We start from the raw sequence: 121,896 nt of genomic DNA, 5'->3' as shown, positions 1-121,896 counted from the left end.
CAGTTCCAGGAATGGAGGCTTCACAGGTCTCAGGGATGGTGATGGATAGATGGGTGATGGGGCCAGGTGGGGTTAGTTGTCTCTTATCGCTGCCAAAAGACAAGAGACCTGGTGAACATTCCTTCCAAAGGCCGTGCTTTGTATCCCTGTGTTGTTGTGCTGTGTTCTGGAAGTTCCAATAAGTTGTATGTTGTAATTTGGATAGTCCCACTTCTGCCCCTTTTGGTTGTGTTATTGTGGTTCTACCCAGGTTGTCTCCTCCCTCCCGACTTCTGTCAATTTGCTGTCTCCTCCCCAGTTACGCTAGTTATGCATGTTTCCCTTGCTATGCTCCCTCCCCGATGGAGCCTATCCATCACTCCGCGACCCATCCTCTCCATCCAGAAACTTCTTCCCAGGGCATTGAGTGATTGGTTCAAGGGCCCCTCCCCAAGTTATTCCTCATAGGTCCTCAATGGTGTCCCTCTTGCTCTCTCCACTCCCCCATCTTGCCATTGGGTGGAGGGTTAGCTCCACCCAGGTCTCCACCTCCCTTTATAAGTTACTGTCAGCCCTTCCCCAGGGTCTTTGACTCTCAGCATTCCCTGGGTTTGTTTCCCTTGCAGTAAACCCAGTTGCACCCACAGTCGGAGTCTGCTTCTTCACTTGTGCCTTTGCAGCCCGAAGTCGTGGACAGGCTCAGAGCATTCGGCGCCCTCTCTGCAAGGTGCAGAGTGGACAGAGTGCCCCCCTGCCGTGGTTCGCGTGCCGGAGCCGGCCGGGGCTGTGCGGATCGGACAACCGGACGCACGCGGCTGCCATGTGTTCAGTGGTGGAATAAAAAACATTCACTGTGTGTAATCTAGAAAGAAGACTTTGCTTCCCAATATATTTCCTTGAAGATACTAGTGTTTAATAGCATTAACACGGAAAGGAGTGAGGGAAAAACTCTTCTCTAATTACAGCTGCAGTGAGAATTGACGGCACTGGCTGGGTTCATTGGTTTTCTAGCATTGTCCCCTACAGCTACTGATGTAAGCAGATAACTCTGTGTGTTTCAGCTTTCATAGCTTCAAAGATAGTTCCATTTTGCATAGGAGCGGGATAGAGCTGTTTTAGAGTGGTGTCCTAAAATGGAATTCTTAAAAATTACTGCATTTGGGTCAAGAAGTTCATTAAAAAGAAATCTACACCATACCATTACATTCCTCTAAGACACAGATTCCTCCAGCTTCCAGAGAATACAAATTCCCCAAATACATTGTCAAACCCAAATGTCTTCACAGGATGGCTGTGCTATGATGTGGTGACACAGTCTGAGAAACTGAAGATTTTCAGTGTGTTTCCCTTGCTGCCTTGAAGTCCTCTGAACACAACATTTCAAATCTCACATCACAAACCTCTATTTCTAATAAATTAATTCATGGCTCAGCAATTCCAATAAAGATCCTTGGGTACATCCCCTCACTAATTCCCTCACTAAAAAACTGAGCTTCTTCTCCTAAATATATATGGAAGGCTGTAAGTCCACTTTAGTCATTAAAAGCAGATCTATTCACAGAGCAGATGCATTTTTCAAACAGATTAATCTTAGGGGGACGATTGTGCTCAAGTCAATGGAGCTAAGCCAGCTTGCCCCCATAGGCCCCTGTTTTAAAATGAAGTGATGAAAATGGGTGACACAAATGATAATTGCCTGATGATTTTCATTGCCCTGAGCCCACTGGTGGTTCTGTGTGTTTTGTGATCAAAGTGAGGCGTGGATGGGAATGCTCTGCTGCTCCTCACGTGCGTTCCTCTCGCGGTTCCTGGGCTCGGTTGGTTTGCTTCAGATGCACTTTGACTATTCACACGTCATTTCAGATTTGGATGTAACTACCAGGTTTTATTTGATGTGAGAAGGAGCAGCAATCACGGTGCTTGGAAGCAAAAGGCACTGTTTGTTTTGTGATGCTCACAGGGATTCCTGTTTTGCAGCTACCACGTGCATATTTCATAGCCGTGTAGACAGCTCCTGTCAATTAACGTGAATTATGGCTCCAGAAGCGTTCATTCACCAGCAACCTGCACTACATTAACTCCTGAGTTCCAGCCCCTGCCAGTGGCAAACTCATTGCAATGCAGATAGAAATCACTTTGAAACTTATGACTGGAAAGGCTTTCTCTTATGGGATTGCTGTTTCTGATGCTGGGGGACACTTTCTGATGTCTCTTGGGGTCACTTTGCATATCAGATTCAGGCTGCAACCTCCTCCTGAAGCGTGTGGCTTCTTGCCTCCCATTGTGTTCCCAGCTAGAGAGGGAAAATCCCTGCCCCTGGCATGGCAATAGTGGCACAGGCTGGTAAACCTGGCCTGTCTATCCGTGTGCAGGGAGAACAGCTGAAGGGAGAGGAGAGTTCCTCCCAGCACAGCCCAGGATCCCCTCACAGGAGAGCCCAAGAGCCCATCCAAGGACAATCCAAGAGCTCATTTAGGACAAAGCTCCAGCTTACTCTTCTTTTTCCTCCCACCTCTGCCCCGGGCTGTGTGGTTTCCTGGCCCTTCCTGAGCTCTGAGGCTTGCTGGAGCCCAGCAGGGTTTTTGAGATGTAGATTAGTCTTCTTCTGGTCAAGTGCGTTGAATAAGTTCATGGAATAGTCTGTGCGTGGCTAGGAGGTGGGAGATGGGATAAGGGATTTTGTGAAACTCCAGGGTTCCAAAGATCATGAGTTAAATTGGCTTTGTTTTCTGGCTTTGCAGGCTGGGAGCTCTGGTCTCTTGAGAACTCTGAAGACCTCTTGGTAACGTTTGATACCTGTCAGGGGGAAAAGATTTGCAGGTGTAAACAAGAGTAAATCTTAGAGAGCAAAGGGAGATGATTGCCTCTGGGCTGTATCCATGCAGTAACTCACCAGCTCGTATCTTTTAATAGCAAGGAATGCAGGGTTTGCTTATGTTTACCAGCCGAACGAGTGGAGAGAACTCTTTCTTTTTTGGGTCCACAGACTGGATGCCATGAGTAGGTATTTAGGCAGTGTGCTCAGGCACTCAGCTCTGGAGGACAAATGGATTTTAGGTGGGGGTTCTGAAGTGGAGCTTAGCTGAGCTGCCATCTCCACTCTGCTGCAGGCCCTTTTAGAGTCTTTGGTCCTTTATTAAATCTTGCCTGTGTTTCAATTACCACTTTTGAAACTAAGGCAAGGGTAGGCACTGATCTAGGCATATCTTTGCAATGCACAGATCTTCTGCTTACGAGATCCATGAAAGCACCTGGGCTGGCAGATAAAGCAAAAGTTGAAGTGCTGGTTAGAAATTTCTCCTGACTGTGAGGAAAAGGTAACTTCTGCCACGTGGGCTTTTCTGGATGTTGGCCCAAGTTCTTTGCAACACCATCTCTCTGGCTTTTCTCAAGCCAGGGCAAATCTTTCTGAATCTGATCTTTTGACTCCTGTGTTTTCTTTTATTGTAGAGTTTTCCTAGGCAGCTGAGTAAGAGTCAGTAAGCCAGGGGAGCCACACCAGCTGCTCCATACCACTATGTCTGTGCAGAGCAAACCAGAAAAACTGGCTAAGCTGCTAAGGGAGAGAGCTTCCATGGGCTGGGGAATCCTCTGGTGGGGCAGAGTCAGTGCAGAGCAATTCCCTCTGCCAGCACGTGGACTGGATTACAGATGGGTAAAGAGCCAGTAGTGCCTTTATCCTGATGTGTGACAGGTGAACTCGTGTAGGTGGAGTTCAGGTGATGACAAGAACCTTCAGAGACCTTTGATGGTGGCCTGTGTATTGTCTGAGTTGTCCTTGCCATTGTCTGTAGCTCACCAAGTGAAGCCCAGATGGATTTGGTGCTCACAGGTTGGTCCTCCAATGCTGCTGTGATGCTGCTGTGCTGACTGACCTCTGCTGAAGAATAATTTCTTTGCTGCAATAAAGCACTCTTGTAGCTTTTACATCTCCCAGGTGGGTTACAGAGTGGGTGTGTGTAATTTACCCCTAACAGGTGCTTTTCACTGGCTGCATGTAGGGATTAAGGAGCAGCTTGAGGAAATATCTCATAGACACAGCAAGGTTTGTTAGCTCCTTCTGCCCAAGCAACCATTCCTGAGTGGGTAGTATATTCAAGGTGCACCTCATCTATTACCTGCTTGCACAGGTAGAGTGCCTGCAACCACTGCAAAGGGAGCCTGTGCTTCTCAAGTGAGTAACATGAGACAGTATTTGCAACTGAAACCTTTGCAGCATCAGCTTTGGGAAAGCAGTTTGATGGGCACTGGGGTGCACACAGTTGCCCCCAGGTCTGGGGAAGTGCGCAGGGGGGAGAGTTGTGGCTGTGGCACTTGCACAGGCATAGCCTGCTCTGGTGTCCAATAGGCCCTTTGTAGGGAGTGTGCATTGCTAATTTATCTGGAAAACAGGCTCCGGTCCCAAGACAGCCTGGAGATCCCAGCGATGCCTAATTCTGTGGAATTTTCCTGGGACTGTGCAGAACTCCCATTGATGCTGGGGCCATTACATTGAGCTGCCCCTGCTGAGGTGGGTGTTGACCCAGCCCACACATTTAAAACCTCAGAAAGATTTTCATTTACTCAGTGGCCACCAAAACTGGTTCCTTTGCTATGGCTTGTCTGTTGTGGGAGACTGCCTTGTGTTGGAAAGGATATTATCTGATGTGCCTTTGCTAGCACCATGTTAAATGCTGCTTTGCCCAGCTGCCCTTGCTGCTGCCAAAGGCAAAGTAAAATTGAATATTGTGGTGGGGTTGATCTAATCATGCTAACGAATATATTTGCTAAGGTGAACTTTTTCCAAGATGAACTTTTCCACTGTAGACATAATCTGTAGTTCCAGACAAGTTAAAGAGTACATAAATGATTCATCTCTAGCTGGTGTCTGTGCTCATTGTGGTTGTAACTACCAGCTGCTTTTACAGAGATGTTTGTTAGGGAGGAGAGCATTGGCCCATTTACCTCAGCAGAATTCTTGGTGGGAAAGGTGGGGGAACTTTGAGAAAAACTTACTGCTCCCTCAATTTCTTTTCCAGCTTCAGGGCAGGTGGGATACAGGCACTAGGAAGATGGTGAAAGTCATTGTAGGCACAAAGTAAGGAGCTGAGAATTGTGCTCTTGCCCTTTCATTGCTGGTTTTTGCTGGTCTGACCCTGTGCAATGCACACGCTTCCTAGGAATTTGGTAAGTCTTCTATCTTGAGCCAGGAATGTGGATTTTGAAAATTGTTTCACCAAACTCTAAGGCCACGACATGCACAAGGGCCACTAATTTATCTGGAGCATGGGAGCAGTTATCACTTGGTCAGCCCAGTTCATGGCTGAAATATTAGCATTCCCCAGGATGGAGAAGTGGTGGCTGCCCCATCCCTGGAAGAGTACGTGGTCAGGTTGGATGGGGCTGTGGGCAACCCAACCTTGTAAATGGCATCCCTGGCCGTGGCAGAGGAGTTTGGAACTATGTGGTTTTTAAGATCTCTTCCAACCCAAACTATTCTGGGATCCTGTGATTGCCGCTCTGGTACTAGGGAGGTCAGAGAGGTCCATGTGTAACTGCCCATTTAATCTTACAGAGATAGAAAGAATTTTATTAAGCATGACAGAGATGAAGCTTGAACTGGATTCAAACAACTCAGTAAGAGTTGTTCACTCTTAACTTTCTCCTGCAAGCCAAAGTCAGCACATCTCTTCCTGTGGGAGTCACTTCTGAGAGTCACAGAGGAGGTGTGGCTGATAAGATGCATGGCTTTGAGGGTGACTGCAGGGCTTCCCTGCACACAGAGCTGTTCAGGGCAGTCCTTGTGATCACAAAGGGCTTTTCATGGCACAGTCTGGGGTCTGAGGGAGCTATACACTCACTCAGCTGTAGGCAGTGACCTGGAGCATTTTAGGAGTTGAAGATGATGAAACTGTGAGTGAGGCAGTCCAGCAAGATCTGAGGTACCGCCATCACTTATGCCTGGATGCACTAATTGGTAGGAGGCTGGAGGCAAATTTAAATAAAAACATACTGCACAATTATGAGAGATTAAGTCAAGATGGATTTACCAAAGCTGTAGGAGTGAAGGGAAGAAGCACATGGCTGCAGTTTGAGTAGATTGTACAGAATCTCTGTCTGCCGAACCTCCCTGATTCTGAGCATCCCACCAGAGACAACTCTTGAGTAACCAGCTGAAGGGGGCTCAAGAAGTGACACTTTAAACTTTACTCTTGGACCAGGCGTCTAACTCTGCAAAGGACTAGGTAAAAGGGTTTGTAGAGATTTAAGTAGAGGGGTGTGGAGGTCAGAGCTGAGTCCTGCAGAGTTTGTGTTCATTTCCTTTCTTTGGTGCTGCCTACAGCCTGAGTTTTGATCTCAGCCTGTGCCACAGCAGCCATTTAGAGGTCAGGGGTTGGGTGCCATGTGCTTGAACAAAATAGTGCTTAAATAAAATAGTGAGACTGAAGCCAAGAATCCCAGGAAAGGCTTTTTGCTCATGTCTGCTCAGAGACTGCTGTTTGCAGCCCCATGAGAAGACGACACGATCTCCAATCTCAAAATGAAGCTCTGAAGAACAACCACCAAATCATAGAATAATTTAGGTTGAAAAAGACATTTAAGGTCATCAAGCCCAACCATTAATGCAGCCCTGCCTAGGCCACAAGTAAACCATGTCCCTAAGGGCCACATCTGCACATCTTTTAAATGCCTGCAGGTATTTAAATACCTCCAGGAATGGTGGCTGCACCACTTCACTGGGCAGCCTGTTCCTATGCAAGAGCACAGAGTCATTTAAGAAAAGTTTAAGCAACAAAAGACATGGAGTATTAAAGTATTACTCGCTTTCAAATGGCTGAAGATTAAGAGTGAAGCACAGAAGTGACTGCAACAGCACCTCTCACAGAGGTTTTAGTGGCCAGTCACCACCATAATTCTAAAATGCTGTTCTACTTAAAGCATCATCATTGTCAGAGAGGAGGAAAGAGGGAGAACTGCATTCAGAACTGAACCATTATCTAGTTCTGCAGAACTTAACAGATATTTTAATGTCTGAAGATTGTCTTAAAAAATACTTTTACATTATCCGAAATGTGAGTGAAGAGCAGAATTGGTAACTGTTTTCTTTTCTTCCTTTCTTTGAGACCTTAGGTACTGAGGTTGTGACCATGGTGTTCAGGTGTTGTGAAGAAAGGCTGTCAACACCTCTTGGAAAGTACTCTCCAAATTAAACAATGAAAATTTTAAAAAAGGGTGTCCAACTGGTGGCTTAGACTGAAAAGTAATCAGAATTAAAAGTCCTGCTGCTTCTTTGGGCTGGAAGGGTGAATGTGTTGGTCTATTAGTATAGAAAATTGCTATAAACCCCATAGCCTGCAGTTGTCTGGCACAGCAGTGTCTTCTGCCATGCCCATCGAAGCAGGACTCCTGTCTTCCATGGAAATTCAGTCTTTGGTGTCAGGGATGGAGTTTGCTGTCACCACCAGGGGCTTAGGGAGAGTTGTCCTAGTTGGCCAGACAGCCCATTTCACAAAAGCCAAGGTGGAAGCCCAGCTAGAAATCCATTCCCTGGGCTTTCCCTGAGCATGGCTTCACATGGGGAAATGCAGTTCCCAGGGTGCTCTACATCCACACGGTCACTCAGGCCAGCACTGACCTGGGTTAATTACAATAAATGCTCCTTTGAAGCATGTTATGGAGAGGGAATGGCAGGTATTTCACCTTAACTGACTGAATTAAGCTCCTTTCCTTTTGCAAGCTGCTTCCCAAAGTACAGCAGTGTCAGTTTGCTCCTCTTCATCCTGCAGTGAGAATAATTTACGTGGAACGCGTTTTCCCTCCTGCTAAATGCTTTTTCTTAGCATGTCAAGCGTGTACATTGCTGCTGGCAAAAAGCAACCAGACTTGTAGAAAGAAAAATTTCTGAAGAATGTGTGGGGTGTTTGGGTGGAGCACAAATGAGCAGATGTTCCCACAGAACAACAGGGTTTTATGGTGAATGAGCAGAGGTAAAGCCCTGGCTCCAGGGCAGCTGGATGTGTTAGATGTGCTCCACTGTAAGAGCCACAGATGCAGCAGGACTGCAGGAAAAAATGACTGCTGGGATGTGACTGAACCCTTGAAATGCTGTGTCTGGGCATTTCCTGCTGAGGGAGATTATTGGGATGGTTGGATGTGGGATTACTGGGATAATCTGTGTCCGGCTCACAGCCACTCTCAACTGACAGTGTTTGGCTTTCTGAAGCAAACTAATGTGAAGTTTAACATCAGGCAGAAGAATGCCTGTAAGAAGTTTCAAACCTGAGCATTTGAAGATGGGCCATCTAAATCCACAATATTTAGAAATAGTAAAATGCCATTTCTTTGGCTTGTAATCACTTTATTTTTATAACTGAGTGGTCAAAAATTATGAAATATCTCTTTCACCTCCCTCAAGCAAGGTCAAGAAGCACAGAATCTAATTCTCCACTTCATCCAGTGTGGTCCCCGTGCCCCAGTTCCATGGGTTACTGATGCAATGTGATCAGATAGTGAACAAAGCTATTGCTTTAATTTGCAACATATTGAATCTCTCAGCCCTTCTGAAAATATGTGCTTTAGCTTCAGTGTCTGTGAACTATGGTAATTACCTGTAGAAACTCATCTTTCAAGTTTGATATCTTTGGCACCATTCTAAAAGATTATTTAGACAAAGGAAAAGCCCCTCCAGTGCCCCCACTTGTCACTGGACCCTGCCTACATCCGTGTTTCTGGGAGATGTGGTGCCAACTCACCCCGTTCCTCGAGTTTGCATTGCCCTACTAAATACTCTATTAAATTTGCCAAAGTCTTTGTTTTTCAGCACCTGTAAGATATACGAAAATAGAGAATTTAATGATTAACCTAAATGTTTCTATGATTCTATGATAATGATTTATTTTCTGCTGAAATTCCCACTCTCTGGACATTAGTTGCCCCACCCAAAATCTGCAGCATTGGTGCCTGAATTTCAAGGTACCTAAGATGAATGTTGTGAGCTGTGCTTCTGGAGTGTTACTGAGAGCTTGGTGATAGCTGATTTCCTCTGTCTTATTTGTGTCTTGCTCATGCATGCATTCTGCACAGAAATCTGGCAAATGTTTAGCTGGACTGAATTGAGATGTTGCACCTCATCTGATGTTTAATGTGAACCATTCACACCTTTGAGGCAGGAATTAAGTGTCAGGTTTCAGTCACTGTAATTAGCAGTTGCTTGAAATGATGGTTAAATACATTTTCTGAGCCAAACGTATCACTCAGATACTGAGGAAAGAAAAATAAACACAGATCAGATCAGAATTAGATTTGATCATTTGGAATTTTATGCAAAATAAGCTGGAAACTTTGACGGGCAAGGAGATATGGAAGCTGATCCCTTTGTAGCCACAGATTCTCATTTCTCAGGGGGATGAGAAAGCTGTGTTATAAGCCATGGGATGACTTTGCCGGCCCTGTCTGTCTTGTGTGGCTGAATCCTGAGGGATGATGTGGATTTTGCAGGGGAGTAACTGCAGGAATATTTTCAGATGCTTTTAGAAAGGGGCTGTTGCCTTGATATGAGTCAGCTGTGAGGAGGATCCTAGACCAGAATCACAAAACAGCCAATTCCTGGGTGATGAATGAGGTCTCAAATGAAAGTGTTGCCTTTTTTTTTTTATTATTATTTTTTCCCCTTTGCAGGATAATCACAGGCTGACTTGTCACTGAACAACCCCAGCTATAGCATATTTCACAAAACCTCCCTGGAGGTGTTTAAAAGGCACGTTGCACTTGGGAACATGGTCTAGTGGTGGGGCACAGTGATCCTGGGCTGAGTGGTGGACCCAATGATCTTAAAGCTCTTTTCCATTCTCAGTGACTCTGTGATGACCAACACTTAATACCAGGAGGCAACATTGCACCTGAGCATTCACCCCTAATGCTGCATTGCCTGACTGCTTCATTTCTCAACTTTAATGTTGCATAAACAACTGTTTTTCTGCCCTGTTCTACATGCTCACACATGCACAGAGGCCTTGCTTCTCCAGTCCCTCCCACACAAGCTAACCTCTATTGGCTTTGCTGGAAATTTTGCCTAACACCTGCAAGGATGGTGTTTTACAGGGTTCCTTGAGGCTGACTGTAATAATGAGGATGTGTCTCCCTTTTGGAGAGCTGCCCACTCTCCTTGGGCTCATACAGTTTGTATATTCTTCTCTGTTCATGAAATCCATGAGATTCACTGATCTGGGCAAGGTAAATGTGAGCTGTACCCCTGATGTGAGGATTGTGGTGCATTCAGAAAAACTAACTAGCAGTTAATCAGCCAGCCAAAATTATTTTGGCTTCTGTAACCTCGGAGTAACCCCTTTTGCCAGAAATTTCTTGCCTTTTCTCTACCTTGTAAAAATTGCTTAAATTCTACTTTTGAATACAAGGCTTGGAAAAGTCATGCCAACAGCCCTCTGTAATGTTGTAATGAGTACAGCACTTACCTTTCTGTTTTGTGAATATCCAGTAACAGCCTTGCTTTTGCAAACTGAATTCCTGAAAATGTCATTAAAATCATTCTCAAAGAGTGAAAACAGTGGGGTTTTGCATGAAATGATCTCGGTATCTAACGGCTCTCACTGGCTCAGGTGCCTTAAATACTGTTTATTTTTTTAAAGAGAAAAAGAAATTATAATCACAAATAATTTGAAATAAAGACAGAGTGTGCATGTGTCTCCTATGCTCTGAGACCCTTTTGATGAAAAAAATCTCATCACAAGCAATTAACAGTTAAGGAGCTCAGGTGGAGGTGGAAGGAAGTGTGTGCAGAATGTTTCAGCCCATCTGAGACTTCAGATTAAGGCAGAATTAGTCTTAGTGGTAAACATCAATAAAACTGGTAAGCAATACTAAAAGTATACATTTTCCCAGAATTTTTACCTAACAACAGAACTGTTCCTAGGCTGAAATTGTACCTAGCAAGCATAGAGATATCACTATATATTAATTACAATGTGTTTGTTAATAGCAGGGAAAAAACACTTGCAGAGAAAAGGAGAGTGATGCCCACCTGGCAGAGATCCAGGTATACCCTCCTGCCCTCTGCACAGACATTGATCCGAGCAGAAACACCAATTTTCTGTTATTATTAGCTGCAGGAGGTCCAGCTCCACTCATCCATCTTGAACCTCTTTGCTCAGCCTGTACAAGGAGAGATGGGAGCTCCTTTGCCTTCCTCCCTTGCAGCCTGGAGCCGGCAGCCCTGACTGGATCTTGATGTTGTTTCAGCATCAGCCTCAAAGGTGTGTTGCATTTATTTGCTTTTTTATTTGTTTGTTTGTTTGTTTGTTTGTTTGTTTTTATTTTTAAATCTAATAGTCACTGTGCTGTCCAGGAGCCAGATATGGTGGTTTCAGACCTTGGTAGTTGATTTGCCAGATGAAGTCCCTGGTCATCAGGGCTATATTGCACATCTTCTCATCTCTCTTGAGCTATTTGAAAGATGATAAAACTTGCAAAAGCATGAACTAATTTTCATGTGTTTTTGTCGTATGAGTATTTCCTTGGGTAGTTTGTGAAGTGCTTTTTGGCAGATGATTTTTTTCATTTGGGTGTTCATACACGCCAGGCTGAGGCAATAAAGGTTGTTCTGAGTGGAATGGCTTTTTTGAAGAGGGAGACTCTGCACGGTCTCATCAGGGTGGTGCAGGTGTTCTCCCAGAGTTTGACCATAAATGCCTTTGGGAGGTACTTGCAGAGGCTTTGCATGTGTAAGCCATAAACCTCCAACAGAAGCATTCCATAGGAATGTATGTGCTGACGAGGGCATTTCCACAAAAGCTCTTACAATTCCAGATCAAAGAGGCCTAAAATTTATCTCCTGCATCCCTTCTGTAGGTTAGAGTTGGCTGCATGGTTTCTGTCCAAGAAAGACTATCACCTGATATTTGCATTACATGTACAATAAGAGCTCTGAGATGACTTTCAGACTATCACAACTTTGAAATTCTCACATGCAGGCTGTAAATGGGTGGCCCTTTCTGACAGCAGCACATTCCCAGTGTGTGAACTCACCAGTAACTGGAAAGGTATTGCATCTTTCTTAGGAAACCATCTTACAGCTTGGAACTTTCCCTCCTTTTGTGAAGATGACTCAGCTTCCCCTGTGCCCATCTCTGTTCTTCTCCTTTGGTTTCTGTATTGCCTTTCCCAGCTGAACATCTCAGTGCCTTTATGCTGACATGTCCAGCACTGCCTGCTCAGCAGTTTCCTAAGAGTTTGAGGTCCATGGTCCTGTAGTTATCACCTGCTGAGATTCCCTTGGCTGGGCCAGGAGGTGTGTGGTGCCAGACTGCTGCTAAGGCAAGAAACTACCATCAAATGGGAGAAGACAGCCCTGGGTGATGGCATTAGGCAAAACCCTTGGAATGACCCTGGATATCCTCTGAAGCCACTGGCCAAACTGAATCAATTAGACACATCCAAGAGCTGATCCCATCCTTCTGCTCAGCCCTCACGGAGGTGCATGAAGGCATGAATGAAATTCATGAATGAAAATACGGTGGGCATCATCCAGGTAATGTCATCATTTAAGCACTTGGCCTTCCACGTGGAAGATGTGTGTCTGTCACTCCAGGACAGGGAGGTAGTTGCTCTGGAACCCTGTAATCTGCAATGAGTGTCTTTTCAATGCTCTTTTAGTTTGCTCCTCCAGAATGGCCCCCGGCACCGTCACCTCTGGGCCTGCCATTGCCCATGGGACAGACGTGGATGTGGGACAGACAAACGCTGCCAGGAGGCACAGGAGGATGAAAACAAATCTGTCTGCTGCAATATGAAGACGTTACCTGTCAGCAGTACTAGAGCAGGTTTAATAGCAGGGTCTGCTTGCAAACTTCTGCAAAGACAAGCTCATTTCTTGTTTGGAAGAAAATTGGCTTTTTCTGCCTCCTCTGTATTACTGGTGTGAAAGTGGAAAAATTGGCTGAAACCAATGTGTTTTCTGCCTTGCTGAGCAGACTAGACAAGTGTCTGATGGAAGGTCAGCAGAAAGAGCAATTTCTTGACTAATTTATTTTCTCTGCTGGAGGAAAAGATAACTGCACTACCTGGGAAAGACAAGGAATGATTTCTCTTGCGCTGGGTTTGGGCAGATTCGGCAGGATCTGAGCTACCACATAGGGAAACATGCTGGCTCCTGGGAAAGTGGCAAGCTGCTGGCTGGATCCTGGGTGTCCAGGCAGCTCTTCTGGCTGTGCAGGAACATGTCAAGAGTGCATAACAGCACTTCTTCAAGGAGCTCAGTGCTGTGTCTGTGCAGGCTGTGAGCACTGAGTTATTCTCCAAAGCTGCTTGAGGCAGCTTCACTGAGGACTTGTAAGAATTCATTTGGGTTTTTTCCCCAGTTCTACCAGTCTGGCAGAGCCCTCAGGGGATGTGCTATGTTTTATATTGCCTTTCTCAGCCTTGATTTTCTGCTGCCCATAGTTCTGCTCCTCTCCTATTAAGAGGTTTTGCTGGTATGAGTCAAAAGTTTCACCACTCCTGCTTGTAACCTGCTCTTTAATACAGCCTGTAACATCTGGAAGTCCCTCATTACACCAACATCCATGTTGCCTTTGGCTCAGGGTTGCCTGAACTCAGTGCCTACCTGGCATGTAAGGCAGTGGTAACACCTCCCACCCCATCTCAGTGAGCATGCAGAGGGTGCCCAGGCAGCCCCAGAGGTGAGTGTATATGGCATTTAGCTAAATGCCAGCATCAAGGGCTAGGCAGGGTGTGTTATCACTGGAGAGGATATGTGCTGATTATCCATCTTGTTCTGCCCATTATCAGTTAGTGCTGCCTGATTTTCTGGCCCAATGTGTAGGGAGTGCACCTTGGTGTCCTAGAGGTGGGGAGGTACCTTATGGTCTCCTGGTGCCACATTTCCTCTTGCTTTTACTGTTTAAATTTTGTGCTCAATGCCTATATGAATGTAGCACTGGGTTGGAAGATGCACTTGGCTTTGTCCCTTATTTCTTTTCTCCCAGCTAGGGTCTTTCCTTCTTGATGGAAATGCCAGTTTTTCCTGCACTGGTGAAGAACCTGGAGCAAACCATGGATGGTGAGTGTGATGCAGACTTTGGCCTTAAGCAAAATCATTCCTGAGATATGATTTGGTGAGATATCTTTCTTCTGCTTGCATGCTTCCCCATCCCCTGCTCTTGCCAGACACCACCACCCAAGGAAAAAGGTCTGAGACAGAGCTGGTCTTTGATGGGCACCATAACCCAGAGTTGTTTGTGGCCAGAAATGTCCCCATGAGGCTCTGATTGCAACACTGCACACTACAACAATGATTTCTTTCTTGGTTTTAGATAACAATCTTGTTGGGGCAGGGCACAAGGCTTTTTCAGCTTGACATGTTACCGACACCTGAGATGCTGTTTGTGAAAAACAACATGATGGTTATGAAACAGAGGAACTGAATGAAAGCTAACATGCCTGAGAAAGTGAAGGAAAAAGAGGGTATAAACAAGAGTGACAAATCCTTTCCCCATGTCTGGTGAGCCCATGGTCCTGGGCCACAAAGCCCATGAATGCTCTTTAGCTCCTGGCATCTCCTCTGGCCGTTCCCTCGTGCCCTCCTGTTGTTGGAAGCTCTGCTGTGTTGAGCAGAGCCATCACTCACCCTTTATTCTCCTTTTTCATATCAGCACAACACACACCTCCATATTCCCTTTTCTGGAGATCGTATAGCCCCTGGGAGGGATGAGCTTGCTCAGAAGAGTCACCAGCAGGAAACACCTCCTTTGAGAGTTTGAAATGGCACCAACCACCAGGAAACTTTGCTGTTATGGTTCTAGCTGCCTCCTTCTACTGACACTTGCAGGGCTTCAGACTTTTCTTCCTTTTGCCAGATCCTCCCTGTCTCACCATGGAGCCATGACCAATGGAAATAAATCACAATTTTAGGAATTTATGTGAATGTTGCTATGAAACAGGTCACGGCGGCCAGTGAGAGGCTCTATTTGTGCAGTCACCCACAGAGGAAAGAAGATGTTAGTTTTGCTTTGAAAAATAACTCTTTCATGTGTAAAGGGCATTTTGGGTTTGGGTGGAAGGCTGCAGCCACTGAAGGGGAGGTGAGCTGCAGTGGGATGTTCACTCAGTCACACGGCCTGACCAAGTAAATTTGCAAATTTTCCTTGAGGTTGTTTTGTGCGCTGCTCAATGCACATCACACACTGCAGAGCCAAATGTTCATCCTGGGCTTAGAACTGGATGCACTGTAGGGCAATTAAAGTAAAATATTACCCTCTCCTCCCTGGGCCACAAGCAAACACGGCGGTGGGGGAAGGCCAGCAGAGGAAGAATGACATCACGAAGCCCAAGAGGGAAAGCAAACACCAAGCCAGCACCAGGAGCAGGTCAGCCACTGCACCAGGCCAGACTTTCCTCTTTGTGACTTTGACTTCTGTGCTCTGTTTGCCCAGCAGGCTTTTCTTGGGAAAGCTTTCAAGCACAGGTGTGCTATGCGCCACAGCTCATTGCAGGAGGATCTGGCCCTCTCCTGCTTTTCCAGTCCTGGTGGTGGCAAATGGAGCACAACATCCTCACCACCCTGCCCTGATGAAGCAAGTTCCTCATGAGCCAGCAAAAGGCCATTCAGCCACGCTCTGCCTGCAGCCCTGGATGGCCAGGGCTTGTCCTCTGGCCCGTGCTGCTTTTGCTGGGGCTGGGCTCCGTGTGGTGTCCTTAAAGCATGGAAGCAACTCATTTCAGGTAGCAAGAGTCCTCTCACAACACAGTGGTGCTAAAAGAATAGCATCTTTTCTTACAAGGGCATGGAAATTACCTGAACCCCCATGTAATTTTTAATATTTTTTTTAATCTAGGATGGAACAGTGCTGGTGCCAGTCCCAGTGCCACAGACAGAACCTCCTTGGATGCATGCCATTCCATGCCCAGCAGCACAAAGGTTTGCTACTGTGGGCAGGCTGTACACAGGTAGGCAGAGTTGCATGCCTCGATCCAGGTGTCTAGGAAGCAGTTTAACAGGAGCACTTGTAGGAATCAGTATTATATGAAAGTGCTGGTAGGACTGGCCCAAAGTTTCCCAAGCTGCAACATCCCCTGCATCGTCTGCCACCAGCAAAACCAGGTTTTACTGAGTCCCCGTGCTTAACCCCCCCAGGTCAAAGCCAGGGCTGGCACCTCTGTGCACACAATGGCTGCTGTGGCTACAAATGCACCCACCAACAAATACAGAAGAGTGCCCTGCAACCAAAATGGCTATAATTTATTATGAATACAAAACCTGAACTGGCCAGGACTCGCAAAGCAGCACTATAAACATTAAACCTTCCTGGCACTACAAGTCCCAGTGCCTGGAACACTTGGTTTTGCAAAGGACCCTCACAACTGGGAATAAACCCCAAAATTTATCAACTTGTTTATTTTTTTTTTTTGGTAGAAGTAAGTTTCCCGTGTTAACAAAAGCAGAATAGTTTTATTTAGTGTTCATCTCACACCTTCGACAGCTGCAGCTGTCAGGCACAGAAGTACAGTATTAAAATAAACTGAACAGAGTTGCTCATTGCAAAAATCACACTATGCAAACCTGTGGATTGTAACATCAACAGTATAAAATGTAACAAAATTGGAACTTTTAATTTTTTTTAAGCTTTTAAAGATAATAGTCCAGGCTATAAAACTATATAAGCATTGAATAAGAAATGTTAAAGTCAACAAGTCTACAACAGATACATCTTGTAAAAACTCAATAAATTATATATATATTTATAATATCTAGTAACATTTAAAACCATGCACAGTTTTGTACATTTTCTTTTTTCAGTACAGGAAAACTCTTTGCTTCGAGTACTTGGAATGTACACAATTAGCAGACATTTGTAAGAAAATACCAAAAAATTCTTTTTTTTTATTCCAACAAAACAAAAATCTATAGAAATCTACCTTCTCAAACTTCCACTGAAGTAACCTCAAACTATAAATTATTTATTTTAGGATAAGGATTCTGTGGCTCTAAGAAGAAAAAAAAAAATCTTTAAATGAGATGCTGTCATCCTGTTATTCTGAAACATTGATATGCAATATGCACCAGAGAAAAATGTAAGAATTCAGGATGTAATTTGCTTTGCCTCTTCTGGTAGTACATGAAGAAGTCTTCTGGACAAAAAAAAAAAAAACCCACCCACAAAAAATCCTCAGCCCAAACATCCCCCACTGTCAGCTTGATCCATGCTAACATTCTTTAGGTCACTCCTGTGCTTTTACACAGCTATCTGGCGTTGAGGAACACAACAGCATAGCATTCTAAACACCAAAAATCAGGCATCACTGGCACTTTCCAATGTGTTAGATGCAAAAGAAATATGCAGCTGTAGCAGCTCTCCTGCAAACAGTGTCACTATTTTGCTCACATGGCATTTCTGAAGCCCAAAATACAACAGTACTGGCAAAGGGGAGAGAAAAAACCTACCCTGCACCATCCAAAGTCAACATTTCACTTTGCTGCATACTTGTTATTAAATCGACCACAAAGAATACCTTCATTTGAAAATAGAAAAATAAACACCCACACCCCCTTAATGCACAGTGGTTAAACTGATGGAAGAATTCTTGGCCCTGTTTTTCTGAAATATGTAAAAATCATCTCTCTGCTGCTATTTGTTTGGTTTTAACCACTGGTGATGTATTGAAAAATAAACTTACCTTTGCTCACTGCAATCCAGGATAAACTAATATTTTTTTAATGAATACATATATATATTTATAACATTAAATGTAATTTGTTAAAGGACTGTACATCTATACATTCTTTCAATATTTCCCATAAACACAAAGGAAAAACTTGATTAATATATTTTTTCTCCATTTTTAATAAGTTAAAAAAAAACACCCTTAAGTTTGGTGAAATTTAAAGTTTACAGTAACGCTATGCTATTTAAACCAATGAACAGATATGTTAATGTCTATAAATAACTTTACAAATATACATGTTAAGGTACAATTTTTAAAACAAAACTGTGAAGATACAAAACAAACAATCAAAAACATCTTTCCTTTTGCCCAGATCAGTATATCCTAGATTGCAATGCTCGTATTTTGAGACTCTCTCTCTCAGTACTGCTTTACGTTGCATTAGTATTATACATTCTTTTCTTTTAATATATTTATTTATATATATACACGATATATTTATAGATATATACACAGATTCTCTGGAATAAACCTTTTTGATATAAGTTAAAGGCTCTTGCCTACAGGTACCCGTAACTTCTTTCTCCGAGTCACTGCACGTAGATGGAGCCAAACCTCTGGTGTCGAGGGGTGGATGGAAGAGCTGCTCCCCCCACTCACCCTTGGCAAGCAAGAACAGGCAAACCCCAAAACCGAGATTTATTCCTCTTTTCCCCCCCAGCTGGCTGTTCTCAAAGGTCAGGGTGTGACTTGAGGTGCCGTGTGGGCTCCAGGAGCCAGGTGTCAGGGCACCCTCTGCTCTCAGGTGGGCGAGGCTCTGCTCCCCAGGGACCCCTTGGGGTCTCTGCCATCCCTGGATCTGCTCCTGCCTTGGCACGGACCTGTCGCTCCCAGCCCCGTGCGAGGGCCAAGGCGCTGGCACTTCAGATGACTTGACCATCTCTTCTTACTATTTTTTACTTTCATTTCTCCATGACAATTTGCATTTTACTTAGCTCTGTTTTCTCTTCTTCCAGAAAGGATTCCTTCTATGTAGCTGGGTAGTACGATCATGAAGCTATAAAAACGACGACAACAAAAATATAGATATTTTTATAAATATATGAATCCCTGCAGGCAACGTGGCTTTTCAGCTCCACCAAAAAGGTTCATGTACAGATTGCATAAGCGAAGAATTTCCACATTCTTTACACTTTTTTTTTTTTTTAAGGAAGATTTCTTTTTCTCTTTTCTTCGTATTGCAGGCACAGAACGGTTACTGTGGCACTCGGAACGCACGCGTGGAGGCTGGGAGGTCAGCACCCCCCAGGTTCAACATTCTGCGTAGTAAAGGAAAAATCCCTAACAAAAATGGAAAGTAAACAAAAAAACAAACAAACAAAAAATCATCTAGGATAGATCATCTTGGCAAGAAATTAGTTCCTTCAGGCCAAACAGTGCTTCTTGACTTTTCATACAGCAATAGGGGAAAAAAAAAATTTAAAAAATTATAGAAAAAAAAGGTTAATTTTTTTTCTTGTTTTGTTTTGTTTTTTTACCCTGAACAGCTTGTCAACAACACAAATCTCCAGGCACCATCACACAGTTCCACTGGGAGATCCTTCAGTACGGTTTCATGCTCGGTGCCCCACACTCGAGCCTCCACGGGCACACTGCCCACCTGCCCGTCTGTCCGTCTGTCTGTCCATGTGCCCCGGGGGTGCTCACGTCCGGATGACGCCATTGCAGGGCGGGTGCTTGGGCAGGCAGGGCTCATCGGGCAGCAGGTCATGTGCAAAGACCGAGTCATCCCCTGAGGAGCAGGTGCTGTGGGTGTCCTGGCCGGCCGGCGAGTACTGCTCGAAGGGCACCGAGAGGTCCAGGTACTCCTGCCAGGGTGACAGAGCCATCAGTGCTAGGTGTCCCCCATGCCAGGAACCACGTGACACCCTCCCACACCCATCCTGCCACACTCACATCGGTGGATGTCACAGTGAGGACCCTGTCCAGGTCTTCCACCAGCTGCTTGAAGGTGGGGCGCTGCGAGGGGACGGCGTGCCAGCACTCCCGCATGATCATGTACCTGCACGTGGGGACATGGCACAGTCACACGTGGTCAGGCCAAGTGACACCCACCCACCTGCCCACCTCCAAATTGCTGAAGGAACAGCTGTGGCAGACACGGCCAGCTGGGGGGAAGAGGAGGGTTTTGTGGAGCCATGGTCCTCTTTACTGATCATCTGACACATGACCGTGCCCTCAGAGCAGAAGGAGGACCTGTCCTGAGGGTGACACACCAGAGCTACACCCCCAGGTGCCACCTGCCCAGCAAGGGGAGGTGCTGCGTGTCACTCAGCAGCCTTGGGCTGAGGAAAGTCTACCTGGAGATGGCCACGCAATTTCCCAATGGGGAAAAGCCAACAGCCCAGAGCCCAGAGCCCAGCAGGGTGTATTTGGCCTCAGAGGGAATGGGGAGTGCAGCAAGGTCAGCCCCCACCGCACACTCACAAATCATGGGTGCAGTTGGCGGGTTTGTCCATCCGATGGCCTTCCTTCAAGAGCTTGAAGAGTTCCTCAACAGGAATTCCTGGGTATGGAGACCCTCCCAAAGTGAAGATCTCCCATAGTAGCACGCCAAAAGACCAGCTGGAAACCAAAGAAAGATCTTTAAAATTCAATGAGGTTTTTTTTCCGAGCCCCCCCATATCCCATCCCCCTTGCTTGGCTTTATTTCTGTGCAGCCATGCATAGCTAACAAAGTCATCAATAGCATGACTAATTGCCTAGGCCATTTTTACTAGTTACTTGGAGATCTCTGCTGATCCAACTCAATAGCAAAGAAATCCCAGGCACCAAGTCTGAAATTGAAATGAGCATTTAATCAGATAGGTGACAGCCCATCTATCACCGCCAGCTCTTTGTTAGGTCTTCCACCAGCTCCACTGAATGGAACAAATCAAATTATTCATGCACGGCTTCCCTGAATTGCAGGCTTGGAACCACAGGCCACTAATTGTGCAAGCTGATACCAAAACTTGCTTGTTACAACACCCATTTCACTGGCCAAGCCGGGAGAAAAATACCCCAACAAAAATCAGCCGAGCACTAATGTTACACACTTCAGTCCTGCAGCTGTGCTCTGGTTAAAAGTCCTTTTTTTCAAAAATATCTTTTGCCTTCTTCATTTTCTTTCTAAAAACAGGGATTATCTGTCTCTGTTTCGCTTTCACGCACACTCACTCTCCCATTCTCTAGCTTTGATTTATCTGTCATGCCCTCTGCAGCATTACCTAAGCAAGGAAAGTATGATTTGAGATTAATAAAAGCCAAAATATCTGAAAAATACAGAAATAGAAAGGATTCATTTGTCCAGTTGCGAGCAGTGAGCTCTGGGGAGAAGGCAGGCTAGCTACAAAAATGCCATTATGGATCAAATATTACAATAAAAAGCTAGCGTACATGTGAAGCTGCTTCAGCCCTTGCAAAATTCAGATGTGTTACTGATTTACACGTAAGGAGTGCTCTGCTGTTTGGCTAATGTGCAGAGGTACTAAAACAGATGAGATAGGATTAGGAAAAATAAAATAAATGAAATGGCAAAATTAATCTGAGACTGTATTTGCTGAATATTCTTTGATCAATTGTAACAAGAGACAGAGTATTTCAAGCTCATTCCACATCCTTGACTGAAGTATAACAGTCTGGGGCAAAGTGTGGACGATGCCGAGGGTAATTTTTTTTCTCATGAGGTTTTTTGGCACAATATTTTTCAACTGCAGGATGAATCACCTCATCTATAAAGTGGATGAAATACCTGCCTGCTTTCCAGTGATTTTTCAGCTGCTCCCTAGAGACCCTCAGATGAAAGCAACCAGATAACAGCAAAATAAAACCACGTGCGTGAAGATGCAGCTTGGAATCAATTCCTGTACTTTTGCATCCCCAGGCACTCCAGAAGGGAACGAGCCCTGGTCATGCTTAGCAGTACTTTTGTCTGTAAGATACTATAGGTGTTGATTTCCCTGTTGTATTTTTTTTTTTTTTAAGTGTGGGTTTGCTTACACATCGCTCTGGTGAGTATAGACCCGGTCAAACAAGGCTTCTGGAGCCATCCATTTCACAGGCAGCCGACCCTGTAATTAGGAAGACAATGGGAACATCCCATCAGCATATTCCCCCAGCCACAACGGCACCATCTGAATCTTCTTTTCTAATCCAGTTGGAAACATTTTCATTAACAACCACATCTGCCTTCCCGGTCACTGGGCAGAGCAGCAGTGGCCATATAAACACATTAGAGCATTTGATCCCTGGATCTTCACTGACAATCTCTGCAGTAAATGCTCTCTGTAGAGCACTGGATTTTACTGCCAAGGCAGGTTTAACATATCAGTGCATCTAAATCTTTGCATGGGAACAGCATCCAAGGCTCACAGATGCAGTGAACTCTGTGGCAGAGCATGGAACAACACTTTCCATCTCTTTGTCTGGGAAGTACAGTTGACTCCAAGTCCAAACTCAGTTTTAGGCTCAACCTGAAGGGAAACTTCAAAAGAGTGATGGCAAGGGCCAGGTCCTCTAAGAAACAAATCCTGATCCTGCTGGAGGCTAAAGGAGGAGGTCTGATCCCATCCTACATCATGGTCATAAACACAGACTGTCACGTGAGAAATACAAGATGAGAAAGGCTAGATTAATCATAATTCTCTGGGGCTTTTTGTTTGGCCCCTGGAGGGAGACAGAAAGTACAGTTTTGTGTTTGAAGCATAATTTGGTTATGGGGGAACTTTGTCCTCTTCTCACCCACTGTCTCACTGTGGGAGACAACTAGAGATGAGACACAGGCAGGATATACAAATGGGATTATGCTCTCAGTTGTTCCACACAGCTTGAACAGGGGAAAATCCATCTGATCTGTGATTAAAATTCCCGATAATTATTATTAATTTATGATTAAGAAATCCTGGCAATTAAGGAAGATTTCTGATATGCCACTGAAGTGGATCAGGATGGACATGGTGGACTTCAAAGGATTGCTTGGACATTTAAACCCCTTGCAGTCCCAGGACCTGCAGGTTTCTGCACTGCCCTCAATCTTCCACTGCCATCTCCTCACTCTGTCCTAGTTAGGGTTTTCCCTCAGGGCTCAACATCTGCTGCAGGCTCTGAACCAAGACACAGGGCTTATTCTCTCAGTCCTTCATTTGTAATTCATCTCTACAGAAAAGATAAACAACTCCAGGCCTCGGCCCCTGTCTGGGACCATCTTCTCACTCTTGGCAGTGGAGTCAAGAAGCTCAGTTGTAAAAGAGAGAGAAATACATGAAAGACAGGTAGATCCAGGTATACAAGAAGTTACATTCCTCTGTCAAGGGCTCTGGTGAGACAGAAGTTAGCTCCTTGGGACCTCTATGAACAGTAGTGGAGCAGACTGGAAAGGGCTCCATTCCTGTTTGGGAGAAACCTGAGTTTCTCTTAGTCTAAAGCATCCTGGCCAGAGCTGAGACCTCACAACCAGCTGCCAGCAGGACCAGGATCTGTCAGGGAAAAAAACAGAGGGTGGATTGACTCCTGGGACCAGCCTACCTACAGTCCCTCACCAGGTGAAGTCCCTGTCAGATTTCTTCCTCCAAAGCCCCTCTAGAAAGGGAGATGTGGGACAAGGGCCTCTTGCTGCAGGGATGACCGAGCTCCCTGCCAGAAGGAGAACTGCGTGTGCTTGGCAGCTCTGTACTTACATTGGTGGTTTTCTTGTAATAGTCAATGTTGTGAACGTCTCTAGCGAGGCCAAAATCAGCTATTTTCATCACATTATCTTCAGTGACTAACACGTTCCTGGCTGCCAAGTCGCGATGAATGCACTGTGAAAGGTGAGCAAGCCAATAAATAAGGGCTCGTTAGCTGCTCGCGCCTGGAACCAACAGCACCGTGCGGTTTATGAGCTGCCGTTTCATTGACTCCCAGGCTCATAAAGCTGTGGGCACTGCTCAGCCCCTGGCTCTGTGTGTCACCACCCCACCGTGCCTGCTCAGTGGGAACCACCTCTTAGCAACACCTAATTGGTGGCCTCGGAGCCGGCATGGCCACGCACGCGTCTTTTCTCTCTGGATGGGGTGTACGGATGAGAAAGCCATCTCTTCTCCCCTGGGATGTGCAGCTGCTTTTCTGTGCTGCTTCCCCCAGGAAGAGGAGTGCAGGGTAATGTTTGATGGGAAAAAGATCTTCAAATTAAGGTATCCCAAATACATCCAGAATACACAGACTCACAGAATGGTCTGGGTCGCTGGTGCTTTTATAGCCATTTTGTGGGTGCCAATGGTCCTGCAGGTGACAGCTGCATGGTTCAGGAATGCAGCCTGCATATGGGGACTTTGCATATGGACGGAGCCTCTACCTTCAAAACCCCAAGATACTTCATCCAGCAAAATTTGGCCTCTAAAGGAAAAAGCCTGCAATGTTTTGCCTGGGGTTGTCCCACACACAGAGCCTTCCCTGCCTTTGAACATGTGGCTTTGACCAAGGCTTCTACCAAATGAGGTTTCTCAACTCACCTTCTGAGATGCCAAGTACTCCATGCCCCGTGCCACCTGGTAGGCACAGGAAACCAGGTCCTTGAACGTCAGCTGCTCCTCGGGCAGCTTGCAGGTGTCAAAGGAATAGTCCATGCCAGGTGGGCGGCGTGCCCTGAGGTATTCCCGCAAGTTCCCCTTTGACGCGTATTCCACCAACACATAGAGTGGTCCTGCAAGGAGGAGCACATCAGCATCCAGCAGAGAAGAGCTGACCACCCAAATCTCATCTGGGCCAGTTTGGGCAGCCACTAATTACAGAGAAGGGATGGCCAAATCTGAGCCTCCCACGACCCTGTTAGTCCCGGGCTGCTCTGCTACGTACCGTCCTGTGTGCAGGCACCAAGAAGGTTAATAATGTTTTTGTGCTTCCCAATCATTTTCATCATTTCCATCTCAGAGACCAGGTCAGAAAGGTCTTTGTCTGTGGCATCATCTGGAGAAAGTAGAGGAGGAATGCAAAAAAATGTCAGGAAGAAAATAAGTGTTTAGGGATATAGTTAGGACTGCTGTGCAGCCATGTGGGGCTTTGATGGGGAAACAATACTCAAAATATGGTAGTATTTGGCTTTATTCTACTTTAGGAAGAAGGATAAAAATAAAAACAAAACCTACTACCATGGCAACAAAAGACAAAAGAACAAATAAGTGGAGGTAAATGTTCATATGGAAATCAATAATGCCTTTGATCTTCTGTTTCATACTCACAAGTATTAAAGGAAAAAAAATCACATTTTAGTAACTGGTACCTGCTTTTCTGATAGTTTCTGTCCCTCATCTCTAGGGGACAGCAGTTAATGATGGTAGAAAGTCAGGGTTGGGAGGGAATGTATTTTTTGGACGAAAAGTTGCAAATTCTCTACAAAAATAGGAAAATCTATCTACAAAAGTAGAAAAATTGGCAAAGCCTCCCCAAAGGAATATTCTGGTTTGGAAATAAGGAAATGCTCCTACTTCCAAAACCAGCTTCAGAAAAAACTGAAGGAAATGTAAATTAACTCAACCTGTTTCTGGTAAGAAATATTACTCCCAAAGTCCCCCCATGTAATCTCAAGCCCAGGCTGCTCACTGCCCTCCTTGCTCCAGGTGAACTCCTCAGCTGTGTGTGGTTACTGTGTCTGGGGGCAGGATGGGAAATGGAGACTTATCCAGAGGAGCCCACTGAATTCCCCATTTCTGTTCTCCCTTTAACTTCTCAGATGTCTGGGACCAAGTTTCTTCAATGAAAAAAGTTCCTCAAGAAGGAGTCTGTCAGCTGAAATTCCGCAAACTCCATCTGAGGTTGCTGCACGAGCTTTTGGTAGAACAGGCAGCACTGGTTAGGGGAGGAGTAAGGAGTGGGCTGATTCATGGAGCTGGCTAGAAGTGAGGGGGATTCCCCTTCTTGTCAGGGATGCTATTACCCCTTGGCAGGGAACTGGGTTAATTCCCAGCCCCTCTTCCTGATGGGATTTGCACTTTTGCCTGCTCTCCAGGGACAGCCCTCAGCCCCAGGCTATGTGGGTAAAGGGGAGGAGAGGCTGTTCCTGCTTTCTTCTGTTGTATCTAATTTGTGTAAAAGGCTTAAAAGAGAAGCAAAGAGAGGAAATCCCAGCACAATATGCTGTTCTGTCCTCTGTGGACTCCCCATACCTTTTAGCATCTTGACAGCAACTGTGATGGCCTTGTTTGGCTTGTCCTTATCAATCCCAATTGCTTCTGCCATCACCACTTGGCCAAAACACCCCTCGCCAAGCGGCTTCCCCAAGGTCAGGCTGGAGGGAGAACAAACAGGTGTGTTAGGGGGTCCTGGTGTGGGAACACTCCCAGCAGGCACGGAGATCCCAACCCGTGGCTCTGACTGACCGAGACCGCGTCAATTCCCACTTTGGATCTGGAGGTAGTTCCAGCTCGGAAACATTGGCCAGCATCGGCCCATCGCTGGAGGAGAGGCGCGTGATCCGGACCAGGGGCGTGTTGGAATTCATGGAAGAGTTGGACTCCAGCGACACCTGCTTGGGTAGAGCAAATGAAGTGTTATTGCCAACTGTATCTCCAGGGCAGGCCATGCCCGAGATGATCACTGAGGAGGTTTGAGCTCTCTGGGCCCATGGGCAGATTTCTGGGAATTTCTAACTTGGAAATGCCCCCAACCTTGCTGAAATCCACTCATTTAGGCACTTGAGGTCAAGTGTTTAGCAGATGGAAAGGAGGGACAGGTCAGCCAGCGCCCTCCAGCATCAGGAGGTATAATCCATCCAGTTGTTCTGTTGCGTCCCCACAGCCCATACAGGCTATGAAGTGACTTCTCCCATCCTGGCACTGTCAATGCCCACCATGAGCTGGCAGCCAAAGGTTGAAATCTGTACCCCTCCCTGTGGGGTTTCACATGGTATCTTTTGGTCCTGCCCCTCTGCTATTTCATGCAGCAGAACGTCTCTAACTTCACAGAGGACCTTTGCCACCATCACAGGAACAGCTTTGGGCTCACCAGTGACATCTGTGAAAGCAGGAATGAGCACAACCAGTGCTCTTTCTCCCCAAGTCCCCACTCCTCCAGGGAGCCTGGACTGGACTTCCCCTGACAGATGTGCTTTCTGTGGCATTCACAGCTGCACTGCCAAAACCTCTTGGGCAAGGCCAACAGCCTCTGCCAAAGCTCCACGGGCACAGAAATAAATAAAAGGAGGTTACACTTCTAGGCTGCTGCCAAATTATGTCCCTCTTGGGCAATGTTTTTCTGGTGGAGCTTCTCACCTAGAGAGATAATTTCAAAGAGATGGAAGAGGGGAAAAAAAAAAAAAAAGAGGGATACCATAGAGGGGAATAGGAATCTTGTATCTACTTTCTGTTACCTGTCTCTTGAGTGGGAATTTGGAGACTTTCTGAACAGTGGGGGTGTTCATGGCTTTTTTGTTTGGCATTTTCATCCTCCAGACAATCACCAAGACCAGCACCAGGAGAAGGAGGAAAAAGCCAGTGCCATAACTGAGAATGCCAGTGTACACTGAGCCCGAATCATCCATCTCCATGAGCTCCTCGGCTGCAGGGTGACAAGAGATGGCAGTCAGGACAGGCTGGGCAGCTGCCCACACACAACTACACACATAAAGCACGGGAATTTGGGCAGGATTTGTTCAGCTATATCAATGTCAGTGACTTCAGTGAGGGGACTCTCCCAGGCCAGTGGTTTTCCACCTGCAGCTGTAGCTTAAACATTAGTTTGGTTTGCCCTTTTTGGGGTAATTTTGAGTTTTTAGAGTCCCCAGCCCACAGACTGAAAACCACTGCTCTAGGCTGAAGGCATCTTCACACGTCTGTGCTGTCCCTCTGAGCAAGATCTTGCTCTCTCCACAAATCCACACAAGGTGGCTGGATGCCTTGGATGTGCAGGAGTGGGTTTGCTGCACTTTGCTGATTCAGATTCTCCAACAAACATTTCCACCAGACCAGTGCCTGCCCTGAGGGACCAAGGGGCTTGAACAGCACCCAGCAGTAAGGCATCATACAGGGAGAAAGTCTCAAGAGAAAAATCTGCTTAGTTATTTAATGAAAACTTAGTTCTGCTGGGAAGGGGCGGGAAGGTCTGTCCCAGAGAGGTGGGATAGCCAGGAGGGTAATGGCATGAGCCCATCAGCAGTGGCCACCTGCTTGCAAGACTTCTTAGAGACCAGCAAAGGTCAGCTGTGTTTTCCCTCTTGTTCCTTTCAGGACAGGCATGTTGACCAGAGGAAGGAGCCATGGTGGGACTGATTTTCTGTCCCCCAAAGGTGTGCTGGCATCAGAGGGGCAGTCAGCAGTGGGAAGCTTTATGATGAAGTCATGCTGGTGTGGTTAGCTCAGTAATGGGTCATGCCCATTGCTGAGCAGTCCCTTCAGCAAGCAGCAGGAGCCTTTCCCTGGCAGCAGCAGGCTATTTCAAGTATTTGGTGGCAGAGCCCAGGAGGACAAGGAGAAATGGCTGTTGGTGACACTGGGGGCTGCTCCAGGCTGTGTGCCAGCTGTGAAGGGCCTGATCCTGCCAATGGCCATCTCCTCCCACAAAACAGGAGTACCAGATCTCCTGGGATCAGGCACTGTGGTTGGTACTGCAGCTGCCTTGCCCTCTGCTCCCTGTCTCTGCTCCTGCAGCATGGACAGGGCATTGCAAGCTGAAGTTGCCCAGGTGGGCTGTATCCTGCACCCCTCTCTGTGGGGGCCTGCTGCTGCACAGATAGCTGTCCTTCACTGCATCTGACTTCAAAATAAAGTTCTACTTTTTGATTTTTGGTCAGTTTTCTCCTGCTTATTTTTTGCTTAAATAAGAGGTCTGAAATCATAAACTGTAAAAGCAGAGTGTGAGTCAGATGAGACAATATCATGATATTCTGAAAATAACAGAGACATTAGTCTTCTAACCAAAGGAAATGTTTTCTCATCCAGTGGATTTCAGGAACAGAAACAGGATCAGATCAGCTATTACAGAGCTGGCGAATAAACAGGAAAGATCAGCAGATCCCACTGGCAGCAGGGTTGGGCATGGAGGAGACCTTCTTAAGCCCCAGTAAAAGTGATTACATCCAAATCACCCGCAGAGATAAAGTCAAGATTGGAAATGCCAAAGTTTCCAGTTCCTAAACACATCCTGAGATGGATGTGTTGTGAGATGGACCCAAATGTGGTCTATGACTGGGTGAATCAAAGTGGGCTCTTTAGGATTTTGGGTGCCTTTTCAGTAGGGGGGTATTGAACATACTCAAGGTTTGCTTCTGCGCTGTCTGCAAGGCACAGCACGTATGAGATTCAGTAAGAATATTGCTGGTACTCCCCTGGACCATGCTCGAGCCTGCCCTGCAGCCAGAGGCAGATTCAGCAGGTGAAGGGGCAGCACAGCCTCATTCCCCCTTTTGCAGAACAGATCTCTCTGTTGCACATTCAGTGCTGGCTTCATTGTCAATAAAAGCTTTGCACATGAAAGGACCACAAAATTGAGGTCACTCTGGCCTCGGGTTTCAAGCCCACTGCAGCTTTCATCGACCCCAGCTGGAGCAGGCAGCATGCAATGCCCCTGGGAGCCAGGACTCCTGTGCTCTGCCTACAGATGACTCTCCTTGACCTTCTGTTTGAGATCGCTATCCTGGCCTGCTCATCCGTGAAGTGGAAATAATGCTACAGGCAGGGAAGGGTGTACTCACACCAGACACTTATGCATCTAATTTTAGGTTAAGATATGAGGTCAGACAGAAAGGATCCTTCCTAAGATGATCCACAGTTCATGTCCAATTTAGGTGCCCTGGATCATCTGATGGGGAGGTTTTCTTCTCCCACTGTCAATGTAAGAAGACAAAGCTCCTTATTTTGGCACTTAACAGCCCTAACAAAGAGGCTGTGAATACCTCCCTGTTATTAGACCAAAAAAAAAAAAGATTCTGTGCATTTTACTGTATCATTACTGCAATCATTTAAATTTTGAGATGCAATGCAAAAAGAGTCAGCTGCAAGTATGCAACAGGGGTCTGCAGCAAATCCCAGAGAAGAAACCTCCCTGGAAAACAGCCCTGCTCCAAGCAAGGGGCGGCCTCCGGGAACTTGGCATTTCCAAAGCAAAACATCGAGGCATCCTGGAGAGGGAAGGAGAGGCCAGCACAGAAGGAAATACCTGGTAGCACCGTCAGCCAAGCAGAATGATGTGAGAACCCAATAGAATTCCCTGCGAGACAAGTATATTCCCCAGCATCCTCAAAAGTAACATTTCGCAAGTACAGAATCTCTAGCTCCTTATCCGTTGTGTTAACACCTGCCGTCTACGGGGAAAAAAAACACACACATATAGAAAGAGGGAAAACAGAGAATAAGCCACATTCCCAGCAAGTGTGAGGACACCACAGGCAAATTTCAAAAGCAGATTAAGGTGGTTTTTTTTTTTTTTCCAATGGCCCATCTTCCACATTTATTTATTCATTCCCCTCTGCAACCTGTAGTCAAAAGCAAAAAAAAAAGAAAAAAAAAAGTTCCCTTCACCAGGTTTTTACTCTGTCCCACTAAAGAAGCATGCAAGCAAAAGCATCCAAATGAAAAATTGCCCCCACAATATGACTGACTTTGGGTTAGTGAGGTGAGTACAGGGGTGGGGAAAGAGATGGGAAATGAGGACAGACAGAAAGAAAGGGGAAAAGAGGGGAGATGTAGTGGGGAAAGATTCAAGTGCTGATCAGAGGAATATACAAACACTGTGGTTCATGAGTTCATTGAAAATATAGAATCCTAGAATTTTTTAGAATTTCTTCAGTGGGCATCTCAAAGCCATATATTGATTACACACACCTCAACACTGCAGTAGAAATCTGGCTGATAACCAGAGAGTGCCTGTAAGGAACTTTCCTGCAGTGGCACCAAATAATACAGCAGCCAAACCCTCTAGGCTGGAGTCAAACCCCAGAGCCCATGAGATTGGTTCTCCTCTCTAGTGAACATGTTTGCTTGCACGAGCCAATGTTGACATTTATTTCTCCATTACTTCTCCAAGGGACAAAACTGATTAACTCAGCTTTGTAGGTAAAAATTCAGAACAGTTTGGTTTTCCAGAGCTTGGAATGTCACAGGTCATTAACATGCAATTCTGTTATCAGCACTCAATTGTAAAGAAAGGAAAGGGAAGGAATAAAAGTATGAAAAGTTGATAGCAACAATTGACAGTCATTTTATTGTGGGAATTTTTCCATGGCAATTGCTGTATAGGCGTTACAGTCTTGTAAAAAAAAAAAATTAGCAAGAAAATAAGATAAAGCCATTCAGCATCAGTTGACAGGGTATAATACAAAATGAATAGTAATTTTAATCACTAGATTCTTAAAAATGTTATAGCTCATTCTTGCAGTTGCCAGGGCCTTGGGACAGAGTCTGTGGTTTACCTGGTTTTGGTTTGCGAATGTGGAGCCAAAATGGCTTTTCGGCTATGCCTACGAAATTGTTGGCTCTACACAGATATTCTCCTTCATCTTGTTCTGTCACATTGAACAGATTTAGGTTAGCATCGGCTTCAGCGTTTTTACTGATCCAAGACTGCAGGAATAGACAGAAACCTGAACTTCAGTAAACCAAACAATAGCTCCATCGCACCTACATCAGCTAGGATTGACTGTGCACGGCTGTGGCGACATCCCCGGCTCACCCTGCGCTGAGACACCTATCCCAGCACCTGGCTGGTGAAAAGAAGCTGCCTTTTACCCCCAAACCACGTGCAGGTGAGCTCCCTTCCCTTCACACATGCGATTTCTTTTTAAAAACAGACCAGTTTGCCCCTTCTCCATCTGACAGCAGTCAAAGGCTCTACGGTTTCTTAATAACTCCGCAGACAGGAGCACCAGAGAAAGGGCTTAAGCAGAGATTTGTGTTTGCAACCCGGCTCAGAAAATACTGTTTCAATTATCAGATTCCAAAATAGAATTTGGAAACAAAATATAAGCAGTGGCGGTCTGAAGCTCGCTGCTGACTTTGCCTTTCAGAAATTAGCTGTAATTTTTTCCACTGCTTATAGGAGCCTCTTCTTTACTAAATAAAGTGGTGTATATAAATCAAACAAACTTCAGACTTTTAAGCAATGGGTTTATTTCTCTTCTTCTATGCTGCCACAACAGCACATCAGCTTTTTCCCTCAACACTAAACAGTTGTTTTTATTTTGGCTGAAAATACGTAACTGTTTTAAGTGGCCTCAAAGCTTCAGTTCTGCAAATGAAAATAAAGCAAATGTCTTCTCTGTTTTGGTCTTAAACTCTCCAGCCCAGTCTTGATGCCTTTCATTTCCAAGCCTGATCCTGCCAATATAATTTGCAGCTCTGTAAAATCATCGGGGCAGCCAGCTCTGATAGGTTATTAGGAACTGAACCCAAAGGAGGCACCAGAGAGGAGCCCCACTGCCCATGTCTGATGACAAACACCACCAGTTTTGACCTGAGCTCATCTCCAAGGCTTACGTGCAAGTCTGTCTGCCCTGACTAGTGGGGAAACGTGCCTGCCTGCTGTTGCTGCCTTGTTTATAATTAAACCAGGCATGTTTCAATGCAGAATGTACTATTTAGCTTTTGACAAAGCTTGGGCACAGTGTTGCCAGCCCCCCTCTGTAACTGGAATGCATTTAGTGCTCTTCTGCAAAGAAAAAGGGGTTTTCTTTGATCACAAATTAGCTCAGGCTTTCAAGAACCGATGCAGGTGATGGCTTGGTTTTGTTAGGCTGCTTAAAAAATGGTTTGAAAGTACAGCATTCAACTTATCCATCTGGACTTGGGTGGGGTTTGACACCCCCTCACCATCCCCTTTAGATGCAGTGGGGGGAAATTTCACATGCTGGGCACCTCTCTGTCTTCCTTGCTGCAATGGAGACTGGGATATTCCCCATACCTTAACTGCCCCATAGCAGCTCCTATGCTCCACAAAATCTCCTGAGAGCAGCAGGGAAAGGCAGGCTGACAAAAAAGCCTTATCTCCCTGCAGGCAGCACAGAGAGAGCAGTTTCATGGGCAGGGGGGCTGTTAACAGCACCCTGCTCCTGCCAGGATGCTGGGGCAAGGCAGCAGCACTGCACGGCATGAGGGAAACAAGTCCATAACGCCAATGCACCGGCCCTGAGACGACAGCAAGATCATTTTATCAGGTCTTTACATATAAAAAACAAGCACACCACATTTAAAAAGGAAAAGAAAAAAAATCCCTGCAAAGCTGGGCCTGACACAGCTCTGTGGAGGCCCAGTACTGGCGCACAAAAGATGCATCCCAAAATGGAAATGCTCCGTGCCCCAGCGCTGATGCCGGCATTAATACAATTCAAAGCATTCCTGATTAACCAGAAGTAGTAAATAGACGTGTGCTGCTCCTATTCAGCAAAAAAACATAAAACCAAACAAAACTTGTGCTTTCAAACGCCTGCCTGTGCTCCCCTTCGAGGAATGCGGAGCCTTTGCCGTCCACAGAAGAGAAGGTATTTGGCAATTCTAATTACCTACCCACCCCGGTGCCGCTCCAACTTAATTTTAAAACACTATTTATAAGGACTATTTATATGTTCTTTGCCACGGCAAAATGGGGGCTTGTGCTTGTGACACAAGGCACTGTTCACAGCCGCTTTGCAAACTTCCAAAAGGTAGCACTTTATCCCACGGGGACCACACACGGAGCTCAGAGACTATATGAGATGGCATGTGACACAACCAGCTATTCAGAGCTCGGTGCTGGGCTGTGAAACCAGGGGGAAATTCAAATATGCATAATTCAAACACATTTGGAGAGGTGGCGAGAAATAAAAAGTTTTCTAAACTCGCGAGAAGCACATGTTGCCAGTCCTGAAGAACTGTCTCCAACCATTTCTTCCAACCAATCTGTTATTTCAATCTGTGTAATTATTTCCAGGGTCTCTGGCTTTTATTATAATGTATCTGGCTGTGTTACAGTTTTGTAGATACTGTCTGATAAGGGGTGGTTGTTTTTTTTAACTTCATACAAAGAGAAGAAGGGTGTGTGCAGCAGGATGTGCACAGGGAATGTCCACACACAGGACAGCCTCAGCTTGAAGCTGCAGAGACAAAATCTGCTTTCAGCACTAACTGCAGAGCCAGAAAAACTCTATTTGGCCCTATATATTTTAATAAACACCATCACATGATGCCTTAAACTATTTTTTTAAATTATTTTAGAAGTCCAATGTGCTCCTCACTCCCTATTCTCTACTATTATATTTACCTTGGTTGAGGGGAGCCAAATCCCCTGGCTTTATTATGGCTGTAATCTGGATGTTGCCTTTCAAGAAAGCATTTTAGCAAAGTTAAGTCTTACCATGTACTTTTTGCTCAATAAAAAAAAAAAAAAAAAAAAAGGCTTTTCTGAGCATTGATAACATCAATGTCCACAAATTTAGTGGCTGGAACAAGATTATGCTGGCTCTCAGGTACTGGTAGTTCAGCATTATTTGGTATGTGCACGCTGCAATGTGCTTACTTGGAAAAGGAAGAATGTGTTTTAGTTGGGAGACTTTTATTTTAATAAACCCTGAAAATACCTTTGTTGAAGCTGTAAAAAAAAGGGTATTTTTACAGTTTTAGGTCAAATGCAATCTGACAGCTCTTTCATTAAGCTGCATTTCTCACAACTGCCTTAACTCTTACAACTTTGCTTATCTGTGCCACCACAGTAGTAGTGTTATCTCTGGCAAACAGAGGAGTTTGGAATATTGATTTCAGGACATTTTTGCTGTATCCCCTCCAAAAGGAAGAGCAATCCACTGGGCAGGCTTACAGAAGGACTGCCCTGAGGGTGAGAAGGAGGAGCATGTACCAACCTTCAGCACTGTGACATACGGGGTGCCATCGGGCCCATATTTGCTGCCATTGACTTCCACGTGTTTCAGCCACTGGATGTGAGGCTGGGCATCGCTGTAGACCTTGCAGTGAAATTCCACATTGCTCCCTACCACCACAGTCTGGTTGGCAGGGAGTCCTGCTTGCAGGATTGGTCGGTGGGGTGACCTTTCTAAAAAACAGAAAAGAGGAGAAATCCTAATTTACTTGTCTTATTTTTCCCCCAGCAAGTATTCTCCTCTGAAACATTAATCTTCTGGCTTATCAGGGCAAAGGGTACAAATTAGGTTTGTCCCCCATGGGTGTCCTGATCACTGCACTGCCCAGGGCTTCTCAAGCCAGACAGGGAAGGATCACCTGGGAAGGGAGCGGGTATTTCAGCCCTCCCATTCCTTCTCTAGGCCCTCTGCAGACCCACTAAGTGATTTACTGATCACAGATGTGAGCCCAAATTGTTGGCCAAAAAGAAGCTTGTTGTTGGTTTTAGAAGACACATGATCCAACACTTTGGGAAAGAATCCAAGCTCCTGCTTCCCATGTCTTATCAGGCAGCTATTCCACACCACCAGGGATCGGCTGTTGAGGGGAAGCAGTGGGATCTCACCTAGCACATCGAGCTGGTAGGTGTGCCTAATGTTGCCATACTTGTTCTCCACGACGCAGGTGTAATTCCCTCGGTCTGACGGCACAACGCTCTCCATCACCAGGCTCCACTGCTGGTGTCGCAGCTACAAGAAGAAAGCAAAACATCAAGCTCGTGGTCAAGCACCACCATCACCAGACCTTTCAAACCAATGAACCACCACTGAGCTTCCACACACTTGGACCCCAGAGAAAGCCTGAACATCACAAGGACCCGTTTACAAGGGTAAGTAAAGGAAAAGTAAAAGGGTTTTCACAGAAGGAGTGATAAAGTTCTGGAATGGTCTGCCCGGGGAGGTGGTGGAGTCACCATCCCTGGATGTGTTTAAGAAAAGACTGGATATGGCACTCAGTGCCATGGTTTCGTTGAGGTGTTAGGGCATAGGTTGGACTTGATGATCTTTTTAAGATCTCTTCCAACCTAGTCATTCTGTGAATTCTGTAAAGCCTTATTGAGAAAAGGCATTAAGACCAATGCAAAAATGATGCAACACAATGGAACACACTGAGATTTCAATGGGGACTTCTATGTTTCCAGAATAATCACAATAACAAAGCCAGCTGACAACTCAATGTAGCATCTCCCACTAGAATAATGACTTCAGCAGGCATCATGTAAGATCCATATTTTATGTATTTTAATATTCTGATCTATATTTTAAAGTGTGTGCGCTGTGGAGGAAACAGCTTATGGCATTTGTCTGAATAGAACAGGTTTATCCAACTGAGTTAAATTCCTGCTAAATTCCCTAAATACCCGCTGAAAAACAGGAGCAAACATGTCCAGCCTCAAATCTGGTCCCTAGGATGCTTGGCCAGCCCCTCTATTTTGGCACTGAGTTTCATACTAGTTGGTTTTCTGGATGTGGCTCATGTCCAGAGCTGATGGTGGTTCAGTAGCAGAAGGGAAAGCACAACCCATGCCTCCACCCTGACCTGCTGCCCTGTGATCTCAGCTAGAATGTTTGTTTCAAATGATTAGAAAGGAAACGATGGATATGGAGAGCAAATCTTGAATTAATACAGAAAGCAACCAACAGCAACAAAGATGACTTCAGGGTGCATAGCATATGAAAGCTCTCCAAATCTCTGGATATTCATTTGATGCCTTCTGCCACCCAAAGCAGAACATTTAACTTTATTAAACGTTTTGAAGGTGACCCCCAAGGACACAGAAATAGGAGATTTACAATAATGCTGCACTATAGAATGTCAGGGGCTGATGGAAAAAAACAAGGGTGTAATTGCTCCTGGAGATTTCTTGCTGCAGCAGGTGAACTCAAATATGAAGTCATTTAACCTCTTTTGCTATACATAAATTGCATCCACATGCTTTCTGTAAGAGGGCCAAGTTGCAATCAAAGCCAGAAGTTTGTAAAGAGCAGGTTTAAAACCATAGAAGACTAGACAGCTTAGTTGCAAGATAAACAAGCAAATGTCATTTTAACAATTTGAAGACCTCTGCAGCCCTGAAAACAGCACTGCTGAGCACCCCATTTTTCGGAGAAGGCTGAATATGGCATTTCTTTTCATTTTAGAGTATGGGTAACAGGAGGCTGTGACCAAACATTTGGTACAGACATCTCAGCTGTGGCAGATGTCTGGTCAGCTCTGACTGATCCTCTGCCCACCCAGGATGGTACAAATGGAGGAGCTCAGTGAAGGAGCAGAACCAACATCTCACTTTTTGTAAAGCAACATCCCCCTTGCTGCACCTCTGTAACCGTGTGGAAATCACAGAGTCAGAGAAGCTCTGAGAACGGAGAGCCTGGACCCCGAGCCTGCAGCTGAACACACCAGACTGTCACGGAAGCTTCAATGCAAATTTGTGGCTGCTCAGAGGCTCATTTCCATACTGTCTTGACTCATAGTCGTGTCTAAAGGTTTCTTTAAATCCTCTTTTCAGCATTGCAAAATATTTACATCTGGAACCCCAAGAGCTACTCCAAGGAAATGGGGCTCCAGACACATGGATGACTCCCTAGTCTGACCTATATTCTAAAACCAGGTCCAAATTAGGTGTTTTACCAAGGATGCACTTTCAAAGACACTTTTATGACACTTTCAAAAACTTCTCTTTGTCAGGTTTGTGATGGGAACTTTGTACTCTGAATAGAGAAGAACCTGGGGGCACAGACTCATAGGGCAGAACTTGTTTGGAAACTTAGGAAGACATTTTTAGTTTTGAAAACCTTTGGCAAAAGATAGTAATTCTCATGTTAGGATAGTCACTGCACTCAATAAAACACTAGAAACGTGAAGTGACTTAGTGCAGGCATTAATCAAGTGGGTGAGATACTGGAAATCCCTCTGGTTTATTTGGTGTTGTCATTCTTGGCTCCTTGTGAAACAAACATTTACAGACACACTTGGAACCTCGTGTTTGCCAGACTGGTATGCAAGTCAGTGCAATGGTCTGGGGAAGGGATAATCCTCCCTCTCCCCTCCCCCTCAATCTTCCCTTCTAGGGTCATTTAACACACACAGGCTTACAATATTAGAGATTCCAACACGGATTTAACCATTAATGCTCTCTGGGAAATTGCATATGATAAGTCATATGAATTTCTTTTCTTTAACCAGTTAAGGATGAACTGTAACAAAACCAGGTTAGCCTTCCTATCATGTTTTCAACACTCACCCTTCTCTCTTGCAGGCTTTACCCTGGCCAGTCACACAGGTCTAAATGCCATGTGCAAGGGGCAGATGTGGAGGAGTGGTCAGCTTTCATTCGCTGACAACAGACTTCTCACAATCAACATTAAAAGTCTTTCACGCACTGAAAACAAATGTGAACATTCCCGGCTCAAGGATTTCTGGGTTAAGACCAGATCTCGCGATGAAGCAAGCCAACCAAACTCTGCCAGATCTGGATCTTGCCCATTCTTTTCAAGCTGCCTAATCCTGTTATGAAGTTAAGTTGTAACAGGGAATTTAAATCTTAAATACATGAGATACTGAGCAGGTTTTCAATCCCCTTTTCTGGTTCAAATCTCAGCTGATATCTATCAGTATATTTATATTGGATGAGATTTACGCTAGATTACTTAGATCTAACTGTGGCTCATGACCAAAAGCAAGCAAATAAAGGAAGGAAAATTACAGAGAAAGATGTCTTTATATTAAGAATGGGACAAAGAACTACACCTAGACAGAGAGCTTAAACCAATCTTCCTGTAATTGTCCTGACATTGCCTTCAACAGCTCTTTTAAGCATTGACTTGTTGCTGGAAGGTGCCCCCAGAGAAACAAAGCACAGCGATGCCAAAGACTCACTACTGTGTTTCAGAGGATGAAACGTGTCAATTTAAACTCAAAGATAGATTAAAACTACTGGAAAGTGGGTAGGGGAATTGCTTTCAGCTTCAGATTTACTTCTGCAGGCATAATTTAGTGCAGCTGATGTGACACAGTTTAGTAAAAAGCTGTTGGAATGGCGCACGCAAGCCTGAAAACACTTCAGGATGATCCTTACAGCCTGCAATTAGTAAAAGATGCTTGTGCTTTGTGAATGTCATCTGCTGAAGAGCAGTTTACCCCCAGGAGCTGCCTCCCCACTTCTTCACCCTCCATGGCTTTTCAGAAGATCCAAACCTGAGCGTGTTCTCAGCCTCATCCAGACTGGAGCAGGGACAGGACTGAGGAAGGAGCTTTAAAGGCTTCTCTGAAGCCATCACAAAAGGCTCTTTCAGGAACAGGTCTGAGCTAACAGGAAAGAAACAGCCCAGAACTGTGGGGAGGGGGGACTTTTTTTGAATCCTTCTCTGGTTTCTGGAGCATGGCACGCTTTGCATGCCCAGTCCCCTTTCAAAACACTACGGATGTGGCAGGCATCAGCACACAGCTATTCCAAGTTGTGATGAAGGTGCCTTCCTACAAGGAACCTTCTCTCCTTAGCAGCAGAGTCCAGGCATATGTCAGGGCTGGGAGAGTGCAGGCAAAAGTTGCTGCTCAAGAGTCCTTCCTGCTATGATTTTGTTATAATGAGCTTCAGCAGTTTTACTGTCCCCAAATAAAACCAGAAAAAAAAGAGTCTGACTGTGACCTCAAGAGGACAAAGTAATAACAACAGCAGGAAAATGTGAGAAAAGCTGGTTTTCCTTTTAAAATCCTGCCATAATTCATCATATAAAGTAGAACAGAAACTTCTGGCTAATTAAATAATTTGACTGCAGTGGAGTTTTGTGTCCCTGAGCTCTAGCTGTAAACATGAGCCAGAGCATTTTCCAGAACACCTCATGGTAAAAAGGAAGCAGGAAGAAGAAAGCAGCCAAGGAGCAGATGCTATTACTCTGGCTACAAGGGAATCCAACACTTGACCAAGGGTCAGTGATTTATACCACAAGAATGTTAATGACTACCAGCATGATGATCCAGCTCTTTGGTGAGGTCTTTCCTATACCTTCAAAGGACACTGAATAGATTTTCTTTGAGAGCTGGGAGCAGCTATGGCTTGGTCCAACACATCTCAATGCACTGGGCTCATCTCCAGAAATAAGGACAGAAGTTTCTGCTCCTGCTTTTTCATCCCTGTTCACAATGCAATCATAAACCCAGCCTCATTTTTACCTATTCCCTGAATGACCACTGTAGACAAACTCAGACGGAATTAGCCTTTGATCCCAAAGGACAGCAGTCCTTTTTAACACTTTTGGTGCCAAGCAATTCCTAAGAGTGCAAGAACCACCTTCATTTCTACACACTCAGGACAGTGCTCTTAAACTACCCATGTTAATCACCGCGCAATACAATTTTCTAGTTGGTAGAAATAACAAAAAATTGAGATCCAAACCAAGAGCTTACCTTAATGCCCCCAATCCTGTGCTCCCCTTTGAACTCCTTGCCATTTTTCAGCCAGTAGATGGAAGGAGTTGGGTTTCCACCCGCCGGACATCGGAAACGAACGGTGTTGGCGGCGGGAACTGCCAGCAGCTTCTTCTCCATCTTATCTGGCCGGGTCCAGAAGGGGACACCTGAGAAAGGAAAAACCAAGCTGAACAGGCCCCTTTCTGCAGCAGAGGATATCAGCTGGTGAGCAGATGCATTTGAGGAGTCTTTGGCATGTGCAGATTGACAGTTAAATTGCTACCTGCTGCCGTTAAGATAAATGACACAGAAATGCTTTCCAGCTAAATGACTCTCATTGACATAGAGAGGGTGTTTGCATTTCAGTTTTGTGATGAAAGTTTCATGACCAGGTTCTTGTCTTGGTAATGCCAGCATAAATCTAAAGTGGCTCCTTTTAAATCAACAAGTAGAGTTATCCCAGATCAGGATGAGAATCTGGCCTCAGTGTGTAAAAAGATACAGATGTACCTTTGGGACATTAGTAGCCAAGAAGCATAAACAGCAGAAAGATGTTAGAACTGTAAAAGAATGTTGATGGGCCAGCAAGGGAGCAGACAAAACGTATGAGCTGAGTGCACTGGAAAATGTTCCTCCTCAGCGAGTACAAATGCAGTGTAGCCTCCTTAAGGGAAGGAAAGAAAAAAAACGCGCCAGTGCCAAACTGGTTTATCGTGTTTATGTTCTTTAAGTACGAGTGATTTTAGTTTTAAAGATTCATGTTACCTTTGAACAGGGATAAATTTTAAAACACCAGCGTTAGCATGAGATACTTTTTATAATCTGCCTCAAGTACAGCTACATTCCTTGGCTGTGTTACAAACATTACATATTAACTCCAAATTAAGGCAGCAGCAGCGGCAAACTCATTATACTGGGAAGAAAGAAAAAGTTTTTTAAAAAAGCCTCCCAAGCTTTCATTTCTGGTTAAGGCAACACTGCAGAGCTGCACATGGTGTGTTTCCCCTGCCACACCAGGGCCACATTCAGCCCCCCAGATCTGTGCTCCACACCAAGGGCAAAGGGAGATGGGGGCCAGCAGTGTCTGGGCTGCAAAATAGCAGGAAGGAGGGCAAGGAGTGTAAATGGCATCTCCTCCAGTTGGGTAAGAAAAACTCACAGACATGGAGCACCTGTTGCAGAGGCACATGTGCTTCTGGCCAAGACAAACTGGCCAAGGCATTGCTCTTTCAAGAACTGCCCTGGAGAACACGACGGCCACCAAAGCTGTTGGGACAGCCTTGCTGCTGGCCTCTCCTGCAGTGGTGACAATGCTCAGAAACACCAGCCAGAGTCACAGCCCATCTCAGTGCTACTCTGAAGCCCCTGTAATCCCATTCTACTTAATGACAACCGTGTACAAAGTCTTCCCTCTTGCTGCATTCCTTTGAGACGCATGGGACCTGCTCCCTTTCTCCAGCACTCCTTATCCCTGAGGCATTTGGCTTCATGATATCCATCCCATTACAACTCCAGTAAGTCAGAGACTGGCCCCACCTTGGTGCAGGTCCCCAGTGTCCCCCATGCAGGCTCCCTGCTGCATTCCAGCTCCAAGGATATTGCAGGAAAGGTCATACAGCTCAGCCAAGGCAATCCATGCACCCATTGGTTTTTAGCACCTGCCAACACTCTCTCCATGTTTCCTCCATCTTGCAAAGCCCATGAGGAACTGGATGCCAGGACCTTCATCCAGGATGCCCCTCCATGTGCTGGAGACAGCCCTGCTGGGCACACCTCATGTACCCTCTGCTTTCCCTCTGCAGTGGCATGGCTGGGCACAGGTGCCTCACTAACACCATCTCAGGGAGGGAAATCCAGTACTGAGGGTTTGCATCTGCCCTCGGCCTGCCTTGCACAACAGCGTGATGCCTATCAGAGTCAGCCCCACGTATCAGAGGGATCTGCGCTCACACATCCCGCGTACGCCTCATTTTTCAAATAACGAAACTGCTTAAGGCCCTTTTCCTGCCAGGATCCAGCAGGAGCATGGCTGGCACAAACAACAGCAAAAGGAGGAATCCCCGCAATTCCCATGGCCCTGGAAAATCCCAGCTACAAATTTTGCTGTGAACGCACAGCACATCCAGGAGGCCTGAAGTACTTCATGATAAAGTGAGCTAAAATGGGACATCATGCAGCCATCCACTGTTCCAGATGGCAGAACTGCACAAAAATGGGGAATATTCCATAAAACATTAAGAGAGTGCAACCACTAAGGGAACAGGTCTTGATGGTAAAAGGATGATGCTGTTATAGTATGAAGGAAGGGCAGAAGCCAAGCAAAGACTGGGCAAGTCCCCAGGCAGCAACAGGGGAGTGAATGCAGAGGACATTGGGGTGGCGTTGGAAAGGCTGAAGAGGAGAGGGCTCCAGAAACCCATGCTGCTCCTTGGTTTCTGAAGCCTGGGCTATTTTCTGGCCAAATACCTCATCTTTTGGCAATGCATCTTGATTTTCTGGGGATGTTACAAGAGGTTAACAGGGCTACAGAGGAGAGCTATGGCAAAGGCCAGGCACGGATGGAAAAGTCCCCTTTCGCCACCGTCACAGAGGGCAGGCAAATAACCTGTCCTGTTGTTTGATTAACATATCTGCCCACAATAAATCCCATTTTATGTTGTTGGTGACAATCATGTAGGCACGGAGGTGTAATTACATCACATGGTCACCTGGTCAGGACTAGGTTCCTCCTTTTGTTTTTTGGGGCTCTTCCCTTTTACACAACATCTGTATGTGCTGCAGGGTGACATTTTATCACATTTTTTCATTTAAAAGATGAGTTTGAATCTCACAGGAAATCCATCAACCCACTGGCTGCAAATGCAGTCACTGAAGCCAAGGGGGATTTTGCTATCAGACATCAGAGAGGAGCAAGATGGAGCCCAGGAAAGTTTCCAGATGGGGATATTCTCCATATGGAGCAAAGGCAGAATTCACTCCTGCCTGCTGCAATTAGACATGACTTCTTCCCTGAGTGCCTTCCCTTGTTTCAGTGCTCTTCTGTAAGATTCAGGGCTTGCCAGGGCTGGGCACCCTTGGATTATTGTGCCAAGACTCAAACAGGGCATTGCTCTCAAGTCAAACTGGAACTGGAAGAAAGCGACTACACATTGAAAACAGTGCCTTTGTTCTCACTTGCAGGAGCAGTGAACAAAACATCCCTGCTTTTGCTTTGCTCTGCTCTCTGAGTCCCTTCATTACCACTTTTTAAGGGCCTGAAAATGTTGCTAACTCTTCTTTTCAAGCAAAGCTCCAGAGAGTTTTGGGAGCGGGAAAAGAGGAAGGATGAAAGACAGGAAATTTTTCTGGACTAGCTCTCTGTAAATTAATTACTAGCAATGGTTTTGCATGTGCAGGTGTGGAAAAAAAAAGGGACGCCCAAACATTATCACCAGCCCTTTCCCATCATCAAACACTAAGCCTGATGGTCCGTTTTGTTCGTCAAAGACACCGGCCACCCATCCAACTGGAATGACCAATTAAAAAAAAACCCGAGAGCAATACTTGGAATAATTAATACAGCCAAGCACTCATTTAGCAATTAGGAGCTGCCACCAAATTCTGTGGCAGACAGAATCAACCCTAATTGTGTAATTTCCCCAGCTGACGCCTCTGAGGACAGAGCCAGATTTAATTGGAGATTATGGGGGCTCTTTGAAGGTGCTGGGGCTGCGCAGCGGGGGCTCCAAACAAACAGATACAAGAGGGGTAGGGAGCACTGGGGCAGAAGCACATTGTGTGAAAAGGGAGTTTTGTTTTTGTTTCGGGGCCAGAGAAAACAGCTGTAGAGAACAGAGGTATCAGAAAGCATCTTTCTGCAAAGGCGGATCATGGCTTGTGACAAGGCTGCAACAAACGAGCTGATCTGAAGCTGCAGAAGTTTCTCCCAATTCTTTTCTGCTGCCCATCCCTAAGGAACGCCCTGTTTCTGGGCTACCCTTCAGAGAGGAAGCTGAGAGTGAGCAGAGCAGGGCACTCCACATGGAATTTAGTATTTCCAACCCTTAAAATTACCAAGATTGGCTTCAAACTCATGATGCTAGTGGAATCAGCTCCATGATGCTATTGGAATCTCCGCTATATGAGGATGAGAAACTCTGTTGAGTGACACAAGCCAGAAAAGTAATTTATCATCACAAGGGGCCAGGACAAAAGGATTTTATTCAGTGACATGCAGTGTGGCAACACTCAGTGAGCCAGTCCAGGACAGACTGCCTCCTGCTAATAATGAAACTAGTTATATAACATTAGTTATACTGACTAGATACCTTTAAGGTCGCTTCCAACCCTAACCATCCCATGAGTCTGTGGTATTTTTCTTTTGCATGAAAGCATTTATTGCCTTTCCTCCTCTAACTACTGACCACAGCTGTATCTGATGCCTGAGCAGGGGCTCATACACCTCATTAGTAGGGCTCATTTTTGTCACAGGAGATAGAGGATTTGGGTCTTTGGGCTGTTCACAGAACATGGCACTGGCTACACCGTGTGCACCTGCCTGGGATGGTTCTGCAGCCCCTGCTCCTGGTGGGATGTGCTGACAGTGGTGGTACCAGGGTTAACAACACAACTCCCCAGACTCAAGAGACCTCTGAGGGTTAAGTGGAGGATCTGACATCAAAGAAAGCAACATAAAGCACACCCATGTCACGAAATGCCACGAGGTTTCACTGCACTGACACATTAACCTAATCAACCATTTTTAAAGCAGAAGATAATCCAACCTTTTATAACGAGACCTTTAAGCAAAGCCAGCCATTACCTTCAGGTCTAAAACCAGAGACGGCCTCAAAGTCAAGAAGACCCAGAAAACAGGCTATAAATACATGTGGTGAAATGTGTGTTTTCCTTTCCAGTGAAGAAAAACGTCTTTCTGTACCATAAGCCAGCTGATGTTTTGTGATACCTGTTGCTAAGAGATCGAGTTCTCTATAAACCACATAAAAAACTGTACAGAACAATCAGCTGTGCTCATCAGAAGCTGCTCTGCAGCAGGAAAAAATCTTGACCAAAGCAGACCTTCCCTATGTCTGTACAATTCTTCAGCAGGTACCAGGAGCGCTGAGCACCTCTGCCAAGGTATTTGTCACCTGGCAGGATTTGGCCCCTAATTAGAAGCTATCAGAAAACCACTAATTGCCACTGATGGGTCTCCTGGCACCGTAACTCACCATTACTGTCCACACACTGCACACACAGCAGTATAAACTTATTGCAGTGGCAGACCTGTTTGAAAGAGTCCTGCATGTGCAATGTTATGGGCAGGAGAGATTTTCCAGTCATGTTGAACTCCTGCCAATGTACATAGCCGATTGGAAGTTCAAATGCAAAGACATTTATTTATTAAAAATACATACACATGGGCAGCTCACTCTGCAGAAGTATCAAGAGCAGAATAAAACCCAACACTAACACCTCTGAAGCCTGTAATGATCCTGATTAATGCTACTGCACTTAAAGAAAGCAGCACTGGGATTGCAAGAGATTCATCGTGAAAGCACTAAGCACTGTCCTGGGACTCTCTTCCTCACAGGAGTGAAAGAAAAAGCCAGTAAAGCCAAAGAGGCTGCTCTCACTTATGGCATCAGTAAATTTGGCCCTTGGCTAGTGTATGTTTTGTACTCTGACCCCTCTCAAGATGCTGGTAAGGACCAGAATCAGAATAGTTAAAAGTACAGCAATCATGGTTTGAAATGGTATAAAAGTGGTGTAACATCAGTGCAGTAAAACAAAAAACCATATATATAGTAGTAAGTGGGCTTGTCTGGATTTACATGCAAGGAGAATTGGTAACTACTCATGTATTCAGATTCTCAGCATCAAATCTTCAGAATACAGTACTGCTGCTGTAGGATTCCACAGCAGCAATACCACTCTGGCAGTTGTTCCTAAATTTTTAGATAAATTTCATTATGGTTCCATCCTAAGGTCACTGATTTTAACACAAAGAGAGAGCTGCTGTATGAACACCCAGATGAGCTGCACGGCTTGGGAGTTACAGCTTCTGCAAAGAAAAGGCCTCTGTATCCCAGAAACATGAATTACCTGTATCTTCTGACTCATCATCATCATCCTCATCATCACCTGACGAAGGGGAATCTGGAAAGAGACAAGAAAGAAGTGAAGCAGAAAGAGGATGGCTCGTGGGGACATGGTGCTGGATGAGGCTGTTGGTGTCACACAAGGGACAGCCAAGTGATGGCTCACCCTTCCCTGCAGCTCCACCAGCCCACCCCTCTGGTGCTGCTGGGCCAGGCACAGCTGGACAGGAGCTTTCTTAGCTGGGAGAGAGGTGCCAAGAGTTTGCCAGTGCTCTGAAAACGTGGTCCAATGTCAAATACTCCTCCCTGTGTGAAATGTTCTCTTCCTCATAAATACAAAAGGAATTTTAAACCGGAAAATTTCTTTTAGCAGGACAAGCTCTCTGACTGCCCTTTTTTTTTTCCTTCCCTCTAGCATTCACTCTGAAGACTTTTTATTTTACTGTGTCTCAAAACGACAGGTCAGCATTTCTAATTCACTTTCCCTGCATTCTTCTAATAACTCAATATCCCCCTGCCACACCTCCCTTCATTAACTCCTTGTTCAAGCACTAAGACCAAAACTTTTGAACTTCTTGCAATCAACCCTCTCTCCCATCAACGATCTGATGGCTATTCCAGTTTCCTTTAGTTATACTTTGCCCACAGAAGCACCTCAAGGCTGTAACTCAATACAGGTAAACAGGTGGGAATTTTCCATCTGTATCTCTCCAAAACATTCTGAACTGTTTCTTTTAATGTGGTCTAACATTTCACCTTCTCCAAGCTGTCACAATGAAGGCTCAGTCCCTCTTCCCCCCTTCAAGTGACTACTGTAAATGTAAATGCCATTATCAAATAGGAGCTTAGTGTTTAATTTAGTTTACACAGTTTAGTTTAGTACAGTTCAACATCTGGAAGATTTAGCATCACTGTTGTTACATAATCTCCAGGAATTTTTCTTTAAAATAAATGCAAAATGCTAACAAGCTAGCAGCCTTTATGCTCTGAGACAGTGGTAAGAGAACTTGGCCTTAAACACTAGAAAACAGGAAACATTATGAATGTTCAACATGTGGCCAGAAATGTAAAGAGCTGCTTTAGATCAAGCCAGGCAGAAGATCCTTGATTGCAAGATGCACTTGAGTTTTCTGTCTTCTGACCAGCACAGTGGAGATAAAAATGGAATAAAAAGGTGGGGAGGGGATAAAAGGAGGAAAAAAGAAGGAACGGTAACAACAAATTCTTCTCTGCAGAATCTGTAAGGGCCTTCCTGGCATTTTCACCATCCACAGAAGCAACACAGGAAACATCTCCCTGCCTTAGACTGCAGGGGCTCATCGTGCTTTGCACCTTCTCCCTGGCAAAGCCTCAAGGACGACTCCAGGCACGTATCTAACTGCAAATCCACAGCTGAGGTCCTGCTGGCAGCAGAACTAGGGAAATGCCATGGGGCTTGCTGAAAGTGAAGTGGATGTTTAGGTGTTGTGGCTGATCCAGCAGGTTTACTCAAGTCCTGGCAAAGGCAGAAACTGAGCCAAATCCCCACCAGCATCGACAGAGAAATCAGCATCTTCTGAGCTCTGCTCTCAGATTTGGTTACCCACATATTAACACATGATTATAGCTTACCTCCGCTTTCCAATAAATCCATCATGACCAGAGGAGTAGAATCAATTTTTAAACTAATTCAGAATCATTTCACAAGGTTGAGGAAAGTCTTTGACTTTGCTCGTTTTTAAGATGAGAAGTGCAGCTTAGATTTTAAGACCAAATATTCCATATTTATAGCTACTGTCCTATTCAAGTTACTAAAACATCACCTCTTCCAAAAGGTGACTAAAAATTATAACCTATTTGTTTATCATTTACTAAAACAGTAATCCTTAGCAGAAGTTGTTGAAGTATTGGCAAGAACTGCTCCAAAGGACTTTAATTATGAATGAAAAGGGACTTAATTTGTTCAGTCACCTGTTTTGTAATGCTTGGCCTTGGGTGTTCTGAAAGCTGTGTTTGCTGGTACCAGCCTGCAGTCCATTATCATCACAGGGGTGCTGCTCAGCCACCAGATCCAAAGGCTGTTCTGTGCATGAAATGGCTGCAGAAATGGAGCTTCTGCCAGCAGGGCTGAGTATCAGCTTGGGCATGCAGCCTCTACACGAGCCTTTCCAAGGGCTCAGGTTTTAAGGGGACAGTGTGGTTCTTTTTGTAAACACAACACTCAAGCCCTTGTCTGTCAAGGGAGGAATTTTAAAGAGATCAAATCAGCCCGGTTCTCAGCCCTTGAATGCCAGCTCCAGCATCTACTTGCTTTGCTTCCAGCATCAAACATCCCCCTGTGCACAGTCAGAGTCATTGCAGCACAGTCAGTCTGTTGCAGACTCAAATCTCATGGCTCTGTGTAGGAAAATCCTCATATGCCCCTAAGACATGGAAGCATTCTCAAAATGGAACTTACAGGTGGATCAGCTATTCCAAACACACCTAGCCTAGTTGTGCTCACTTAAGAATAGAGATCAGAGCAATTCCAGTCTGTTAGTACAGCTTTAAACCAATTTAATGCAGAGAACAACTCCAGCCCCAAACATCAGATATCCACACAAACACCTGACCAGATACCTGAGCTAATTGCTGGCATTACCTTTAAGAATTGGGGACACAAACCACAAATCTCTAATCACAATCTCATCTCTGCAGTGCCACGCTGAGCAATCAATACTAATTATGAAGAAATATCTGAGTATATGAGAGGCGCCACTATTGCCACACAAAGCAGGGCTTCAAAGTTTAAAACAACTGCTGCTGACAGCTAAAAAGGAGGCTCCCACATTACCAGCACTTTGGTGGTAATGACAGTGGGCTAATAGAATCAAAGACTCATAATGTTGTCAGAAAGCAGGTTCAGGTTACTCGCTAGTTCTTAAGCTGTTATTAGCTATTATTAGTGAAGAGGAATAATACAGGGGCTTAAACTTTTTTAAAAGCAGAGGATTATCAGTCCTTCCACTATTAAAAACAATTTCTCACTTTACAAACTTTTGGGGCTGGCAGCTGTTTCATTTGAGCATGTAACCAGCTGCCCTCTCCTGCCTCCCTGCTGCCCCTTGAACTCAAAAGCATTTTCAAGTCACTTAGGAAAAAAAGAGAGAGTAACATTTCTAACAACCTGCAGTTTGCTGGATAGTTCCAATAATCGTACCTAGTTAAAGAAAGCCTTTCAAGGGCCAAATACTTCTTTAACCATTTAATTGATATGACCTTGAAGCATTCACAGCAATCTCCAGTAACGCTCAATAAAAAGCAGATGTTGCTGAAGGCTTGGTGAAACGAGCTTTTATTCTCATGATGGTTTTCTCTCACACAAAATCCTACTGCACAAGAAAGCTCTCTATGGAGTGGATGTTATTCAGAATCACAAACATCTCTGTGTTTGGTTTTCAGACAGAGACTCTTATTTTTTGAGGGAACTCAACTTTTGGAGAAAGGACCTGCTATTCAAGGATTCTTGAAAAAGCTCCAACAGTTTAAGAGCAAATGAAAGTTTTCAAAACCTGAGCACCCCAAGGGGCTAATTCTCCCAAAAATTCAGGCTTTTAACCTGTGATCAGGAGAGTTTGTATCTGCTCACAGTAATGAGTATCCACCTACCAATGCACCAGCCTGAAATCATGAGAATGACCTTTGTGTTGGTGGTTAGCTATCTGAAAACAACAGATTTTTCTGGCACTCTGTGTTTAGTGATCCAGGCTTGGACAGCTTGTAGCTGTTCTGTTCTATCGTCCTCATCACAAAAAATATGGCCAAGCAAATGACAGCATGTGCTTTGCTAAGACAGCACCTGTTTGCAATGTATGAATCCCAATAAGTAACTTTGACGAAGCACATATTTTGGATATACAGAGTTTACAGATAAGCTACCTCTAAAACGAGCTAGTATTTTTTGATAACTATGATGGAGGGCAGAGATTTACCAGCTACAACAGAGAAACAGTCTTCAGGAACTTCCAGCTCTTATATGCAACTTTGCCACTGATTTGTCACATAACACAGAACATCATTTAACCCCCAAAAAACTCAAAAAAGCCACTTCACTCACAAAAAACTTCAAAGCCACTTGTAGCATTACATCTATTTGAGTGTTAAGGGGGATTTGAGGTTTAATCTGACCAGCACCCTTTCTAAGTCTCTCTCAGTATTAACATCAAGGTTCAACATTTGGTACAGACACGTAAGCATTCTTCAATTGGTTTGTTTTGCCAGTCAGGAGTTACCAGGGAGGTACAAACCCTTCAAAGACAAACACCACAAACCACCAGTTGTGCTGAACATGTGAAAGGGCAAAAATTTAAAAAAAAAAAAGAAAAAAAGAAGAGAAAATCACTGCAACAGCTGTATTTCTGCACGTACCTGTAACTCTGACTGTAAAGTTTCCCAGGACCTCGTTGGAATGCCTCGGCTTGCAACTGTACAGCCCTGAGTCATCATATGACACATTGATTATCTTCAACAGTTTTTGTCCAATATGAGTTCTGTTGGTAGGTGCAATTCCAATACCATCTTTAAACCAGAAAACAGACACAGAAGAGCCTTGGGTGTTACAGGAAAGTTCAATGGTATCTCCATTTCCAAACACCAACTCTTCCAGAAAGGCGGTCTCGCTCCTCAAGTATTCTGCAAAGGGAGAAAGAAATAGAGACGAGTAAGTAAGAGCAGAGATAGAAAAGTGTTTAAAAAAGAAACGTATCTTCTATTTGCTCTACTGATGCTTCCATGTGCCCAGACCTTCCCCTTGCCTGCCACAGGCAGGTAGCTGTGCAAAGACAGTCAGGTCTGATCTACAAGGATGGCTTTGACCCTGTAGTAACCAAAACACGTCCACCCCACCAGGTGCATCCCAACAAGCAGCACAGACCTCTAGAAGGGTCACTGCAACATCCAGTGCTGCAGGTGAGGGGGTGATCTGCCAGAAATAAGTGTGTGCTGGCAAGTTCACAGCTCAGTCTCCAGACTTCCTTCTGTTTATTCCTGTGAGTCTGTCCACAAACCCTACAAGACTCAGCAAGGAAAGAAAGGAGCAGAACTAGGGATAACCCACATTTCTTATGGGACTCTGGGTGACCCAAAGGCAATGTCTGTGGGCTGAGGAAAACAGGGGGAAGGCTGGACAGAAGATAAAGGCTGAAATTGCTAAAACAAATGAAACAATCACGAGCTTCCTGCTGAAGCTATTCTGTGTGCAACAAAAGTGATGAACCCAAGATAACTTCATAGATTATGACTTCACTGTGAAACCAGTGCAAGTAGAGCAGCTTCAAATACCTGAGGATGCAGCATTGGCTCCAGGCTGCTCTTTTGCCTTGAGATGAAAGAGCAAGAGCAGGTGATAAGAGAAAAACATATTGCTTTTCTCTTCTTGTCACATGTGTTTTTATTCTTGTATAAATGTAAATATTTAAAATATAAAACTGTTGCAGTCAATAGCCTTGCAGGGTAGAAGGAAAGGATTCTGGGAGCCTGAAAAGGTGGTATTTCATGGGAGGTATTGTCTCGCAGGAGGCAAAGCCCACACTGATCGGGATTACAAAGAACCTTTCCTCATACCATGGCAGTGATTCCGACTCAAATATTTTATGGTTTGGCCAGAATGTTGTGGTGTTCATGCAGTCAAAGGTTTAGGGTGTTGGGTTTTTTCCCTTTTAATAATTTTTTTCCCTGAAAGCATATACTTTTAGTAAACCGAAAAAGAAGACTGAGCTCCGTGCAGAATCTCCTTGCTATCAGACTCATTGCTACATTTGAGTGTTTACCCGTGGTCTCTTCCCAACTGGGATATACCTCTGGGGAAAATATGGTCAAGATATATTCTGGTTTAACTGCTCAAGTTTCTTCTTCCTTCTTCTAGACTATGAGGATTTTTTCACTGGTACCAACCTTGGCTTCAAACTGAAAAGCCCTGTGGACAGCTTTGCACTTGCAAGACTGAGTACTGGCCTAACTTTGATGGAACCTCTTGCTAATCTAATCTACTAGAAAACAAACGCCACACAGCTGTACAACCCCTCCACACAAAACACAGTTCTACCAAAGCTGTTTGCCAGGCGATCAAGCCTTGTGTATTTTGGCTTTTGTATTATAAACCTACTGAACAGGAACAAGCCCAGACTAAGCACAGGCCAAACTGTACTGGTTAGCTGTTTAAAAGGAAATAACTCTTTTTCAAAAACCATAATGAACCTGGGTTAATGACAAAGCAACAAAGAATTTTTATAAAATGTATACAGGGAATGCTGGATAGAAGAGGAAAGTAAGACTCAGCAGATGGACTGGGGGTCTCAAGCTTCTTCTGTGGAACGAAGCAGCACCTCTTGTTTCTGACAACTTGATTTTGGCATCTCTACCCTCAATCTCCCCAGTCAATCTCCAGCAGATGTTGTGAAGCAAAGTTTGGTTCTAGTGACTTCATTCGTACTGCCTGGGAATGATCTCGGGGTAGATGTAGCAGTGATTTAAAAGGAGAACACTACAAATGGTCTTAATCTCACTTTTGTTAACTGTTTTCCAAACTTTTGTTTATATACTTATAGCTTAAAAAATAAACAGGATCCAAACTGGAGATCTCCACAAAATATTTAAATGGGCACTCAAATGCTTTTAAGCACTTTGCCAACCGTGACCTTGGAGAACCAATTTTTACTCTCATTCCTTATATAGCTTTCAAGTACAGAGATAAATCTGAAAGCAGAGACAGTCTCATTTCCACGCTTAAAACAGCAGGAGCTCAAAGCAGGGAACCAAAGCTCACATCTCTCACAGAGTCCAGCATCTCCTTCCTGCCCTCCAGCTGCATGTGTCTGGTGTTTCCAACACCTTTTCAACCAAGACATGAAGGAGACTTCAAGTTGCCTCCTCTGAAGCCAGCTCTCCAGCTATAAAAAAATGGGAAGGGAAAACAGCCAGGACAGCTGAGCCCAGCTGACCCAAGGGATATTCCAGACCACATGACACCACGCTCAGCAATAAAGCTGGGGGAAGAAGGAGGATGGGGGATTGTTTGCGGTGGTGGCATTTGTCTTTCTCAGTCACTCTATGAGGAGCCCAGCTGTCCTGGGGATGGCTGAACACCTGCCTAGGAAAATGGAGAACTAATTCCTTGTTCTGCTTTGCTTCTGTGTACAGCCATTGCTTCTCTTATTACCCTGTCTTTATCACAACCCTTATGGGCGGGGTTTTCTCACTTTTACTCTTCCAGTTCTCTCCTCCATCCTCTGAGATGGGGTGAGCAAGCTGCAGTGTGGGGCTGAGTTCCCAGACAGGATTAAACCATGACACATAAATTACCAGGGAGTTAACCCATGTAGGGGTTACAGGAGCCCACTCTGACACTTGCCAGCAGAGCAGGAATTAACACATTTGCAGCTTTAGCAGGCTCTTCAAGAGAAAGAGGCAATCTGGGTTGTGGGCTCCCAAGGTGTGACTAAAACTCAACAAATTATTAGTTTAGCCAAAGCAGTAATGACTTGAGAACCACTAAGAGATGTACCTGATGGACATCAGCACTTGCAGCATCATCACTGCTGATAGCAAACACACTACAGGGAAAGAGACCATTTTTAAGCTGTTCAGAGGAGCAAAAAGGCAGCAACTGGCTGGAAACACCTTCCACAATGAGGAGCAGTTGGCCCAGCAACGCTGAAATGCTTTCGTATGTATTCACTTATAAGGATAAGATACTTCATCTCTGTAGCTGCTTGGCTCATCCCAGCAATAATTCACTTTCTGTGTGGTTCACAGCTCCAAGTACTTAAAGTGTGTCAGTATTTCCATCAGCTGTCTACTCCTCTAAGACATCAATACTTGTTTCTGGCTGGAAATGTTTTATTTTGGTTTCAATGCATGCAGCTCTCAAGTGTTTTATGATTCAGGCATGAAAAGATGAGGGAGAGGTGGAGGGTGGTGGGCTATTCCTGGGCTGCTTATGGCCCCCAAAATATCCAAGCCAACCTCGAGCCTTCCTGATGCCCTCCTGGGTGTCAGGGACTATTTCCACACGCTGCTGAGGACTGCTGCTGGGCAGCAAAGGCTCAGAGCGAGGGGTGAGGGAGCCCCATGGTCCCATGTCACCTCACAGGGCACTGGGCTGGCTCTGGCTCCAGAAAATTTCTTTCTCTTCAATTTTGATTTTTCCCCTGGAACAACTTCCCACAACCCTGTTTTTTCAAACACCGAAGTGTTCAGGAGTCCCCTGAGGAACTGCTCTGGTGGGGTACATGTACCCCCCCATCACCATCATCCTTTTCCTTCAGGGGGCATCCTGCAGCAGGGGAACATCGTCCACACAGCTCAGACTACACTGGGACTCCCCCCCTCAGAGCACTTGAGGCACACAGTCTTCAGTAGCACCAGCAAGAGATACCTCACCCCACCCTAAACCCCAGCAACCCCGAGAGGCTTTCCAGGATTGCTCCACAGCCCAGTGCTGGAATGGACTAAGGCTCAGTTCTAAGCAAACCATATTTTTCCCTTTTCAAGCTGGACAAGCTGTATTTGGCAGGTTAACAAGCACAGAGACAGCAGCGCTCCACGCATTTCTCTCGTCAGGTTAATTTGACATAGTTTCTTGTTCTATGTATTTTATTGCACCAAATCCACCGTGACGGGATACATTATAGGATCACGGAGTAACAGCCATGCCAGAGCTTTCTCCTGGTCAGTTTGTTATCCCATTCCCAGGGGGATCATGGTCCCAGACAGCAAGCTGGTGAATAATTGCTGGAGGTGTATGAAAACCTCCAGCATCAGAGGGATGAACACAGCCATGGTGGCAAAGAGCATGTACACTGTCTCCAGACTCAGACCAGCACTGTGTCCTGTATATTTAGCCCTGGTTTATTCTAAGTAAGTCTCCTATCTGTGTTAACAGAGTATTATTCACCCAGTGAATAATATTCAGGTGTTTTTCACAGTACCTGTGTGTCTGTTTTTGGGATGGAGTCACTTCCCTACCTGACCCTGGGAGTTCTGCACTGGGAAAAGCAAACTTCCCAGAAGGGAAATAAAACACTTTCCTTGCCAAATGTCATTCATTTAAGACCCATCTAAATCTAAAAAGTAGCCAGGAAAATTGACAAGTAGCCTCAATGTCACCTCCCCATAGGAACCATGCCATGCACAGAACCCATATCCCCATTCCCTCAGCCTCCTCCCAGAGAGGAAGAGAGATCCTGGGGGAATACTGAAAACCTACAAACCAGTCCTGGGCCCTGCAGCACTGGAACCTGCCTTCTCAGGGTCCCTGCAAACCCCCACTGCTCTGCAGGGAGCTGATGGGGTATTTTTATATAAATATATATATAAAAAATGTGTGTGTGTGTGTGTATGTATTTGGCAGTGCTTTATGCAGGGCATGGCTTCCCCTCCTTTTTGCACAGCTGTGATGGTGCCAGATGGCTATGGCCCTGTCACCCCAAAAGGCACCTCACCAGCCTGGCACACCAAATATATCAAATACCTGCATTATATTATATAAAGTATTTTGTGCAGATATTTTCTATTATATTTTATTTATTTAAAAAAAAAAAAAGTATCATACAAAACCTTCTGTTTTTTCTCTTCCCCACCTCCTCTCCCACTGGGAGCTCAAGATCCCTCTTGCACCACAGTTCCAGTGTCAGGCTGCAGCCATCCTGGGAAGAAGGGGCTTGCTCTGGCAATCACAGCAGCACAGGATGCTTTGCTGAAGCAGTATCACCTCCCAAAGTAGTGTTTTGCTAGGTTATCTCCCCTGCTCAGTGGGGCTCACACCCAGAACTATTGCAAAGATAAAATATCTGTGTCTGTAAAAGTCTAAACTGTGATATAAAAATATGTGTTTAGATAATCATATTAAAAAGGGTTTGCCTCCATTATTTCACAGAATCATAGAACCACAGAATGGTTTGTGTAGGAAGGGATCTTAACATTACCTCATTACAACATCCCTGCTATGGGCAAGGACACTTTCCCCTAGACCAGATCACTCAAAAGTAGCACTTCATCTTTCCTGTATTGCAAGTGTTTGCTTGGGAGGAGGCAGTTCTCCTGGAAAAGCTTAAAACAGCTGCTATAATAATAATAATAATAATAATAATAATAATAATAATAATAATGCAAAGTAGACTGTTTATACTGTATTTGCACTGCAGTGGCCTATGCAATTGTTACCAGACATTTCTTTCAAAGACATTAACAAGAAACTGCACTGTGTTAAAACCCCGTGGGGGTTTTCTTAGATCTGTTTTAGGAGAAAAGCAAACCTTTTTCCTAGAGAATTAGCAAAACAATAACCAGGTTTAGTTCTGTCATATGCAGCTTTCTTTATAAACAAGAGATTATGGAAAGGAATTAAAAAAATCTCTTCTGTTTAGCTTGGCTATCCCCGACTTTGGAAGAGCTTCCAAAATGGAAAAAGCAGATGTTGCAAATCTGCCTTATCTAGGGAGCAACTGTTGACTCTGTTGTGCAAATCCTAATTTACATCTGCATGAAAGGTTTCAGAGATTAAATGGCATTCAAGGAGGAATATTAGCTTTTCTCCCTCCCTCCAGCTCTCCTTTGAATGGATTTACTACTGGCAATTAGCTTTCTGTTCCATCGGCCAAGTAGAAAACAGGATTCATCAGGACTCTCCAGTATCCTGCTTTTAATGGACTGTTTTCGTAGGTCACCCAATTCAGGCACAGAGAGTTTAAAGAAATAAATTGTCACAAAGCTAAAACAGTTATAAAACCACGTTGGCCAGGAGGATTTCCCTCTGACACTTGGAAGTCCTGAGGAGGACAAAAAAAAACCAACCAGAGAACAAATCAAAGGGGTCTCCTGGCTACACCTAAAAAGATGGGAATGCAAACCCCTCCAAGAGGCACGAAGCTTTGGTTCCTGCTGAGAGCACAGAACTCATCCCAAGCCTTCAGCTGGGGATTGCTGGCTTAAAAGAACAAGCAGTAATGGGGAGTTTTACTTAAAATCTGGCCAGACTGTACAACCAACCCCTTGGTTCCCCACTGAAAACAGGGAAGCAAACACCCCTCATATCATCTAGTTAGCTCAGAGCTCTGCACTGAACTTTTTGAACTTAGCATGGAACTTTTTTAGAGAAATAAAAGAACTGATATGAAACGTCTCCACTTCATCAATGGTCCCCAAAGACAGGGAGCAGCAGATGGGAGGCAGCATGGGCATGCTGAAGTCCCCAGGCTGGAGAGCTCCTGCTCAAGGATGCCCACACAGATAGCTCCTGCTCCCCCAGGTGCCAAAATCTCTGTGCTTTTCTCGAGGAGGGCAGCAATGAGCTGCAGCAATTCTCAGCAGCCCATGCTCACAGGGGGGGTGACACCAGCCCCAGCCTGGCACGATGAGCACACCCCTGCAGCTGCTGGCCCACAGGTCACACAGACCACCTCACCAACCCACACCGCTCGCTGCTCCAGGCAGTGATGGAACTCACTGGGCTGATCCCTGGGGGAGCACAAGGGACTGCGTTGTCATCCTTTTGGTGTCTTGCCTCTTGCTGCTGAAGAGCAGTGGCCAACTTGGCCTCAGCTTTTGCTCAGCACAGCAGGGGCATCCCAGCTTGATGCTGACAGGCAGATCCCCACCACAAAGCAGCTGATATTTAACATTTCTGCTCTACATGCCTGAGGAAGTCCAAAAAACCCTCATCACTGCAGCAAGCAAGCAACTACCACGAGCCCTTTTAAAGCCAGTGGCAGCAGCTAGGTAAACTGAGGCACGGAATGAGGCTTCCCAGCATCCCAAGAGATTGGGCAGAGCTTGCCCCAGACTCCACTGGAGCAGGACTTGGTCCTGCCAAACTGTGGAGGCCCTGATCAAACCTGTGCTCCTCAGCATCAGTGCACCACAGCATCCCTCCTGCTCCAGGTTACCTGGAGGGGTTCTGTAGGTGACACACCCCAAGCAATCGGCAGAGTTTGCTGCAAGGACACAGCTTACACAAATGACTGCTCCACAAAGCATAGGGAAAGTAGAGCAGCTGTATCTCCGGAAATATTTTTAAACTTTCTTATAATGTTGCTGAATGATTCTTCTGGTTATTTTTTTCCTGGGCTCTTTCTCTATACCCTCATTTCCTTCCTAAAAATCCTTCAAATATTCATTACTGCTGGAGCTTTGACCTCCAGGGTGGGCTTTCAGCTACTTGGTCAGTTCTATCAAAATTTCACCACCTTCTAAGTGCTCTTGCAAATGAATTTCTAAGAAATACATGAGTTCCCCAGGTTCAAAAGTTTGGGTTTACCTCAGAGGAACTTTTTAAGGGATGCAAATGCTCCTGCTCCCTTTCCAATTCCCAAGTCAGTTTTGCCTTGAAAGCTACTTGTGATGCTTCCTGAAGTGGGCTTTAAGATCACATGGCATCAGAAAAAATTTGCCATAAAGCCCCAACCTTTCCCCTTCGGTTCACAGCTATGCAGCTCCCAAATCCCAGGTCCTCTGTATTTCCCTTGCACTTTTAATGTGCACTCCTCTAATCTTCATTTAATGCAGGCAGCTGGCTGCAAATACCCCCAAACAATGACTTTAATCCTAAGTATCCTGAAGCCCCCCTTTCCTTCCCGCACCAAAACTGAAGGAAAAAAATAAAAAGAACAGCCTCAAGACAGCAAGATGGAGAAACCCAAGCTATCCACTGGGCCAAAGGATCAGAAAGACACAATGAGCTAAATTTTGCCGGGTTTGCTAATTAAAAACGGAAGCTACCCCACTTTGGAGCCAAGGCAGGGAGGTGGGGGGAGCTCTCATGCTATTCAAAAAATCGGCTTCCAACTGGGACCATATTCACTCCACATTCATTGTCATTCCAACTACGAGTGTCCTAGTTTCAAAATGAAAACTACTCTCCGGTGTAGCTAGTGAAAACTAACACCAGTTTTGAGGCATTAAACAAAATTTATTGATTGCATTTTCCCACCCACTAAAACTTTAATAAGCATTAAACCTGAAACTCCTGGCCCCGTTTCCTCCCTCAACCCTCTCTCTCCATAAAAAGGGTCAGGCTCCTCTATATGGAGATTAGGACTTAATGTTTGGTATTTGTTTATAAGCCTATCAATTGCCTTTATTTCAGGGGGGAGAAAAGGACATCTTAAAAAAAAAAACCCTCTTGTACAGGGATTAAGAGAGGGCAAAGGTTTAGGGTAGTTTGGGTGGGTTTTTTTCCAACTGATTGTGGGTTTTAGATATATGAAGGATCATGTTCACGTGAATGAAAATAAGAAAATATTCCCCTTTTTGCAAGTTTCCCTTGAGTAACATAAAATGCTATTTTCAAAGATCCCTATTTTTCAATAATAAGATGCAGAACTTCAAGTCTTCTCTGCTGGCTGTTTTCAGCTGTATAAAAGGGAAAAATAATAATAATTTGGGGGCCGCTCTGTCTGCATACTTAGTAAAGAAAACAAAGGTCAAACATTTGAAATGCAAAGGTCGGTGATTAAGCCCAGAAATCCATATCTATGCATCAAAATGAATAGCCAGATTCTGAGAGTGCTTAAACGATTTAAATGCAGAGCCTGACCTGGCTCAGCATCTTTCAAAACCAAGCTTGTTATTTCAGAGTCTCAAGCGAGATTTAGGTGCCAGGTACCCCAGTTGGAGAAATTTAACAGTAATCTCCTTTCTGATCTTCTGAGGAAGTCTGATCCCCTTTAACGTCGCGAATGACAAACTAAGGTTCTGTTATTTAGAAAACACCTCTAACTAAAGCTGCAACAATTTGTCCTTGTGCTAAACTCAAGTCTTATCCTTCAGCATTATTAGAAAGAGTCGTGAGAGATGGCAAAGAAAAGTAACGTCAAAAATAAAGAAGGCTGCTAAAGGGATTAGACAGCTTTGAGTTCACTGCTCTGTTAAATCAACCCTACAATATTTTTTCAGCTTGTTTGACTTGCTGTTTCTGTATACATTTGTGTTTTCACCTTTCTGCATTCAAAACCCACACTTAGCGTTTGTTCCTCGCTTCTCACAGGAAACTTAGTCAGTTCTTTATTTGTATTAAGTCTACGGGGTTATAGAAAACAGACTTGGAAAACAATCCCTAAATTAGCAGGACTTACCAGCTCCCATGCATAGGCACATAGGCGCAGGGCATGGCATACCATCCTCTGAATGCAGAGGTTTATCATTTCCAGCAGCAGCACCAGGGCATCAGGTTCACCAGGAGGGACCTTTTAATGGTCTCCTGTAACCGGATCTGTTACAGAGGGGTTTGGACTCCACTTTGCAAATTAAGAGAGAGTTCAAAGAAGTCATGCGTGTCTTCATTCCCACTGCTTTCAGCAGTTTTAGGGCTTCCAAATAATCATCTGCAACCTGCACTACATTAGGATCCAGAACTTCCCGAAGCAGGGTAGATACCTCTATGCAGAGACATTTTAGCACTGCTGTAAGGAAATGCAGACTCTCTTCAGAGGGCTATTTCCACCTTCCTACAAGAGGACGTGGCTGGTCCTACCTGCATGAACCGGGGACCTTCCACAGCCACTTTGGGATATATTCCACATCCTTCTAACTCTCATTTCCCCAGTTTTCCTTTCCTTTCCCCACCAGAAACACTTGTAAATTCTTCTCTGTGCAAATGAGCCTCTAAGAATCAGATGGATGCTGCTGTGATGCCAAAGATGGCCAATGCAGCGGGCAAGGCAAGGGAGGAAGAAAACAGCCACTTCTCTCTGCCATGAGGAGAAAGAAGATAAAAGAGACAATAGAAGATAGAGATGATAAAAACTGAGCCCAGCAGCCACTAAAGGGCTGGGTTTGTCTGAAAGTCAGGCACCAAAGCTCCTGCCATGCTCCCTTGGGTGGGAGGAACCGCCACCTCCCTTGGGTGGGTTTTGAATGCAGAAAGGTGAAAACACTCCCTTGGGTGGGATGAACCGTGCACTACTCATGAAAACATCAAATTGGACAACCTCCTTTGATGCATAACCCATAAATGGAGCAAGAGCTGCACACAGCACTCTGCCCCCTCCACTCCCTTTCCATGGGTGGGTGGCTAATCCAGGGCCAGCTTTTCTTCCTGCCTGCCCTGAGACATCCTATGTCACCCCTCCAACTGCTGTCTCATGCCCAGAACAGCTGGGCTCAAACACTGGGTTAAGTTATTCCTGCAAAGACTGCACCTCTTGTCTGCACTTCATTTGCTATGCACTGTGAGGAGGGGACAGAGAGAGAAAAAACCTCTACTTCAAACATTTACATGTGTTTTGAAAGCACCTGAGGAGGTTTCAGGCCCTTTTTTGCCAGGACTAACACATTCCACCCACAAGACAATCTTGCTCAGAGCAGGCAGACGACTCCTCACAGAAAGGATTTGCAGTGCATGGGGCCACCAGACCCAGGCTCAGGCAGCAACCCACCACTGAGACCACAGGGGTGGGTACAAACCTGCCCCTTTTTGTCCCTGCACTGAGGGGGACAGGGCAAAGGAGAACCCCTGCTGTCTCCTCTGCTACCTCTATGCTTCCCTCCTCTTCATGAAGACTTCTGCGATGCAGAAGCCCACTGCCTCCTCAAAATCAAGATGCCAGCATGCCTGCATTTAAAAACAAGGCAGAAATCTCATTCCTTCACTAAATAATTCACAGGCTGGAGCCCCAGTACGACTCCATTACCACTTTCCAGGAGTTATTTTCCTTTTTGCCTGGGCAGATCACAAAGCATTTCTATAGTGGGAGTCTCTGTGTTTGGGTTTCCTTCGCCTCCTAGTTCAAATAATGGCAACACTAACTGAACCACTGGGCAAAAGAAAATTGAGTGTGACCCTTTTGTCAAAGCTCTGGTGGTTCCCATTTGCTCCTCCGGCTCTCCTGCCCTAACTGCAACAAGGGCAAGAGGAGGTGCTGTTGTCAAGATGCCCCTCTCTGAGATACCCCAGGCTAAAAGGAAGTATCTGTAACACAGTACTCTGTATTTAAACTCCAGGGTATTTACTGTATTTATATTCTATCCCAGGATGGCAGCTGGAGTGCAGGAGAGTGGCTTTACCCAGGATCTTCAAGGCTAATGCTAGTATCCCCCCATTAGCCACTTGCACCCTTCTTCCCAAGCTGGGTCAACCAGGAGCCTAGAAAGCCTGAAACATATTTTTTATGCTTGATTACAGATTTCAAGTGCCTGACACCAGGCCCCCACTCATTATACTTTGACACTGATGACTTTGGGCTGAGCTGGAACAAACACTCTGCGCTCACTCATCTCTCACTACATCCAGCAGTGTTTAACTCAAAAGAAGGTGGGTGATGGATTTGTAGCAACTTTGGGCAGGGATGCAGAGAGGACACCATCTGCTGTTCCTTACTTTCCTCCCACTCCTCACCCCAGCCCTTCCTTTCTGTAATTAATCAATTCACAAATCAGGAGGCAAAGTTTTCCTGCAGCCTCCTCTTGTGACCACCCCTGCGAGGCAAAGGCTGAGGACACGGCAGGGCAGCTGCAAAGCCCAAATGCTGCCTGTGGAGCTGGGAGCAGCATTCGGGGCACCCAGTGGGAGCACTGGGTTCCCAGCCCTGCAGCTCATCCCACCCAGGGGCCTCCCAGGCCCAACCCACCACATGCTGGAAGAAAGAGGCTTTCGGAATTTTCTTTGGAAAAAAAAAAAAATAACGCTTTCACAGAAAGCTGGGAATTCAAGCATAACACACTGACTGTAAAAATGAAAAGTATTTTTAATTTTTCTCCCCAACTGCATTCAGCTCTTTTCTTACACAGTGAATACTGGAGGTTGGAACAAGGTGATATTTAAGGTCCTGTCCAACACAAACCAATCCACGATCCTATGGTTCTAAATACCAGCTAATTTATGTATACCTCCATTTACCAGATCCCCTCAGTTCTGCATCAATCCCCAGCCTATTAACATAACTATTTAAACTGGACATGTTTTCTCAAAACATTCTTCTTTCATAAACTGCCAAGTGACAGTTGTTTACTGTCAACAAGCCCGGGTACTCCAAGACAGGGAGAAATATGCCCTTGCAAAAGGCAGACATATCGGCTACCAAAGGAAGATTAAAATCTGGTGTTTCTCTCCCTCCTCAGAAATGCTTTATTCGTACAGATACTCATGATAGTGATCAGGAGAGATGATACTATGCCTAATTCCAATCATTCTTTTAATTAAAGAAAGGCTCATTGAGGATTTATCTTCACTTGAACATGCTAATTGTCAGGGCACACTCAGAACTCCTTAACCTTTTCACTGCAATTGGTTTCTCCTCTTCACTTTTAGCTGTGAGACTCCTATCTCCCAAGGCACATCTTGGCTCAACTTACACAGAACCTGCTACTGCCTAGAAACAAAATGCTTTCCTGGGGGAATCTATAGAGAGAAGTTAAAAAAATTTTCAACAAAAATGAAATCACCAGTTCGTTCAGGCCCTACAGCCTCTGCACAAGCTGCTGAAGTATTTTGCTGGGAGGGAATTGCTTGTACTTGAGTCTCGCCCATGAAAGCGGGGTTATTAAAAAAAAACCCAACAAAACACACAATCCTGTGGGAAAAACTTCTTCTTGTGCTCTGTCTGCCCAGGAAATGCCAGGAAAGCTCCTCCACGGGCTCCAGTGTGGTGCAGGGTCCCAGGGCTCAGGTTCACCCACATTCCCCCCAGGGGATTATTAACACTTTCCTGGCACACTGTGCTGCTCGCAGCCCATGGCGCTGGGGCTGATGCTGGCAACACTGCTAGAACAGCAGCAAGGATGGGGCAGGCGGGGACAGCGGCCAGCACAGCAGCTCAGCCCCACGCAGGGCTCACACAGAGGCACGGGGAGCTGAGTGGTGGCTGTCACCGCTGCCTCTGGTGCTTGAGCTCGGGCTGTGATGCTGCTGTGGGCTCCCATTGAAGCTGGAGTTATAGAAAGAAGATGGGAAGTGAAGGTCTGTGTTACAGCTGGGAGGAATAGAGAGGAATGGGAGGTCACTGAAAGCCACTTCCAGCGACCCCCACCCCCAAACTGGGAGCCCTTTTACTCACCAGAGTTTCCTCTGCTTGTTAAAATGTTTGGGTCATTAGAAAACTTCCCAAACAATCCCTGCTTATGCTAAATAGCTGCTCCCACCACGATCTGTGAAGAGCTTCAGTATGCTCTCTTGGAAATCAATGGGGGCTTTTTTTGCCTAGGATTCAAAAGGCACAAGATCAGGACCTCATTATTATTTTTACAGGACTACGAGAAGTAGAGAATGGCAAAACCCCTAAAGAAAGCAATGACCCTCCAAACTGGGAGCCAAATTTGCTGTGAAGGATCTTTACAGGCTCTGTCAAGCATCAAAATAAAATTAAAAATCTAATTCTTGGGATCTTTTCAGTTTTCTGACAGGAAAAGCAGAAGGTTGAGAAAGGCTGGCCTCATCATTTGGATCCAGAGACATCTCCCGTAGCTCCTTTTTACTCCAAAGAAAAGCCTCCACAGAGGTGTATTTTACCTTCCCCGGGGGAGTGAGCAAGAGGGGATGAGCTGTCAGTTCAGGGTGATGCCAGTTACCCTGCAGCGCCCTGTGGAAAAGAAACAGCTCCAGGGCTTCACATGACCTCCTCTGCCACACACCACAATGAAACCCCCAGTAAATCCCCTCTGCAGAGGCACCACCAGCAACACAGGGGACTAGATGGCTCCTGGGACATGGTGCTGCTGCAAGGACCATGCCTGAATCCCATTCTCACTGAGCCAGGTGCCACCTGCCTCTTGTGAGAGGAGCATCAGAGATGCTCTCATCCGCAGCACCCTCCTTGGAGCCCCCTGACAGTGAAGTCCTCCCCTTCCTGCCTCTTACTTGACACCACTACTCCCTCTTGGCATCAGTGAGAACCCACCCACACACCACACCACCACCACAAGGTTTGGCCCCTAAGCAATACCCAGCTATTTTTCTGTCTCCCCTACACCCAATTCGAGCCAGGTCAACTCCAAAATGCTTAAAATCCATTACTTATGGACACTAGTCCAATCCTTATAAGCCAGCATTGGTCTCCAAAGCTTGACTGATTTAACTACATCGGCCGAAATAATTTAGTGAGATTCCTTGTGAACAGCACAAGGTAGCTCAGTGAAATCAAGGCACAACTATAAAACACTTCACTTTCCAGAGCAAAAAGTTTTTCATGAAGATAAACTCACGAACACTTTCATCAGTTGTGAAAAAGCAACAGTTGGGCAGCCACCTCTGGAGGCTTCTGGCATGCCACGGTGCACTATCATTGCCTGTTACTGCCTTTCCCTAAAAGCCTGACACTCAAGGAACTTAACTGATAGCTTGGCTCCTTGGGTGAAAAGGAAATGAGGGCAAAAAATCCAAGGCAGCATGCTGCCATGTGTCAGTGACATTTGCAGGTGGTTCAGTAGGTCAGAGTACACCCCTGGCTGTACTGCTGCAAACAGCAGCGCCGGGGTCCTGGCCCCGGGATGCTCCCAGGGAAGAGCCTTTGGCACACACAGCAGCCTGTGGAGCAGAGCCTGCTCCCAGAGAGCCATCCTGGGCTGCATCCCTTCCTCAGCCGAAAACTTGGAACCCTTCTCACTAGAGTTATTAATTCTTTTAGCCCCTCACAACCTGCAGAAATGGCACAGCCCCAAAATCTCACAGATGCTGAACATGTAAGCACACGGCAATTGTTTTGCATACAGTTCTGCATGATAAAGAGATCTACTTCCAAGTTTCAATATAACCTCTTTATTTAACCAACTCGTTATCTTGCCTCGCTCTCTGGATTTGAGAAAGCAAGAAGAGCACACTAGACCTACTCTCCACCTCTGCAATAAATACCACCCCTTTTTTAAATTAATACATCTGAAACTGAAGCAGTTACTGGAGAAATGTTTTCTTACTTGACTGTGCTGCTATTCTTCAAAAATAGCTTTGCTACACTGAGTAATCTGAGTGTCACTGCACAAAAAAAATAAAATTGGTTTATCTACCTCCTGGCTAGTTCCTATCCACCTGAATGCAAAAGCCCTGATAGCCTATCAGAATAATAGGGCAGGTTTACATCTGATTACCTTTCACATTTTAACTACTAAGTTTGCTGAAGGTTTTACTCAGCCCGTATCTCACAGTTCTTGTTTGCTTTTGATACTGCAGAAACTTCCTGGTCATTCGAGCTAAGGAGCAGATACTTTGGGGGTAAGCACACCAGGAATACAGCATTCACTGCAGGAATAAAAGTCCTTCTTCACACATATAGAGCTTTAAATCACATCTATGGCACTTGGCAACCTGAGCTCTGAGCGTACGATAAAGGAGACACTGGGGGAGTCAGCTCTACCTCAGAGAAAAAGGTTTTTTTTAACAAGACCAGCAGATAAATGGCCAAAAGAAGGGAAACCAGAGGGGAAACCACTAAACTGATAAGCTATGTAGGAAGCCAAGGAAAAAAATTCAGGGTGTAACAAGGTATTTTAAGGTGCTTTTGGCTTTATATGCATCTTCAGACATGGTTTTAGCCCAGCGTTTGCAGAGAGGTGCTTTCAGATTTACTCCTCCTACAGTCTGGGCTGCCTGCTGCCTCATACCACGAGTGGCTGTGCTGAACCAGAGCCCCACTTGCTGAAAAAACACCCAGCGTAAGGCAAGCTTTTAGCAGGCACCATCCTCTCTGGCATACAGTCTGGTACATGTACAATCAAGTTTATCACTAATCGCTGTTAAAAGAGATGAAATGGCAAACACTGAAACAGCTACATCAAACCACTCTATTCAATGGCTTGGAGTCAGCAGGCATCCAGTTTCAAGGCTGGAGTGTTTTTTAAGGGTCAGAAAAAGAGGAAGAAAGAGATATACAAAGTCAGACGAACTCCCAGGACACCTGAAAAGTTACAAGCACGTAGCCCATGAGGGACAACATAGAAATCTATTCAAACAAGGAAACATAAGAAAAATAGCCACATTCATTGTTTATCTGTGTATCAGGTTCAGCCGAGCTGGAAAAAACTGCAGAGGGAATTTCAAGCCTATCTTCAGAATAAATATCTGAATTCGTTATAAGCCTGATGGGTCTACCTTATATATAGTAAAAATTGCCAAAAGCTAAACCATGATGGCAACACAGCCACTTGTCCATGAAACCTAATGGCTCATGCTCAGGCTTCTGCACACTTCAGTGACCAGCCAGAAAAAGCCACCAGCAGGCCATACCCTAACCTTAGCTAAAATTAAGGTGCAGCAAATGTCTTCAGCCACAGCTCTGCATGCTGAGAGATCAGAAACACCTTGATCCAAGGCTTTTATACACTGAAAATTGTGTTAATTGCTCAGAAACCAGGCTGATTCCCTATTCTTTAGGATCCCTAAGTGAATAAGAGATGTACGTATTAAGTATTCAGAAAGGACAGCTTTCTAAGCATTCAGGTGGATAGCAAAGTTCACTGTTATTTCAAAAGGAAAAATTTTGTTTCTCAGCCTTATAAGGTGGCGGGGGGAGAACCCTCCTCCAGCTTTATGAAAAATTTCAGCTTTGTGCAACCAACAGACTGGTCCCACTGTATGGAAATGGTCTGGATACAGTGGGAATGCCGCAATCAAGAATTCTTTGGTGTTCACCTAATTTCAAAACCCATGTTCAGTCAGGCTTCAGGACAGACTGACCTTCCCAAACAGCACTGAGGATTTTTTTTGAAGGGAGTTGTAAAAGTTAACATGCCAGTCAGAGCAGCTTACTTTAATTGCATAATTTAATTAGCAGATCAACACTTTGCTACACAATTTCCAGATCTACTTTCATCACGTTTCCTGCTCAGCAGTTGCTAATAAAGTCTTTATTAAAAGAAAAAAATCCTCAGATTTAATTGGAGTGACCCTTGTCAGTATGTGTAGAAGACATCCTGTTATATAGCTACTGTTGAATATATTGAGTCCATCTCTGAACTGGAACAGAGTTCAGTTTCTCGTTCACTATTTACAAGGTAAGAAATAGATTTTTTTTTTAAAGAAGCAATATTTCATCACCTTTTTTTTTGTCCTCTTATTTTACTGCATACAGCAAAACAGGCTAGTCTCAATATTAAAGACTTAACTAGCTTTTTAGCTGCTACTGTTCATGAGAACAAATAAATCAACTTTTAATCTCAAAACTACCATTCACAGCTGCCCACTGAATCTAAAACATTTCTGATGAGGGCACAAAGTAAGCAGGACTATCAATATATGAGAGACTCTTTGCAGAAGGTTGAATGCATAAACCCCAAGGCCAGCTCCAGGAACAGCCAGTGCCATTTGGCACTTGCTTCAATACCCCTATAATTTCAGGATGAACTTTGAAACACTCAGATACACAAAGCAAAGTGACACAGATCGGCGTACCCTACACCTTGGAGCCCTTGCTGAGCTCATGCTACAAGAGCCCAGTTGCCATCAGCTGCATGAAGCCGGGACATCACCACTTCTTTCCACACTAAAAAGTCACAGGAATTGCTACATGCCCTCCCATTAAACTTCAACAAAATCCCCAAATGGTCCTTGTTCTGCCCTTCTGGAAAAAAAAAACACCTGCCTTGTGCAGTATAAACTCTGGGTGACAATCCCACTCCTTGCACAAGGAAACTTCGGTTCCTGCTCCTGACAGACTGGGAGAGCTTTCCCCTCCCCTTCCCGCACAAACCTGATCAAACATTAGCAGCTCTCTATACAACTCTTTCAATGCACTCAGCCTCAGCAGCTAACTAGTGCAACACAAATCCTAAAGAGCCCAGAAATTGCCTTTTTCCACATATACCGTGTGCAGAAACACACACAAGCCAGTTACAGGAGACGGGATGGTTATCAGAATGTCTTAAAAGTTAAACGCTGCTGTTTCAGTTGGGCTGCTCTCTAAGAAAACAGCCAGCATTACTTGACATTCACAAATCGTACGAAGTAATATCTTTATCTGAATACTAATGCAAATTGGACGGGCTTTTTTATATTGATGTCTATTCTGTGGCTGCTGAATAGAGTGACCGCATGCTCAAGGCTGCAAAGGAGTTCACTGACCTCCCTAATCATCTCTGTCATAGCCCCTGAATGACATACACATTCAATCCTGCCTCGCCTCTCTTACTTTCATTCATAAAAAAAAAAAAAAAAAAGGAGGGAGGGGGGGAAATTTGACATTGTTCTTCCTACAGCAGCCTCGAGAACGGGAGAGAAGAGAAACTCAGCCCAGATGAGGCCCCTGGTGTTTTTAGTTTAGCTTCTATTCAGCAACAGCCCCGCCATCTGCCTCCTTCCTGCCAACAGCCGAACACCTCCCTGCGGAGATGTTAAAACCTGCACCCCCTCCACCTCCGCTAATAGCCAGTATTCATATTAGCAAACATACACATACCTCGAGAATGCCTCCCTTCAATGTGTGTTTTATGTAGCTGAGTATAGGCACAAAGCAGTAGCTGTTATAGCCTTCACAGCCCCGTGTGGAGAATTAGATCACTGGGGAAAAATCCTTCCAAGCCCCTTTATGGAAAATAAGGCCTTAGACTGTAAATGCAAAGCCCAGCGAACAACAACCTTCAGTAATGAGCCAATACCCCATGGCCCATTTGACTAGGAGAAAGAATTTGCTTTTTACCATTCAATTCAAAAAGACTGAAAAAGTAAAATGTGTTTTTACTTGGCTCTGAAGGTTTATGTTCTTTACAGTTTCTTTTGCACAACCTTTTCCCCTCCAGGTTGGACAGGCAGCGGGTGCCCTCTCGGTGGCAGAGCCGCTGGCTTTGGCAGAGCTGGGGAAGCAGCACTGGCTTCTCGCTTCCCCACGCACGTGGAAGATGTGGGATGGCCACTGGCCCTGAAAAGCTCTCTCTCCCCTCATAGTCCCTGTCCACAGGAGTTTTCAACAGCTCACAGCGATGGGGCAGCTCTTGAAGACATTGCTAGGGGTCGGGGTTGACGGGAACCCTCCTGGTTCAGGGAGGAATCCCATTCCAGGGAGCAGAGCGGGAGCTGACAGTGCCACCTTTGCTCCGGAAAAAGCTGACCGAGAGGTGAGAGAGCCTGTCCCGAGGACTTCCAGGGGAGGCCCTGGAAATCCCAACCCAACTTCACAGACATCACTGGAAGGATGTTTCCCTCCGTGTGATGTTTCCTTCCGAGTATGCCACTTGCTACGATTCCAACAGCGTCCCAAAGCTTTAACTTGCAAAAGTATTTTAGAGCACGGGAGGGGTTTGGCACACTTCAACACATCATCGACCCCAGCTATGGGCTGAAGGCGAGGGTGGAAACCCAGGGACCACTGAGGCGGCCCCCGGCTGCTCCTCACCCCTATGGGATCGACTGTGCCTGAAGTGACAGCACCAACGCGCACTTCAGGCTAAGCCAGGGAGAGCTGGGGACACTCCGCTCCTGTCACTCGCAGCCCTGTGGCCAGCACGGGCTGCTCGCCGCCTTCCGCACACCGACCTCATCGGCTCTGACCAAGTCCCCGCGATGCTGCCCCATAAATCAATTCTTTTGGCTGTGAAAAATGAGCCAAACGAGTTACACTAAGAATCTGGTGTTTTATTAGGACTTTCTTGAAAACAAACCCAACCCCCTGTGTGATTTATAGCTTAAACCAAAAGGGGTATGAAAGTAATGCCCCCCACCCCCCAGCCTCCACCAAGTCCATTTATTCCCCTGTCACTTTTTTGGCAAACAGGCTTCAAACCCTTTCCTGAACAATGGAAACTTTCTGCCGGGTACATGCAAACCGGAGGACAGGGGGCTGCGAGGGGGCTCCCTTCCATTAAAGAGCTTTGAAAAATAAACAGGGACTCAGGTAGCAGCTGAGGCGGATCAGAGAGACACGATGTTTCAAACCCGCCGTATATTACTTGGAAAGAAGAAGGAAAAAAGCAAAACCCAGCTTTTGCCCGACGTGTTAACTTTTTTCACTTGCAACTGCAGCGCTGCCACTCCAGGGGAGATCGTCACCGGCTCCCCCGAAACGCAGTTCCCTTCTCAGCACAGCGGCTCATTCAGCTGCAACCCAGCTTATGCCTACCGGAGCTGTGGCAACACCCCTTCTGCTCCCAAAATGAGGATATAAATGACCTTTCCTTACTTTTCCCACCCGAACACACGCAGTCGGAGCATTTCCGATGAGTGCCGAAGATGCGCCGCTACACACGCACGCAAAGCATCTTCCCAGCTGCTGCCCACGGGGTGCCCCACGCACTGCCTTGCTGGGAGAGGGCTCCTGCCAGACAAGGATCCTCTTAAAAGCACTTCGTCCCTCCTGGGCGCCTCTCAGACTACCCCGAGCCACGGCGAGGTGGAACCGCCCCGGCCCCGCGTTCGTAACTCCCGCTCCATCCATCCGCCCCACTCCGCTCGCTCAGGGACGGGCACTCGTAGCGCCGAAGCCGGCCGGGCCGGAGCCGTCCCCGCAGAGCACGTGTGTGTGCGCGGCCGCGCAGCCCTTACCTGCCGGCTGCCCGCCGCTCCTCGCCGCCGCCGCCTTGCCGCCGCCTTGCCGCCTTGCCGCCGGCATCCCGCCGACGGCCGCCGCCAGGCACAGGCACCAGACGGAGCCCCAGGCCGCCCGCATGCCTCCGGAGCGGCGCCGGGGCAGCGCGGCCGCCGCCGCACCGCCCGCCTCAGACATCCCCCGGCCGCCGCATGCTGCCGCCGCTCACCGCTCCGCTCCGCCGCCGCGCTGCCGGGAGAGGGAGAGAGGCGCTCAGCGCGGGGAGGAGGACGAGAAAACCCCCCGCCCCTAGTGCCCACACGGAGGAGGAACAGGAAAAATAATAGTAAGAAGGCGGAAAAAAAAGTGGTGGGAGCAGTAAAAAAGTGCAGGGGGCCGGGCGAAGCCGTGCGCCGAGCGGCGGCGGCGCGCCTACCTGCGCAAGCCCCGCGGCCGGCCGCGCACCGCGCATCGAGCGAGGGAGCGAGCCCCGCAGGAGCCGCCGCTGCCGCCCGCCCGCCGCCGCGGCGCTCCTGCGTCTGCTCGGCGCGCAGCGGGCGCGGAGCGGGGCGGCCGCGATGTCCCCGCCCGCCGGGCCGGACCGCCCGCCCCGCCCCGCCCCGCCCCGCCGCCGCCGCCGCCGCGGGGGGCCGCGCCCGCCCCGCGCCGCTCCGCGCCCGGCCCCGGGGCTGCGCGGGGGGGCGGCCGGTGCCGCGCGGGGCTGCGCCCGCCAAGCCCTCGGGGTGGAGCGGCACCCGCTTCCCACAGACGTGAGATTAAAGTTGGCGCGGTGGCCCCATGGTGGATGCAGCGGCGGTCACCCGCGCGTCCCTGCTCGCGGCCCTGGAACAGCGCGGTTTCTGCAGAGAGGCGGCGGGAAAGGGGGATCCGTGGGTTGGGGACAGCTCTGTGCGTGCAGCAGTTCGGTCAGCCTGGGGCTTGCCCATGTACCCATTCCCCCTGCATGGCTGCCACTCTGTACCCCGAAGTGAAGCCACCCGCTTCGAGCGCCCTGGCTTCACTCCCCCGCACCCATAATCGCTGTGGTACGTGTATGGCAATAATGACAGATTCCACGCCGCGCTGCGTGTTCTCCTCTGCCAGCTGGAGTAGCTGTTTTAATAAAGTCTGACTAAATGGATCTAGTCACATTTACGGTTACGATTGCAATGATCTAGTCACTACCAGAGTTATGGTTCGGGGTATTGTGGCCATCTCAGAGACCCCCGACACGGCCGAGTTGCTGAAGTGACATGCATCAGTTACTGCTGACAGCGAGCTGAGCTGCCTCATACAGAGAAGTCACAGCTCTGCTTTAATCCCACTTGACACAGCCGCTCATTCGCTGAAAATAGACGCAGATATTATCAGAGCTGAAAATGCCCTGCAGAAGGGGCCCAAAAATCCCAACCTGCATGAGAGTCACGGGGAGTTTTTCTGGGTCGGAGGAAAGGCGGGCAGTGCGGAGGTTTGGCTCGCAGCGAGGGCAAACTGCGGGGATCGCTCCTGGCCGCCGTGGAGGGCTCGGCGTTCGCAGTTGTCGCTGCAGCCGGGATCTCTCTTGACACCTTTATCAGGCACAGAGACTCTGACATCTCAATACTGTGGCATTGTGTGGGGAAGCATTGAAACGGGGCTGCGGCGAGGAAATCCTACATGTCAGCGGAGACCCTCGCCGGTGACACCGTCGGTTTTAAATGGAAACAATGGGGAGAAAAGCAGACATATAAATAAAATGTGCTTATTTCACTGTCACAGAGAAGGTTTGGCAGCACATCAAGCTGTACGATGTTTGCTCTCATAACTGCTGTGCTGGAGGTGCCAGAAAATCACTAAAATTAAAACAACAGCATCATAATTATAACACGGCACAAGGAGTTGTTGGCGTCATTACTTTGAAGACAGAATTGCAAAAGCAGAGCCAAATTCTGCTCTCAAGTAAAGCCATCAGGGTAAGATTGTTGTAACGTTATTCTTCCTGTTGCTACTAAGTGTTAGTATTTTTACTATTACTACCCCGATTTTCCAAGAGGAGAGCAGCAAAGGAGGATCAGGAGCTTTCCTAAGTTAGCCTAAAAAATAAAAACGTCCGTGAGAATTCAGTGTGGTTTTTCACACTGTGGCTGAGTTTTGAATGTGTCTCAGTGATTGTTCCTTTCTGTCAGGTGAGGGTAAACATGCTCATGCTGCTGCTGGAGTAACAGGATGGAAATGGCAGATCTGAACCCAGAGAGTTTTAAGGTTGCTGGGAGATGTAAAGGTCTGCACCATGGATCAAGTTAGCTCAGCCCTTTAACGGTTTTGAACTGGTTTTCATTTGGAAAAAAACCAAGAGCTTATAACATTTGGAAGCCCTTTACAACAGGAAATCAAATGGGTATTGAGATAGTCCTGTACGAAGGACTTTAAGGTTTGCAGTTTTCCCTACAGCAGGATATTTTTAGATTTCCCATTTATTGACCATGCAGAACACTCATGTGGTGTTGGGGAGCACAGTCACGATTAAGTACAGATTTTTTGATGCTGCTTTGTCACAGTGGTGGCCACTGTAAGAGAGCCCAGGATGTAGTGCTGTGCAGCAAAACCTGCAGCTCTGGACTGTGTCTCAGCCACTTTCTTACTATTAAAAAAAAAAAAAAATCCATGTACATAGGCTAGTAAAACCTGCACAACACAGTTGCATTTATTTCAGCACTGTTATGCCATAAGCCATATATTAGCCCCAAAGTTTTTCTTCCCCCTCAGGCTGGGAGCATGCACTCTCCTCCATGTAGGGATACTTTCTCTGCCAACATGTTTGTTCTCCTTTTACCCTTTATAAAAATTCCCTTCCCAGAACTTTATATTTGTTTATCCTCTTAATATCCAAAGCTGTCTGTGATGAAAATCAACCCCCTTTCAGCAGTTCAGAGATGGTGAGTCGTTGCCCTTTTTTGAGTGAGTGGCTCCAAGCCTGTCATTGTCACACACCTCCATCTGCCCAGACCCCACTGGGGGCTCAGCCACTGAGACTGGCTGCCCTCGGACAGTTTTTGGAGAACCTTGCAGGCCCTGGGGGCATTTGCATGTCTAAACCCCCTCCCTCCCTGCATGCCTCTCCAAAGCCCTACATTAGAGGGAGGCTGCTAATCTCCCTCTATGAAAGTGCAACTTAGTTTGATGGTCTCAAACTAAGTTACATGAAGGATGCTGTCAAAAAATCTGGACCCAAATGGGCTCCAGGTGTGAATGCTTTAAGCAGTCCCTTCTGCCTCTCTGTCCAGGAGATGAGGACGGGACAGGCTGTCAGAGGCTTGTCCCAAAGCCCTTGGAACTGAGCCTCTGGAGAGGCATGAAGGGAGAGAGGCTTTATTCATGCCAATGTCAGCCTTTGTGACATAGCTGTCAGAGAGCCTGCGAGCACTTCCCTTTCCCTGCAGTCCCCCTCGTGCCCTGTGCAAAGCTCTCCCTGCACATCTGAGCTGTCAGATGTAGCATGGCAGCCGGAAGGCTCAGGCACCAGTGCTGGCCTCAGCAAAGATCTTGCAAAAATTATATTGGGGACTGGTGCCCCCGCACATCTGATACTCACAGGAGCTGCTTCCTCAGCCAGCAGATAGCAAATTCCTGAATCAATACTGAATTGGAGCAGAACACTGAAGTAGGTGAAACTTTAATTCAAATTAATATGCTGGCATATTAATTCAAATAATATGCTGGCAAGTTTGATCAGAGTCTCGGTCACATAAGCTGCTGAATCATATCAGGTTAGGTACACACAATAAATATTCCCAAATATTTCTTATCAAAACTGGGTCTTGTTAGCTGACTTGTGAGCCAGACTGTGTTGTGGCCTCACAATGCTGTAACAGGCTGTTCCTTCAGCCCAGCCGAATGCTACGAGCTCAACAAAATGGAATTGAAATATTGGTTCAGGGGTCAGTATCAGTGTGCATGAGTAGAATCCCATTCTGTTCACCCTTAGCCTTCAAGGGTTAAATAGCATCAGTGGATGCCAGCACTGGGGTACATTTTCCAGAGCTCATGTCACTACCCATTTATATCAATAAGGTGCATTGGAACGGCTAAACCGCTTTTTATTAGCTAGCCAGCCCTTAGAACTGCAGTTCCAGCCTGGTTTATTGAATTTCAAGCTCAAAAGTCATTGTTGCTAAGATTAAGGATCCAAATGATTGTCAGGGTAAACACAGCGAGCAGTCAAGCACCTTGTGAAGGATCTCTCTGTGCCTGCACCCTCTGAGCTGGTTGCAACAAAATCTTATCCTGCTGGATTTGTTTCCCACTGAGCAGCATGGAACAGACAAGGAATAGAGGGCTCTGCAAGGAGTGAGTTGTTTTATGTGAGGTGAAATAAGAAGGAACAAGTGAACTGGAGAGGCACGCTGGATCTCTTCTGCAAGAGCTGCATATGGGGAGGTGCTGGCAGAGGTAAAATAATTTGTCAGCCTGGAAAGCAAAGCAGGCAATTGGAGAAACTAGGGAGAAAAAAAACCCCAACCAACCTAACAAACAAAAAAACTGTAGCAAGCCTATGGAGGGTGTGAGAAGCAAGGATTTAAAATCAGTCCTTGAAATAATGCTGACTCAGCACAGCAGTGTGTGTGTGCAGCCAGAGCACTGCACCAGGGTCACAAGTGGCTCTCAGAGGTGTCACTGACCACCTGCACAGGCTGGGTGTTGCCTGTCCTTGGAGTAAACCAAGGCAGCGTGCTGGAGCCTGGAGGGAACGAGACAGAGATCACTGCCAGACCTCTTCATGCCATGGCCACATAGGATATTCAGGCAAACCAGCAGGGTTGCACTTGTGGGTGTGGTAGGGCACCTCACTTTGAGGGGCATTTGAAACACAGCCACAGCCTGTTTAATCCCTTACCAGCCTGTGCAGGCTGGTGCCTGCAAGGAGAAATCACACACTGTCAAGATGAGCTTCTGCAAGTCCAACAGCTGCCCTTGAAGTCTTCTCTCCTGGATGTGGCCAGAGATCAACAAAGGGCACCAGCTATCTGCTGCTGCCCATCCATCCTGACTGCTCACCTGCATCAGGGGTTACAGAAACTTCCCTTTTCTGCCACCCTTCAGAGCTCACACACATTGGACTCTTCCCCAGGTTCTGGCCCCACTGTACTGCCTGGTGGCTCTCCTTTCTCCATGGGTTTTCCCCTGTTCTGCCCAACTTTCCAAGGGAAAGGGATGAGTAGTGAGTGGCCTGGGAGCTTTCAGAACAAGCAGCTACATCCTAAAATAAATACAAGTTCAAGTCTTCCATCTGTAAGGGACAGCAGAATTGTGGTCAATATTAGTCATTATTGCTATGACTTTAAGGCAAGCTCTTTCTCAGTGGAAGATTGACTTATTTGGGAGGAAGCTCCAATATGGGGACAATTCAGTCATGCTCAATTCTGCTTTAATACAGACTGTATGCTCCCTCAAGCCAGTGCTGACACGGTCTGACATCAGCCCAGACACATCTAGAGCCTGATTTGTATGGCTGTCTTCTTGCAATTCCCATGGTAGTTTTATTTTTCCAAAGGGCATGGTGCAAGCTCTGCTCTGGGTGTATTCTACTGCAGAGATAGGGTGGGTGGATCAGACATGTATCAGCATATTAAATATACAGGATGAATTACAGAATTGGGTGACTCCACAGCTTTTACTGGCCTTTGAAATAAGAAGCAAACAGAAATATGTATTCCAGATTCAGTATGCATGTCCAGCAGCTCTGCAGAGGAAAAGCAATTGAGGATCTTTAAAAACAGAGATAATCCTGCAGGGAATAGTTAAGTGTTATTATCCCTGTGGTACACTCAGTCATTCCAAAGCCCAGGAAGGCGAAATGCCTTCCCAAATATCAACTCCTGGTCTGCAGCCTGGCTTGTGGGACCATGTCCAACTCTGTCACAATAAAGTGATAACTGCTTCAGGGATTTAGTGCTTTTGCAGGAATGTGATTCCCCTCATGCAGCGTGCTGGATGTCCAGATCAAACACAATGAAGAATGCAACCTGTGGTCAGGGAGGTTTGGCCTCCATCAGCCTCAAAAGGCCTCTGTGTAGTAATTGTGGCATAAATAATTTCATTTACCATTAAGGGAAAAACATTTGTGGTGTGGAAAGCAGCAGTTGCATAAGAAATTGGATAGGAGGCAGGTAAGCATTGACTTCAAGACATTTCACTGAGCCAATGCCTTTAATCAACAAGGGAAATGTTTGAATGTTAATAGAACTAACAATGAAACCAGAGTCGTGTTTTGACAAGTACTTCCAAACATTCCAGGAACACTGTGATGCTCTAGCAGCCTCTCTCCTAGGGAGGGAATTGATTGCTTGAGTTGTAGTGCAGTTTGCAATGTTCAAACAGCCTTTCCAGAGGAGCTGGGATGCTGCCATGGGCAGGTGGTGGTCCTGGTGGTACTGGGAGAGATGGGCAAATTAATGTTTTTAATAAATGAGAGCGCTTTCTTCCTATACTGGACAAATTTCCTCTTCTTAGAAGAGAAGTGAACTCAATGCTGGGAGCTTTTCTTGTGATAAAAATTCTCTTCCTTATTATCCTTTTATATGAAAAAATTGCTCTTGATACAATTTTTCCAGAACATGGGGATGGCTCTGTCCTCTACTGCACTTTGCCCCAATTATTTTGCCTATACTTTGAACACATCTGTTCTGAAAGGAAGTCCTGACTAATTTAAAAAGTGACCAGAAAATTGCTGGGGACAAGTGTACCAGGCCTGCAAGGCCTGCATGGATTTCCCTTGCTTTTCACAGCTAACTTTGCTTTAGGTCAGCGGATCAGATGAATCATTAATAAGCATTTGGAAACCCTGGGTGCCAGGTACCACTGATCTTGAGCACCTTGTAAAAGATTCACCGCCAGGTCAAAGGTTTTTATTTATGGAGGAGACCCAAGGCTTACCCCCAGATTTGCCATTAACTGTGACTCTAGGAACTCCCCACCTTCTCTGAGCGTCTCCTCTCTCTGTGACACTGTGTTGCCCATGCAGGCTGAAAATCTCCCTTGATTTCAAGTGAAGTTAGCAAACACCTGCATTAGGAACGTGAGGGATCTCAGCTGTGGTTGATAGGAGCAATATGCCTCCAAAACCTGACTTTCTGAACTTACATTTCTTCTAATGGTGCTTGTCTCTCTCTGCTGATAGTGGAGGGATCTGGGACGCTCAGCTGATGAGGGGGGGTTGTTGTTCACCCCTTTTTATCAGCTTCCAGTGCTGCTTTCTGATGATGGAGGGGCTTGAGGGCTTCCCTGTGGTGTAGAGAGAGACAGGACTCCACTGACTCCATGGACACTGGCTGGAAGTGCCACAGGTGGGTTCAAGGCAGGAGTCCCGTGGTCCCTTAAGGCTTCACTTCTCCAAGCTAGAGCCTTGCTGGAGGTCAGGATAGGTGGCCTTCATTTCATACAGCACCATTTCTCATTTGTGCATCATCATTAAATCCAAAGATCACCATTTCATTGCAAACCCCACTCTAATATGTTTTCAATACTAGAGAAAGATAAATAGGTCCTTCTGAAAGCATTTTTACAGCATAACTCCAGTCCTCCTTAAAAAAAAAAAACAAAACAAAAAAACAAAAAAACCAAACAGCCAGAGTAGCCAGTGTTTTTCAGTCAGTGGTTTTCAATCTTTTTCATTTGCAGATTTTCACATTTATTACCAGCAGAGTTTCAGCCCCTCAAATAGTTAAATTGAAGCCTACTGACAATATACTTATTCTTCTTGTGAATTTTTGTAGACCATTCAGAAGTCAGTGCACCCCAAAGACCTACAAACTGCAGTGAAACTGATTGAAAACTGCTATCTATTTATTCTTCTGTAACTAAATAGGATGGGCAATAGATATTGCCATATATTTATGTGAACTGTCTGCTTCAGTCTCTATAGTGCCTGGAGTCTGTGGGCTTTCTAGGTAGGTGGGACAGACATTTTCTCCAAGGCTGAAGGCAAATATTATTTGGATATTTTCAATTATTTAGTGATGTCCCTATGTGGAGTGTAACAACAGCTGTAACTGGGAACTATTATTGATGGACAAAATCAAGTTACTCCTCTTGATCACCAGTTTCTGAACATGTTGCAATGAAGGAAGGAAAGACTGTAAATGAATCAGAATAATAGCAGGAATTGCCAAAAGGCTTAATGCAGTTTACCCAGAAATTATTTCTTAATTGCTTATGGTGGGCTCATGGGAGACAGCAGCAAACAGTGCAGATCCTTGGAATTTCTGTAGCCTAGTGCTGGAGAAAAATCCTCATTTTCTGTAAGGAAAAAAGCACAAAGCTGGGCACTTTGGAAGCAATGACAAAGAGGTGGCCGCAGTATCCACTCCAGCTCACACAAGCCATTTGATTGTGACAGCAAATTTGTGTCCTTTCCCAAATTTCAGGCGTATTATTAATCATTTGCCATGGTAAGACAAAAGCGTTGTATATTGCCAGGAATATATTTGCTCCTCTTTCAATTGAGAACACAAGTAGGAACTTGGTTTAAAAGGGCATATTTTCTCTGTGGCTGTTGATGCCTCAAACCATAGAAATATAAAAATATTTGTAATAGTTTGTATCTCACTACAGAGTGGAAGGGGGATAATCATTGTCAGGCTGATTTCTCTGCAGACAGCTGTGCAGCTCATAACAAGGGATATCTGCACATGTAAAAAGGATACCAAAATCAAATTATCTGAACTTTGAAAATATATTCCTCTCTGCAGCTGACAATCCTAAAGTTAACCTGGGAGCCAGAGAGAACTCTGTCTGCAAAGAAAATTAAAACCACTATTTGCTTCCAGCCATATGACTGGCTCATGAGGTAATAAGAAAGACAAGGACACTAGAGTAAAGTTATCATTTTTTCTTGAAGGCTGTGTGAAAAACTTTCAGTCACTTCTTTGCCAAAATAGTTTTGTAAATACTGGAGACGCTTGATTTTATCCACCCTGAACTCATCAAAATGTTGAAGCATGTTCTCACAGGTAGCCACAGTTAATCTGTGTAATCTTGAAATGGCTTCCAGCTTTTAGAAGTTTACATTAAGTAAAGATTATCCAATTATAGTTTTCCTTAAAGATAATAAAGATAAGGTTGATGGAGAGACATGCTAGAGGACTGAAGTATGCTGCTTTTATTCCCTACATTTTTTTGCAGTATGCTGTGAGATGATTCAAAACTAAAGCACTGATTTTGACTATGCAGGAGTGTATGACATAACACAGTAATGAAACATAAACACAACACAAGATTACTATCATGGTCATCACTGCTGGTATCTCAAACACATTATGGCACAATGAATATCATCCAGAGTTATACATTAGCTTTCAAAATGCCTCACTTCATGTTTTTGTTTCAGCCAATAAATTACTTGAGGCCTGACTCAGCCACTTGAAAAATAAATGTTGACTTTTCAGGAAATTGCAAGCATTACTGGAAGGTCTGAAGTCTGATAAACAGCTGATTATGGATCGTTTTGTAGGAGAAATATTGTGTTCAGAGAAATTAAAAGAGCATTCGGGAGTTTGGTGGCAGGAAATAGACTCATATGCTAACTTTGAGTTCTCTTGAAATATACTGTATATGAGTATATTTCAATTATATGAGTATATTAGTCTTGAAATATACTGTATGAAATATACTGTGTTGGTTCTACCTCACTTCTGCTTTCAAAAACAATCTTTTCATAAGCAGGTTTGGACAGATTTGAGATACCAGGTGAATGTTGGCCCTGAGAAGGCCAAACATGAAGTTAATATCCATCAAGTTAGTATCCATTTCAATTGTATCAGTAAGGTATTTCTTGGAATGATTTGAAAAATAAATATTAGTGTAATGTGTCAAACTGGTAATAAAAACAATTTAAAACAAGGTATTGTGGCTTATCAGAATTAACCTCCCAGCTGAAAGCCAAAGGAAAACCTACCTGCAAGTGGAAACACAGGTTATACCTCAGGGAAAAGGTGTTTCTCCTGAGGATGCTTGCTCCCAGAGGGCCAGGAAGGCCAATGGCATCCTGGCTTGTGTCAACAAGAGTGTGCCCAGCAGGACCAGGACAGGGATTGTCCCTGTTGCTGGGCACTGGTGAGGTCACACCTTGAGTCTTGTGTCCAGCTCTGGGCCCCTTACAACAGGAGGGGTGAATTGAGCACAACATTGAGGTGCTGAATGTGTCCAGAGGAGGACAATAGAGCTGGGGAAGGGTCTGGAGCACAGATTTTATGAGGAGCAGCTGAGGAAGCTGGGGGTGTTTAGCCTTTAGAAAAGGATGCTGAAATGCTAACCATATGCTCAGGCCTAAAAGTGAACAAGGAAAATTCTCCAAATCAAAGAATCTCTTGCAGGACTTTTAATGTCTCAAGTGTTTGGTTTTTTTAGGTGGATGATGTTGGAAAACTAGAGATCTGTGAATTTAACTGGTGTCAGCTAAATTTTCAGGGTGAAATTCATTTTGCGAAGAGGCTGTGATGCTTGTTTGGGAAAAAAAAGAGAAAGATTTAGACTTTAGCTTTTTCCTTGTCAAAAGTACTGGAGGGAGAAAGACTGAAAAATGTTGTTTTTCCTTTGGTTATTATAGGCAATAAGCACTTGTCCTTATGCTGGCTTATTTTATTCTGTTGCACTCAGTCTTTTTCTCTGCCTTCCTTTGAAATGCTTCAGCCTCACCTGTGTGTTTGCAATGACCCATGTGAAAGGGAATAAAAATGCTGTGCCATTTGCACACCTGCAGACTAATCTTTATTCATACAAAGCTTCTGTGTTTTGGGACCTGGCTGTGCTCTGACACCACAGGTCAAATTCAAGTTAGAAGTTATTTGTGGGGAAAAAATGGTAGAGGGCATTGCCTGTCCCATGGCAGTGAGGAGCTCAGGGGTGTCTTGAGGACTCTTCTTAGAGAGGATCTGGGGAAAGAGTTGTGGGAGATTCATGCTGAGTTCTGCAGATCCAGAAGAAGCGGGAGACATCATGCCTTGCTTAAGTCAAATGTGTCACTTTTGCTCTAGTACACCTGGTGGTACCTGCTGTGGTACTTGCTCTTTTCTGTGTTTCCCTCCTTGTAATTTTTACTTCCCAAGGATGTTAAACCTTAAAGGGAAGGCCTGAGGACTGCAGTCCTGTGGAAAGGCAGTGAAAGGTAACCCTTCTCTTCCTCAAAGCTCCGAGTATGGCCTTTTCACTGGGGCAGAAAATGCAAGAGGTGAGCTGCAGGGAATTAGGGCCAGAATTGGTGCAAAGTCAGTTTTCACATCTCACCTCTCCATATTCACAGTGAGTCTAGAAATTGCCTACAGCAACTCTATTTTTAATTCCAGATGAAAGACTTTGCAGATGGAGGAACTGAGCTGAGGGTGAGTTTCTGAGAAATGAGAGAAGGTGCAAGAAAACTGAGAGAGTGGATGGAGTGAGGGTCTCTGCTTACATATTCTTCACAGGGATCGTTTCCACTGACCAGTGCAATGCTACACCTTGGCAGTGCAGCGTGCCAAGGGAATACCAGAGTTTAGCAGAAATGTGAGGATTATGTCCAGAGTAAATGCAAATGTGAGGAGAAAACAGGGCAGGCCAAAACCTCTGTGGTTCACAACTCCATCGTGGGTGTGTGAATCTTCAGGGTCTTGCAAAGCAGCCAGCAAGTCTCTCTGCAACATCAGATGTCCTTTGCCCACAGACCTACCTCAGAAAGTGGAGTTGTTTTCTGACTCCCCGCTCTGACCTCCTTGGGATGCTGTGAATCTTCTAAGCAGGAGAGGGTTTGGTCATGTTTGTTTGCAGTTATTTTTCTCTGAGGCCCTTCCTCGGGATTTTGTTAGCATTGCAAATTCCCATTTCACAATCTGCATTCTTCCACCAGGCAGACAAAGGCGTTTGAAACTGGCTGCATTTATCACTAATGCTCAATCTGGATGAAAGAGGGCTGGATGGGTCCTCAGGCACAGGGGTTACACCATCCACCCTGGGGGAGCCCGCTGATTTACCACAGCTGAGGATCCGCTTGGGGGAATTTAATCTGGGGAGGGTTTGGTGATGATCTGATCAAAGGCAGCCTCTGCTGAGGCTGAATTCAAAAGGCTGAAGGATGGGAACACTGCTCCTGGGACATGCTCTCCTCTTGCTCAGGAGATGGCCCAGAGTCCGGCTCAGCCTGTTGCGCAGCAATGCTGCTGCAGATAACAACCATCTGCATACTTGGCAGGCTCTCTCCCGTTGCATGTCCACCCCTGAGGCAATCGCTGTCCCTTGGATGGCCTGTTAGACCAGGTTTAGGCAGACTGATAAGATTAAAGAGGTGAAAGAAAAGATATGGGCAGCAGCATTTACCCTTGAAAGCGCCTTTGCTCAAGGGCCATCCTGCAGAGCGGTGCTGGGGAGGACCTTTGCTCCCAGCTCTGTGTCTGGGCAGCTGGGTCCTCCTCAAGGGATGTGGTGAGCAGGACCAGGCTGCTCTGGCAGTTGCGAGCAGGATTACGTCCATGCAGACACGTCCTTGGGGGTCCAGCAGGTCCTGAACTCTCAAAATTAGTTGCAAATAAGCAGCTACAGTGATGTTTTTAAGAAGCAGACTGGGTTTTGGGTAGGTTTGTGTTTACCCAGCTGCACTTCAGTCACTTAGTTTTAGCTCTGAGGGCACTGAAGGACAGTAGTGGAAACAAGCTTTAAAATTAATTATTTCCTTTTGTCTTCAGCTTCTGCTACCCACTTACAAGACTGAAGAAGCTGAATTTGGATGCTTCCACCACCATCGGGTTCTTGAGACAATTTCTTAGTCAGTCCTGTCTGGCTTGAGCTGCTCTTTGAATGTCTCTTCCTTTGAGGAGCGTGTTGCAGCCATCCCCATCTGTGCTTCCCTCCAGGTGCCTGGTGGCAAGACAACCTCTGCTGATGTTCTGCTTTCATTTCTGGCATATATCTGCTGTGTGCCTCTCCAGTATGGGGTAATGCTGGAGTCTCAGAACTCTGAGAGTCCTTTCTGCCATCACTGTTGTGGCTGAAGCATTGAGCAGATTAATCCAAACCATATAACTTTAGCAGCAGCCAGGTCCAAAGCAGTGACAAAACCCATCCAAAGAAGAGGTGAGTGTGTGGGTAGTCACTCTGCTATGCTTTTGGCTTAGGCTGCTGCTAATGATATGTTTAAAGCTGCTTCAAGGTATGTCTACAGGTTATCTCTTCTACAGCAGAGCCTTTGATCAACTTCTGCACTGTCTGAAATAAACTCCTTTAGTCATATATCATTCTTCCCAAGGAGTTTGCATCCAAAGTCCTTTGGCTGGCTCTCTGGACCTTCAGAGGATTTTTTTCTGGTTTTCTATCCGTTTGCTAACATGGGAATAACATATGAACTGGAACCTGAGTGATGGCAATTTAAGTTGTAGATTTTTGAGGCTCAAATCTTGGTTAACACTGCTGTGCTGACTGTGGATGTGATTTCCTTCCAGACATTCCTACTGAGCTGCACATTGCTGCCAAGATATGTAAATTGCCTCACTTAGATTCCTTTGCTTTCTAATATCACATTCAGTTAGGCATTACCTGGTTTCTCATTAAGTTTGCTTTTTTTTAAATAGCTAATTATTTAACTTCCTTTTTTGCTGATCTGGACAACATTTTGATCTCTGTTTATATGTGAGTACAGCTCTCATCTAAAAACTGTGCTGCTAGTAAAATCTGAGAGATGTAGGGCACTGCTGCTGAGCCACATGAGGCCTGTGTTGCATCTATGTGTGCTTTTTCTCCTGATGAAGCCCTGGGCAATGCCAAGGAGGAGAAGTGAAGGAAAAAAAACCTTGTGTGACGTTAGTTGTCTGCGTGAAGGCATTTAACGATGCACTCTGCACCTTGATATAAAACATTAGTAATGCCCCTTCATTTTGCTGGCATACAAAAACAGGGTGAATCACCACAATGGCATTACCTGAGACAAATAAAGCATATTTAACAAGTCCTTCAAAGCCAGTGACCTCTGTAGACATGCCACAGTCAGGACTGCAGGTCATATTTTACTAACATCATTCCTAGAGAGAAGTGTCTCTTTCCTTAAATAGAGCAGCTGACTTTAGGGGAAGAGGCTGGAAGAGTAAAGCCCCAGTAATAATGGTTTATGGGTGGAGCTCACAGGGAAACAACCCAGCCAAGCACCTCAGAGCCTCAAATGGGAATCAGTTCAATCTGAAACTGACCTTGAGAGATTGTTCTCCAAACCCTGTGTTGCAAAAGTGTTAGCTGTTCTTGACAAAAGGAAGGTAGATATTTGATTACAAAGCTTTTTCTCAGTTGTTTAATTAAGAGAATTAATGATTAATTTCATCAGCAGTTTCTGGGTTGTTTTGTTGGTGCCCTGTGGCTGAAGGACAGCAAAACTGTTTGAGCCTTTGGCTGAGAACAACCATAGTTTATTGTGCATTTTGCTTTTGTCAGCATTTCCAATAATTGAACCAATTTCTGATAGGAATTACTCACCCTCCCTCTTCACCCAGCAGTCAATATTTGCAGCAGTCAGTTTTCTTTGGATACACTGATACTTTCCTATTCATTTGGATCCCTCTGTGCTGCATCTGGGCCACCATGGTTTGTTTCTTCAGAAGGAAATAAAAATGCAAGTTTGAGGATGCTGAGATGCCTTAAAGGCTTGGCTTTTGGGACTCTCCAGTCTTCAGAGGCTGTGGATCTGCTTGGAAGATACATCCATCTGCCATTTGTTGCTTATATAATTGTATACTTAATTTCTAGGCTTCCAGAAAGTTAATCGGTGTAAGAAACAGTGCTAAAATATCTCTTTTACTTTGACTTCACCATAATGTCCACCTTTGAGCACTTTGGAAACTCCTCACCTGATAAAAACTGAAGGTATCAGCCCATGGCTCTGTAGAAGTGTCCAAAGCTGTACCCCATCACTGGCTGCAGGTTTGTTTTCATTGGGGAGCATGAGTCAGTATGTCTCTAAGTACACAAACTACAGCCTTGTGTCCAAAATTGCATTTGAAGAGTGGGATGTATGTCGCGTAGTTTTGAGTGGCTATGTGTAGACACTTTATAGGGGTGGGCATCCCCTCCAAAGGATTGGGATTGGTGTCCCCACAGCGTGACTCACAGAGCCCCTTGGACCTGATGGAAGGGGATTTTCAGGCTCCTTGGACTCCTCTGGCGATGTCCTTGACTGAAGCATTTCTGGCTTTCGGTCAAAAAGCTGATTCAGTAGAAGTCTAAACTTCTGTCCTTATGGTGTTTAGGAAACATCCTGGTTTACTTAATTTAAACAAAGGCAGATATCCGGTTAAAATCCCTGGAGCTGCAGCCAATAAGTGCCTTATTTCAGCACTGTGCTTCCAGAGACGGCTACCCAGCATAAAAACACGGTGCGGGGGAATAAGAGTATTAAGAAAATAAATGGACGTAATTCTTGAATTAGACGCAGATTTGAAATATGTGAGGAAAGATGGAGCAAGCAGAAGGAGCTGACAAAGAATAAATAGACAGGACCTGGTGACAGTATGCTTGAGCCAGGCTGCTGCACAGGGTGTGTTTTTATCTCGTATTTGATTTCTTCCCTCACACTGCGTAGGTGAGAAAGGGGCTTGCGCTGCCAGACATCTTGGAAAGAATCTGCCAAAGGGTGACCCACGGTGGAGAGGGCACGAGGAGCTGCAGGGGAATGTGGGGTTTCCAGCCCCGGATTGGGGTGACCCCAAAAGATGGAAAAGTCTCTCCTCCAACCCGTGCCTTCAAAGAAAGACTCAGTAGTCTTCTGTTGTCCGGTCTCAAGGTTGTTTATTGTTGTTTATCTAAAAGATTCTTCTCCCTGAACTGCTGTGGCCCGTTCAGCAGGTCAGACAAAGGCACACTGCCCTCCCAGGGGGCTGGTGCCATCTTTTATATCATATATTACATACTACATGTTTATACTTTTTCCCCAATGCCTACTATCTATATTGAATGGTGACTTTCTACTCTAAACCAATCTGTGAGTGCCAACATCACCAAAGACATGGAGGCTAGGAAGGAGAAAGAAAGAGGACAGGGCACACCCAAATCCCTCCATCTTAGACCTCCTGACCCCCATGTACAAAACTTGGACCCCTGCGTACAAGGCTTAAAACCCCCCTGTACAGCACTCAAAAATCCTTCCTTTCACTTTGTGATTGCTTCTACAATATCTAAACTTGTGTGTGTGGCTTGTAGTTCTTCATACAGAGTTAGTAATTTGCTCCATGGGCTAAGATCAAAACCCCACGTGTGTCTTTGGCTGCATGCCAGGGTCTCAGAGCCCCCTGCCAGCGGCTCTGGCCATCCAGAGCACCCAGAGGGATGTTCTGGATTCCAACAGGGAAGACCTCACTGTTATTAGTGTATGCACTGAGGAAAACTGGATATGGGCAGGTTAGGGACAGTGATAGGGTGTATTTGAGACAAATTAGTACTTTCTCAGGTTACTCTTGCAGTTGTCCATACCTGCTGGCCAGAGGGATGCTTCATGTCTCCAGCACTACCATCTAAGTATCTCACTATCATGAATGGAACCTGGTTTAAACCCAGCCAGCAACTCAGCCCTACAGAGCTGCTCACTCACCTCTCAGTGGGGTGGGGGAGAGAAGCAGAAGAGTAGAAGGGAGAAAATTCATGGGTTGAGATAAAGTCAGTTTAATGGATAAAGCAAAAGCCCCAAACAAGCAAAGCAGAGCAAGGAATAAATTCACCCCTTCCCCAGGCAGGTGTTCAGCCATGCCCAGGACAGCTGGGCTCCATCACACGTAATGGTGACTTGGGAAGACAAATGCCATCACTCTGAACAACCCCCCTTCCTCCTCCCTCCCCCAGCTTTACATGCTGAGCCTGATGCCCTCCATGTGGTATGGAACATCCTTGGGTCATTTGGGGTCAGGTGCCCCAGCTCCCTGTGCCCCCCCAGCCTCCTTGCTGCTGGGGTGGGGTGAGGAGCAGGAAAGGCCTTGGCTGTGTGTGAGTCCTGGGCAGCAATAACACAAACACCCCTGGATTATCAACACTGCTTCCAGCACAAATCCAAAACACAGCCCCATACCAGCTTCTATGAAGATTAACTCTATTCCAGCAACGCCAGCACTCTGAGTCTCTCAATACACATTATCATGGGTTTGGAAAGGCAGGAAGGGGTTAGATGTCCTCCCTGAGCTCATACAGGAGATTTGGCATAAAGACCCATCTCCCCAAACTCACGTCTAAATTAAACAAGCGTGTGAAACTGTAAAGAAAATTATGAAGACTGAAAAATTATAGAAGACCTTGAGAGGTCAATGAGTCCTTCCCCCAGGCCTTCCACTGCTTAATGAAAACAGTTGATCTTGTCCCTCTCTTTGACACAGCTCTGGATCACTGCTTTCAGAAGAGAAACAGATTTGGTAGTGGGGTAGGGAGGACCGTGATTTCTTGGTTTATTTTCTGCCTCTTTCTAGTGGCTGGAACTCATTCCTGATTAGGATATCTGTGTGAGAAGACAGTCTGACTGCAGCCTGGGCTGGCACCCTTTGTCCCTGCTGAGGAGAGCCAGTGGGTCTGCTGAGGTGGCAGCATCAGACTCAGTGTCCCTGCTTGAGCACTTTGTAGAGACTCTGGCACTGAGACTTGAGACATGGTCTTTTCTTTGCCTTAGGCTAATGATAGGAGCTGGAGTCATCCTGCCTCTGAGGTTAGACTCATCTGGTATAAAAAAAGGCGAGTTCAGAACAGGCCACCCTCAGACTCTAAACAAAAATGCTGTCGCTCCGTTTATGAATTCAAGATGTCAGGTTTTACATCCCCAGATCTATTTTCTGCTATGGTTTCTATTCAAGAAGGGCTGTGCCTGTGTAATGAGTAGCAGCTGATGAGGTCTTACAGCTCAGCATTACGCAACCAAAATCAGTCACATGTTATGCAGGAGCCCCTGGCATGGCACAGTGAGGAGCTCAACCTGGGGCCAGCCCTGTTTTAGGATCCTCCACATTGTTCCCGTGTCTGTCTGTCTGTCTGACAGCTCTCAAGTATATGGACAGGGACAGGATTTGCTGCCTTTTTTCTCAGAGGGCAAGTTGTGAAACCTGTCCATCCTGATTTTCTTTCCAAAGCCCGTAAAACCTACTCTGTCAGGATGTTATGGTGTCCTCTGGGACAGAGCTGTGCTTTAGCAGTGACCATGCCTCATCTTCCAGGCAAGGTAAGTCTTGTGAGTGTAGATAACATCTTTCATTAATCTTTTATTTTAGTCTAATAAAAAATCTCACTTCTCCACACATCTGCTTCTTCTCCTGAGGGCACTGTGGGAAATACAGCACCTAAGCACTTCTCCTGGGATCAAAAAGCCCAGACCCCACATCAACCCTCCTGGCAGCAGCTCAATGTGGTCTCTCTTAATCCCCTTGATCTCCTTAATTCCCCCAAGAAAAGGGTGCCAGGGAGCTGATGAGTTGATCTAGGTAAACAATGGTGTTTCATGTTCCAAGAATGATAAATAAATTGCTTCAGGTCAAACCAAAACAAATTATTTGCATTTTCTTGGCAAACTGAGGGAAAAAAAAAAGGAAGAGATTCCTGTAGGGTCAAGACCAAATATTTTCTTCAGTCCAAACCCAAATGTTTTATTGCATTTATTAACCTTTTCATTCAACTTTGTTTTCTTTTGATTTATATTAGTTTGTAAAACAAAAAGGCTGTTTTGAGACCCAAATGGGAAAATGTCGAAATGCAACATTTTTGTATTTCAGAAAAAAAACCCAACCCATTTTGTTTAGAAGATTTTGAAACAATGTGTTTTGAAATTTTTTCAGAATTCTCCTCCCACTCTATTCTCTTAGTTTCCTTTTTTTTTTATTTCCCCCCTCTGGCTGAAACTATTAGCCTAGATCACCCTGAATTTGCAAGCAAATCAATCTTCCAAAATCTTTAATTTCTGATTTACTTGCTGTTACTGAAAAGAAAAAAACCAGCCCAGAATAAAACAAATATGAAATGCCCTGCAGTACCTCTGAGAACCAGCTCTGGATGCTGCTGTTGTGTGGATGGGGAGGAAGAGCAGCTGGGCACCTCTGAAATGGGCTTTGTATTGCCCAGGACAAGGACAGTGGATAGCTCTGCCTTTAAAACCTCTGCTGCAACCACTACAGAGAGTTTTTTCTCACTCTGAGGGATGTGAGTGCCAAATTAATGTTGCCTCCTTATTCCTCTCTTCAACAGTCCACCCTCCAGCAAACCTGGTGGGGATTGTGTCTCTCTTACTAGATCAAACTAAGGCACTCCCCAGGGGTGGAGGTGATGCAGTTGGTGAGATTGGTTACTCCAGAGATTGCTGGCATCCCTGAGAAATTGCTGAGGAGCATCAACTTTAGCTGCTTTGCAATCACAGAATCATAGAATGGCTTGGGTTGTAAGTGCCTTAAATATATCACCATGTTTCAACACCCTGCCACCTTCCATTAGACCAGGTTGCCATCCAAACCACCCGTGGTCATTGTGTTTGGGTCATTCCACAACTCTTGTGGCACCCAAGGCCTGCAGTGCTGTTTGCCTGGAGCTGATCCTGGCTGCTTGGCCTCTCTGGCAGCCAAACCCATCTTTGGGGAAAGGCACTGGGATGTCACCACCCTGAAAAGTGCAGTCGGGGATGCTCTGAGCTTCACCACATGTTGCGCCCTGAGACAGGCATCCCTGGGGTTTTTGTCTCTAACAGGGCAGCCTCTACCAGCAACACCCAAAACTGAGAGAGAAGAGGCAGGAAGAAGAGAAGGAGCAGGAGCGTGACCCTGGGTGAGATCACTGTACCATACGGGCTACGAGAGACAAAAGCCAGCTTTGAAGATTACTGCTTTCACTCGTACCCAGCTGCTGTTCAGACCTTTCTCTCTTCTCTGTGCTGGTATTATCCCTACTCTGCTCTTGCCCACAAGAAGAATGGCATGAAATATGAGAGCTAGAATAATTAAAAAAAAAAAAAAAAAAGCTTTTCTTTTTGAATAAAGCAAAAACAAAGTAGCCAACAAATTGGTTCTTTGAAACTGATGGGGTGGAAGGAGTCAACTGGAAATAATTTTTGCTATATAGCCTTAAGACTATTTCCCTAAGACCCTTGCAAACAAGTTATATATTTTCTTTTGCATTTATAAACAACAAGTTGCCTTTTTATTTTAGAACGTTTGGGCAAGTAAGCACGGATTAGTTTGTGGGACAAAGGGTGGTGGCACTGGTGGGGGGTATAAGCATAGTTAGGGTTTTTTAACTCTGGTGTGAGAGAGCTCAGGGAATGCAAGGAGGGGTGTGGTGAGAAGGAATGAGGTTGTGTTGTGTGTGATGGTGCCCCTCACACACATGGACATCCATGGTCTTTGCTGGCATGGAGGGAGAGCCCAGCTGTCTGCAGCTCCCCCAGGGAATTTTTTGGACTGCATCCTTGCTGCTGCCAGCCTTCTGCTTATTGTCTCTATAGTCATAGACCACAGTAGTTTTTGCCACAATAACAGCAAAATTCATCTCCAAACTGTCGTGCACCCCCGTTGTAGGGGTATTTGAGCGCCTTGGTGGCTAAAGTCACACGAGGAATGGTATTTTGTCCCTGTGAGCAGAGTTGGAGTTCCATAGGAGTGCTTATGGAGCATCAAGTGGCAAGATGCATGGCTCAGCCATGGCATTGGTGCTTCACATCTGCCAGTCCCCTGTATCCCATCCTCATCAGCAATTGGCACCTCTGGCCCTCTGCCAGAGCTCTGCCATCACACTTCCTGCCAACATTAGGTGACTCAAACAGGATCATACAGGAAATTTGTGGCAAGGGGATGAGTCCAGAACTGTACTTGTCCTTTCTTTTTGATGATCCACACACAGCACAGTGATGCACACATACGTTCAGGGGGTGTAGGAGAGGACTGAAGGAGGACAAAAGGAAGACATTTGGGTTTGGTAGCATTTTACATCCACTTCACACCGCTTGGAATAACTGCATGCAGTGCAGAGCAGTGGAGAAATAGACTCCCTTACCATGGGACTATTATATTACATATCCCATAAAACAAGCCCTTCATTTTGCTCATTAAAATCAGGCATGCTTGTTTGTTTGAGTTCAGCAGTACAGTATTTCTTCTATTTGTGGGTTTAGCTATAAAACCGAAAGAAAACTTTTCTTATGGTTAATTTTCTTTTTAATTGCTCGTAGTAGAGTCCTTCTGACTCCAGACCATTTCTGTAATTACTGGACTGCATTCTTGCCCCCTGTACCTCTTTTATAGGGTAAGAGCACTGTTTGCCTCTCCTGGGTCCAGAATCCTTGTTGAGATGAAACTGTAGAAACGCAAACACAAATCAAGGCTTTCAGCTCTTGCGTGTTTGTTGTTACTGTAGCCAAACTGAAAATGGCCTTTTCCTTTTTTCTCCAGAAATAAAATAATATTTTTTAAAATCCAGTTAAGATAACTGTCTTGCTTTCTGGGTCTACAGTTGAGTGAGAAGCTGTGCTCTGGCTTCAGTGAGGGGATGGGGACTCCAAAGTGGTTGAGAGTACTGCTTTGGCCACCAAGTAGCTGTGTGTCCCATGGCTCTTCCCAGCAGGCAGGGCTTCATGGCAGAGCAAAGTGAAGCTCAGCACACCAGCCCTCCCAGGCTCCCTGTCCCAGCAGAGCTGCTTCTCTGTTCTGCTCCAGGCCATAAACCCTGGCTGCAAACCATCTGGGCAGTGTTTCACAGATCTTTGGAGGTCGGGAGCACCAAGCTGGTCTTCAGGGGTATTGGAGATGTCTGTTCTTTGGGGCTGGTGAAGGACCTCATAGGAAGCCAATACTTTTTGTCTACACCTCCATTGCAGAAGGAAAGCAGTGCCCCAGCTCCAATCCCTGTTAGCTGTGCCTCTACCTCTCACCAGCCTCCTCTCCCCTTTTTTGGGGATTGTTCATGTCTCAAGTAATTTTTCCCATTCCGCATGTGCCAGAGACTGATCCCTGCTCACTACAGCTATGAGAAAAAATTCAATTTAATTCTCTACCTGGTGCCGTGATGATTCTAAATGTGAGCTCAAGGTGTAGCCTCAAGACTGGTGTAAGCCAGCCAACAGGACTTGCACCATAATTTTCATCAGCCCAAAATGCAGAGAGTCAAATTCCCCTTAATCTGGCTGAAGTTCAGTGACTGCTGCCAGCAAGGTGGCCAAGGTTGCCCCAGGGCTGAGGAATTTCTGCCATGGATTAGTCAGCCATGAGCAGGTATGACCAGCAGTAGTTTAGGTGAAAGGAGTTGATGAGCTCATATCAGCTCCTATCTCTAGACTGATCTGTCCCTATGATTACTGGAAAAGGGCAGGTTTACCTTGCCAAAGGCACAGCAGGTGGGACAATGAGGGCAGACTCTCTCACAGCTCTGGAGGAACTGTGGACAACATCTTTCCAAGAAAGCACAGTGAGCCCCCATGGACATCTAACCACAGAGAGACAAAAGATGAGGCACAAACAGAATGTTTCTCGTGGTCTGTCCCAACCAGAAGAGCCTCAAAGTGGCTGCTTGTGCTGCAAAGGATGTGCTGGCCATGCTGGTTGGGTTGAAGGTGGGGTGTCTCTGGCTGCCCTGCCATGCAGGGACACCTCCCAGCCTGCACAGGGTCCTTGAGCAGCAGTGACTGCTAAACCCATCTCACACCCAGCCAGGGAGGGCATGAGACTCCTCTAGGGATGCAACACTGGGAGAGAACTCTGGTAATTCCCAGTTTTCACCTCGGTCAGCTGCACATCTGGTCTCAGCTGTGGATCTCGAGTCTCTCTGCTTGTGCTTTTGCCATATGTCTCTGAGCTTGTGACAGCTTGGCTCGCGCTCCAGGGTAATGCTTATTTACTGGCAGTAGGTTCAGCAGTTGCCAGGGTAGGCAAGTTATTTGCAGAGTTTCTATTTCCTAATAGTCTTATAATGCAGCCCACTGTTGATAGTTTGTTTGAAAAGTCAGTTTTCATATATAAACATATTCCAGTCAGTTATTATTTGCTTTTCTAACTCCTGTTATCAATAGAATTTATTATTAACACCCCTCCCCACTTCATTAGAAAATGTTGTTCTGGAATATTTGTGTGTCTGAAAATGATAAATATTGAGATTTCTGCTTTTTATATTTGTGAAAGGGCAATTCATTTATTCAAGTACTCAACTTTTGACCCGATCTTTGGAGTAGTCACTTCTGCTGGTTGAATTATTCATTGTGAATAAATTATCCCATGGATTTATCCCCTCCTGTTTGTGAAGCGTATGCTGAGTAATCCTGATTTCTGAGAACAGAACCATCATTTGTGAGAATTCACGGAATAGTTGCATATCTGATGCTTTCTGTGGCAGCCACAGTCTGGTCAGCTCCTTCCCCGTCTGCTCTCCTGGAGACAGCAGGAGAGCTGAAACAGAGGCAGAAGATTAAAGACAAGACCCTCTTTCTGGGGGAAATAAGACCACCCTTCATACACATCAGCTTGGAGGGGCTGGGATGGAAACCCACAGTCAATGGAGCAGATCCTACATCCCAGCTCCATCTCCTTTGCTTGGAGTTTCTCCACTTCTGCATTTGACCCAACGTGCGTAATTTAAGTTGTAGGAATCGGGAAGAAAAAAATGGAATCAGCATAAAACCTAAATACAGATCCATTCTGCTGACAGCCATGCTTTCAAGCAAGGTCCTAAGGAATGTTTTTCGTCACTCCCAGTGAAACTCTGGGACTTTCATCTCTGAATGCTGGCAGAGCTGCAGATGAAAGGCTCCTGACGTGGAGCTCAGCTTTTGATCTCCCCATTGCCTGCATGCTCAGCCGAGGAGCTCTGCTGCAGCTCCACGTCCCTCTTCCAAAAGAAAACAAGTGTTTTCTTTGCCTCTCCCCATTTAATATTATCCCAGTTTACCCAAGGGATGGACAGCCCCGTTTTCTGAGGGTCAAATATTATGACAGCTTTGGATATCAGTGTTCTCACAGTACCTCTGGCAGTTATCTTCCAAAATAACTTCATTTGTCCTTTTTAAGGAATAAACTTTCCTGGATACTTCAGCTTTGATTCTTGCTGGGTTTTGGGGAGGGGTTTTCTCTGAGGAATGGGGTTCAGAGCTTTATTTATTTTTTCAGAGGAAAACTCTGGCTGTTTTGAGACAGCTCTTAAATGAAACATGGAGCATTGCCAATCTCTGTGGAAGGCAAACAGCCTCAGTGATGCTGAGCTATCACTTGCTGTTGGAATTTTGAGGGCCAAGGACTGAAAAAGTGAAATAGGAAGGATTTCCAAGGGAAATAGTGTGTGTGTATGAGATTCACTTTTGGGAGTTGTCCAAGTGAGGACTCACCACTTAGAGATCTTGCAGGTAAAATTAGGGAGGGAGGAGCTGATTTTCCACTGTTGCATATGGTATCCTTTGCTGCTACAGAAATGGAATTTAAACCTCTGACATGCCAGAAATCTGTTCAGGAGTTGTTATTGATTTACACCCACTTAGCACTCAATTTGTGCTGGCTTAAACATCTGCTTAAGACAGTGGCAAATCAGGATAATTTTGTGGTAGTCCTGAGCCAAGTAATCGTGTAATCAAGAGTAATGACCTTGGAGCACTGGTGGTTATTTTTGTACATGCACTTGCTGTTTCTCCTCAGTGGAAAGGGAGTTGTTGTGACGAAGGACCAGCAGGTGCTCAGCGCATCTCTGGGCACAGCGGTGCTCCCACGCCTCCGATGGCTGAGCAGACTGATCATCCTGTGCTCTGAGATATGTTAAAACCCACCATAGAGCAATTCTCTGCCTCTAAAAGCTGTGACTCCAAAGTAACAGGACGCAGAAAGCTGGTTTTAATTAGAGGGAAAAGTGTATTTTAAAAGCATTTCAGCTAATGCATCCTAAAGCCTCCTGTAGAGGGGACCAGTTATATTTTCACACCTGCTGTGTTACTGAGGGGAGCTCCCAGGGATTGCTCTGATCAGCTGATGTTAATGCACTGTTTTAACCATCTCAATTAGGACTTTTGGCAATTTTCACTAATACATTACATGCATTTTTAGGCCCAGTTGAGTAAGGCTTTATGTCTCCCATAGTGAGAGGGAGTAAACTGGTCACAGGTTAACTAGGATGTGAGAGGAGGCACTGCAGTGCTATGGCATGACTCTCTGGACACATTTAGCCAAGTGGTTAAAGCAAAAAGGGGTAACTGGTCTTGCATTAGTTGTGCCATTTCTGGGATCGTGCTGGGAGCACATCTACTCACTCCTGCAGGACTTCTACCTTTCCCTCTCTGATGGGCAAGAAGACACAGGTCGTCTCTGCCTCCCTGAGCTTCTCCAGCTTTTCTCTTTATTCTCATGTTGGGGCTCCTCCCAGGCTTCCCCAAAATCCCTGCAGAGATCTGGGATGTCCAGAACAATCAGAGAGTGAAATATCTTCGAGTCAGCACAGATGTATCTTGAGCACCTGGTGAATGGGAAGGGCTGTGCTCATCTCATGTCTCTTGTCACACCCAAATTCAGTTCCCCTTTTTGCTGTGTGATTCTCAGCACATGAGCAGCCCAGTTTTTCTTCCCCGTTTTGTCAGTACAGCAGCACTCTTCCTCCCTTGGGACTCTAAGGACACACCAGAAGCACTTGGATGCTGCTGTTAGGGCACCCACATAATTCCATGCACCCTCCATGTACTGTAGGCCTGGGATAATTTTTCAGAGACAAAAATCCCATTCCAAAAATTAATTGCATCAAGTGCTGTGAGGTTTTGCTGAAACTCCCCTTTCAGATTTATAAGCCTGACAAATACAATTTTTTTCCCCAGCTTGCTGGCCATCTGCTGATCCTCTATAAAAATAGCTGATATAGTGCTTTGCCTTAAAAAGGAATAAGACACACATTTACACACAACCTGTAAGGGGGTGCCTATGAAAGATATTAGGAAATAGAGCTGGCCAGGACCCATGAATCACACAGAGCAGTATGGCTAAATGTGCTGCGGGATCAATTCACTCTAAGGGCTGAACAATCTTCCAAAACATCCTGACACCCAGTAGAGGACATGTTTGTGGCATTGCTTGTCTCTCCTAGCTGTCTCTCCTCTCACAGGATTTAGTGTTCACGTGAGTGGTTGCACTCAACCCAGCTTTCACCTTTCCAGCAGGGATTGTGCCCCATGTCAAAAAAAGAGAGCGGAAGGAAGGAAGGAAGGAAGGAAGGAAGGAAGGAAGGAAGGAAGGAAGGAAGGAAGGAAGGAAGGAAGGAAGGAAGGAAGGAAGGAAGGAAGGAAGGAAGGAAGGAAGGAAGGAAGGAAGGAAGGAAGGAAGGAAAGGGTGTGACCACTACCTAACAGAAAAAGAAGGTGTTACTTATGTTCTCCTGGATTTTGCTACATGTTTTATCAAATTGTATGCGCACAGAAGATGTCTAACCCCTGCAGAGGTGAGCATTCAAGCATGCTGGGTTATAAACTGGTCCATCAGCTGGGAAACAGCCCCATCACCATGCTGATACCCTCATGCCCCTGCTCCTCCTCACTCCTAAAGAGTTTGTGAATCCCTGGCATACAGATGTATATTCCTCTTACATAGCTCACAACTAGGAGCTGCCTTTTTTTGCATATAAACATTTCCCCCTCTCTTTCTGGCCATTGAAACTCTGAATGCATTTGCTATTGGGTTTTGCAATAAAGGGAGTTCTTGGCAATTCATTTTCCCACCCCGCCTTGTGAACCCAGAGTTGGCTTGTGGGGAATCCCTGCAGGAAGACACAGGCAAACAAGAGGCGCAGCATCTCCCCGGGGCATAAAGAAATGGCCCTTGCCTGGTTTTGTAGCCTGAGAAACCATGGCCAGACACTGCCAGAGGATGGGAGGGACAGGGGCTGGGTTTTTCTCCAGAGAGCTGGGTGTGTGAATACAGTCTCATGGCACTGGGCTGGAGCCTTTTGAGGCTGCTCCTCTCCCCAGGACTTGCCTAAGCCGAGTGGGATGAGTGACAGATTTCTCCTCTGAGACCAGCAAGGAAAAATGTCTTCCATTGCTGCAAAGCAGCCTCAGGAGAGCATCTCCGTGACTGCTCCTCCATGCTGGAACCAAGAGCCTCTGCAGCTTTTTCCTGCCTCTGTGTGAAGGTCAATGCCAGTGTCCCCAGCCAGGGAGGATCCCTTGCCCAAGCCCTGCCCTGTCCCCTTGCCTTCCCTCTCTGCACAAGCCCCTGGACTGCACGAGTGGCACTTGGGCAGATGTTCCACGGCTCCTCCTCAGTGTCCCAGAACCCCGCAGGCAGGGCCCCGTGTGCCCGTGGAGGGGGAGACGTGGCCCATTGTGCATTGACAAGGACTGGAAGACAGTAAACAAATAAATCAAAAATAATTGAAATGACACCATGGGAAATAACTCCCTGGGGCTTGCAAGCAGACAACTTCTTCCCAAGGAAAGTTACTGGGGATGCTGTGTTGGAGATGTCAGTGTAATGACAACAAAACCAAAACCCACCCCAAACTGGGAGCATTTTACTTTAACTAACGGGTCCCTTTTAAGTGTAGGATATTGACATTGTTTGAATGGGGGCACCGTAGGAGCCCAAACTTGCCATACATGTATTTCCAAACCTACCACCTTCTGTAGAAACATCAAGGGAATACATTTGAATGGAAATAAATTCAGCTAACGCCTATTGATGCAAATGGGTAATTTCAAGTGCATTAAAGAATGCGGCCAGAAGCTTCAGCAAACAATCCAGATCATGTTTTAATTAAGGTATTTTCTTTCTTCTTCTTCTTTTTTTTTTTTTCTTTCTTCCTTTTTTTGTCCCCTCCATTTATGGGCACAATAGCAAAGAATGCTCTCGGTGCCTGAGAAGACAAAATTACACCTAAAAACCAAAGCTGTCTAAAAACATGTGCTTTGATAAACATACATGGACATGAATTTAATTGTGCCCGTGCGCTTTCACTCTGCAAAGGTGACAGCTGAGCCAATCATCTAACTAATTAACATACACTGCGAACGAGATTCCTCTTTTCTCAGGCCCGGGACAGATGGCCTATGCCACTCAGCCAGCTTCCTGCACCTAATCCCCTGCTCCTATTTGCTCCAGTGGCTGCAGATATTTGCATTCACTCAACAATAACCCATTGAAACAAATCACCCCCTTTTTTCTTGCCACCTCCAAGAAAGCCCTACACACCCCTGCCAATGTGGAAATGCTGCCACAAAAGAACCAATTATTATTTACAGGGAAATATCTGAAAAAGGGGGAAAAAAACCCAAAACCAGGATTGCTGCTAAAAATAAAACCAAGCAAGGTGGGGGACAATAAATAAAATAACATTTCTGAAAGGGTTTAGTTCATAAGGGCTGTATTCAGAGTGCCTGGAGAAGGTTTTCATATTTTTTGCCTACTCCTGTTGCCATTGAATCCACTAGTGTGCTTTGCTTGTTAACAAGTTTTATGCTTTATTTTGGACAATCATTTTCTGCCCTGGCCAACAATACAGATTCAGTTTTGTTTTCTAACAGTCCTTTTTCCAGTGGCCCACCCATTGCCAAGAGTAAAAACAGTTGAAAAGCAAGATTTTTCTCAACAATATCCTTTATCTAAGCACATCCCTAGATGCTCCATGGAGAAATCCAGGACTGGGTAGCCCGAGGCTGTATTATGTGTGTTGGAAAGTTCTGGTGGTGCAACATCCCCAGCTGCCTCCCACCAACTGTTGCTGTCCCCTGGGGGTCCAGGGTGGACCCTTAGGAGGGGGCTCTGAAGGATGGGCAGACCTTAGAGGGGGGTAATGTAGCTGCCTTTAGTATTGTTGGGGTTTTGGGCACCCTACTCCAAACTATCCCGCAGCCCAGGGTTGGAGATGTCTTCCCAGTTTTCTCAGAAGTCAGGGTGTGCTTTTTTTTTTGGATCCCATGAGAAGAGTGGTTTTAAAAATGTGACAGAGTGTGCAGTGTGATGTCCTGCAATGTGTTTTCAAGGATGCAGAGGCTTTGCCGTGGTTGTGAGAAGAGTCCTCATTCAAGCTCTGGAAAGAGGCAGCTCCCAGCACCCTTTGGCAGTGCAGAGCAAGGAGCAGGCAGTGATGGGGAAGAAAAAAAAGTAAAACCAATGGGGCATTAGGGAGATCAAAGAGAAAATTATTTGGGAAAATTCTTCAAAATGCACTTGTACAATCTAAGGATAAGATTCTTCTAGAAGGGCTTCTTCAGGCAGTGGTTAGTGCTTAGGTACAAACCAAGACTGCTAGGTCCCAACAACACACCTGTAACATGCCTCAAGTCCCCATAAAAACCAGTGCCAGCTGCTTGGATGAGGTTTGAAATGATTGCTTTGGGGTTTGGTTGGTTGGTTGGTTTTGTTTTTCTAATACAGAGGAAATTCAAAATATCTGACATCCAAAATCCTTCCTTGTGTTATTTTTGGTACATCTTTAATCAGTTTCATTATATTTATGCTGTACTTTATTTCAGCTGACAGAGATGAACCCAGCAGTTGATTCAAGTGCTGAGTGATGTGATCAATCCACTGAGTCTTCTTTCCTGGATTATGAGATACAAAAATATCTACTCTTGGGGATGGCACTGTTGGTTGCATGGCTTCATGTGTGGCTATTGGTGCCTTGGGTGAGCCCTTCTGGGGGGAAAAAATGGGTTTCTGACATCCATCTGCCCTGGTATATCTGTTCACATAGTTGGATCTCAATCCATGATGGGTTAATGCCATCATTAAGATGGTATTAATCACACTCAGGAAGGAACCTGCAGTGACAAATTGAACAGCCTCCTCTCCCTCTTGCGCTCTCAGTTCAGTAGAAACACTTGCAATGGTTCTAGAGGATTACAAACATCAGATTTTCAATGAAACTCCACAGGGGTATCCACTGAAAAATTTAAGATACAATTCCAGACCAAGGACTGTCAGGGAAACTCCTCAGCAAATATTTCCAGATCCGTCAGAAGAGTTCAATGCATGATCGTTTGCTTCTGCTTTGAGAAGATCTTTGAGAAGATCTTTGCTTCTGCTTTGAGAAGGCTTTGTATCCAGGCATTCATGTGCTTTGCTGGGAAAATGAGGATTTGCAGAGATGTGCACAGCCTCTCCCTGTGGACAGCTTGGTCAGAATACCAGGGCAACTTTGCCCCCTTGAAGGTGCAACTGGAGTACTTTATACCATCAAACAGAGCTTCCCAGTGATCTCAAACCCCAGATACTTTTACTTGTTTTCACAAAATTTATACTTCTTCTCTTTCTGTTGTCAGAGTCACATGGACGGACCAAAGCAGAGTAGGAGAGGCTCTTCTCTAGAAGAGAATCTTTATAAGAGAATAAATCTCCAGTTTGACCAGAGTGATGACAAGCAACATCTGAGCAGGCTGTGATGAAACTTCCTGCTTGGCTGGGCAGTCTTTCTCCTTGCAGATCAGCAGCCACACTGCAGGGTCCTCGTGTGACCTGCAACTCCTCAACCTCAATTGTCAAAGGTTGGGTGGCCTAATTAAAACCAACAGAAAATGAGGACGCAATGTTGCACACTGCACCTCAGCCTACAGGCTGGTTTGATCATCTTTTCCACACTTTTAATATATTTTCCACATCCATCCAGCATGCGAATAGTTACAGGAACATAGCTAAGAAACCCATTACAGAGGTGGTGGGCCCACTTGCTATTCCCTCTTATCTTTCCAACAGATCCAGTCCCTTCACAGAGGCAGGAATCCATCCCTGCTATTTTTCCCCTGGAGCAGTCTCCTACTCTAGTCATCGAAATGAATATGCAAGGTGGAAAGATTACAGCCTGGTGAAAAGCTGTGCTCTCCTTTGCATCCTAAACAACCACTGATCTCCCTGTAAAAATTGCTTCTCAGAGGACTGCACGAATCCACTGGCTGGTTTGCATGCAACTAAAAGAAACCCAACAACAACAAGAAAACCCCCTGTATTTTTAAGACAGAGCTATTTTTCATAGCAGAGCTTTAAAACTCCTTATAAATGTGAGATGCCAGTGGTTTCTCATGAAAACAAAAGATCCCGGGGCTTAGCTCTCTGCTGAGAGGGGAGGAAGCGCCAGGGTAGGAGTGAGGGAACATTCAATCGGGCTGCTCTGACAGCTTTACAGCCCAGATACAATGGGCAGAGCCTCGGCACTGATGAGCCCCGTCCCCGCGGCCCCGCGCCTCCGCTCCGCGCCGCCGCCCGACCCGACCCGGCACGGCGCGGCCCGGCCCCGCACCGGGGCCCCGCACACCTTTGTGAGACCCCCCGCCAGAAAAAGCGGCTGTTTAGCAAAACAAAAGGACTCCCATAATCTACTTATTGTGCCTCATTAGGATTGCGGGCGCCCTCTTCTAATGGGAAAGTTATAGGATCAAGCCGGCGGCGCGCTGCGGGGGTACCGCGCCGGTAATAAAGACATTTTTTCTCCCGTTCATGTCCAAGCATGACAAGACACAGCGGCTCGCTCCCGAGAAGCCACTTGACATCTTCATTGTTCTACCTTCTCCGCTGAACACTTTTTTCCACCGTTTCTTGGGGTGAGCGTCACGAATCCGAGCGCGGCTTTTCCAGGGAGAGAGAGGGGGCTTGGCTTGGGTTTTTGTCTGCTCCCGGCTGCAGAAGGGAGCTCGCTCGGGCAGGATCTCTGCTCGTTTTCAAAGGAGAGTCCTGGGCAGATGTTATCAGGGATAGTTTATATAAATCCGAGCCTAGGTTAATTCAGAAAATATGTCGTTTCTGCAACAGCTGTGAGCCACACAATGTTATCGTGCTCCTGATATGCCGGCACTTAGATAACATGACAGTCCCTAGGTGATAGGGTCATATCAACCTTTGATGCTGAAACACATGCAAATTCCCCTTAGAGTTGGAAATGCAGTGCTTCTGGGGGCTGTTTAAAGAAGACATTGTTCAGATAGTGTTTCTCACTGAAGCTGCAGCTTATTTCCAAAGGAGGGGAGCCAGCTCTGTTGGATATTACAGAGACCCTTAGAAACATTTGAGAGAGAGCTTAAAATTAACCATTATAGCCCAATTTAAATGGATTTATGGAACATAAAATAAAACAAAAACTTGGCTTGTTTGAGAAACTGTAGAGTCAAAAATCTGACGTGTTCAGTAAATACAGCAGCCAGAGTCCTGCTGCAGAAAGCATTTGTAAAACACTGAGCATTTGACTTTTTCTTCATATGTATTTAATTCTAATGGACCATTTTGTGTCATCAGTTTTGAAGTGAGGCTACTTGATGAAGTCTTCAGGGAAAGGGCTTGAAAAAAACAGTGACATTGTAAGGACACAAGGATTTCAAAACCCTTCAGCAACCTAAAAAGGCCTCAGCCCAGAGCACTTTATTTAGGTGAAACACAGAGGTTTCCAGCATCTGAACTCAGACTAACCACAGCCTGTTTCAAAAAGCATTTAAAAGTAGATCACCCTTGTAGGAAACACATGTATTATTTAATGGTTCATGACAACACTGCCTTTCAATTTGTTGAAACACATTTGAATCAGTGTTGAGGACTATCACACCCAGGGGACACTGGGGAAGGAATTTTGGATGGCGCAAGGTCATTCCCTGCTTTGCCTGAGGTAAACCTCCTTCTTCCAAATGCTCTAATCTTTTCCTGATATCCTAGTGCTTACAGAAAATCACTATGGCTTCTTAAAGACAATGAATAGTCAATAGTTTGTTCTACTCAAAGATAAATTCAGTTTACAATCTCATCTGAAGAGGACCTATCTGTATGGTGGTAAAATAAAGTATTGTACAATGATATTCATATTAGATCACTTTTATATTGCCAGTGTAGTAATATTAAGGTGGATTTCTCTTTTGGTTTTTTGGGGTTTTTTCCCCGTACCTGGCTGAAGCACCCCTTGCACACACAGTCACTGGAAGTAGGTGTGTTAGGGTTTCTGTGAGGGATTATGGTATTGAAATCTTTGCTGTGGGTGATGAAGAGCCCAGGTCTCTGAGCCCTGACTGTGCTGCTGCCAGGTGACACATAACCCAGCTCTTCAATAAGTGTGCTCTCCAATAAGTGCAGTTTCAAACGCAGTCTGTGCTCGCATGTGTGAAGTGCACAGAGCCTTCAAGCAAAGCGCTGTAGCCAGCAGGAATGGCCTTCCCAGGAGTGCAAGGAGGAATGAGGAGCAGTCACTGCTCTTTGGAAGCGTTTAGTGAAACAGCCAAAGTGGGAGAGCAGTAACTGGCGAAGGACTGCCAGGGTGTGTAGCCTGGGAAGATGCTGCCCTTTCGGGAAAAGCAGATGTATTTTGCAGAGCTCGAGGCAATGACAAGTCTTGGAATGTCACAGCTTATGTTCCACCCAGTAGCCTGCAAGGAGACCAAATTTCTTGGACATACAACATTTCTCGTGGTTGTCTCATAAACAAATTATTCTTACTGCATCCACTGAGCTGTCCTTTCCTAGAAGAGCAAATACACAACAAAACCCGACCAAAAATGAAGTCGAGCTGTGCTGGCACAAAGAGCAATGCATGGGCTGAACCTGGAGTGATGCCATTTTCCTTAATCTGTTCGTGGGGAGGTAACAAATAGCCAGTTTCTCTTGTGTATCAGCAGCTTTGAGGCCTCTTTGTCAGCAGAGCTAAAGTCAAGTGCATCAGTAATGCCTGTTATTGTGGCAGACACCACAGAGAGAGCATTAGGAGCTCCCTCCTCACCCAGGGAACACAAACCAGGGTGTGTTTATGGCCCAATAATTGCTTGTTTGTGTAAAGTAATGATGTCCCTGTTTGGCTTTTAGACCAATTAGTAGAATAAAGGTGGTAAAAACACCAACATAATTAGTCTAATGACTATAAACCACTGACACTAAGTGTAAAATCTCTAGCCTTTTTGACACCCCGGTTTTATAGTGCAATATAAGGAGGGCAGTAATGTTAGCATGTAGGGGAGTTCCTCTGCTTTTGTAGCTGACTTTGAATGCCCCTGCACAATCCGATGTGTTTCCATTGCCTGGGGTGGCTGGCTGTGGCCTCATATTAAAGGAAAGTTGCCTCTGCTAATTATTCTTTGTACTGCTTTTCCCTCTTGCTAATTAAGAGTGGCAGAGAGATTTGATTATCATGTTTTTCTAATAGTTAAAAAAAGACAAAATCGAACCTCTACCCCCCCCCAGATCCCTAGGCTGAAACAGATGCTGCTCCTTGCATCCAGGGTTTCATTGCTTTATCAATATGGTACCAGCTGAGATTGCCAGGGACTTGCACAGCAGTTGAAGGCATTAAAAATCAGTCTTCTAGTGGCAGCCACGATGCCAGGGCTGTGTTTGGTGGGTACACAGGAGAGTTGGATGTGCAGTTGGATGTGCAGCTCCCTCTGAAAGCATGAACAGCTTCACTGTGGCACCACAGCTCCCTTCCCGGTGCAGTTCAAAAGTGACTGTGGAGATTGGGAAGGCCAAGATTCACCCCGGGATAATTATTCACCTGGAGACTCTTGTAAAAAACAATGCAAAGAGCAGAGCCAGCCTTAATTCCCAGATGTTGGGTGTCGCACCCACTGCTGGTTCTGCTGTCCAACAAAACAACCAGCAGGGTTTGGTTTCCTCCTGATCCATTGGGGAAGATGGTCTGTGGCTGCCTTTGCAGAGGAGCAGAATAACGAGGCAAAACAACAGGGACCTTTCACGTGGCAAATATTATGTAATAATGCTTTAAAAGTAATTTTTTCCTAAGGACACAGCTAATAAAAAGGAATTGGGAGTGGTAGCATTTTGACCATAAGTTTGAACTTCTCAATGCCTAGGAATCCCTGGATTCAGGCTAGTTTTGCTGAGGGTTTTTAGAATTTTTTTAAATAGTTTCCACAGATGTGAAAACCAGAATTTGTTGAATTAAAGATGATAGTAAAAAGGGTATCTCTTGCTCAGAAAGCTCAGCTTTGGTGTTTTGAAACATTTATCTTTTAGCAAGAGGTCCATCTTTCTTCCAGCCTCTGCTGAAGCTCAGCCCTCATGCTCTGGGCTGCTCTCTTTCCATGGCTTATCTAAAAAAGGTTCTGCCTTCCTTCACTCTTTTCAGATCAAAGGGAACATTATCAGTTTACAAAGCACCCCTGTTTCTTCCTGTCTCCCAGCACCTCTGTCTCACTAACCTTCCCTCCAGGGTCAAGGGATTGGGACCCAGCAGCTGGGAGCACTGGTTCCCCTGCAACAAGAGTGGCCATGGGGCTCTTCTGCACTGTGAATTAGAAAATCATGCCTCAGTTTCCTATTCCCAGGAAAAAAAAAACACTTAGTATGATGATACAGGCCACCAAACATCTCTGGTAGAAGATCTCTGAACCCAGGGAATCCTGAGGGATTCAATTTGACCCCCTGTCCTTGATTTGCACTGCTGGGAAAGAAAGGAATAAAAGGCATAAAAATGTAAGTTAAAGACAGAGTGTCACCCTTTGCTTTGAGTTTCCTGCCTTTTGTCAGGCTAAGTGCTCAATGCCATTTAGATGCAAGTTTTCCTAGGAGAATCCTCCCCCAGCCAGGCTTCCATGGAAAGTTTTGCAGTGCCCATTGCCTTCGTGGCTGCAGGCTGGGGAGCAGATCATCCAAAATCGCCTGTCATCGGAGAGTTCACTCATCTCGAGGTTTCATTATGGCTGGGTGTTGTTTCCTTGGGGGTTGGAGCAAAGGCAGGAGGAAGCACTTCATCCTCTGACAGGTTTTGCCACACAGTTGTGTTACTTAACCACTTTCTGCCTCAGTTTACCTGCCAATTCAATAGTTAAAACAGGTGTTGTGGGGACTAAAAATCCATAACATCTCCCAGTGCCTGAACATTGCTTGTGGGTTGCACTTAGGTTGGAGCATCTTCTTCAAAAATCTCTTTTGTTAATGCTGCATTTTTTCCTTTGCCAAGATGTCCAGATGGATCTTAGCTAAAAAAATAAAATTAATATTTTTTTTGCTAGATTCTCATTACAATATGTTACTGATAGAACACTTGCTTCTTAAATATTTCTCCCTTCTATCTATCCCACCCCTGTCTTGCCCCTAAACAGATTCTCAATTAACCACGAGAACAGATTCTCAATTAGGAATGGGCAAAACTCACAAACTCATTTTCACATATTTATATGGTTGGTCAATGTTTTTCTGTCTCAGATGATATTTCTCATTGGTTTTCAATTAAATAAAAGCATCTGCTCACTGGAAAAAATGTTTCAGCACAACTGAAGCTACAAATCAGTCTTGATCTTTGGTAAAATATGTGCTGCATCTTTTTTTCTGTGGGTGGTGACCTTAATTTTTGACCTTAATTTTTCCCAGAGGTTGTTGAATCCTGAAAGTTCCCACTGGTTTAGTAAGGTATGAGGTAAGGACCCTCTCTGAAAGCCAAATACATGAAAATAAGTGAGAATGCAGTTATTCAGGTGTAGACATGCCTGCTTCCCAATCCTGCATGGACTGGATATACCTGATTACACCTGGTCTCACCTGGAGAGCACACAGGTTGTTCTTCACCTTGTAGGCTTTGGTGGAAATCCAGGAGAACTCCATCAGACCAGTAGATCTGTACCCACAGAGGCCATGCAATTTTATGGCTGAAATTCCTGCCTGAGCAAATCACTGTGATTCTTGCTGTGACTTGGAAATGCAGTGGATGTGCTGAAGGCCAGATCATCCCAGAAAAAAACCCCAATGGCCTCTGTACTGGTCACTCATTCTTTCTAGTGGTGGAAGGACAGAGGGGGACAGTCCAGGAAGGACAGAGAGGGGTTGATTTCCCCTCACCACACTGAGCTCGTGCAAACCCCAGGCAAACTGATTTCTCAGGGAGCGGAGGCGAAGAAAAGTTAATTTATCTGCTCAGGTGAGACCATCCTTCCTATTGTAATTTCATCTTTAAAAACACAGCCCTGGCCTAAAGCCTATTTTCAGGATTTCAGCCCGTCCCAGGTCAGCCCTGGAGCACCAGGAAGGTGGCACAGCCTGTCCCTCGGTGCGGGGATCTGCGGCTGGGTTTAAGCACCGGATTAGCTGCAGAATAGCTAAGCTCCTATAAGGCTTGGGAAAACATGCTGCCCTTCCATGCTTAGAGGGTTTGCCAGGCTCTCCTGTCACTTAGAATGAATGGGGAGAGAAATCATTATTTAATTATCTGGGAAGCCCTTTAAAAGACTAATCAGCAAGGAATTTCTCTCCAGTAGTAACAGCTGGCTCTCACACTATGAGTCACAAAGAGAGATATTAAAAGGCTGTTTTTCTCAGTTAGTGAACTTATTAACTGTGCTCTCCTCTTTTATAGAAATGCTGCTTTGTTCTCTAACAATGGTCCCCAGCCCTTGAGAAACATGACAGCACGCTGAAGGGGATGGGGGACTGTCTTACTGTAAGTTGGGGTTTACCTAGTCCAGGATCTCACACTTCAAATGACAGTTCTGCTTTTTGGGGGGTTCATATGAGGCTCTTCCCTGCAACCAGGTGGCAAAGGGGTCTGTCAGAGAGAAGTCAAATAGAGGATGCACCAGGAAGGGGCACAGCATTTCATGCAGTGACAGCCAGCAGCTCATTTCCCTGCTGCTCTTGCAGCTAGGGAAAATTGCACCCAAGCTGGCTTCCCCTTGGAGAAGCAGTGGTTTGCCTCAGTGCTGTGGGAATGGCAGAGAGGAATGAGCTCAAAGTAGTGGGCTGGGCAGGATGAGATGAAAGATATCTCTCTGAATGAGACTGGGACATGGAGATAGAAAGGGGAGAGGTGTTCTTTCCAGGACAACAGCTCTCAGTGGACGCTCCCACTTGGGGCTGTGAATTGTCACCAAGTTGGGAAGACCTGACCCAGCTCTGCCTGGAAACCTCTCTGCAAGCTCCCCTCATCCTCAACAGTGGATTTAGGAATGAACAGCCACAGGGCACCTATTAAACCTCAGTGCAAGGAAGTGGCTTTAAGTTCGTGTGGCATCTTAAGTAACATTAAATGTGGGAAGCCATGTCTCAGGCAGTGTAATTCCAGGCTACCTGTCCCTGTCTCTAGGTTTACACTTGGGACACCAGGTTTGCTCTCCTCTGCAGTCTGCAGTTGTGTAATGAGCATTTCAAAGCTCAGCAGACCCCATCAGCCCCTCCAGGTCTGTCAGCCAGAACCTTGGCCTTATCAGAGCTTTGCAGAGGGAAGAGCTGCTTTCCTTCCCCAGGCCTGTCAGCCCTCAGAGGGTTTAAGCATGTAGCTCTCCAAACACAACTGGTCCAACAGTGCGGTGGAATTGCTGTGGGGATGGGGACAAGATCCCTCCAGGAAATTGGGGCACAAATGGCTGGAGAGGTGCTGGTTGTGTAGGAGAGCACACTTGGGCAGGGGCCAGGGGTGTGCTTGGCTCTGGTGGGGACTGGAGGTGTTTGGGTGTACCTGTGTGGTTGTGTACCTCTGTGGTCGGAAGAAAGGCAGGAAGGACTGAAGGGGAATGGGATTGCAGTTTACTCAATACCCATTCCCATATGTATAGTGATTTGCTGCTTGGAATTCTTCTTCAGAAATATTTTTCTATGTGCATATTTATAAATTTCAGACCTCCAAAAGAGACTTCCCCCCAAGATCAAGCATTTAAATGTGAAAGGTATTTACAGGGTCAAATTGAATTCCTGCTATTTAAGCCAGTGTCTCAGCACAGCAGAGAGGAGGAATCTCGGGCCAGGTGACATTGGGCTCTCTGCTGCAGGGGAAAATGAGCAATAATATTTACCTTGCACAGACAAAACCAGTATGAACACAACCATCCTCTCCTCTTCTGGGGCCCTTGCTGAAGACAGACGGCTCAGCAGTCTGGCAGTAATGGATAAATCTCAAAGGGCAATATTTCAGCTTATATAAGGGGATGGGGCTTCCTGCCAAGAGAGCTTCTACAATTTACATCAGGGAGGATTTGGCTGGAGATAAATCAGGTAATCATTCCCCTGGAGGAGCTGCGGTACCATCAGCGCTCACCTGTCTGCTCAGCATCAGAGCCAAGCCCGTCCTCCCTCGGGCAGCTCCAGCTATGAATTGCACATTTGGGGTGCTTTGGGAGAGGGAGGCCCTGGCAGTGATGAGAGGCACTGGCAAACTCAGGTGTGCCTAAACATTGGAGAAATAGTTGTTTCACTGGAGTGCTTTTCCTTAGAGAGGAGACCCCGCCAGATGGGTGAATTACCCCAAGGGATCCATGTTCAGCTCCCTGCTTTGCCTCTTTTTCCTGTCATCAGTCTCTTGGTCTTGGTCTGCTGCCTGCCAGCACCTCCTTCAGTGTCCTGGTCTGTAGGTCGAGAATTAAGCAGGACTTAGCCTGTTTGTCCTGTCTGTGCAAGAGATGGGATGGAAAGCAGGGCAAGCAGTGAGCAGTTTTCCATCTCCCCTGGCTCACATCCCTGCACAGCTGCTGCTGTGGGCGAACACACATCATCCTTGTGGGGTTGTGCAGGCTCACCCTTCCCTCCTGCTCCAGGACGGAGCTGCTGAGTCAGAGCTGTCTGCACCAGAGCTTGTCCTGGGGCTGCCCTGCTGGAGCTGCTGGAACCAGCCCTCCCTCCAGCACTGCCTCCAGCTGCAGCTTTGGTAGCAGACACATTTCCAGCTCCTGGCTGTCTGCATCTGTTCAGGAGTGGGATTTGCTCCCAAGATTTTGCACATGCATCCATCACTTGTAAAGCTCAAGCTGGTAGGGTGCAAGCCACAGCACTCTGGTGCAAACACAGCCCTGCTTCCCCCTCTTCCCTTCCACTAACCAGTGCTTTCCCTGGAGCTGCTGGATGCTGATGAAGCCTTGCTGAGCTGAGGCTCTACCTGATGCTCACAGGGAGGTCTCCAGCAGGCAGAGAAGGAGCTTCCTTTGCCTCTGCCCTGCTTGCCTGCAGCTTTGTTGTATAAATAAAAAGCAATTTGCTCCTTATTGTTTGCATTTTGTTTTCATACTCAGTGGTCTCACAGCATGCAGGGGAGGTACACACATGGGGAGCTCTCCAGCATCCCAAGGGAGATCAATAAACCTCTAATCAGTGCTCTGGGAAAGAGCTCTCCTCTAGATTGCTTTGGTATGTGTATGAGAGAAGGATATGATGGTGTCTGCTTAAGAAAGGGCCTTGCTGGAGATCCCATTCCCAGATCTCCCAGGCTGTTTTAAAAAACAAGGAGGAAAAAGTATTTCAGGTTTTGCAAACTGGAGCTTGATGCACAGAGGATTAAGAGTTCAATCTGACCACCCTGAACTGGTTATCTGCTGCTCTGGGCAAGACTGGGAGTTTGTCAAACACCTGAAAGTGCCCAGCAGATTAAACAGAAGGGCTGGGGACATTTGTGTCACCTGGGGGCTAGAAGAAGACCATGTCTGATGGCACTGGATGCCTGTGCATAAACAGCTGGATCGAGATGTCTTAAATCAAATCCCTGTCAGAGAAGACTGAGACAAGATCTCCTGCAACAAAAGCTCGTGCTTGTTTGTGCAAAGAGCACTCACATCACTGGATACTGTACAGTATCAAAGCATTTCTGGCCTTGGCTGCTATAAAAGCTCCTCAACAGATAAGAAAATATGTCTTTATATTTGCCATTTGACTATAAAAGGAGACATTTTAATCAACATTTGTCAGCCTGTCTGATGTTTAAATAGTGTTTTATTCTGTCCCACTGCCTGTTTGCTCACAAGCAGCAGAGATTATCACACCTGTAGGGAAATTGTGGCTTTCTTTTTCTTAGTTGGGCAAAATTCCTGCTGAAGTTGCATCAGAATTGATGGGTCCTAGCTCAGGTGAGTGTCCTGAGGGGCAAAAAGGAAAAGAGGTCAGACACAAAAGTATTTCAGAGCTAAATTCAGAAACAAGAGGACAGGGATGGCTGGTATAAGGGGGCCAAGAGACAGCCACCAGGTAGGAGGGACTGGACCCCAAGGATGTGAGCCTGGTGCAGCTGCAGCAAAGATGTTGAAGATTCTGATATTTGTGAGATACACAGGTTAAAACCAGCCCTGGAGCTGCTTCAGCCTTTCTTCTCCCTCCATCTGCCTTTGACCTGTGCAGTGAACCCATGCATCTCCCTGTCTTGTCCCAGCACCTGTGCCCATCTCCTCTCTGTCATGGGCACCTGCAAATCCACCAGGAGTGTATGAAGAGTCCTGCTGGGATGTGCCATGGGCTAGCTGGTGGTTTTTCCACCCTAGGTACAGAGATGCTTTGATGCAGGAAGGCACTTTGGGGCTGTGCTGACCTTGGCTATGTTTTGACCCATAATCAGCTGGAGGCAGCTGTGCCTCCTGGAGAGGTGATGTGCTCTGGGCTGTGTTCTCCCCTGACTGTGTCCTCAAATAGTCCTGCTGATGGGGATTCAGCCAGGACCATGGAAGTGCTGCCTGCCCTGTGTCCTGTAGCACGGAGGCAATGTTTGTACAATGTGTTGTGGCGCATCCTTCACCTCAGATACACAGTCTGCAGCCCCTCAGCTGGAGCCCAGGTCATCTCCAAGTGGCATTGTGGCTTGCACCTTTCAGATGTGACAGACAGGGATTTATGATGTTCAGCTACATTGGTGCTGCCTACAAATTCCTCTTTGCTTTTCTTTCTGGAATTTCCAGTGTCCAGGTCTCTCTCTGTGCTGCTGATGCTGAGGATGGATCTGATTTGTGCTATGAAGTGCTGTAAGCACTGGGGACTCTCAGTGCTTCAACACAGAGACAGAATTGTTCCCAAGTCTGAGAGATTTCCAAATTCCAAGTAAATGCCTGGTGGCCCCCATTTCTGCAAAAACAAAGCCAGACACCAAAGGCACCTGTTTAGGAGCAAAGCAAGAGCAAGATCTCAGGCCATGGCTTGATGCTATTTCTATGCCTTCTGCAACAGCTCAGTTAAAAGGCATTTTTGCAGAGAAAAACGTGACACTTAAAAGGTAACATATTCTTTTCACCTTCCAGTTTCCAATTCAGTTTGTAACTTAGCCCCAAGAAGTGATCAGGGGCTGCTTTCTTTTCAGCTTAAAATCTCTTTTTTTCATGCACTGGTTGTCAGTGCTCCCGAAAAGATTAAATAAGGCAGAGGTAATGTAGATTTAAAGAATTTTCCAGATGAAGTGCCAGAGCACTTTGAACTGAAGAAGAAAGGGGTTGCTGTGAGGGGACTGGGGTGCTGGGGGAAGGCACCGTGGAGCTTTGCTCAGCACACTGTGTGGGTAAATGTGCCATGACTGTGGAGCCGTGGGGGCTGCCAGAGCACCACTAACTCTGCTCTGGGGCACAGTGCAGTGCTTGCAGTGTTCTGACCAAAAAGCACATACCAGGGCTGTGTGTCCAGTGATGTCCCTGGGGAGTGGTCCTTCCTCAGAGCTGCAGAGCTCTGCTGTCCTTGACTGGGGGCTGGAGGAACCTTGCTCAGCTGCCTTGGTGCTCTCACACAGAGTATGAGCAGAGCTGATGGGGCAGAGGGAACCTTCACCCCTGAGCCCTTGCCCAGAGCTCCAACTCTGCATAAAGAGCAAAACCTCTCCAAGGGGAGGTAGCATGGGAGGAAAAGCTGGAATTGCAACAAGTGTGCTTCTTGTGTCTGTTCTGTGGCTTTCTCAGCCAGGGAAGGGGCATTGGACATCACCAGAGTCAAATGTTGCTGCTACCAACGGAGAAAGAGGTATCAAGGGCAATTTCTCCTTCCTGTCCTGCAAGGGAAAGATTCCACCCTGCTTCAGCACTGAGGATGTCTGGGCAAGAAGATGAGCTGCCACAAAAGATAAATTACTCCTGTTATCTCCAGATGGATCAGGTCTGTGACTGATGATACCAGCCCATGTGGAGGAAAGTTCTAGGGAGATTGTGGAAGCACTTGCTCTGTAATGCTCTCAGAAGGTGCAGAGTAACCTTCTGGCCATGAGCAGTGGCTGGAGGGAGTAGTGGGGGGAGGAACAAAATTTAATAAAAATAATAATATTTTTAAAAATCTCCTTTGTATTTCAGCAACACCTCTTCCAACATTCCCAGACCAAGTTAATGAATTAAAAATTCCTGGCAGGTGGGTATGAATTCCATAGATAGGTGAAAAGAGATTTGGAGGTAGAGTGAATAAACAATTTTGAGTCATGCAAAATGGTACTGGAGTGGGTAGAAGAAGAACCCAGGACTCCAGCTTCTCTCTGGCTGTGTTTTCCATATGCCTTTTTGCCTTCAGGAGTACTTTGTGCTCTGTGTAAGTTTTGTACCTTTTCTGGGGGAATCTTTGTCTGAAGAGCTGCAAGGCAGCGTGGATGGCCCTCAGCAGACTGGAGCACTTCAGGCATCCAGTGCCAGGGAGCAGATTCTCATCTCTGCCTGTTCAGGCTTGCTCACCCTTCGGGGTACGTGGGTGTGAACGTGTGGGGCAGTGCAGGATTATTTGGGAGCAGAAGGTAATATCAGAAATACAAGTCTTGACAACAACTCAAGGGCTGATTTTTGGGTGCTGTGCACCTGCAATCAACTTGCTTCTTTCAGAACTCTTCATCACCCTCCTGGGCAAGATTTCAAGGTGGCTGCTGACCTGGTGAGCTCTGGTGAAAAACATTTGTTTTGAAATCTAGCCACGGTTTGAATTGTGAGCTCTTGGGAGGTTTGACACTTGATGAATAGCCAGATCAAATACAAAGCCACTGAGTGTATGACAACAGATGCTTATGTCCTGCTTCTGCAGACATACAACACGCTTGTTGAGATACCATGGATCCCTTTCATCAGTTTTGGGTGTCTATTTATTTATGTTTTGTTTTACTAAGGGACCATCTTATGCTACTGGCAGGTGTAAGATTGTGTCTGGGCTCCCAGCACAAACAGAACTGACAGCAGACATGATGATGCTGAGCTCAGTCTTCCTTCATGACAGGCAGCTTTGCAACACATGTCCAGTCCCAAAATCACCACTGGGCAGCTATTCCACATGTCCACCTCCACGGGATACAAAACATTGCCCTGCAGTAATAAACAGCAGATTTGCTGTCAGAGACTCAGAGCTGTGTTGTTGGTGGAGGATTCCTCAAGGGCATCTTTGAACACAACATAGGAGAGAAATTGTGAGGTAGAATTCCCCCTTGGCTTTACAGAAAGGCTCACAGCCCTTACTTCAAACAAAGGAAAGAGCCCCACAGCTCCTTCCAGTCAGAGCTGAGAGAGGCTGACTGCTGGTCTCAAATATGGTGCCAAATGTAACCCTGAGTGGGTGACCCAAGACAGTGTTTAACATCTCCATGAGGATCAGTCCCTCTGTCCTTCCCTGTTTCACCTTTCCAGCTCTTGTCAGCCCCAGGTGCCTCTGAGGGAGGTGAGGAAACCCCAGCAAAAAAAAAAAAAAAAAAAAAAAAGAAAAGCTCCTCACAGATTCTAGGGGAACCAACCCATGGATGGCCTCAGGTGATGATCAGTCCCATGTGGAGAGGGACATGAACCTGCCTGGCCACCCAACAGCCCTTCTCAGACACATGACCTAATGGGGCTGTCATGGGCTTTTCATAACTTTGGGGCAGAAAGGGCTTGGTTTTAGGGTGCTGAGCATCCAGATCCACTGAACCCACTGAATCACTGCTGCTTCACAAGTGCAAAGCAGGCAGCTGCAGGCAGACAAGACTGAGGGCAGAGGCAGGGTCCTTTTCAGTTTTAGTCTTAAAATATTGCAGCACAGGTTGGATTTTAGCACTGGAATGGGGCTTTGCACACTTCCTTGGGTGCCCAGGAGCAGACAGTGGCATCCTGCCTTCCCTGTGTCCCCTCCTCAGACCCTTCATAAACACAGATGTTCCTTCTCCTCTGACAAAAATCATTCATGAAAAATTCAATGGGACGTTTCTTCCCCCTCTTTCTCCCTCTCGTTTTTGTTGTATTCTTGACAAGCTTGAACTCCATAGGGGGGGAAAATAAAAGAGCAGCCCAGCCCCTGATCCTCCCCGCATCCTGCTGCAGTGCCCATTTTACATGGTACAAAGGTCATTTAGCATAGCATGGAGCCCTCAGCAAGTTGCACAAGGCAATTTCATCTGATCCGTGATGGAATTCCACTCAGCCAAAGTCCTTATTATTATGCATTTTTTACACATTAGGATTTTCCTTTTGTTGGCAGCCAGATCTCTTCATGAGGTGTTAAAAAGTGCAGAGGGGCTCTCTGCTCCACTTCGGGTAGCTAATCCTGCCTTTAAGGCTGGGATAACTGTTTCATTACGGGATGGGCTCAGCTTTAGAGCCACTGATGTTTGCTGACAAGGACCTCAGAAATCAGCACAATACCTGAGATGGAAGAAAACCCATCTCTGCTTCTTGTGGGACAGCCACAACCCAGCAAGGGCTATGAGACTGACTGTAGTTTCTTTCTTCTCTTTCCCTTTTTTTTATTCCTTTCTGAAGTTCTAGCCCCTAATTTTCTAAATGTTTTCCAAGCTGGCAAACATGTGATGACTCATTTGCACCTGTGAAAAGCAATCCTCCCAGTTTGATGGATGATATTGCAAACTTTAAAAAATAAAGGTTAACTGGTAAAGTTAAATAAATAGATTCTCTCCCAGCACCGAATGGGGCGATGTCACAGGCAGAGCAAGCATCTGCTTCATGCCAATCACAGCCACGTGTCTCTTGAGCAGTCAGAAAAGCAGCTTTATTAAGTAGTGTGGTCCTCAAGTAATAATTAGATAATACCTGAGCCTAAGAAAATACATAGCTTTTGTTCATAGCCCTCATAAAATAATAGTGAGCTTTATTACAATGCCTCTGGCTGGAAAAATAATCAAATCCAGTCCTTGAGTCAGTGGGATATTTCAGTGATTTTAAACTGGTTTGACTTTATCACAAAAGATGAATTCAAACAGGAACAGGTGCAGAGAAAAGCAACAAGGATGGAGGATAATCAGGGCCTGGAAAGCCTGTTTTATGAGGCAGGACTAAAAGAGATTGGCTTGTTAAGCCCAGCAAAATGAAGGGAACATGACTGCTGTCTATAAATACAGCAGGGATGTAAATACAAAGCAGGGAAAAGAGCTATTAAAGCAAAAGGCAGAGTTGGCACAAGAACAAATGGCTATAAACTGGTCACTAATAAACATAGCCAGGAAATCAGAAGATGTTTTTCAGCCACCTGAGCAGGGCTGCTCTGACACAGGCTTCCAGCAGCAGTGGAGGGAGCGAGGGCTGGGCTGAGCTTGGGTGGTGCCTGGCCAGTTTCTGGCAGGGATGGCATGTCCTGAGGGCCAGGACTGAATCCAGAGCTCTGGGAGAACCCAGCTATCCCACCTTCATCTGTCAATGCAAATACTTCATAACAAGTGGGGGTGGAAGGAAAAAAAGATGGAAAATTGTAACAATGCTGGCAGTTTGCTGGGAAAATATTGCTTCTGGGATAAATAATTTCTCATTGAATAGAAATAAACAGTGAGAAAAATTCAACCAGCAAGATAAGAACAGATAATGAAATGTGGGGCAGCAGTGAAATGTTTATTTCTGGTTTATATAGGAAGCAGATAGAACTGGCACAGCTAAATAACCTGAAACCTCTTTTCTTGATGACAATATGAGTTTTCTCCCCTGAAATATAGCAAAACTCAGAAAAATTATACAGGAGAAGATCTTGTAAGACCACCTCAGTTGCTAGCAATGAGCTGATAGCATTTGGTAGGTTATGAAAGGATAAACTTAATTTATCTCTTTCTTTCCTCCCTCTTCCCCATTGAAAAGATGGACAAGGACTTCCCTTTGACACACTGCCCAAGGAACACGGGGAAGGGGTAAATTAGTGCAACTATTTAATTCCCTTGCTGAAAGTGCCTTTTTTTCCCTTCAGATTGAGACAAACGGAAAAGTTTGAGCGAATTCAGCAGTCTGGCACAGTCTCTTTGGCTGAAGCTGGTCTGCTGCATATGAAATCCTTAAACGGATTTTGGCTCAACAGAAACACACTGTTTTTGTTTTGTGAGTAAACTCCAAGTGTTATTTGGAGTCATCCTCTCACAAACACAGGCACAGAGCAGCATGTTTTGGTCAAGCTGAATCAGTTCCTGCCTCAGCAAAAGGATTTTAGTTAATGGGTTTTTAAGTGATCTAATGTTCATCTTGTGAATGATGAGAGGACAAAAAAAAGTCTCTGTTCTGGTTTTATTTACACTCCAGAAAAACCTCTTGTATTCCATGGAGATGTGGGGATACAGAGGGAAATAACTGGGAGGAGATCTTGATCCCACTCTCAGCAGCTCCTCTACCGAGTCACTGACTCTGTAAGAACAGTAAGTTTCCCTCAAGACATTGTTCCTATCCTGTTTTTCTGGTCTATCAGGTACATGTCCAAGTCTTTTTTTGCAATTAAGAACACACTGGTCCCCCTTCAGTAATAATAAAGGCAAAGAGAGCTAATGCAAATAGTTACCAAAGGGGAGTAAAGCAAGCGTGACGCTTCTAAATAGGCAAGTGACCGCCGGCCCTGTGGCTGCAGCATATCAACACAGGCACACATCAATAGCAGTCAATGCTGTGCCAGGAGCCAGCACCCAGCACTGTCCCACAAGCCATTGCCATTCGTGCTTCAGCCACCCAAAAGCAGCCCAGGTGTCTGCCCGGGCTCCATGATGCACGGAGCCCTTTTTCCTATGACTCAGTTGTGAACTCAGGTAATGCCATGGAGAAATTACACAGACCCAGCATTAGTAACTAGGTAATAACCTGTTCCTAATGGTCCAAATGCAAGATCAAAGGTGTTTAGAGAAGCATGGGCAAGGAAACTGCTGTGTTAAAACACAGTTAAAACTAAATGACAGCCCATCGCTAGGAGACATTTGCTGAGAGACATTTACTCAGCGGCATTTACTGCACGTATTAGCAGGGGTGATGCAGAAGGGACAAATTCATTACCAGGGTAATGATTTTACATTACTATTTGCATTCTGTGGATTATCTCCAGGAACCATTTTTTCTTCTGTCCATATGTACATACTATTATTTGTCCCTGTTTTCTTTCATGAAGATCAAATCTGCAGTGAAACTTGAGAGAAAGGCAGAACATAGAAACACGGCAATGGCCTTCAACCCTTGATTTGCTAAAAAGTGGGATGAAAAAGTACTCTAACGTGCTTGCAGACTGGGTAGCTGTCAGGACATAAAGAAGCAAGGTCTTCACTTGCAGCAAGGTCTGCAAGCCAGGTAAAACCTCCTTGAGGTTTCAGGGTGAGGAGTTCACTGAAGGTTGTGCAGTAATTGTGGCATGACAGTTGCTTAGTCCCATCGATCTCCTGAAAAATGCCTTTGAGTGAGGAATTCATCCATGGTATGTACTGTACAGAGGAGAATAACTTCTGGTTTGTGAGTTTCCAGTTGGAAGGGTGCACTGATAACACGCCATATGCATAAATTAATGATTAGTCTGCTGCAGGAACACGTATTGATCTGGTTTGTAAAGTGCCTTTTCCTTCTGTCCCAGAAATGTCCTTGCTGCTTCTGTTCATCCTTTAAAATGAAATTCTTTAAGAGAATGGAAATTCTCAAAGTACACTTGAACTTTAAATTAGACTTCATGTGACAAGGCCGTCATCTAGAAATGGGACAGGATGTGCAATTTCATATAGAAAGATAGAGAGAAGGTGGGCAGGATGGGAGAGAAGAAGAAGGAAGAAAGGAGGAAGCTGTAAGGAAGGAAAATATATAAGGATGGATCAAAAGTGTCCAGCTCAGATCCAGTTCTGGAGCCTGGCTTATCCCCTGCATCAGCCCAGCTTCAAATAACCAATTTTTATGGAATGAATTGATATAATTGAAATGAGGCTTTTGGGTGGGTCACAGAACGAGGGCTCCATGACAGAATACAAATCAGGGTGCAAATTTGGATTTCAAATGTCCTCAGATCTGGGTGTGTTTAGATGTGCAGTTTGGCATTACATTTCCAATAATGAGTTTCCTGAACAATAATTAAGCCTCAGCTCAGGGAGTAAACAATTTGCTGGCTTTGCAACTGCCCCAAGCTGATATGGTCCCCCCCTTGCGCCAGCATCTTTTTGTCCTGTACTGAGGAAGATCCTCCTCAGCCTTTATCCCAAAGCCATTTCTCTGCCTTGAAGCCAGGAGGAGCCAGTTGCAGAGGAGGTGCCTGTGACACCCATTGGTGGACAGATGAGGATCCACACGGAACAAAGTACACCTAAACAGCTTTTTTGAAGTGGTGCTACACCAAAGGACTGGAGCCTGAGGATGGCAGAAGTTTTGTTGGCTTCAGCCAGTTTTTTGGTTGGGTTTGGTTTCTTTTTGTGGGTTTTTTTTTTTTTTTTGGTTTTTTTTTTGTTTGTTTGGTTTTTTTTTGGGGGGGTGGGGTGGGGGGTTTGATCACTCCTGGTAATTACTCATGGCCTATCTTGCACCTTTCATACTCCTGGGGTGGAGGATTCTCACTGTTCTGGGCACAAGGCTGACTCCACGCATGGGCAATCACACGTTGCAAAGGTTCAGGGTGAGCACATCAGCTCTGTTGGTACCTGTGGCCAGCCTGCTGAAATACCTGCCCTGAAGGTGTTCAACACCCTGCCCCATGGACTGGAGACCTGCACAGACTGTCCAGGCTGGAAGTCAGATGGGAGAACAGGGTGATGCTGCTCCCGTGAGATGCCAGCCTAATGTGGCATAGGTGCCAAGCAGCTGCTACACTTACAGGGCTTCTTGCTTTGTGTTTCAGGACTTCTCACTGTACCCAAACTAAAATAGGTGTCTTCTGGCTTGGATGTGACCTGAAAGCAAAACAAGACAGTATGTTCAGATCACCAGAGCTCAGAGGGCTACATCTCCAATTCTGATCCTTTTATTGTCTATTTATTCATATACAGTTAATAATTTCTGCCAGATGCTGAAAACACTTTGTGTCATCTGAAACTTAGAAAACTTACAGAAAGGAGGCTAATAAATACATATATGCATAGCACTGCATCATGACTGCCTGCTCCTGGATGATTACTGCAAGGACCCCCAAATTTCATGCTGCCGAAATGTATTTAGACATGAATATCAATTTGAGACTTCAGTTCTGATCATGCTAGATGACTCTTAACAACCATGACCAGCCTCTCCTCAAATCATTACCATTCGTATAGCCACAAAAGGCAAACTTGATGAGAGAATGAGAAGCTAGTAGGGTCTCAGGCTAAGCATACAACAGTGGGATAGCTATAAATGAACCTTTTCAACCATAAATTACATGTGGCCAGTAATTCCCTTTTCTCCCTCTCTCCCTCCCTCCCCATCCTCCCCCTCCACTCTGAAAACCCTGGGACAAAGGCTTGCCTCTCTGAAGGATGCCTTTCTGGAGGATTAAGCAGCTTTTGTTGACAAAATACAAATTACAACTCCTTTGCTTGGTGTCCCGCCTTCTCAGCTGGGCTCCAGTCCCTGAGGGACAAGGCTCTATTACTCCTGCGTAGATGAAGAGCTCAGAATAGGCAGATGTAATTATTAACACCATTCAATGGAGTGTCTTTCTGAATTATCAATTAAAAATCTCTACTGTTTTTTCCTCACACTAAATGGAAAGCTGACAGCAGTTAATCTATTGTGCGGCAGAGCTTTATATGCATATTTAAACAGTGTGCTTCTCTGCTTTTTTATTCCAGGGGCAG

General features: G+C 45.7%; 1 protein-coding gene across 7 annotated transcripts; it reads right to left on the bottom strand.

Annotated features, from left to right (window-relative positions):
- Positions 1 to 16,351: 16,351 nt before the first annotated feature.
- FGFR3 (fibroblast growth factor receptor 3) lies at positions 16,352 to 71,985 on the bottom strand. Of its 7 annotated transcripts, none has more exons than XM_038135183.1 (18): positions 71,843 to 71,985; positions 71,424 to 71,655; positions 50,402 to 50,665; positions 46,020 to 46,073; positions 39,933 to 40,102; positions 35,092 to 35,215; positions 34,469 to 34,659; positions 31,052 to 31,202; positions 27,011 to 27,204; positions 26,028 to 26,173; positions 25,815 to 25,936; positions 24,508 to 24,618; positions 24,165 to 24,355; positions 23,352 to 23,474; positions 21,676 to 21,746; positions 20,122 to 20,259; positions 19,591 to 19,696; positions 16,352 to 19,502 (listed from the first exon to the last, which is right to left on the bottom strand). In XM_038135183.1, exons 2-18 carry the CDS (start codon positions 71,602 to 71,604, stop codon positions 19,338 to 19,340), a joined length of 2,502 nt encoding a protein of 833 aa, XP_037991111.1. In that variant the 5' UTR covers positions 71,605 to 71,655; positions 71,843 to 71,985; the 3' UTR covers positions 16,352 to 19,337. The 7 variants fall into 7 exon arrangements, with proteins under 7 accessions (XP_037991111.1, XP_037991113.1, XP_037991115.1 ...); XM_038135185.1 differs by having other exon boundaries at positions 26,028 to 26,176; positions 27,017 to 27,204; XM_038135187.1 differs by having other exon boundaries at positions 27,017 to 27,204.
- Between the last annotated feature and the right edge of the window lie 49,911 nt (positions 71,986 to 121,896).

The sequence above is a fragment of the Motacilla alba genome, chromosome 4 (genome assembly GCF_015832195.1).
Source record: "Motacilla alba alba isolate MOTALB_02 chromosome 4, Motacilla_alba_V1.0_pri, whole genome shotgun sequence".
NCBI lineage: Eukaryota > Metazoa > Chordata > Aves > Passeriformes > Motacillidae > Motacilla > Motacilla alba.
Note: the sequence above shows the minus strand (reverse complement) of the source record. Positions and strands in the feature narration are given on the sequence as shown.

Excerpts from the sequence above, each read along its gene's own strand:
- FGFR3 (XM_038135183.1), bottom strand. The coding sequence starts at position 71,604 with ATGTCTGAGGCGGGCGGTGCGGCGGCGGCCGCGCTGCCCCGGCGCCGC. Across the intron at positions 25,937-26,027 it reads TGGGAATTGACGCGGTCTCG|CCTGACCTTGGGGAAGCCGC; the intron begins GTCAGTCAGAGC and ends TTCTCCCTCCAG. Across the intron at positions 19,503-19,590 it reads TCACTGTGACATCCACCGAT|GAGTACCTGGACCTCTCGGT; the intron begins GTGAGTGTGGCA and ends TCACCCTGGCAG.